Genomic DNA, 121,896 nt, shown 5'->3' with positions numbered 1-121,896 from the left:
CTCATTTCAGGAGTATTACAACTGTTCTGAAATATAGCGTTTAGGTATGGTACTTTCATGTATGCTGTAGACATATGTTGGGATTGCATTATTGATTTGATTATCTTTTTATAAGGCTGCATGTAAAATAGACATAATTTGCAGAATAATGTTCAGAACAAATCCACTCCTTGATAAGCATAACTTACTGTAGATTTGACCCAATTTTATTTCTAGCCCTGTGATTTACCCTGAGATTTTGACAAAGCAAACATTTTCCTTCTTGTGATAACGTTTAGGAAGTCTGGAAGCTCTTTTCCAAAATAGGGCATAATTGTATTCTCAACCCCTCAACTCGAGTCTTTCAATTCTTCAGATATATAGGGTTTAGGTGTGGTATTTTCATGTATGCTGTAACATGTTGGGATTACATTCTTCATTCGCTGTTAATTATTTAGAGAGAAATGTTTTACAACCTTCGTTAATACAATAATAAAAGTCAATTTAGTAAAACAGTAAAAGGATTACTAGAAATACTTTTTTAACAAGAGCTGTTTAAAAACATAACATTGGGTGAATTTATAATTGCACTTTTTACAAAATACTAAAAACAATTATGATGTATCTATTCGTCATGGAATGAATATGTCATATATTAAAATCACGTGGTTTTGCCAGTAACATTTCTATCTGGCTTGTAAATGAAAAGATTTAGTTGTCAAAGGTCAACTACAGATAAATTTATATGTAGATCCTTGTTTATATTCTCATTATCCTTTGAAAATAATTTATAATACATTTATTTTAAACATTCAGTTGACTGTTGTTTTATGAACAAGCATATAACTGTTGCATCTTTAGCTATAAAATTCAGGACATGTTTATTTGTTTTATTGTTTAATTAAAAGACACCCCTTCCCAAATAAATAATTAAATCATGAAATAATTATTTCATATGTGAAACAGATAAATGATTTTGTTGTTTTATGGCATATTTTTGTAGGATTTTAATGTCTTTGTGTATTTGTTAGTAACTTCAAATACTTCACTTTCCAATTAATTTATTGAATCAAAAACAATTGAAAAAAATTGTAAAAAGTTTATTACATGTATTTAAACATGTAAGTCAAACAGTGGTACAAATAAAATATGAATATAATAAGTTTTTTGAATATCGTCAATAAAGTATTCAGTATTAATGCTTCATAAATATTATGGAAAAGAATTTCTTTCATTTCCAAACTATAAAAATATATAACAATAAAACCAAACTTCTTAACTTTTTTCTTATTAATGAAAGTTTCGTAAAAAAATTGTTAAATATTACCTATACAAAAATCATTTATTCCTTTCATTAATTGATAAGTATTACAAAATATATCCTCCTTATAATTTACTTTTAATCAGTCATGAATTTTTAGACTTCTTAATAAAATTGCATACAATAATTTCAATTTGACATTTATTGCACAATGCTAAACCCATTTTGTAATTTATCTATTTAAAATAACAGTTTATACACTTTAACGCCATAAAATTATATTGTTTGTAAATAACACGTATAGAATTATCATCTTTTCTTGAAATATATCATTCTTTTAATATTGCAGAACATCCAGCAATCAATACAAGAAAACAAATGCAGGTTGATTAAAGTTAAAAGCCAGAAACAGGAGAAAACATACTCTTGTCAACTATACAATGTTTTTGTTTCAATTGGCATTTTTGATCCTATATTGTGAATGAATAATTGTTGCAACTATGTATGGCTAATATCCTAATGGCTAAGACACTGGTGGTCTCTTTAATAACTGCAGAATTTCAGACATCCAATAAAATATACTAAAAATAAAAAAAATTATCAGGGACTGTTAAAACTGAAAGTATAGCTTGCTTATGGGTTGAAAAATTATAGAATCATCGCTTAAAATATATCGTAAGTTAAACTGTATTATTTATGGGATGTTTTGAATTAGCTACCATTCAGAGGCAGCCACTTTATTAATATATTATTATGACTTACAGTAAAAAATAATGTTTTCGATCTAATATGGGAAAAATATGACTCATTATTTGTTATTGACGTTTAATCTAGTTTTAAATCAATAGAAAATTGGAAATAAATACTAAAGTTTCTTCGTTTCTTACACAAAAAGGACGATCAGAAAAATATTTAAAATGTCAACCTTGAAAATAAACGATGAATCTGATACCAAAAAGAAACCACATTCTTGTAAAGAATGTGGATCTTCATTTGCAAGTAAACAAAGTATTTTGGAACACATTCGAACACATACTGGAGAAAAAACATATACTTGTGAAGTCTGTAGCTATCCTTTTACAAATAAATCAAGCCTGGTAAAACACATGCGAATACACACTGGAGAAAAACCATATTCTTGTGAAGTATGTGGCTCTTCTTTTACAGAGAAACAAAGTATGGTGCGACACATTCGAATACATACTGGAGAAAAACCATATTCTTGTGAAATATGTGTCTCTTCTTTTACAGAGAAACAAAGTATGGTGCGACACATTCGAATACATACTGGAGAAAAACCATATTCTTGTGAAATATGTGGCTTTTCTTTTGCAAGCAAATTCAACAAGTTGAAACATATGCGAACACATACTGGAGAGAAGCCATATTCTTGTGGAGTATGTGCTACTTCTTTTTCATTAAAACAAAGTATGTTAGAACATATGCGAACACATACTGGAGAGAAACCATATTCTTGTGAAATATGTGAATCTTCTTTTTCACAAAAACAAAATATGTTACAACATATGCGAACACATACTGGAGAGAAACCATATTCGTGTGAAGTATGTGGCTCATCTTTTGCACATAAACAACATATGTTTCGACATATGCGAATTCATACTGGAGAGAAACCATATTCTTGTAAAGTATGTGGCTCTTCTTTTGCACGGAAAGAATATATGATGCAACATATGCGAACACATAAGACTGTCTTATAAATAAGGCAGAAACAGAAAGTTAATTGCTACGAAAATAGCCCAAAAGAGTTGCCCGAAAAAAATTCAAAGAATGATCCAATGATCAACATGTCAGGTATTTTCTGGAAGAATTAAACCGAGATTTATTTGATAAGGAAGGCTCTATAAGCTGGCTAAAATAAGGATGTCTCCACTATGATCAGAGGATTATAATAGCTACCAAAAATCATGGTTTGATGACCAATATTTTAAAATGATGAGTGGTCTCAGCAAATACAACAAATGAAGGTTCTGCCACACAGAAGTAGGGAGTATGAGCCAGCTTACATCCAGCTGCAATGGTCTTCTAGAGGACAGCTACTATACAATGTGACACAGTAAAGTATCTCCACTAGACGATCTGTAAAAAGTTGAATATTGAATGCCGCAACAAGTCTTGGAACTTGAATACCTGAAACAGTTGCACTCAAACTGATGGTTAGAATATTAAAACGATCTTTTGGTTGGAATGTATAAAATCAATGAATGTTTGGCAATCAATCCCTGACTTGAACAAAATGATAAGAAACCCTATCCCTAACCCTAACCCTAATCCCTGACTTGAACAAAATGATAAGAAATAAAAGAAAATGAAAGAGAAAAATCATATTTTTGTAAAATATGTGGCTCTTTTACAAAGAAACATGTTGGAACGTAAGCGAATATATCCTGAAGAGAAGAAATATACAAAAACAGTGTCTTCTTAGAATGTATCTGCTAAGATGTACAAGAGGTTGACCATCATCACTATGTACATCATCACTATGCCACTATTGTGAGCTATGGACAATATCTGATGAACTCTCCAAATCCAACTCTCAAGATGGTATATCGACATCATAAAGCAAGAGCCAGTAGAACACTCTCCATCACGAAACTGGCCAAACATTTTGATAAAGACTGTCTTACAAATGAGAGAAAAATAGAAAGTAAATCTGTTACGGAAAGAATCGCCATAAATACACTAAACCTTAATATCCCTGGCTTAAACAATATAAGAAAAATAAAAAAACGAGTGAGAGAAGCTATATTCTTGTGAAGTATGTAGTTTCTCTTTTACATGAATGAAATATGTTACAACATATGTGAATGCACACTGGAGAGGAGCCATATTCTTGTGAAGTGTTTGGCTCTTTTAAGAGTGAACACAATATGCTGCAACATACGAAAATATACTAGAGAGTTCCTCACATGTACCTACTGCAATGTCTAGATTTGTATAAACTCTACACATCAATCAAAAAGACAATGTACATATTAAAAGGTGGTAAAATACTATGACATTAATGGAACTGTAAAAATCCCTAACAAAGAAATCTTGAGAGAAATCTTTCAATGAGATTACCTAGATCCATTAAGCAAGTCACTCGACAAAAAAGAGTGTCTAAAATCTGAACCAAGGCCGCCAACAAAACACGAACAAAGTAGTCAACCACCTGCTTTTCTTGTTTGCCTCTTTTTTCGCACAAAAACAATGTTACAACATGTGTGAATGCATACGTGAGAGAAACCATATTCTTTTGAAGTATGTTGCTATTTATTTAAGTATTTGTGTCGTCTTTTTCAATATATTACCAGTGAACACATTATCAAAATTATGTTCTCGTAAACTACATTCTTTTTAGCTTTTACAGAGATACACTACATTGGTGGAGAGCCGAAATAATATAGTGTGGAAATAAAATTCCTAAATGTTGAAATTATCAATGTTGTTAGATTTGTCTTTCTTTAAGAATTTATAAACTACTTTTAAGAGTTATTCCCCTTTAACTGTAGTTTTCTACTTTTTCTTATTTTAATGACACTTTCTTATTTTTCGTTGTCCTAAGCAATTATATTACATGCATGTACAGTCTCATCTCTATATAAATAAAATGAACTTATTTTTTCCCGTCTGATTTTGACATTAATAGGATTAAAAATTATATTACATTCATGTACAGTCCCATAATGTAAAGAAAGTGCAGACGTCTTTCTGTGTTGAACGAAAAGTCTTCTTACGTGTTTTATTTTAAAGTACTCTGAATTTCATTATGAATTCTACCGTATGAAATTCATTTTTAACACAATCTAATTTATTTGATTGAATCTTGACTAGTAATTATTCAACACTGAAGTTTATAAATTTTAATTTTCAAACAAGGTCATCTGTCTTCAAGTATGAAGTCTAAAATGTTTAATCTATTTTCAAATGAAGGTTTTTATTTGATGCTTGACTATAATAATTATCAAACAAAGGTTATTGGCCGATGAGAACAACCTGGTGATCGTTTAGAAGAAATTGGATCATCAATAAAAAAAAGCATTAGGATAAGAAACAATACAATTGCAAGTGAGTTTACAAAAGAGGAAATATCAAAGTTGCAAGTTGTATGAGACTCAAAGTTTCAAATAATTTTATAACATCTACTAGTTCTAGAAAGTTCTGCATATTTACTAAGGATGTCAACTCCTAAATGACAAGCAAAATTAGTGTCTACAAGTTCAAGAATTGGGAGTATAAACTTTAAAAATGCAGTAAAAATAAAAGATTTATGCCGCTATGGACCAAATAATTTACAGAAACTTGTAAAAGATAAATTAATGACTAGCCTTGACTATGATGTAAATAAGGATATCAACTTTTGTGAGCCATGTTTAGAGTGAATTGTACATCGCTGTTTGTGTGAGGATGGAGGACAAATGACTTGGTGGACTGAATAATTTGTCATATTTATTAAATGTGACAATATCGCACTTGAAGGTTGTATGAGACTGAATATTTCAAATTATTCTATAATTTATTAAGTGTCTCTTGAGTTACGAAATCTGGAAAGATCTGCATATTTGCTGAGTCAGATTGTCAACTTCTGGATGACAATACAAAAATAATAACACCAGGTTAAATAATTGGTTGCATAAACTTTTTAAACTGCACTGAAGTAAACGAAGCAGCATATGAAACAATTACAAACTCAGGTTTAAATAAAAAGGAGAACAAATTTTATCCACTATGGAACAAATAATTTACAAAATCAAAAGACCAATAAAAGTTGTTTTTTTTATCCACCTTGTATCCACAAGGGTATCGACTTTTGTGAGTCATTTTTAGATTGAAAATAACATTCTTTTTCGTTTCTAACTTCCGGTGCAAGGCGAGCCACTCAATTTTTTTTTTATTTTTTACATTTTCACCCCAAACGAGGCGCATTGCCACTTTGGTGTAGGGGGTTACTATCAGGGGCAGCAACTACTGGGGCACTATGTTGCGATTTGGGCAGCAAGATATCGGTTCACGTTACACTTGTACTTCAACTGGAAACTGGAACATGGAATTTTAGAGTCTAAGCGGTTCTGGGGAAGAAACTACTGCAGTAGAAAGATCTTTTACATCTAGGGATCTCTACTGTGTGGGGTGGGATTTAGCTACCTGTCGGGTTTGTCGAGGGTGTCTACGCCGTGGGGACACAAGTGTCTGCAGTTTTTCAGAGCATTCACCATTAAAATACTTGTAGAACAGACAGAGAGATGCAACATTTCGTCCATGGGACAGAGGCTGAAACTTGGATGCCAGTTCAGGGCCTATTAGATTGGCGACTCTTTTTTAACCTTGTCTAGGAGCGAGAGACTAGTAGCAGATGTACCAGCCCAAATGTGACAACAATACTCCATACATGGGCGAATTGTGGCCTTATAGAGGTACAGGATACTTTCAGGTGTCAGTAGTTTTCTAGCACGGTAGAGAGAGCCTACCTTTTTCGCAGTGGCCATGGCAATGTTTTAATATAATTGTTCCAACTCATGTTTCCTGTGAACGTTAGGCCAAGCAGTTTGAAAAATGTACTTTCATACAGGGAGTCACTGGCCATTGTTATTGGTGGCAGAGAAGGTTTCTTGTAATTATTGAAGGAAACCAGTTTAGTCTTGGCAGCATTGAATGTGACCATCCATTTATGCCCCCATTCCACTACAGATTGGAGGTCATCCTCTAGTGTTTTTGCCATTTCTTTAGATATGTGTTCATTTGTTCTCCTGTCATGCCTGTTATAGAGTGTAGTGTCATCAGCATATATACCCATCTCAGAGGCAGTTTTGTCGGGGAGGTCATTAATAAATATTAGGACAAATAGATGTCCAAGGATAGACCTCTGAGGCACTCCCGCATTTATATCACACTGTTTAGATGTACGACCGTCAAGGATAACTTGGATTTTCCCCTTATCTAAGAAGGATTTAATTATGTTAAGTATTCTACCAATGATACCGTATGATTTAATCTTCCTGAGGAGACCCTTGTGCCATACCCTGTCAAAAGCCTTAGATATATCTAGAGCTACCGCTCTGCCCTCCCCCGCTTTGTCCAGTGAATGGTATATACGTTCAGAGATTACAGTGAGGATGTCAGCTGTGGAACGGGCATGTCTAAATCCATATTGTTTGTCAGTCAGAAGTTTAGCATCTGTAAGGTGCCGGACTAGAGCATGGTTAATTATGGTCTCAAATATTTTGGCGAACAGTGGGATGAGGCTAATTGGGCGGTAATTATATGGATCAGTTCTTTCGCCAGAATTCTTGAATATTGGTACCACAGAAGCAGTTTTTCAACGGCCCAGAAAGCATGATTCATTAAGGCATTTGTTGTAGAGTTTGAAGAGAACTGGAGCTACTTCGGCTGAGCACATTTTTAACAGCACAGCTAGGATGAGATCAGGTCCACATGCGTTTGAAGTGTCAAAGTTTTTTATGATAGCGTGTACCTGAGCAGGGGTGATTTTTAGATCGTCTAGCGTGGCGTCTGTCCGGAAAGGAAAGTCAGGCAGGGATGGTTGGTAGGGTCCAGTGTGGAGTTTTTGGCAAACAGACTGGCAAGCATATTAGCCTTGTCGGTTGCTGAGCAAACAACCTCGTGATTGTTGGTTAGTGGGGAAATTGTTTATTGCCCATTATTTACTACACTGTTGTAGATTTTCCAGAAGTCACGATTTCCTAATTTTTGTGCTTCGATGCGTTTTTTTAGTGGTTTCAGTAAATTCTCTCTTAGCTGTCGCTATTCCTTTCTTAACGTTACTTCTAGCTTCTATATACTTATTTGTTTGAACTGGACATATATCGGTTACATCTGCAGGAGAGTGGGGCTGGGGCTTGCTATAAAATTTCCGCATGGGAACATGTGCTTCCATTGCTGTTTTGAACCATTCAGTGGTCTCATTTGCGCACTGTTCAGCAGGAAGAGAAAAAATATTTCCCCATGGGCATCTCTGATAAGATCTCTGATGGTTTCCCGGTCAGCCTTTTTATAATATCTCGTTGTTTTGAGCACTGGCTCTTCAGTTTTTGGTCTAGAATTAGGGCGATTTCTATCATTATCACTGCATGGTCAGCGTTCCCAAGTGGACTGTCAGCATTTGTTCTACAATCCTTGGGAACTGTAGTCAGAAACAGGTCTAGAAGTGATTCTTGTTGTTCTTGCTGGTCAGGGAAACGGGTTGGAAACGTAACCATTTGTGTTATGGGAGTGAGATTAAGCGAAGCTATGTGTTGTGCTGCCCGCTGCATCTGTGTGAGTAGATAATCCAAGCCAGTTTTTGTGGTGAACATTAAAGTCACCAAATACATGTACTTGTGCGCTAGTGTAGAGGGAGAGTGCTGTGTCTATGCTGTCAGAGACTTTGTTTATTATGGCGCAGTCATAGGTCGAGGGAGAGCGGTAGAGAAAATAAAAGTAGCTAATGTTGTGTTGTATGTTTAGTCTAAAGCACAAAAGGGCTTGATCGTCAGTTTCTAGGTTTGTTTCTCTAGTCAGGGGGAGGGTGTAACGAATGTTGACTCCAAGTCCATGCATATGTCTGTCAGAGTCCTTACGGCAGAGTGGGAGATAGCCAGGCATGTTAAAGTAGTTAGAGGGGATGGAGGAGTGTAGGTTAGTCTCGCTTAGTGCTAAAATATCCGGGTATATGTTAGGAGAAATGCTTCACCATCAGCTAAATTAGTTCTAAATTTCCATGAATTGTACATAGATATGTTTGTGGAAGGATAGAGAACAAATCGCTTGGTGGACTAAATAATTTTCACATTTATTGATGATAAATAAACATGTGTATGAATTTTAGTACTTAAGCACAAAACAAAGAAAATATATTCCGGTGATGGTATTGAGATAAAGGGCTACAGACTCTGAGACAATGAAATTGAGTGTCTTATATAATCGAGTATATATATATATATATATATATATATATATATATATATATATATATATATATATATATATATGTATATATATTATGTATATATATATATATATATGTATACATATTATATGTATATGTGTATATATATATATATATTATATATATATTTTATATATATATATTATATATATTATATATTATATATATTATATATATATATTATATTATATATATTATATATATATTATATATATATATTATATATATATTATATATATATATTATATATATATATTATATATATATTTGTATATTATATATATTATTATATATATATTATATATATTTGTATATTATATATATATTATTATATATATATTATATATATGTATATTATATATATATATTATTATATATATATATTATATATATATGTATATTATATATATGTATATTATATATATATATTATTATATATATATTATATATATATGTATATTATATATATATTATTATATATATATTATATATATATGTATATTATATATATATATTATTATATATATATTATATATATGTATATTATATATATATATATTATATATACTATTATATATATATGTATATTATATATATATTATATATATATTATATATATATTATTATATGTATATTATATATATATATATTATATATACTATTATATATATATGTATATTATATATATATTATATATATATTATATATATATTATTATATGTATATTATATATATATATTATATATATTATTATATATATATTATTATATATTTATATATTTTATATATATATTATATATATTATATATATATATTATATATATATTATATATATATATATATATATATATATTTTATATATATATATATATATATATATATATATATATATATATATATATATATATATATATATATATATATCAGTAATGCCATCTTTAACGAAAATGATTCAGTAGCTGAACAAAGGAGGAAGGAAATTATAAACCCATTTCCGGTGGTAATCGAACAGCAAGACATGTGATGACGATGATGATGATGATGATGATCATAATCATCATCATGATAACTTGCAGAAAGTGACACGATTCGATGACAACTCGCAGGCAAAAAGACCTCAAAAAGCAGCAAGAATTAATAAAACTACAGATCGCTATGGTGAATGAATGTATATGCATTGAAAGTGAAAAAGTCACAATCCGGCGTTAAGAAAGATGAATCGATGAATGAAATGCAACGTGATTTTTTTCTTATATAATATTAAGGTGTGAGACTTTAAGGAATTGTCAGTGAACGAAAAGATGTAGGTCTAAGCGGGTGTTTAAGCGAAAGTATAACGCTAACGGAAACGAAACATAACTTTTTTTTTTACATAGGCATCACACATATCAAGGCGCAGGAGCCACTCGAGGATAAGGGTTGAAGAGTGTACAGTAGTCAATTGGACAATATAGTAATTGTCAGTAATGGAAATTCGGTAAATTTGTTAACTTATATGGAATGGCTTATAAAGAACTTGTTTACATTGGACTTGAAGACAACCATATTGTAGTCAGCTGGAAAGCAGGAAAACGGAAGACAGTTCCACAGGCGTGCAGTTCTAAGAAAGAAGCTTTGTTCATGGAATCTACGTTTAGGTTTAGGCACAAATAAAGAGTGGGGGGATTATTGGTAGTGTTTTCAGCTAGACGAGTGTTTGTTGTGAAAGTTTGCCGAGAAGGGCACCATAGATTTAAGCTCAGTCGAGCACTTGCCATGAAAATAACAATAAAGCAAAGACAAACTAGTTACATCTCTTCTGTGAGAAAGAGGTTGCCGGGAAGGGAAAGGACATCTCCTATGAGGATACGAAATCTAATTTGAACTCTGTCAAGGCAGGATAAGTCCTAGCTAGCAGCTCCTGCCCAGATGTGGCAACAGTACTCCATTCTTGGACGTACTTGGCTCTTATATAGATAGAGAATTGCATCAGCAGTGATATATCTACTGGATCTTACCATTTTCTCAGCGGCACTGGCAACAGATTTGATGTACGTGTTCCATTTAAGATCAGGAGTAAAGGTCAAGCCCAGAAGCTCATCAAAACATGAAGCCTCCCCAAGATGAAAGCCATTCATTTCAATTGATGCCAGATGTGGATCAGAGCGTTGATGATGTAAAAATAGAAGCTTGGTTTTGGATGCATTAAAAGTAACCAGTAACTCGTTTCCCCATAAGCACGGAATTGTTTATGCCCAGTACTTCCCAGTTGTCAGATTTGAATCGGTAGAACTATTATTGTTTCAGTAGCACAGCCCCAGCTGAGGTTACATCAATTGGACAGATCCGAACCGAACCGCTGCATAATGCATTAATAAATATTGGGCTGAAGTAAACTCACGCAACGTGCGAACCATCGTTTGCCATTGAGACATAGACTTAGGAGAATCCGTTAAAGCAGATCAATCTTTTGAATTTGAAACCGATGGTACCGATTTTATTCTGATCCTCTGCAATGTATTTACAAATGCATGGAAGTTAACGGTGGGATCACTCCTTCCAACAGAAAATTTGATGCAGAAGAATAGACGACTCGAAGTCCGCCAGAAGCGGTGTCAGATATAAACTTCACATTGATATAAAAATGTTCAGCTTATTAAACCAGATTTCCAGCTTTAGTTAAAATTTATCAAATTGTCATAAAAATAAAATATGTAAAAGTTGTGTACACATTTTTTAAAAAATATATTTTACAAAAATAGGCAAAACTTGATTAATATTTGTATAAAGAAATAAATAAAACGTCCCCTATTATTCCGCATTGCTCTTTAAATTTATGTACGAAACTGGACACCCACCTATAATTCTAAACATTTTTTAAAACTGTTCATGCGTAATTTACTATCTAAAACTAAAAAGTTTGGTCTCATTCTTTGGTGTTTTATTAGCGGCGTTTCTGAATTCCATCTACAAATACCACAAAATATCTATTTCTGGTTTTAACTATGTTTCACCTCTTTCTAAATAAAACACTATATCAAACTTATATCAAAGCCCCATAGTCAACAGTTATGCCGGAACGGAAGAAGAAGCGTCCCGGTGCGAGTAAAAGCCGGTGTAATGTGAAAATCTCACATCGACTTTTTAGTTATCATTTTATGCAAAATAATAATCAAGTACTACCTATTTTCTTTTTTTTTTTTTTTTTCTTTTTTGTAAATATATTGGTATGGGCAAAAATGAGCGCATAAAAATAGGGGGACATAGTTTTGAAAGCCGATTTATCATAATTTTTTTGTAGGTTTCCGACTACTTTTTGATTGGATTTGAAAGATTAAAGACTAAACTTAATTTCCAAAAGGGGAAAAATATTTGTATACGTGAAAAAAAAAAAAAAAAAATTATGAAAAAATGTTTCACGGCGAGCCAGCCACCCAATTCAGCTAAATTTGGAAGTTAAATAAATTCCTTGTAAAAATCCTTTGAAAGATAAATATTAGTTTTCTGGGTCTATTTCAAAGATAATTAGTAAAGTCCTAAGATATTGAAAAAAAAAAAAAAAAAAAAAAAAAACACTTTGTGCAAAAATAACTTAATTAGCCCTCAAAAAGCAAGTAATTCTACAGTTCGGAAAAAACGCAATAAATCTTTGTAAAAACGATTATACGAAAGCCCAAAATTATAGCCAATCGAACGAAACGCTACTAGGTGTATGAGAATCTTGGGGAATTTTTGACACCCCTATCACGAAACTGCGAATAAAATTTAAAAAAAAACCCAAAAAAACTCGTAATTTCTCTTTTAAAAGTGGGTTGTTTATTATTCATCAATTGAATTTTACAAGTTAAGTATTTTTCAATTTTTAAACTTTAAAAATCTATCAAAATTTTCCTATTGATTCAATTTTTACGATCTTTTCAGGGTCAATGTGAAATTTTAAGCTGTTTCCAATAAACCGAATATTATATTTTAAAGAAACGTTTTTTCTTATAATCCACCCATTTTGAAATGTCTATTAAAACTTTAATAATTTATTTATGTACCAAAGTTTTATATATCACAAATTGAAGATAAAAGATCAATACATAATATATTCAAATTTAAAAGAAAAAAAGAAGCGTTTTTTAGAAATTTACATGTAAAGTCCGAAGTTTCAAACCTTCATTTTTTAAAACCACGTTGTTGTTTTTTTTTCTTGGTTTGTTTGTTTTTTAATGAAACCTTCTTATATTGTACAGAAAGTTTCGTTTTATTACGAAAATTTTTCTATTTCATTCAATGTTTTTTTTTTTTTTTTTAGATATTAAAAAAAAAAATTCACTCCACAAAGTGGAAATTAAATATGTTAAATCAAAAACTCGTTTATTTTTTGAGAAAAGAAAAAAAATTCTTTAACTGTTTTTTTTTTTTTTTTAAGGCAAAAATTGTTACGTTCACGAGTTAGTATCAAAGTGAAGACGACACAGAAGTTAGCGTCTACCCCGGAACTAATTCTGACAGTGACATTAAACATTCACCGTTTCCAGAGAGCTCCAAAAAAAGACAAAAAAAAGCTATGGCGCTAAATTGATAGTCGGGAAGGATTTCTTCTATTTTTTTCGGACTCAAAATAAACACGAGCGTGATACACCAGGGCAAATAAATTTACACCTCTTATAACAGGCCAAGTCTGATTATTTGTTTTTAATTAATTTTTCTAAATATTTGTTTTCTTATTAATGTTTTTGAAAAATTAATTTTAAGTGAGCTGTTTGTTGTTTTGCCCAGCGAGCACCTCGCTTCAATAGCAACTGATAATCTGCCGCTCTTGCACTTTAAGGAAACTAAAATATGAAGGAAAAAATGGAACGAAGTCATATTACACCGGTTGAAAAAATCCCATTTGATTGGATAGCGAAATATTGACTTCATTACTATAAAATATTGATAAAATTTAAAAATTGCAATTATTGGAAAAGAATTTAATAACTGAGTATTTAATAATTATTAGTATAAAAAATTATATTGTAAAAGAATTTTCTAATTTTTTAAGTTAAGATAGAATTTAATAATTGAAATTATTGTAAAAGAATTTAATCTATATATCTATAAAAGTGAACGTGTCTGTCTGTCTGTCTGTCTGTGTACATTTCCCTACGCAATAACTCTGTCAATTTTTAGTCTATAGACTCGAAATTTGAAATGCCGGGTACTGAGATTTGGGAAAATCGATGTGACGGGTGTCAGCCAGAAATTTGGCTGTTAAGGGGTCAAATTTCAACGATTTGACCTTTAAGAACTCTACCAAACTCCTCCGACAATTTTGGGTCTAGACACTTGAAATTTTAGGTATAGGTTCCTTGAACCTGGATCTAACTTAATAAAGTGATTTGAGCCCGAAACTATAAATTTTAAGGGGTCATAATAGGGGCCAAATTAAAAAAAAATTTACTCTTTTTTTTTGCTCTTTTTTTGCAAACACCCGGGCAACGCCGGGCTGAAATGCTAGTAATAGTATAAAAATAATTAATGTAGAAGAATTTTTAAAGAGTGAAAGTCATTTAAGTAACAATTCGATCGCTGATTTATAGTGAACTATTTTACTTTTATTTGAAATTTAAAAAGTTAATAAGCTCTCCAGTTATTACTGTTACGTTCACGGGTTAGTATCAGAGCGAAGACGACACAGAAGTTAAAATATAATAGCAGCTTTATTGAGCGGCCATGTTACAAGAACTTGTCCTCCTCCTTTTTTAGGAGAGTTCTATAGAAACCGGAGAGGGCTAGTGAGGGCAGTGGTGGGCTGGTGGGGGTTTAGCTATACGCAACAAAAATTATAAATAAAATGTTACTAGTTTTCAGGTATGGAGGCACAAATTTCTTTACGCGCAAATGTAGACGGCTAACGCGAACGTGTGGTTTTTACTTCCTTCTGTCCACCTGTACTTCAAAACAATAATAATAATAATAATAATAATAATAATAATAATAATAATAATAATAATAATAATAATAACTATTTCCGGTTTTAAATAAAAAACGTAAAATGTTTGCATGATGGGGGGGGGTTTCAAATAGGCGTTTAAAAAGTTCTTTTTTAAAAAAAAATTTAATGGATTTTAAAATATAAATATGGATAAATTCTTAACAATGAAGAATGCAACTACACATTGATTAGTAATTTTTAAAGGTAAGTGTTTTTGTTTTTTATTTATATCGTTTTTTTTTAATCGACCTAAGTTAAATTTCGTTTTTTTTTTCTTCAAATCCTTTAAAGAAAACCGATTAAAAAAACAACAAGTATTGCATAGTTTGCTATTAAACCTGTTATTTTTTTATTATTAAACTTGGTCCTTGCTACTTTAATTTAAAAAAAATAGGGTTTGAATTACATTTTTCGAGTAGTTATAAGCTTGGAAAGACATGGGGTCGAATTATTCAATATTTTTTCACGCATTCGTAAGGTCAGCTATCAAAACGCTGTTTCAAAATGAAGTCATGATAGTAAAAGGAGGTAGGGGTGTCAGATTTCTTTTTTCCTCCAGACGTGCATCCGTACATACCTATTCTGAATGTTTGTATCAATTTTTATCATTTTTTAATTCAATTATGTTTATGTTCTTGGTTTTAAATAATTTTTTTTTAAATTATTTTTCGAGATTATATTAAAAATATGTTACTCCGAAAGTTTTACATTCTTGCGAGCAAGAAAATTATTAAAATATTGCATGTACAAATTATGCAAAATCTGTAATTAAAAAAAAGTAGAACTATTTTTGCTATTATAATATTTTGTGTGTGCGAAAATATTAAATAAACAATGCTTAATTCAATGATAATATCGGTAGTTCGATAAATTCATTTTTCTTCAAGTTATATCGAATTCATTAATAGGACTTAGGGGTCTTTTTTCGTAATGTTCCTGTGGGTTTTTTTTTATTGTTACAAAATCCGATGCTTTATTTATATATATATAAAAAAAAAAAAAATAAATTCTTTTCTTTTTTTTTTACTACTGAAAACCATAACATTAGTAAAGGTATTTTCATTAAAATTGGTTTATTTCCTGATTTGGGGTGAATTTTAAAATAAAGGAAGAGGTCAAAGTTCATACATTTGGAGCATCGGCATTCATTTTTCCCGTACCTATTTGTAAAATAAAAACGGTAAAAAAAAAAAAAAAACTGAAACAATAAAAAAACAACAATTAATTTTTGTATTTTTTAAATAAAGAAGTCAATAATCATTTCATAAATATATTTTTATAATACTAAAAACAAATTTCAAAACAGTGAAAAAAAAAACACTTAAACTGTTCATTTTTTATTATTATTACTTATTTTTGTAAAATATTTTTTTTCTAAATAAAAATTTGGTCAAAACATTTCTATTGTTACTTTTTTTTAACTAAAACAATATGTAACCCGGTCTCGTCGTGCTCCAATAGCGGAACATTTTAAGGCCGATGTGGGATTTTCAATTTACACCGGTTTTTTATTCACGCCGCGACGTTTCTTCCGTTACGCCACATTTATTATTAGTGCTTATTCAAAGTACACCGAAGACTATGAGTTTTTTTTGTTTTTGTTTTTTGTAATATTTTGTATTGAATTTCTGATTTTATATTGAATTATCTCTCTTGCTAATTCCCTATTTTTCTCTAATGAACGAATTTGTCGGAAAGAAATTTTTTGCGAGGAAACAAATAAAATAACCGAAATCCGTAAAGGTAAGTCCAATCATTAACGAAATTGTTTTCATTGATTGAATTTTAAGTTCGAGTAAAAAACATCTATCATGTATGGCAACAAAGTAATTAAAAATGTAATGAATGATTTTTGTAATAAGACTTTTTTTTAAAAAAATGTTAACTATTCTGCACCTTCATCGCGTTCCTTATAAATGTTTAAATTTTATGAATCCAAAAGAATTTAAAATAATTCAATTTAATTCGTTTTTATTGTTTCCTAATATTCGAATTTCCTCAATTAAGTTAAACTGATTAATAATTGAAGTTCGAGTTAGAAAAACAAACAAGAACTTTTAGGTCTTAGAACAGTATAGTTAACAAATGTAAAAAAAATGCAATAAAACTTTATTTCAACTTTGTTAATTGTTCTTATTTTACGATTAAATGTTATATTCGAATAAAAAAAAAACTCTTCGTTTTAAAATATTTACTCTTGATACAATCGAAAAAGAATTTGATGTTTGTGCAGATTAGTGATGCTTTCAACTAGGCACCGCCAAAAATGGTCGCAAAATCAAGTTGTTGTTGTTTTTTAAAACTAAATTACATTTATTAAAATTCATTATTTCTGAGTAACTTTTTTTTCCAGAAAGATAAACCCCTGAATTTTATCATATAGAAAACAGAATAATGTAAAACTTTTTCTACTATTTTTAATTAAATTTTAAATGTTAAATTTTCGCAAAAAGTTAACAATTGACATTTTTTGTCTTGCACAAAAAACGTACTTAAATATTTAAAAAAAAAAAAAAAAGGTTTTTGAAATAATTAATTTATTTATTTATTGTCTAACTAAGATTTAGGATGATTTTATAAGAGAATATGCAAAAATATTATAATATAAGTACCTGAATTTCAAATAATTCCACTTATTCATATAGGTAACTAGATATTTCGCGTCAATGTAGAGTCTAGATCGACTCTGTTTACGTTTGCGTTTTATAAGAAGAAAACTATGGAAGACCAAACAGGCCAAAAAAACTTATTTTTCAGTGATAAAAATTTCAATGTATTATTAAGCTGAGGCTGGCCAGTACCAGATGGGTGACCATTTGTATGTTTGGTTTTTAATGTGTATGTGTGTAGGGGCCAGGCTCCCCAAAATGGGGGGGGGGCAATTTAAAGCAGAATAAAAAAAAATTATTTCAGCGCGTTTGGTCCACCGTAGTCGAAAGGCGGCAAACGTTTTCAAATGGGATCGAAAAAAATGATGCTATTTTTAACACAAAGGGCACAATATTTATCGATTATTTTTTTGTATTGATTATTCAAAGCATGCCCTGTTTAATAATGGTCATGCATTATTCGGCTCGCTAAAAAAAAAATTGTTAATTTATTGATCAAAAATTTAAAAATGCCTTTTTTCGTATAAATATTAAAAAATTTTTTTGTTTTGTTTTGCTTAACTTAAATTAATTATTTTACTTAACATATTCACCGAATTTCACACTTCAAAACTCAAAAGCGGGATAATTAAGCACAATCGAAGTTCTGATATTCAGACGTCAAAATAAGGTATGCAAACAATTTTTTTTTTAATCTATAATTCTATCCCTTACAACAACACAAAATGTTTTGTTCAGTTTCAGATGATTATTTTAAGCATATTTGTTCCCACTTCAAAACAAGGGGGGATGTAAGCAAAAAAAAATATATATATATATAAATATCGTTTATGAAAAATAAGTATACTGTTATAAAGTTCATTCTTCTCCTAATAATCGCTGAAAATTTCGTATTGATCGGATAATTACCTGATTTTTGGTAGATTTTTCAAAAGACGGTCCGTCAAAAAGTACTGACCTGCCCCCCCCCAGTTTTGGCGGTGCCTACTTTCAACCAACACACTTCAGGTGAAAACATTATTACGTACATACATGTCATCATGTCGAAGTTAGCATGAATTCCAAAACTTATAAAAAGATTATTTCTTGACATTAGATAAATTCAATATATTTTTGTAAAAGCTATAAAAAAATTCTAGGTCTGAGGTGTCCAATGTCGTATACGTTGTCATCTGCGTATTTTTTCCACAAAAACTTTGATTTATTAGCTTAGATATATATGTTCTCTAGGTGTATCAGAATTTTGAGGGAATTTTTGACACCCCTCACACAAAACTGTGATAAAATATTTTTTAAAAACTCGCATTTTCTCTTAAAATGTGTTGTTTATTTTTTTTTATTAAATATACTTCCAAAATAAATCATTAAAGTTGTTTAAAAAATAATAGAAATGTTATTTTTTATTTAAAAAAAAAGAGTGTTTACAAAGTTCCGGCACGTCTTCATGCAGCCATTTTTATTTTTATACGTAATGAAATAAGTTTGTCAGAAACTGACCTTACGAATGCGTGAAATATATTGAATAATTCGACCCCCTGTCTTTCCAAACTTATAACTACTCGAAAACTGTAATTCAAACCCTATTTTTCTTTCAATTAAAGGAGGAGGAATAAAGTTTTCATTACAAAACAAAAAAAAAACACAATATGGTTTTTAAGAATAAAGGTTTTAAACTTCGGACTGTACAGGTAACTTACTAAAAAACACCATTTTTTGTTTGTTTTAAATTTGAATATATTATTTATTGATCTTTTTTCTTCAATTTGTGACAAATACAACTTTGGTGCGTTAATTAATTACTTTTTAATAGATTTTTCAAAATGGGGGAGGCGTGAATTAAAAAAAACGTTTGTCTAAAATATTATATTCAGTTTATTGGAAAGAGCATAAAATTTCACATTGACCCTGAAAATATCGTAAACATTTAATCAATCGAAAAAGTTTTTAAAGTTTAAAAATTGAAAAATACTTAACTCGTAAAATTCAATTGATTTCATTACTGTTTTTTTTTTTAAATATGTTTATTACTTTTTATACAACTTTAATAGTTTATTTTGAAAGTATAATCCCTAAAGAAAATAAACAACCCACTTTTAAAAGAGAAATTACGAGTTTTTTTATATTTTATTTCGTTATAGGGGTGTCAAAAATTCCCACCAAATTCTGATACACCTTGTAATGAAATCAATTGAATTTTACGAGTTAAATATTTTTCAATTTTTAAACTTTAAAAACCTATGAAAATTTGTCTATTGGTTCAATTTTTACAATATTTTCAGGGCCAATGTGGAATGTTATGCTCTTTCCAATAAACCAAATAATTTTTTGGACAAACTTTTTTTGTAATTCACCCCCACCCCACCCATTTTTGAATGTCTATTTAAATTTAAATAATTAATTTATGTACCAAAGTTTTATATATCACAAATTGAAGATAAAAGATCAATAAATAATATATTGTAATTTAAAACAAAAAAAAAAATATTTTTTGGAAATTTACCTGTAAAGTGCAAAGTGTAAAACGATTTTTTAAAAGACCCACGTTGAATTTATTTTTCAGTGGAAGCTTATGTTATACTTAGAATATCAAGTAAATATGGGATGCTTACAACAATTTTTTTCTATTTCATAAAATGTTTTCTTTTTTAGATATATAAAAAACAAAAAATCAGTCGATAAAGAAGTATTAAAATATATCAATCAAAAACTCGTGTATTTCATTAAAAGAATAAAAAAAAATCGGTCAACAGTTTTTTTTTGTTTGTTTAACAATAAAAACTTATAAGTGAATAATTTCCTTTTTTTAAGTACGGAGGACCGAAATACTAAATTTGGTTTACAGTACGCATTAAAAAGACATATAATTTATGTCCCTTCTATGCGCCGCATTATAAAGGCGAATAAAATAAGACTTGTCTCCCTTTATTTGAACAGTTTTAAAAAAAATGAGTTCACGTTTGTTTTTAATCCTTGTTTAAAAAAGTATTTTATTTAAGAAGGACATGGAATATAAGTAAAAATATGGATAAATTCTTAACAATGAACGATTGAACTACTCATCGAATACTAGTTTTTATAGGTAAAGACGTTTGGGAATTTATATATATTTTTTATACTTGAAGGAAGTAAAATTTCGTTGGTTTTTTTAAATCTTTTTTAAGAAAAACCGATTTAACAAACAAATGTTCCATAATTTGCTATTAAACCTGTTATTTTAAAAACTTTGGTCTTTTCGCCTTTTAATTAAAAAAATTAGGGTTTGAATTACATTTTTCAAGAATTTATAAGCTTCGAAAGACAGTAAGTCTAAATATCCCATTGTTTACTTCAAATTTTTACTGACAATTTCTGACACTGCTATATGTTCTCATATATGTAATATTAATCTTAAATCATATGTTCTAATCAGATACATAATTTTCATGATGCATTACAATTGAACATCAGAATTGTTTTATCAGATACAACATAAATCATTTCAATTCTGTCAAAAAATGTGCTTCTGTTTTTGACTAATAGTTATGTAAATCCAATTAATAATATTACATATAAATATTTATCCTACATAACGTGTCAGCTGCATTCATTTTTATTCTTGACTGTTATCTTTATCATTATATTTGTTGTTTCACAACGTTTTGGCAAAATCTCCCTCTGGCCTTCTGTTACATTATGTTAACCCGCATGTAAACGGTTGTATACGTTTTGTGTTATGTTGTGGGATATATATATATATACACGTTTTATGTTCCATGATCGCCTAAATTTATATGCATATGTGTGAGTGTCATGTCCAACATATCTTGTATTCACTGGTCTATTCATCTTCTTGGAGGGAAGCTGAACCCTGGTGGATGAAAGATTTTCACTCCAGGATGATAATTGGATTCAGTTTTTATTTAACTTTCATAATGTGCGTCTGTGTGTGGAGGGTGTCATGTCAGCTAATAAGATCCTTTCAGTAAATTATCTATTATCTAGCTTTGTTATATTTTGACAGGATGTATGAAAACATCATCATATCCATCTGTTGTTTACCTCTCCAGTTGGATAGATAGCTAGATTGATAGATAACTAGCTACAAATTTCGATAGATAACTTATTCTGTTCATAACACTTCTTCAGGTGATTAACTGCAATGCGATAGGAATGCTGAGTACCTGTATCCCCATTAATAACTGCTCTTTATGGTTATTGCTTCAGCCTTAGTTTTGGCCAACTAATGCTCAGGCTTACGTGGATGGAATTGAAACCGCTATCTTAAGAAAATGATCACATGGAAATATAGAAACTCAACATCATTTATTCACAATATGCCTACAAGAAGGCCAGAAAATTAGTTGGCTAAAACTAAGGAAAATATTAGTTGGTTAAAACTAAGGATAAAGATTAGTTGGTTAAAACTAAGGAAAAAGAATAGTTGGTTAAAACTAAGGAAAAAGATTATTTGGTTAAAACTAAGGGAAAATATTAGTTGGTCAAAACTAAGGAAAAATATTAGTTTGTTAAAACTAAGGAAAAAAACTAAGTAAAAAGATTAGTTGGTCAAAATGTGGTAAGACAACAAGTACAGAAGGTAGTAATTACTGGGGTACAGTTAAAAGACTCAACAATTCTATGCCATCATGGTTAATTGGCTGAAGAAGGTCTGGGGATTCTTTGACCGAAACCTAGTAAAACAACAACAATTGTGAAGATAACAGTCCACAAAAAGAATACACAAATTATGAATCCTCATCTCAAAGAATTGCAAAAATATTTTTTTTTTTAAATATAATATCTCATGTGCTTTTCGTTTTGGAAAATACATTATCTTATATTTTTATATAAGAAAATGGTTGGTGCAAGTTAAGTTTTATTTTTACTGAATCTTATTCTGTTTAGTTTTGTATCTAGTATTGTTATAATGTTTTTTCAAATAAGAAAGCTTTTAACGTCATAATGTTTGCATGGGTGCAAGAACTCAAATGTAGGTCTTATTAACAATTTAAAATGGCCTGGTGACCATATCCTATCTAAATGAATTTCTTCATTTGAGATGATTATTTCAGATTAAAAATATAAAACAAATTTAAAACAGGTTATATAATGTAATGGAATATGTATAAAATAAAGCAATGCTAATGAATAGGATACTAACATTTAACCATGCAAGAAATTGAAGAGAAACTTTACTGAATAAAATTGAAAATTATTGCAAAAACATTGATTCACAAAAAAAGTCATTTTCTGAATATTTGGAAACATCAATTTTAAAATGTGTTTTTCTTAATTTATTAAATGTAATGGCTATTCTATTGTTAGTTAAACTCTGGATTTGTACTAACTCTTTGAGAAATTTATTTTATTCAAAGATTAATATAACACTTCAAGATTAGATCAAAAATATAATTCTTTATTGGAAAACTCAATGTTTTTCAGTCGAAATGATCAGTCGAAGCAGAATTATTGGTCAAAATAATTGAATAAATAAATATTAATCATTTGCTTTTGTTTTTGCTTTTGGTGAAATATTTTCGGAATCCAATTAATTATGTTAGATAAAAATATTCAAGAAATAATCATGTCACTTGTACAGTATTTATTAAAAATTAATTTAATAAACTTTATGTAATATAATGAAAATTATTGAAAATTCTGACTAATTTGTTGGTAAATTTAACAATACCAATTATTAACTAGTTTGTTTGATGATAAAAAATTAGATCCTCATTGGATTACTATTTGTAAAATTTTTACTGGTGTTTTCTAATGAAAAAACTACTAAAAGTCATATTTTACACAAAAACAAATTATTACATTATAGCAAAAAACCATGTAAACTAAGAAAATTGCTATATTATAGCAGAACATTGCTATCTACTATATGATTGAATGACGTACAAAATTTGAGATATTCTAAGAATTAAAGGTAGAATTTGATGAATTCAGAAATTAAGAAAAAACATTTAAATTTAACGAAATGTTCATGTTTAAAAAATGTTGACTATACAACGAAATGTTCATGTTCAATTAACAGCACAAAGTTTCATCCTCCACCAGACCAGATGAATTCTTGTCCTGGAATCGAGCAAGACGAAAACAAGAACACAATAAAGATAAACCATAAGAAATGAGAATTATTATTCTTTGCTGATTTAATTACACAACGTTTGAAAGATAAACAAAAATCTCATAGAAATCTGATGCATTCAATTTGAATTTCATGTGAATAAGAGAATTAACTGAACTAAAATATAGAGTTAGAAATGCAATTGGTTAAATCATGTTTAGATTTTAAACTTACTCCTGCTCATATGTCATAAGTACCTAATACCAAGAACTATTGTCAAAACAAAAATTTCTGTGAACCATGTTTTAATATAATTATTCTCTGTTTCCTATATTAATTAATTAATAAATAAATGACATTTTTAATTTATTTACAGGAAACAGCTATTGGAGAAAATAGACATTTATTAAACAGATTCACGAAAATAAATCTTAAAGACGGATAAACTGGACGGAGAACTTATTTATGTTTGTGAAATTTACATCTCATCATTTAAAATGTGAAATTGAAAACATTGACGCAAAAAAAACATTATTCGTTCATCATGAAATGATAAAAACTATTATTTCATTCCTTGTGTGGAAAGGTATATTTATTAGTTAGCAAAAATTCTTCTGGTTTATACATTTGAACTTTAGTTGAAAAACTAAGGAATTGAACTCTAGTATAAACCTCGGGAAGACTCACCTTGATTTTTCATAGCAAACTTTTATGGGTTCAATTCATTGAAAAATAAAATTTATAAAAATTGAAAAGCATCAAAATTAAAAGATTAAAATGTGAAATAAAAAATTGAATTGAAAAAAATGCAAGTTCATCATAAAACGATAAAATCATTTCATTCCTTGCATGAAACTGTATATTAATTAGTTACCAAAAATTCTACCACTTAGTCTTTGTACTATTCAGAATGCGTGCTTATTGATTAACTCATCAAAAAATATTTCAATTCTTTACAATTTTTGTCAAATTATTTCATTAAAAACTATTTTGTACCATAACTATATATTATATAGAAATATATGTTATTTTTAGAGAAAAATCCCCCTTTGCCAATTAACTTAAATAAAATCCAAAATGGAGGAACCTTATTCTTGTGGAATATGTGGTAAATTATTTCAAACAAGATGGCATTTAATACAACATAGGACAACCCATTCGGAAGAGAAACCGTATTCTTGTGAAACTTGTGGTAAATCATTTAAAAGACTTAATGCGATTAAAGTACACATGGCGATTCACTCTGAGAAACCTTTTTATTGTGAAACTTGTGGTAAAATGTTTAAAACAAAAGCTAAATTAAAACATCACATGCCGAGCCACACTAAAGAGAAACCTCATTCTTGTGAAGTTTGTGGTAAATCATTTACACAAAAGAACGATTTAAACGTCCACATCCGGTCACATACTGGAGAGAAACCATATTCTTGTGAAATGTGCGCTTCATCATTTACAACCTTATCTAATATGAATAGACATATGAAAATGCACACAAAATCAAATACTGAAGAAAAATCGTATAATTGTGCAGTATGCAACTCTTCATTCACGAGCAGATCAAATTTACAAATGCACAGACGGATCCATCCTGTTCATAAAAACTTTTCTTGTGAAGTTTGTGGTAGATCATTTACACAACAATATGAAGCAACAGTACACATGCGAACTCACACAGACAAGAAACCTTATTCTTGTGACGTTTGTAATAAATCGTTTATAAGACCATATTTGTTAAAAAGACACATCCGAACACACACTGGAGAGAAACCTTATTCGTGTGATGTTTGCAGTAAATCATTTGCAAGAAAATGTCATGTAGATCGACACATGAAAATGCACGCTGGAAAGAAAGAATATTCTTGTGAAGTTTGTGGTAAATCAATTGCAAGAAAATGTCATATAGATCGACACATGAAAATACATGCTGGAAAGAAACAATATTCTTGTGGAGTTTGTGGTAAATTATGTACAAGTAAATATGAAAAAATATTACACGCTCAAATTCACACAAGAGAGAAACCCTATTGTGAAATTTGTGGTAAATCCTGTGCAAGTAAATATGACGTAAGATTACATGTCCGGACTCACACAGGAGAGAAACCATATTCTTGTGAAATATGTAGTAAATCATTTGCAAGAAAATCTGATTTAAATATACACATGCCGGTCCATGCTAGTGAAAAACCTTATCATTGTGAAATATGTAATAAAGCATTTACGTACAAAGCTAGTTTTAAAAGCCATATTACAACACACACTGGGGTGAAACCTTATTCTTGCGAAGTTTGTGGCAAATCGTTTACATTTGCATCTGATGTAAGAAAACACAACCGAGTTCATACAGGAGAGAAACCTTATTCTTGTGAAATTTGTGGTAAATCATTTTCAGGAACATCTGGTGTGAAATCACACATGCCAACACACACCGGAGAGAAACCATATTCTTGTGAAGTGTGTCCTTCATCATTTACAGCTTCATCAAGTTTAAAGAAACATATGCGATCCCATATTAGTGATCCATCTGACATCCAGCATGTTTAGTAAGGTCAGATTTGTAATCCCATATGTTAACATACTATGGACCAAAACTTTTATGAAGACGACTGGTCTCATCAATGACAAATAATGCAGTTTCTTCTATATGGAACTAGAGAATCTAAGCATCCTGGCATACAACTGTACTGTTCTCGAAAATTGTATGATTTAAACTCTCTATTGAAAGAATTTAATACCGAATGTTGATATTATTTACGCATTTATTTTGTATTCTTAATTGATCATACATTTCAATGTTGCTGAACTTTGTTGAAAACGTAAGCATCCTGACAAAAAGTTGTAAAGTTCAACAACGAAAACATGCATGTCTTGCCACCAGAAAATGTATATTCAATCATGAAACTTGATTGATCACCCATCTCAATGCCACTGAACTAACAAGACTCAGTTTGTTGATGGGATCATGCTGTATAAAGAAATTTCTAGAAGAGAAAAATATCTGACGCAGAATGTTTAAGACAATGTTTTGCATGACTGAAATCTTCGTATTTGTGGAACTGAAGAATTTTCTGTATAAACTCTTCATCATTCCATCTTGCTATCCTCATGTTTTTTTCTCTCACAACATATTTGAGCCGATATCAACTAAGATTAATAGAAATCTGGTAAAAGGTAACTACAAAATTTTAACCGTCGAAATGTAGTTAATCATTGTCTAAGATAGATAACAAAGAAGTAAAGTTATGTATTTCCCTCCCACAGCGGTATGATGTGACACAAGGGTCGTAAAGTGAAATGTGAAAATCCAGCGCTATAGAGGAAAGTACTTTAGCTTGGAAAAACATTCTGGTTATCTACTTAAGCATTCCCCGGTAGGAACGGCCAAATCAGAGTGAATAAGATGTGTGTTGGATCTCATCAACTGCGTTGAGGTCCTCTATCACTGATGTGCTACCCACTCTCTTGCTGGATTTGAAAAAAACAAAACAAGAACTCAGTATTTATGAGTATTTTATAAGCTTGATCATCTGATGGATTGGATTACTAGCTGAAACAGTTATGATACTATGATTGAACAAGGGAGATAAGCAATTGATTAGGATGAAGTTAATAGATTCTGATAAAAGGAAACATTCAGAGGATATGTTATTAGGACAAAACAACACAACAGGAGGTATCTTGTCCGAATAGACTCTTCTATAGAAACATCCAGTGTAAGTTGCGTTTATATGCTGTAACCTTTAGAAGATAAAAATCACTTAGTTCGTAAGAAAATTTGTGGATATATTTAGTCGGACAGATCGACAATCATCTAGGAGCATGAATTTTCATGCATAACATCAAAAAGAAATGAGACCATGTTCTATCATAAACATGTAGCGAAGGACATATAAAAAATAGTAGACCTTTACATCAGACATTGTCATGCCGGACACACCTGCAAGAAATGCTGTTGGTATTTATGTGAATATACTGAATGACTATAGCTTTAATAGAGCAAAATACAAATAACGCCCTTTCAGATTTAAATTATACTCATGGAAAATCAAGTGTAAACTGCATGGGAGTGCCACTTTCATGCCTTATATTCAACTGAAGTTAAATATTAAAAGCCAGAAGACTTTGTCAAGCTAAATTTGTGTTAAATGATTTGCTGGGAAATACATTGCGACACAATCAAGTATGGAAATTACTCAAGTGAATCATCTGTAAAAAATTGGATGTCTAGTGTAACAGCAAGTTCTGGGGACATATATATGAAAGGACATTTGAATATAACTCGCACACCATTCATTATGACTATGCAATTCTTACAGCTGATTCTCTCTCCTCTGATTTTGAGCGCGTGGTACAATGGGAAAAAGTGGCTGATTACTTTTAATGCATTTAAAACCAAGCTTCTGTCTTTACATCATTGCCGCTTTGTCCCCGTCTGGCATCAATTAAAATGAATGACTCGGCTTGGAGATGCTCCATGTTTTGACAAGCTTGTGTGCTTGACCTTTACTCCTGATCTAAAATTGAACACGTACATCAAATCCGTTGCCAAGATCATTGATAAAATGGTGGGATCCTTCTATCGATCCAGAAGAAATCTACTTGCTGATGCAATACTCTTCCTATAAGAGCCAGGTACGTCCAAGGATGGAGTATTTTGTCACATCTGGGCAGGCGCTAGAAGAAAAACCTTATTCTGCCTTGACAGAGTTCAAAATAGACTTTGTAGCCTAGTAGGGGATGCTCTTTTCTCTTCCCTGTAACCTCTTTCTCAAAGAAGAGACGTTGCGAGCTTGTCTCTACTTTATCGTTATTTTCTTGCCGTCTGAGCTCCAATCTATTGTCCTCTCTCGCCAAACATTCATGAGAAACACTCGTGTTGCTGAAAACACTATCAATAATTTCCCCCACTCTGTGCATAAACCTAAATGTAGATTCTTTATTTCTTAGAATTGCACATCTGTGGAACTCTCTTCCGTTTGTTTGCTTTTCAACTGACTCCAATATGGTTATTTTCAACTTCAATGTAAACAAGTTGTTGATGAGCCATCTCCTTAATCCAATTTACCAAATATACACTACTAACGGTTACTATGATATTGTCCCATTGACTATTGTACACTCTTTTACTTTTATCCTCGAGTGACCTCTGTGCCTTGATAATTAGTGACTTCTTTGCAAAAATAAATGTTTTGCTTTAATTCACATTTGGTTATTCTAATCATTTCAATTTCTAAAATAAAAAAAGGAACTGAAGTAATACATAAAGTTATGTCCAATCACTATCGAAATTTTTATTTCATTTTGCGATAGAATTTTAAGTTCGAGTTAAAAACAATCGTTTTTTTTGTGCAAAAAGAGAAGTAAAGAAATACAAAAGATTAAAACAAAATTATTTGTTTAACATTTATTTATCTTTTGTAAAATTGTCAAATCAAATGACCGCTTTTACACTACCTCTTCTTTTAATGTCATACTGATAATTATTGAGTTTCTATCAGTATTTTCTCTAATTTTCGATTTTTCAGCGATTATTGAGACTTCACCGATGACCGGCTCATGTTATGCATTTTGTTCTCGTTGTAAGTTAAGCATTTGACACAATTTGTATTTCAAACTAAATAAACGTTTTAAAATGAGATAAATCACAAAAATAATTATCCAGGTAGGATATGATACAAAATGTTATGTTTTTTTAGAAAGAAATTAGGGTGAAACGTCAGAAACATGACACTTTCTCATCGGCAAATGTTCCATATAGTTTATATTAAGTTATATTTCGGCTGATATTATAACCATTTTAATCACGCGTTATAGATGACTATATGAAGTTATACCAGCAATCAATCTATATTTATATTTGACAAACTTACTTTTTTTTAAAGAACATTTTCACCCAAACAAGGCACATGGCCACCTTGATGTAGGGACTACTATCAAAGACATAAGCTACAGGAGTATTATGTAGGCAGTTGGGCAGCAAGATATCGGTTCACATTACACTTGAACTTCTGCATGTCAGTACAGTTGGGGAAGCAGCGTCCCAGAAGGGAGTTCCAAAGTCTAGCGGTTCTGGGGAAGAAACTACTGAAGTTGAAGGCTCTCTTACATCTAGGGATCTCTACTGTGAAAGGGTAGTATTTAGCTGCTTGTCGGGTTTGTCGAGGGAGTATAAGTGTTTGCAGTTCGTCAGAGCATTCACCATTAAAGTACTTGTAGAACAGGCAGAGGGATGCAACATTTCATCGATGGGATAGAGGCCGAAGCTTAGATTACAGTTTAGGACATAGGTTGGCGACTCTCTTTTGGACCTTGTACAGGAGCGAGAGACTAGTAGTAGATGCACCAGCCCAAATATGGCAACAATACTCCATACATGGGCGAATGGTGGCCTTATAGAGGTACAGGATATTTTCGGGCTGATATTAAAACTATTTTAATCACGAGTTATCGATGAATAGTTGATAAGTTATACCAGCAATCGATCTATGTTTACATTTGACAAACTTACTGACCAAAACGTGTAACAGTATAAAAATATATTTCATACAATATTAGCGGGCATACCCGACATTACCCGGGTGTTTGTAGATGTATGTTGAGCAAAAAAAGTGTTACTAGGCAGGCAAGCTCGAACCCGTGACAAAAGGGTGAAAAAGAAAATGAAAGAAAACCTGACATTTTACCGCTATGCTATGACGTGACAGGAAGTGAAAAGTGTTACAATTTAGCAATGTCATAATAAGGAAAGTTCTCAAAAATAGTAACCTTGTCGAGAAGCCTGGTGAAAAAAAGCCTTTCTTGGACATACAAAAATGTGTGTGCCCGTTTTGCCTTTTATATATACAGACTAGCGGGTGTGTCCGAGTGTTTGTCGGTGTGTGTGTGTAGGAAAAAAATTGAAGGAGGAAAAGAACGTGAAAATTTTTTTTTTAATTTATATCATTTTTTTTACCAAGTAAAAAATAGATACCCTGTAGAAGAAACACCGATTGGCGCACATTCTAAGTGGCTATGGTGATTCGACCTTAACATTGACACAACCACATGGCGCTATTGGCGCATGTAAACACATAAGACAGCAGATGTGGTTGAACGTTCGCGAGCAAAATTTTATAAAAAATATATTTACAAAACTTTTTAAGATTTTGAAGAAAAAATATATATTTACAAAACAGTTGTTTAATAGTAATTATTTACAAAACTTTTAAGGATTAAAAAAACTAATTTCTATTTACACAAAACTTTTTAATGTGAGTAACAAAACGAACGTATTTAAACAAAATATATTTACATATATGGGTGTCTTTCTGAGTGCGTGTTTTTCATATATTTACAACACTTTAATAAAACAAATAATAAATAAATAAAGAAAAAGAATGAGCTATATAAATTACAACACAATCGTCAAAACTAAGAATTTCTGCACAACATCTATTTCTTTAAATATATATTGTTTAAATGTATTTCGTTACATTAAAAGCTTACTTGTATTCAATTTGCCCTTGTGGAGAAGTAAGCAAATAGCAATTTTTTTTTAAAATAAAAATAAAAGTTTAAAAAAATGTGTCTTGTGATACTATATTTTATCTTTATAAAAATAAAAGTTATAAAAATGTGAATAAAATAATATATTTTTAATTGCCCATTGTTTTATACTTGTTGCTTATATTTGATTTTATTATGCATAAAAATTGCCTCGGTCTAGAAGGAGTTTCGTTCCTTTACTGAGCACCGATATACATCGCACTTTAAACAAATATTGAATTGTATTATAAACGCACAGTAAAGAAAGAAAAAAAAAACACTGTACATACAAAGTTAATCTTGGTCACAAAACCCAGGAAACATTTGCCAAAATCCGAATAAGTCAGTTATTTTATATTTTTCTCTGTCATTAAAACGTTTGTTTAAATAATTTTACTTAAAAGTTTTTTTTTTAAATATCTATTTTTTAATACACAGAACGTCGGTTTTCAATGTTTTGTAACTAATATCGCTCATTCTTTTTATTTATTTTCTTTATTATTATTATTATTATTATTATTATTATTATTATTATTATTATTATTATTATTATTATTAAAAAATTATGTAAATATATTTTTTTTAAAAATTGTTCGCGAACATTCGACCATGTCAGCTATTTGACGTGTTTACAAACAACGAACTCCAATGTCAAGGTCGAAGCACCGGTGTCACTTGAAATATACGCCAGCCGTCGTCTTCTGCTACAGGGTTTCTATTTTTTACTTGGTCCAAAGATTTTAATGGCAAAAACAAATATAAAATAACTGACTTGTTCGAATTTTTTTTAATGTTTCGCGGGTTTTTGCGACCAAGATTGATTTGTATATAAAGTGTTTGCCCCCCCCCATCTGCGTTTTTTAATACAATTCTATATTTAGTTAAAGCGCAATGTATTTAGGCGGTCAAAGAAAGAAAAATCTGTCTAGACTGAGGCAATTTTCATGCATAATAAAATCACAAGTATAAGCAACAAGTATAAAAAATCAAGAATTTAAAAATAAAGATGAAATGTAGTATTACAAGATATAAATCTTTTCATAACTTTTATTTTTATTAAAAATGAAAACAAAAAATCTTTCTACGTTTATACTTTACCACAAGCGCAAATTAAATACAAGTAAATTTTAGCGTCCAAAATTCTCAGTTATAACGTCGGTTTTTAATGTTTTGTAAGTAATATAAGTCATTCTTTTTTATTTATTTATTTTTGTTATAATTATAATTATGTTTATTAGTTTTATTTAAAAGTTCTCTTAATATATTTTTTTAAAAAACACACTCAGAAAGACGCCCATTTATTAAAATATATTTTGTTTAAATACGTTCCTTTTGTTTCTTACATTAAAAAGTTTTGTGTGAATAGAAAAAAAAAGTTTGTTTTTTTAATAAGTCTTGTGAATATTTAATATTAAAAAAATGTTTTGTAAAGATATATTTTTCTTTTAAATCTTAAAAAGTTTTTAAATATATTTTTAAAACATTTTGCTCGCGAACATTCGGCCATGTCTGCCGTTTGACGTGTTTATAAAGAACCAACGCCAATGTCAAGGTCGGTGTCGCTTGAAATGTATGCCAGTCGTTGTCTTCTGCTACACGGTCTCTATTCTTTACTTGGTCCGATAAAAATATTAATACATTTTTGACAATGAAAAAATATTATTTTTTATTTAACAAAATAAGTATTAACAAAGAATTTTTTAAAAAAAGAAAAAAAAAACTTGAAATTACATTAAATGAAAATAATTATTTAAATTTTCTGTGAACTTGCTTTTCCGGTCGTCATCTGAAATATCAACATCCACCCGTCAAACTCATCTTGTTTTAATAAACACATCTTATAATCGTTTCTTTGTTGAAAGAAGCTTGCTAAACAAAAAAGTATTAACCAATAAGTATCACCAATAGCAAAGACTTTTTATCTTAAAGTACATCTTTTCAATTCCTCGGCTTAACGATTTTTTTTTTTACATGGTGGTCCCCATTTATCAAGGCCCGGAAGCCACTCAGGGATAAGGGTTATTGCAAGTACAGTACGTTAGTGTGGAGATTTAATAAAGTGTCTACTTAAGGAGGCGGTTCATCAGGAATTTGTTTACGTTGGACTTGAATACATCCAGGTTGTAGTCAGGTGGGAAGCAGGCAGATGGAACAGAGTTCCACAGGCGTGCAGTTCTAAGAAAGAAGCTTTGTTCATGGCATCTACGTTTTGATTTAGGCACAGATAAAGAGTGGGAAAATTGTTTGACAGTGGATTCAGCTAGACGGGTGTTTTTCATAAAAGATTGCTGAGGGAGGAACAAAAATTGGAGTTCAGACGAGCACCTGCAATGGAAATAACGATAAAACAAAGATAGGCTCGCAATGTCTCTTCTGTGGAAGAGAGGTTGCAGGGAAGAGAAAAAGACATCCCCCACTAAGCCACAAAGTCTATTTTGTACTCTGTCAATGCAGGATAGGCTGTTTTTAGCAGCTCCTGTCCAGATATGGCAGCAGTATTCCATCCTTGGACGTACTTGGCTTTTATATAGATAGAGAATTGCATCAGTAGTGAGATATCTTCTGGAGTGGTAGAAAGATCCCACCATCTTTCCAGCGACCATAGCAACAGACTTGATGTATGTGTTCCATTTCAGATCAGGAGTAAAGGTCAAGCCCAGAAGCTTGTCAAAACATGGGGCTTCTCCTAGACGAGAGCCATCCATTTCAATTGATGCCAGATGGGGATCTGAGCACTGAGCGTTGATGATTTAAAGATAGGATTTTTGTTTTAAATGCATTAAAAGTAACCAGCCATGTTTTTCCCCACTGAACCACGCGTTCGAGATCAGAGGAGAGAAAATCAGAGATAACTTTGTCATTTACAGCCTTTGATGTGTTGCCGTAGATGGTCGTGTCATCAGCATAGATGTCACCGAATGATTTAAGTATGTGTTTAGGGAGATCATTGATGTAGATCAGAGAAGAGAGTTTTGGGCCCAGGATGGACCCCTGAGGGACTCCAACATTAATACTGCAAGCCTCTGATTTTTGTCCATCGACCACTACTCTTATGAGCCTATCAGAGAGAAATGATTTAATGATAGAGAAAACATTTCACAGGAAACATGAGTTGGAACAATTACATTGAGAGCATTGCCACGACCGCTGCAAAGAAGGTAGGTTCTCTCTACCGTGCTAGAAAACTAGTAACACCCGAAAGTATCCTGTACCTCTATAAGGCCACTATTCGTCCATGCATGGAGTATTGTTGTCATATTTGGGCGGGTGCATCTGTTACTAGTTTCTCACTCCTAGACAAGGTTCAGAAGAGAGTCGCCAATCTGATAGGTCCTGAACTGTCATCTAAGCTTCAGCGTCGGTCCCATCAACCAAATGTAGCATCCATCTGTCTGTTTTACAAGTACTTTAATGGTGAATACTCCAACGAACAACAAGCACTTGTGCCCCCCTACATAAATACCCCCAACAAAATACTGCCCCTTCACAGTAGAGATCCTTAGATCTCCTGTAGTTTCTTCCCCAGAACTGCTAGACTTTGGAATTCCCTTGTGGGTTCCTGCTTCCCCAACTATACTGACGTTCAAGTTTAACGTGAACTGTCATCTTGCTGCCCAACTCCTCACATAATAACCGTGTAGCTTATGTCCGTAATAGTAGCCCTCTACATCAAAGTGGCAATGTGCCTCATTTGGGGTGAAAATGTAATAAAAAATTTTTTTTTTAATTACTTGAAGTTAATTAATTTTTTAGGTTCTTTTTTTTTTTTTTTTACTTCAGTGGCGCACAACTTTTTTGAAAGATAACAAACCAAACTTACTCTCTTAAATCCCTTTATGTATTAAAAAAATTCTAGTGAAAAATAGGCACTACCAAAAGTCACTACAGAATTAACCCTCCTATATGTAAAACGATGTAACTTTATTATAAATTAATATTATCAATATAACTTGTGTACCATTTAAAAGAAGGGCAAAATAAACTAGTAATAATATTAAAAAAAAATTTTTTTTCATCGAACAAAAATAATGAAATTGCGAGACGAAAATCGTGTTTACATAATTGGTGCTTTAAAATAACGTTCCCATGTAGTAAGCATTTCGAACGTGAAAACATACCCGTGTTTAAAAAATCTAGCAAAAATCAACTAATGGTAAGATTTTCGTGAAATTTTCGATACTTATTCATTTTAGAATTAAATTACGTATGAAATGCAGTTTCTGTAAAATATACACGGGAAAATATTTTTTTTTTTTTAGTGAGTGCCCCCCCCCATATTTATTTTTTCGAAATTTGAACAAAATATATTGAAATCTATCGACATTTCTATTTATTATGAAACATAAGAGTTTAAATAAGTAGGGTTTGTATTACTGTACACATAGATTCGAAAAAGTTGTCAAAAAAACAAATATAGAACAAATAAATGTTATCAAAGGCAAGATAAGTTACTTTTCTACCTAACTGGATATAATTCACGTGTTTTTATTCAGTGTAACATGTTTATTCAGCTCGAAAAACATGCAATGTTTACCGATGTATTGGAAAATTCAAAATGGCAGCCGACTGTCTCTCGGGGAGGGTACATTTGGGAAAAGGTATTATAAATAATAAACTAGACAAAATACTGTTAGAAAACAACCGAATACATGTCAACTTATGTCACGGTAACATATATTGAGCGAATTTCTAACAGTATTTTGTCTAGTTTATTATTTATAATACCTTTTCCCAAACGTACCCTCTCCGAGAGACAGTCAGCTGCCATTTTGAATTTTCCAATACATCGGTAAACATTGCATGTTTTTCGAGCTGAATAAACATGTTACACTGAATAAAAACACGTGAATTATATCCAGTTAGGTAGAAAAGTAACTTATCTTGCCTTTGATAACATTTATTTGTTCTATATTTGTTTTTTGACAACTTTTTCGACTCTATGTGTACAGTAATACAAACCCCAATTTAATATTATTGTCTTTTTTTTTAATAGCGTTTTTTCTAATTAATATATACTATAATTAGTTGAATTGCCAAGAAAAAGAAACTTCCTAAAAATTAATTAATTTTTAAAAGATTAACGCGATTAAAATTTCATTATTTTAAAATGTTCCGTTACAACATAGACTTTTAATTAATTGTGTTTATTTTTTTTAATATTAAGTTTTAATATAAACATGACTCTTGTCAGCTATTTTATCGACAGATTAAAACAAATTTGAAAATATTATTGCACAAATATTAAGCATTTTGTAGCCCCCCCCCCTCATATTTTTTTGTCTCTTTTTATTTTACCGAACAAAATATGGAACCCCGTAGGTAACCAAATGAACATTCAGTAAAACCGTATTTCATATTTAATATACAAATGTTTATAATATTATTAGTCATTAACCTGTGTAAATCTTAAAACATAACAAAATTATAACAAAGATTAATTATTAATTGCAGTTTGAAGAAGATAAACAAAGGTTTAAAAAAATCATTAAGTCGCTTCTGCTTTTCCATGGTTCGCATAGTTAACAAAAATCTGACGTCATGGAAACATGCGGTCCATTTTTCACAATCGTTTGACAGACCCTAGTGAAAGATGTTTAAAAAAAAGAAAATCGAATTTCAATTCCGAATAAATTTACTTAAAGAAAAAAACTTGATAAAAATTATTAGTTTTCTGAAATTATTTCAACGATAATTAATAAATAAAACTCATAAGATACCGAATTAAATAAAATTCACGTACCTTTTTGGTACTTATGCACTTAAGTTACCATGCTGAAATAGGCTTCCTTTTTCTTTGGCAACAAAGCCCAATACTTAACATTAACTGATACAATATTTGCTTTATTGTATGTTTTATTTATTTTTTATTGCATTTGTTTTTTCGTTTGTTTTTTTGTTTTTTTTTAATTTTTAATTAAATTAAAAATCTCAAATATTTGGGGGGGGGGGTTATCTCCACTCATATTACGCGTTATTTATTTATTTTTTTTACATGAAAATTGATTTCTTTTTATGGTGAAAATATTATTCATTAGTATTTTACAATGAAATAATTATTTTTTATTTAACACAACAAAACTTTAAATTACAATAAATTTATTAAAAAAAAAAAAAATATTATTTCAATTTTCTGCGAACTTGTTTTTCCGGTCGCCATCTTAAATGTCGAACTTCACGCGCCAAACTCAACTCGTTTTATTATCGTTCTTTGTTCAATATTGCCAAACAGAATGTAAGTATGACTTGAATTTAATTGCTTTTTTTTTTTTTTACTACATGGTTGCTCCCAACCCATTATGTTTCCATTTGCTTTTGATATAGAAATAAATCAACAATCCATGTTCGCATAGAAACGAAATATATAATTTTATAGATTTCTTTCCGATCGGGTAAATTTTGTTGCTGTTGTTTTTAAAGTTTGTTTTTATTTTTCTCCCAGAAAATACTCTTGATATTGAAAACGTCGCAAATTAACTTTTTTATTTATCTATTTTTATTATTAACGTACGCTAGGTGTATCAGAATTTGGGGGGAATTTTTGGTGCTAGTGTACTTACTGATCCGCGCTATTTTTTAAATCGTATTTCCAAGTTTAATTAAAGTTTTATGATATGTTTTTTTTTTTATTCAGTTGTAAGGTTAAAGTATAGAATAGGTACAAAACACTCTCCGCTCCCCATGTTAAGAATGGCTTTTTAAATAATAACGTTATTATTTCAGCACGGATCAATAAGTGCATAGTACGGGATTTTTGACACCCCTAACACAAAACTGCGAATAAAATATTTTTAAAAAACTCGTAATTTCTCTTTTAAAAGTGTTTATTTTCTTTATGGAATATACTTCCAAAATAAACTATTAAAGTTGTTTAAAAAATGATAGAAATATTATTTTAAAAAAACTGTTTACAAAATGCCGGCGCACCTTCATGCAGCCATTTTTTTTTTTTTTTACGTAATTGAATTTTACGAGTTAAATATGTTTCAATTTTTAAACTTTAAAAATCTATCGAAATTTTTCTATTGGTTCAATTTTTACGATATTTTCAGCTTCAATGTGAAATTTTATGCTCTTTCCAATAAACCGAATATAATATTCTAGACAAGCGATTTTTTAAAAATCCACTCCCCATTTTGAAATGTCTATTAAATTTTAAATAATTTATGTACCAAAGTTTTATATATCACAATTTGAAGATAAAAGATCAATAAATAATATATTGTAATTTAAAACAAATAAGAAGTTTTTTTTTTAATTTACCTGTAAAATCCAAAAGGTAAAACCTTTTTGTTTTAACCACATTGATTTTTTTTTAAGTGAAACCATATAATCTTCTTATATTGCACAGAAACTTTCGTTTTATTACAAAAATTATTTCCATTTCATACAATGTTTATTTTTTAAATATTAAAAACAAAACTTACTCCATAAAGTGGAAATACAATATATTAAATCAAAAACTAATGTATTTCTTTGAGAAAAAAAAATTCCTTGACTGTTTTTTTTTTTTAGGCAAAAACTTATCAGTAAAATGAGACTCGTTTTTAACTATGGAGACACAAATTTCTTCAAGCACAAGGCTACACTGCTAATGTGAACGTGTGGTTTTTACGTCCTTCTGTTCCTCCGTAGTTTAAAACAAGGAGAAACACTACTTCCAGTTTTTTGGAAAATGCTTACATAATAGCGCGTTTTTCAAATAGTCGTTTAAAAAATTCTTTTATTTAAAAAATAAATGGGATTTAAAATATAAATACGGATAAATTCTTAACAATGAAGAATGGAACTACACATTGAATTGTTTTTTTTAGGTAAGTGATTTTTTTTAATTTATATCGATTTTTTATACTCGAAGTAAGTAAAATTTCGTTGGTTTTCTTTAAATCTTTTTTAAAGAAAACTGATTTTAAAAAAACAAATATTGCATAATTTACTATTAAACCTGTTATTTTTTTTAAAATTTGGTCTTTGCTCCTGTAATTGAAAAAAATTAGGGTTTGAATTACATTTTTCAAGTAGTTATAAGCTTAAGATTGGTTTCTGACACTGTTAAACGTATGCTAACCTAACGGTCCATAAATACATGAAGAAAGTAAGAAAAGGAAACGGTTTGGAGACGGTAATGATTCAATTAAAATAAAGTAAGTGATTTAAAATAGTACAAACCTGATGTTGTAAAATGTGCCGTTTCTTTCAGGAAACGGATAAAGAAAAAAAATGGCCGCTCCAGCTATTTATGGACTCAACATGAGGTAACGAGACTTGGAGGAAATATCCAAATGAGATGCAACTGGCTTTCAAATAAAAAGCCTTGGTGTCAGAGAGAGAGGGAGTGTATCTTTGAGAAAAGTAAGTTCTGACAGATGTGCGCTGGGGCTTGATACCAAGAATTGTGAGGAGTATGTATTCTTTCTTTGGACTTTACTTTCTAATAATACCAACATATTTAACTGCAAGCTATTTCGGCACAACAACAGCCATCTCAGCAAAAATAACCTTCTTAGTGACACACAATATGGTTTCCATTCTGCTACAGCAGATATGCTTACAGTTATATCTCATAGGATTAGCGAATCACTCGATGGAGGCAACCTTTCTAGGGCGATTGCTCTTGACATATCTAAGGCCTTTGATAGGGTATGGCATGAAGGTTTACTTCACAAGATCTCCAGCTATGGTATAGCTGGAAATGTCTTCTCAATTATTAAATAATTTCTTTCTGACGGGTTCATAAGAGTAGTAGTTGATGGGCAAAAATCACAAGCTCTCAGTATTAATGCTGGAATCCCTCAGGGGTCCACCCTGGGCCCAACTCTTTTCCTGATCTACATTAATGATCTTCCAAATCACATCCTTACATCATTTGTAGACATTTATGTTGATGACACTACCATCTATGGTAGCAAATCTAAGACTGTAAATGACTAAGTTCTCTCCGATTCTCTCCTCTGATCTTGAGCACGTGATACAATGGGGGAAGGAGTAGCTGGTTACTTTTAATGCATCTAAAACCAAGCTTCTATCTTTACATCATTAACATTCTGATCCCCATCTGGCATCAGTTGAAATGAATGGCTCTCGTCTTGAGGAGGCCTCAAGTTTTGACAAGCTTCTGGGCTTGATCTTTACCCCTGATCTTAAATGAAACAGGTACATCAAAACGGTTGGCAAGGCTACTGGAAAAATGGTGGGATCTTCTATCGATCCACTGCTGATTCAATTCTCTATTTATATAGCAGCAGGATGGAATACTGTTGCCACATCTGGGCAGGAGCTGCTAGAAAGAACTTGTCGTCTTGATAGAGTTCAAAATAGACTTTGTAGCCTCGTAGGAGATATCCTTTTCTTTTCCCTTCAACCTCTGTCTTACAGAAGAGATGTTGCATGTTTGTCTCTGCTGTATCATTAGTTTCATGGAAAGTGTTCGACTGAGCTTCAGTCTATGGTCCCACCTCGCCAAACTTTCACAAGAAACACTCGGCTAGCTGAAAACACTATCAATAATCCCCCCCACTCGTTATCTCTGCCTAAACCTAAACGTAGATTCCATGAACAAAGCTTCTTTCTTAAAACTGCACGCCTATGGAATTATCTTCTGTTTTCCTGCTTTCCAGCTGAGTACAATATGGTTGGCTTCAAGTCTAATGTTAACAAATTCTGGATGAGCCGTTCCACTTGTTAACAAATTTACCAAATTTCCATTACTAACAATTACTATATTGTCCAATTTCTACTGTACACTCTTAACCCTTATCCTCGAGTGGCCTCTTGGCCATAAGTGGTGATGCCTATGTAAAAAAAAACCCAACAAAAATAGGCAAGCGAGTAAGGTTAAGCCTTATTTCATTACAAACTAGGTAACCGCCCAGTGAAAATGGTGCTTACCTTACAAGAAAGGATATTTATTATTGAAAATGTTTTCCGAGATGGTGGCAAATTCACAAAAGAAGTGCAAGAGTCATTTCAAGAAAAATTTGGTGCAGAACGTTTGCCGCATCGAAATTGTGTTTCCGCTTTGTTGCATAAGTTCAAAGAAACTGGAAGTGTTCAAGACAAACCCAAAAGTGGCCGCCCAAAAGTCATTACAGATACATTATTACAAAATGTTACCAACAAACTTCAGAGGAGCCCACGAAAGTCTTTGAGGCGTTTGTCTCAAGAAACTAGGATATCTCTAACATCAACTCACCGAGCAGTGCATCAACTTAAATTCTTTCCATATAAAGTGCATGTTGTTCATGAACTGAAGCCTCAGGATTCAGAAAAACGTGTACTCTTCTGTACGTTCTCCACGATCAAAAAGTTGGTGTTTGGTGTGCTTTGTCAAGGCGGCTTATAATTGGACCTATCTTTTTTGAAAACACCATCACATCTGAGTGTTACATTCATAACATCCTGGAGCCATTTTTTGATCAACTGACGGAGCAAGAAAAGCAACAAGGCTGGTTCCAGCAAGATGGTGCAACTGCAGATACGGCTCATGTCAGTATGGCTGCAGTTGGTGATGTCTTTGGGGATCGTGTGATCTCTTGTAGTTTGTGGCCACCTCGATCACAGGATTTAACACCTCCTGACTTTTATTTGTGGGGCAAATTGAAAGGCTCAGTGTATGCAGACGATCCTCGAACTACGGATGAACTGAAGCAGAGAATAACAAGTGTTATTCAAAACATCAAACCTGATGAACTTGAGTGTGTTTTTCAAAACATGCAGCGTCGCGCTTGTTTATGTCTGCAGGTGAATGGCGCACACTTTCAACAGTTATTGTAGATCATATCTTACTGCACGAGTCAATCCTCAATCGTACTTTAGTTGATAAGGTATTGGATTTGTGAGTATTTGCAATAAATAGTATGTTTCTATGAGTTTTGTTTCTTTGGGTTATTAGCATATTCCTACTGCACTGTTTCTTTTGGAACACCCTGTAGAATCGATTTTTTATTGATTATTTTATATTATAAAGAATTAATTTACTTAGTCGACTAATTCACTAAAAAATTAAAAATAATAATGATAATGGTGTTCATCCAATTTCAGTCTGTGTTAACAGTATCACATTACCTGATATTTTGGCTCGACGATCTTAAACAGTCTTACATCTCTTGTAGATAAAAATAATTTTTACTGGGGAATATTTTACATTACATTAGTAGCTGTAACGTAAAGTATTTCCCAGTAAAAAAAAACAAACTTTTTGTTATCTATAAAAGAAAAAAGTCTATTTTTTGCAATCGGATTTTTATTTTATTTTAATTATTTATCTCATGAATCCGTGTACAAAACATATCTAAGAACATTGCCAGACATATAAATTAGCTTTGTATGAAATTTGCAAACAATATGTTCAGCCGTTTTGGACCCTATAAGGAAAAACTCGCACACAAAGTGACTTTTATATAATAATAGAGATTATTATTACTACATATTACTATACATATTATTATTGCATATCTATATATATATTATTGCGTATCTATGTAAACATTATTGCATATTTATATATATTATTGCATATCTATATATATTATTGCATATCTATAAACATTATTGCATATTTATATATATTATTGCATATTTATATATATTATTGCATATTTATATACATTATGGCATATCTATATATATTATTGCATATCTATATATATTATTGTATATCTATGTATATTATTGTATATCTATATATATTATTGCATATCTATATTATTGTATATCTATATATATTATTGCATATCTATATATATTATTGCATATCTATATTAGTGCATATCTATATATATTATTGCATATCTATATATATTAGTGCATATCTATATATATATATATTATTGCATATCTATATATATATATATTATTGCATATCTATATATATTAGTGCATATCTATATATATTATTGCATATCTATATATATTAGTGCATATCTATATATATATCTATATATATATATATTACATATCTATATATATTATTACATATCTATATATATTATTACATATCTATATATATTATTGCACATCTCTATATTATTGCATAGCTATATATGTATTTTGCACATCTATATATATATTAATGCATATCTATATATATTGCATATCTATATATATATATATATATATATATATATATATATATAAATATATATTATTGCATATCTTTACATATATTACTGCATAACTATATATATATTATTGTATATCTATATATATTATTGCATATCTTTTTTTTTTACATGGAGGTCACCACTTATCAAGGCTCGAAGGCCACTCAGGGATAAGGGTTATTGCATGTACAGTAATCAATGAGATATTATTGTAGTAATCATTAGTATTGGGGGTTTTGATAGAGTGTCTTACTTAAGGGGGCGGTTTGCCAGGAGTTTGTTTATGTTGGACGTCCAAGTTGTAGTCAGGTGGGAAACAGGCAAATGGCAGCAGAGAGTTCCACTGGCGTGCAGTTCTAAGGAAGAAGCTTTGCTCATGGAATCCTCGTTTGGATTTAGGCACAGATAAAGAGTGGGGAAAATTGTTGACAGTAGTTTCAGCCAGACGGGTGTTTCTCGTGAAAGATTGGCGAAGGGGGACAAGGGATTGGAGCTCAGACGAGCACCTGCCATGGAAATAGCGATAAAACAAAGACAGGCTCGCAACGTCTCTTCTGTGGGAGAGAGGTTGCAGTGAAGTGAAAATGGCATCCCCTGCTAAACCACGAAGTCTATTTTGTACTCTGTCAAGGCAGGATAGGCTGTTTTTAGCAGCTCCTGTCCAGATGTGGCAGCAGTACTCCATTCTTGGACGTACTTGGCTTTTATACAGATAGAGAATTGCATCAGTAGTGAGATATCTTCTGGAGCGGTAGAAGGATCCCACCATTTTCCCAGTGTCTCTGGCAACAGATTTGATGTATGTGGTCCATTTCAGATCAGGAGTAATGGTCAAACCCAGAAGCTTGTCAAAACATGGAGCCACTCCAAGACGAGAACCATGCATTTCAATTGATGCCAGATGGGGATCAGAGCGTTGATGATGTTAAGATAGAAGCTTGGTTTTAGATGCATTAAAGTGACCAGCCACCTCTTCCCCATTGTACCACATGCTCAAGATCAGAGGAGAGAGAATTAGAGAGAGAATTGATGTGTTGCCATAGATGGTCGTGTCATCAGCATAGATGTCAGCGAATGATGTAAGTATGTGTTTTGGGAGATCATTGATGTAGATCAGGAAGAGAGTTGGCCCCAGGATGGAATGGGGGACTCCAGCATTAATACTGTGGGCCTCTGATTTCTACCTATCAACTACTACCCTTATGAACCTATCAGAGAGAAATGATTTAATAATTGAGAACACATTTCCAGTAATACCGTAGCTGGAAATCTTGTGAAGTAGGCCCTTATGCCATACCTTATCAAAGGCCTTAGATATGTCAAGAGCAATTGACCTGGAAAGGAAACCTTTGTCAAGAGATTTACTAATCCTATGAGATATAACCGTTAGCACATCTGCTGTATATCTTGCATAACCTTATTGCGTGTCACTAAGAAGGTTGTTTCTGTTGAGGTGGTTGACTACTTCTTTATTTAATATGGATTCCAACAACTTACTCATGACACACAGGAGACTTATTGGTCTGTACTGAGAGGGAGATGACTTTTCACCTGAATTCTTAAATACAGGGCATACTGATTAGGTTTTCCAGGGTGTTGGAAAGCATTTCTCCTTAAGGCAACGCTTAAAAAGTTTTGTAAGTATGGGCGCAAGTTCTGGTTGGAGCTTTTTCAGCACTATAACTGGAATGCCATCAGGGCCAGTTGCTTTACTGGAATCAAGGTTCTTGATTAGCTTGGCGACCTCACGCACAGATATTTGTATGTTGCATAGCGTGTTGTCTGTTATAGGAGGAAATACAGGGAGTTGATGGTCATTGTCACATAGGGTAGAATTAGCAACAAAGTTCTTGGCAAATAGTCTGGCCTTGTCTGATGCTGACGAGATGACCTCAGGTCCATTGATGATATTTGGGATAGAACGAACACTTCTGTTCAAGATCCTGTTTGCTATTTTTCAGAACTGGTGGGAACCAAGCCGCTGCTCAGCTACTTTGGATTTAACAGACTGAGCATATAGCTCTCTTGCATTTTTTATTACTCTTTTACAGTGGTTGCTGGCAGTCCTGGAAGCAGCTTTAGTCTAAGTACATCTATTACGTTGGTAGCTATGGAAAAAGTGATTTCTGTGCGTGATGGCAGCAGCACATTCAGGGGAGAACCATGGCTGGCTGTTAGGTTTTTGTTGGAATTTTTTGGATGGTATGAATCGGTCTATGCCTATAATTAACCATACGGTCAGGTCTGATATTATAGAGGACACATCCTTTTTAAACATGGAATACAGAGGTAGGTAAGATATGAATGTACGGAAGCTATCCCAGTCAGCCATAGAGTATCAATATACAGTATGGTGGAGAGGTACATCTGAAGACTTATTACATTTCATTTTTATCTTAACTGCTACAACAGAGTGGTCAAGGGATCCCAGCGGAGATAGAACGGAACATGAACACAGCTCAGAGGAAATTGTGAGGAAAGGTCAAGAAGGCTTGCATATTGACCGGGTGTATCGGGCACACAGGTGGGTTCATGAACAATTTGAGTGAGGTCATAGGCAATGGCAAAATCATGGAAAAACCTCCCCTCATCATCGGTTTTATTTGAGTGGGTCAACCATTCCACATTATGAACATTGAAGTCACCGGAAATGTGAATGTTAGCCGAAGGATGTGGTCAATTTTCTCAGATAGGCTCTTAAAAATAGTAACTCCACTGTTGTGGGGGCGATAGAGGGCAAATATAAATGCAGTGGTCTAAGCTAGTGCAACCCTAAAGCACATATGAGGTAAATTAGGGTCTTTTCTGGAGATATCCCTACCACATGGAAAAACATCTTTGATGTAGGCACATATTCCATGCCCATGGCGATCTTGAGTGTCAGATTAAGATGTTAAGTTGGAGTATCGTTTAATTATGAATTCGTCTAGAGAAGTGGTTGGCTCTATGCCAGTTTCACTTAGAAAGAATATGTCCGGTTTCGTCTCCTGTAATTGTGTTTCAACCTCTGGAAGGTTGGAACGTAGACCCCTGATGTTGGAGAAGGAGACCTGGTAGTAGGGGTCTACATTGGTGGATGGAGTTCTAAGTTTATTCGGGTTTTTCTTTTAGATTTGTCATGATTAAGGTTTAGGGGTTTGTGGAGCAGGTCGGTAGACTTGGTTGGAGCAGGACAGAGGGAAAATAAGAGAGAAAAAGACAATTATTTTTTGTGGCACATGATAAGGTAAAGCCGTAACAATTACCCACTAGTATGGCATCGAGAGGCCCTACGAGAAACTACTGTATGGTCCAGAATCCATTCACCAAATGGCAATACAGCAGCCCCAGTACTTTGCACCTGCTGATAGGACAGCCTCCTTAGTGGTTAATCCAAGGTTCGGGTCCCTGACTATCAGGCGGGTAACGTCAGCCCAGATGAAACGTTTACCTCCAGCATCCTTACTAGTGACATGACCACAAGGATAGAAAGATAAGAAAACAGAACAAATATTCAGGATTAGAGTCAAACCTGTAATAAGGAAAAATTTAGTGTTTTTAGATTATTAGCCTGCAAAAGTTACGAACAGAAAAGTTTCTTAGCTTTTGGGAACCATAGCATTCGACTTGGCTTGAATGTGATAGGTTAAAGAGAACGAGTACCAGCCAGTCGGTCAGTCTGCTTTTATGCCGATATTTAAAGGTTATGTTGGCTGGTGCTGGAAGGGGGAGGGGGGGTCTTGGTCAGTTTTGTATTTTTATTTATTTCTTTTAAATTCAACATTGAATTATCTATCTAATGCCAGAATGTTCGACCACCCCATAATAAATATGCTATAATGAGACTTTTATCAAATTGAAAAAGTCTGGTTATTTTTAACTCGTTTAAAAAGCTGGTTAAGAAGTAATACCTTTAGGGTTATGTATTAACTTTAGCTAGAAGTAATGCATACTTATACTATATATATTATTGCATACTATATATATATTATTGCATATCTATATATATTATTGCATATCTATATGTATTATTGCATATCTATATATATATTATTGCATATCTTTATGTATTATTGCATATCTATATGTATTATTGTATATCTTTATGTATTATTGCATATCTATATATATTATTGCATATCTATATGTATTATTGCATACGTATATGTATTATTGCATATCTATATATATTATTGTATATCTATATGTATTATTGCATATCTTCATGTATTATTGCATATCTATATGTATTATTGTATATCTATATGCATTATTGCATATCTTTATGTATTATTGCATACGTATATGTATTATTGCATATCTAAATATATATTATTGTATATCTATATGTATTATTGCATATCTTCATGTATTATTGCATATCTATATGTATTATTGTATATCTATATGCATTATTGCATATCTTTATGTATTATTGCATATCTATATGTATTATTGTATATCAATATGTATTATTGTATATCTTTATGTATTATTGCATATCTATATGTATTATTGTATATCTATATGTATTATTGTATATCTATATATATATTATTGCATATCTCTCTATATATATATTATTGCATATCTATATATATTATTGCATATCTATATGGATTATTGCATATCTATATGTATTATTGCATATCTATATGTATTATTGCATATCTATATGTATTATTGTATATCTATATGCATTATTGCATATCTTTATGTATTATTGCATATCTATATGCATTATTGTATATCTTTATGTATTATTGTAAATCTATATGTATTATTGCATATCTTTATGTATTATTGCATATCTATATGTATTATTGCATATCTATATATATTATTACATATCTATATATATTATTGTATATCTATATGTATTATTATAAACTCACTTAATGATAATCACATTGCATCATTCAAATATTCAATTAAATAAAATTCTGCAATATTTGAATTATTATAAACTCACTTAATGATAATCACATTGCATCATTCAAATATTCAATTAAATAAAATTCTGCAGTATTTAAATTATTATAAACTCACTTAATGATAATCGCATTGCATCATTCAAATATTCAATTAAATAAAATTCTGCAGTATTTGAATTATTATAAACTCACTTAATGATAATCACATTGCATCATTCAAATATTCAATTAAACAAAATTCTGTGGTATTTAAATTATTATAAACTCACTTAATGATAATCACATTGCATCATTCAAATATTCAATTAAATAAAATTCTGCAGTATTTGAATTATTATAAACTCACTTAATGATAATCACATTGCATCATTCAAATATTCAATTAAATAAAATTCTGCAGTATTTAAATTATTATAAACTCCCTTAATGATAATCACATTGCATCATTCAAATATTCAATTAAATAAAATTCTGCAATATTGGAATTATTATAAACTCACTTAATGATAATCACATTGCATCATTCAAATATTCAATTAAATAAAATTCTGCAGTATTTAAATTATTATAAACTCACTTAATGATAATCACATTGCATCATTCAAATATTCAATTAAATAAAATTCTGCAGTATTTGAATTATTATAAACTCAATTAATAATAATCACATTGCATCATTAAAATATTCAATTAAATAAAATTCTGTGGTATTTGAATTATTATAAACTCACTTAATGATAATCACATTGCATCATTCAAATATTCAATTAAATAAAATTCTGCAGTATTTGAATTATTATAAACTCACTTAATGATAATCACATTGCATCATTCAAATATTCAATTAAATAAAATTCTGCGGTATTTGAATTATTATAAACTCACTTAATGATAATCGCATTGCATCATTCAAATATTCAATTAAATAAAATTCTGCGGTATTTGAATTATTATAAACTCACTTAATGATAATCGCATTGCATCATTCAAATATTCAATTAAATAAAATTCTGCGGTATTTGAATTATTATAAACTCACTTAATGATAATCGCATTGCATCATTCAAATATTCAATTAAATAAAATTCTGCAATATTTAAATTATTATAAACTCACTGAATGATAATCAAATTGCATCATTCAAATATTCAATTAAATAAAATTCTGCAATATTTAAATTATTATAAACTCACTTAATGATAATCAAATTGCGTCATTAAAATATTCAATTAAATAAAATTCTGCAATATTTAAATTATTATAAACTCACTTAATGATAATCAAATTGCATCATTCAAATATTCAATTAAATAAAATTCTGCAATATTTAAATTATTATAAACTCACTTAATGATAATCACATTGCATCATTCAAATATTCAATTAAATAAAATTCTGCAGTATTTGAATTATTATAAACTCACTTAATGATAATCACATTGCATCATTCAAATATTCAATTAAATAAAATTCTGCAGTATTTGAATTATTATAAACTCACTTAATGATAATCAAATTGCATCATTCAAATATTCAATTAAATAAAATTCTGCAGTATTTGAATTATTATAAACTCACTTAATGATAATCAAATTGCATCATTCAAATATTCAGTTAAATAAAATTCTGCAGTATTTGAATTATTATAAACTCACTTAATGATAATCAAATTGCATCATTCAAATATTCAATTAAATAAAATTCTACAGTATTTGAATTATTATAAACTCACTTAATGATAATCAAATTGCATCATTCAAATATTCAATTAAATAAAATTCTGCGGTATTTGAATTATTATAAACTCACTTAATGATAATCACATTGCATCAATCAAATATTCAATTAAATAAAATTCTGCAGTATTTAAATTATTATAAACTCACTTAATGATAATCAAATTGCATCATTCAAATATTCAATTAAATAAAATTCTACAGTATTTGAATTATTATAAACTCACTTAATGATAATCAAATTGCATCATTCAAATATTCAATTAAATAAAATTCTGCGGTATTTGAATTATTATAAACTCACTTAATGATAATCACATTGCATCATTCAAATATTCAATTAAATAAAATTCTGCAATATTTGAATTATTATAAACTCACTTAATGATAATCACATTGCATCATTCAAATATTCAATTAAATAAAATTCTTCAGTATTTGAATTATTATCAACTCACTTAATGATAATCACATTGCATAATTCAAATATTCAATTAAATTAAATTCTGCAGTATTTGAATTATTATAAACTCACTTAATGATAATCAAATTGCATCATTCAAATATTCAATTAAATAAAATTCTGCAATATTTGAATTATTATAAACTCACTTAATGATAATCACATTGCGTCATTCAAATATTCAATTAAATAAAATTCTGCAATATTTAAATTATTATAAACTCACTTAATGATAATCACATTGCATCATTCAAATATTCAATTAAATAAAATTCTGCAATATTTAAATTATTATAAACTCACTTAATGATAATCACATTGCGTCATTCAAATATTCAATTAAATAAAATTCTGCAATATTTAAATTATTATAAACTCACTTAATGATAATCACATTGCATCATTCAAATATTCAATTAAATAAAATTCTGCAATATTTAAATTATTATAAACTCACTTAATGATAATCACATTGCGTCATTCAAATATTCAATTAAATAAAATTCTGCAGTATTTGAATTATTATAAACTCACTTAATGATAATCGCATTGCATCATTCAAATATTCAATTAAATAAAATTCTGCAGTATTTGAATTATTATAAACTCACTTAATGATAATCAAATTGCATCATTCAAATATTCAATTAAATAAAATTCTGCAATATTTGAATTATTATAAACTCACTTAATGATAATCAAATTGCATCATTCAAATATTCAATTAAATAAAATTCTGCAGTATTTGAATTATTATAAACTCACTTAATGATAATCACATTGCATCATTCAAATATTCAATTAAATAAAATTCTGCAATATTTGAATTATTATAAACTCACTTAATGATAATCAAATTGCATCATTCAAATATTCAATTAAATAAAATTCTACAGTATTTGAATTATTATAAACTCACTTAATGATAATCACATTGCGTCATTCAAATATTCAATTAAATAAAATTCTGCAGTATTTGAATTATTATAAACTCACTTAATGATAATCAAATTGCATCATTCAAATATTCAATTAAATAAAATTCTGCGGTATTTGAATTATTATAAACTCACTTAATGATAATCACATTGCGTCATTCAAATATTCAATTAAATAAAATTCTGCAGTATTTGAATTATTATAAACTCACTTAATGATAATCAAATTGCATCATTCAAATATTCAATTAAATAAAATTCTGCAATATTTGAATTATAATAAACTCACTTAATGATAATCAAATTGCGTCATTCAAATATTCAATTAAATAAAATTCTGCAGTATTTAAATTATTATAAACTCACTTAATGATAATCACATTGCGTCATTCAAATATTCAATTAAATAAAATTCTGCAGTATTTGAATTATTATAAACTCACTTAATGATAATCACATTGCATCATTCAAATATTCAATTAAATAAAATTCTGCAATATTTGAATTATTATAAACTCACTTAATGATAATCACATTGCATCATTCAAATATTCAATTAAATAAAATTCTGCAGTATTTGAATTATTATAAACTCACTTAATGATAATCACATTGCATCATTCAAATATTCAATTAAATAAAATTCTGCAGTATTTGAATTATTATAAACTCACTTAATGATAATCACATTGCGTCATTCAAATATTCAATTAAATAAAATTCTGCAGTATTTGAATTATTATAAACTCACTTAATGATAATCACATTGCATCATTCAAATATTCAATTAAATAAAATTCTGCAGTATTTGAATTATTATAAACTCACTTAATGATAATCACATTGCATCATTCAAATATTCAATTAAATAAAATTCTACAGTATTTGAATTATTATAAACTCACTTAATGATAATCACATTGCGTCATTCAAATATTCAATTAAATAAAATTCTGCAGTATTTGAATTATTATAAACTCACTTAATGATAATCAAATTGCATCATTCAAATATTCAATTAAATAAAATTCTGCAGTATTTAAATTATTATAAACTCACTTAATGATAATCACATTGCATCATTCAAATATTCAATTAAATAAAATTCTGCAGTATTTGAATTATTATAAACTCACTTAATGATAATCACATTGCATCATTCAAATATTCAATTAAATAAAATTCTGCAGTATTTGAATTATTATAAACTCACTTAATGATAATCACATTGCATCATTCAAATATTCAATTAAATAAAATTCTACAGTATTTGAATTATTATAAACTCACTTAATGATAATCAAATTGCATCATTCAAATATTCAATTAAATAAAATTCTGCAGTATTTGAATTATTATAAACTCACTTAATGATAATCACATTGCATCATTCAAATATTCAATTAAATAAAATTCTACAGTATTTGAATTATTATAAACTCACTTAATGATAATCAAATTGCATCATTCAAATATTCAATTAAATAAAATTCTGCAGTATTTGAATTATTATAAACTCACTTAATGATAATCACATTGCATCATTCAAATATTCAATTAAATAAAATTCTACAGTATTTGAATTATTATAAACTCACTTAATGATAATCACATTGCATCATTCAAATATTCAATTAAATAAAATTCTGCAGTATTTGAATTATTATTAACTCACTTAATGATAATCAAATTGCATCATTCAAATATTCAATTAAATAAAATTCTGCAGTATTTGAATTATTATAAACTCACTTAATGATAATCACATTGCATCATTCAAATATTCAATTAAATAAAATTCTACAGTATTTGAATTATTATAAACTCAATTAATGATAATCACATTGCATCATTCAAATATTCAATTAAATAAAATTCTGCAGTATTTGAATTATTATAAACTCAATTAATGATAATCAAATTGCATCATTCAAATATTCAATTAAATAAAATTCTACAGTATTTGAATTATTATAAACTCACTTAATGATAATCACATTGCATCATTCAAATATTCAATTAAATAAAATTCTACAGTATTTGAATTATTATAAACTCACTTAATGATAATCACATTGCATCATTCAAATATTCAATTAAATAAAATTCTGCAATATTTGAATTATTATAAACTCACTTAATGATAATCACATTGCATCATTCAAATATTCAATTAAATAAAATTCTGCAGTATTTGAATTATTATAAACTCAATGATAATCAAATTGCATCATTCAAATATTCAATTAAATAAAATTCTGCAGTATTTGAATTATTATAAACTCACTTAATGATAATAAAATTGCATCATTCAAATATTCAATTAAATAAAATTCTACAGTATTTGAATTATTATAAACTCACTTAATGATAATCAAATTGCATCATTCAAATATTCAATTAAATAAAATTCTGCAGTATTTGAATTATTATAAACTCACTTAATGATAATCACATTGCATCATTCAAATATTCAATTAAATAAAATTCTTCAGTATTTGAATTATTATAAACTCACTTAATGATAATAAAATTGCATCATTCAAATATTCAATTAAATAAAATTCTGCAGTATTTGAATTATTATAAACTCACTTAATGATAATCACATTGCCTCATTCAAATATTCAATTAAATAAAATTCTGCAGTATTTGAATTATTATAAACTCACTTAATGATAATCACATTGCATCATTCAAATATTCAATTAAATAAAATTCTGCAGTATTTGAATTATTATAAACTCACTTAATGATAATCACATTGCATCATTCAAATATTCAATTAAATAAAATTCTGCAGTATTTGAATTATTATAAACTCACTTAATGATAATCACATTACATCATTCAAATATTCAATTAAATAAAATTCTGCAGTATTTGAATTATTATTAACTCACTTAATGATAATCAAATTGCATCATTCAAATATTCAATTAAATAAAATTCTGCAGTATTTGAATTATTATAAACTCACTTAATGATAATCAAATTGCATCATTCAAATATTCAATTAAATAAAATTCTGCAATATTTGAATTATTATAAACTCACTTAATGATAATCAAATTGCATCATTCAAATATTCAATTAAATAAAATTCTACAGTATTTGAATTATTATAAACTCACTTAATGATAATCACATTGCATCATTCAAATATTCAATTAAATAAAATTCTGCAGTATTTGAATTATTATAAACTCACTTAATGATAATCAAATTGCATCATTCAAATATTCAATTAAATAAAATTCTGCAGTATTTGAATTATTATAAACTCACTTAATGATAATCACATTGCATCATTCAAATATTCAATTAAATAAAATTCTGCAGTATTTAAATTATTATAAACTCACTTAATGATAATCAAATTGCATCATTCAAATATTCAATTAAATAAAATTCTGCAGTATTTGAATTATTATAAACTCACTTAATGATAATCACATTGCATCATTCAAATATTCAATTAAATAAAATTCTGCAGTATTTGAATTATTATAAACTCACTTAATGATAATCACATTGCATCATTCAAATATTCAATTAAATAAAATTCTGCAGTATTTGAATTATTATAAACTCACTTAATGATAATCACATTGCATCATTCAAATATTCAATTAAATAAAATTCTGCAGTATTTGAATTATTATAAACTCACTTAATGATAATCACATTGCATCATTCAAATATTCAATTAAATAATATTCTGCAGTATTTGAATTATTATAAACTCACTTAATGATAATCAAATTGCATCATTCAAATATTCAATTAAATAAAATTCTGCAGTATTTGAATTATTATAAACTCACTTAATGATAATCAAATTGCATCATTCAAATATTCAATTAAATAAAATTCTGCAGTATTTGAATTATTATAAACTCACTTAATGATAATCACATTGCATCATTCAAATATTCAATTAAATAAAATTCTGCAGTATTTGAATTATTATAAACTCACTTAATGATAATCACATTGCATCATTCAAATATTCAATTAAATAAAATTCTGCAGTATTTGAATTATTATAAACTCACTTAATGATAATCACATTGCATCATTCAAATATTCAATTAAATAATATTCTGCAGTATTTGAATTATTATAAACTCACTTAATGATAATCAAATTGCATCATTCAAATATTCAATTAAATAAAATTCTGCAGTATTTGAATTATTATAAACTCACTTAATGATAATAGAATTGCATCATTCAAATATTCAATTAAATAAAATTCTGCAGTATTTGAACTATTATAAACTCACTTAATGATAATCACATTGCATCATTCAAATATTCAATTAAATAAAATTCTGCAGTATTTGAATTATTATAAACTCACTTAATGATAATCAAATTGCATCATTCAAATATTCAATTAAATAAAATTCTACAGTATTTGAATTATTATAAACTCACTTAATGATAATCACATTGCATCATTCAAATATTCAATTAAATAAAATTCTGCAGTATTTGAATTATTATAAACTCACTTAATGATAATCACATTGCATCATTCAAATATTCAATTAAATAAAATTCTGCAGTATTTGAATTATTATAAACTCACTTAATGATAATCACATTGCGTCATTCAAATATTCAATTAAATAAAATTCTGCAGTATTTGAATTATTATAAACTCACTTAATGATAATCACATTGCATCATTACAATATTCAATTAAATAAAATTCTGCAGTATTTGAATTATTATAAACTCACTTAATGATAATCACATTGCATCATTCAAATATTCAATTAAATAAAATTCTGCAGTATTTGAATTATTATAAACTCACTTAATGATAATCACATTGCATCATTCAAATATTCAATTAAATAAAATTCTGCAGTATTTGAATTATTATAAACTCACTTAATGATAATCACATTGCATCATTCAAATATTCAATTAAATAATATTCTGCAGTATTTGAATTATTATAAACTCACTTAATGATAATCAAATTGCATCATTCAAATATTCAATTAAATAAAATTCTGCAGTATTTGAATTATTATAAACTCACTTAATGATAATCACATTGCATCATTCAAATATTCAATTAAATTAAATTCTGCAGTATTTGAATTATTATAAACTCACTTAATGATAATCAAATTGCATCATTCAAATATTCAATTAAATAAAATTCTACAGTATTTGAATTATTATAAACTCACTTAATGATAATCAAATTGCATCATTCAAATATTCAATTAAATAAAATTCTGCAGTATTTGAATTATTATAAACTCACTTAATGATAATCAAATTGCATCATTCAAATATTCAATTAAATAAAATTCTGCAATATTTGAATTATTATAAACTCACTTAATGATAATCACATTGCATCATTCAAATATTCAATTAAATAATATTCTGCAGTATTTGAATTATTATAAACTCACTTAATGATAATCACATTGCATCATTCAAATATTCAATTAAATAAAATTCTGCAGTATTTGAATTATTATAAACTCACTTAATGATAATCACATTGCATCATTCAAATATTCAATTAAATAAAATTCTGCAGTATTTGAATTTTTATAAACTCACTTAATGATAATCACATTGCGTCATTCAAATATTCAATTAAATAAAATTCTGCAGTATTTGAATTATTATAAACTCACTTAATGATAATCACATTGCATCATTCAAATATTCAGTTAAATAAAATTCTGCAGTATTTGAATTATTATAAACTCACTTAATGATAATCACATTGCATCATTCAAATATTCAATTAAATAAAATTCTGCAGTATTTGAATTATTATAAACTCACTTAATGATAATCACATTGCATCATTCAAATATTCAATTAAATAAAATTCTGCAGTATTTGAATTATTATAAACTCACTTAATGATAATCAAATTGCGTCATTCAAATATTCAATTAAATAAAATTCTGCAATATTTAAATTATTATAAACTCACTTAATGATAATCAAATTGCATCATTCAAATATTCAATTAAATAAAATTCTGCAGTATTTGAATTATTATAAACTCACTTAATGATAATCAAATTGCGTCATTCAAATATTCAATTAAATAAAATTCTGCAATATTTAAATTATTATAAACTCACTTAATGATAATCAAATTGCATCATTCAAATATTCAATTAAATAAAATTCTGCAGTATTTGAATTATTATAAACTCAATGATAATCACATTGTATCATTCAAATATTCAATTAAATAAAATTCTGCAGTATTTGAATTATTATAAACTCACTTAATGATAATCACATTGCATCATTCAAATATTCAATTAAATAAAATTCTGCAGTATTTGAATTATTATTAACTCACTTAATGATAATCGCATTGCATCATTCAAATATTCAATTAAATAAAATTCTGCAATATTTGAATTATTATTAACTCACTTAATGATAATCGCATTGCATCATTCAAATATTCAATTAAATAAAATTCTGCAATATTTGAATTATTATAAACTCACTTAATGATAATCGCATTGCATCATTCAAATATTCAATTAAATAAAATTCTGCAATATTTGAATTATTATAAACTCACTTAATGATAATCAAATTGCATCATTCAAATATTCAATTAAATTAAATTCTGCAGTATTTGAATTATTATAAACTCACTTAATGATAATCACATTGCATCATTCAAATATTCAATTAAATAAAATTCTGCAGTATTTAAATTATTATAAACTCACTTAATGATAATCAAATTGCATCATTCAAATATTCAATTAAATAAAATTCTGCAGTATTTGAATTATTATAAACTCACTTAATGATAATCACATTGCATCATTCAAATATTCAATTAAATAAAATTCTGCAGTATTTGAATTATTATAAACTCACTTAATGATAATCACATTGCATCATTCAAATATTCAATTAAATAAAATTCTGCAGTATTTGAATTATTATAAACTCACTTAATGATAATCACATTGCATCATTCAAATATTCAATTAAATAAAATTCTGCAGTATTTGAATTATTATAAACTCACTTAATGATAATCACATTGCATCATTCAAATATTCAATTAAATAATATTCTGCAGTATTTGAATTATTATAAACTCACTTAATGATAATCAAATTGCATCATTCAAATATTCAATTAAATAAAATTCTGCAGTATTTGAATTATTATAAACTCACTTAATGATAATCAAATTGCATCATTCAAATATTCAATTAAATAAAATTCTGCAATATTTGAATTATTATAAACTCACTTAATGATAATCACATTGCATCATTCAAATATTCAATTAAATAAAATTCTGCAGTATTTGAATTATTATAAACTCACTTAATGATAATCAAATTGCATCATTCAAATATTCAATTAAATAAAATTCTACAGTATTTGAATTATTATAAACTCACTTAATGATAATCACATTGCATCATTCAAATATTCAATTAAATAAAATTCTGCAGTATTTGAATTATTATAAACTCACTTAATGATAATCACATTGCATCATTCAAATATTCAATTAAATAAAATTCTACAGTATTTGAATTATTATAAACTCACTTAATGATAATCACATTGCGTCATTCAAATATTCAATTAAATAAAATTCTGCAATATTTAAATTATTATAAACTCACTTAATGATAATCAAATTGCATCATTCAAATATTCAATTAAATAAAATTCTGCAGTATTTGAATTATTATAAACTCACTTAATGATAATCACATTGCGTCATTCAAATATTCAATTAAATAAAATTCTGCAGTATTTGAATTATTATAAACTCACTTAATGATAATCAAATTGCATCATTCAAATATTCAATTAAATAAAATTCTGCAGTATTTGAATTATTATAAACTCACTTAATGATAATCAAATTGCATCATTCAAATATTCAATTAAATAAAATTCTGCAGTATTTGAATTATTATAAACTCACTTAATGATAATCACATTGCATCATTCAAATATTCAATTAAATAAAATTCTGCAGTATTTAAATTATTATAAACTCACTTAATGATAATCAAATTGCATCATTCAAATATTCAATTAAATAAAATTCTGCAGTATTTGAATTATTATAAACTCACTTAATGATAATCAAATTGCATCATTCAAATATTCAATTAAATAAAATTCTGCAGTATTTGAATTATTATAAACTCACTTAATGATAATCAAATTGCATCATTCAAATATTCAATTAAATAAAATTCTGCAGTATTTGAATTATTATAAACTCACTTAATGATAATCACATTGCGTCATTCAAATATTCAATTAAATAAAATTCTGCAGTATTTGAATTATTATAAACTCACTTAATGATAATCAAATTGCATCATTCAAATATTCAATTAAATAAAATTCTGCAGTATTTGAATTATTATAAACTCACTTAATGATAATCAAATTGCATCATTCAAATATTCAATTAAATAAAATTCTGCAGTATTTGAATTATTATAAACTCACTTAATGATAATCACATTGCATCATTCAAATATTCAATTAAATAAAATTCTGCAGTATTTGAATTATTATAAACTCACTTAATGATAATCACATTGCGTCATTCAAATATTCAATTAAATAAAATTCTGCAGTATTTGAATTATTATAAACTCACTTAATGATAATCAAATTGCATCATTCAAATATTCAATTAAATAAAATTCTGCAGTATTTGAATTATTATAAACTCACTTAATGATAATCAAATTGCATCATTCAAATATTCAATTAAATAAAATTCTGCAATATTTGAATTATTATAAACTCACTTAATGATAATCGCATTGCATCATTCAAATATTCAATTAAATAAAATTCTGCAGTATTTGAATTATTATAAACTCACTTAATGATAATCAAATTGCATCATTCAAATATTCAATTAAATAAAATTCTGCAGTATTTGAATTATTATAAACTCGCTTAATGATAATCAAATTGCATCATTCAAATATTCAATTAAATAAAATTCTGCGGTATTTGAATTATTATAAACTCACTTAATGATAATCAAATTGCATCATTCAAATATTCAATTAAATAAAATTCTGCAATATTTGAATTATTATAAACTCACTTAATGATAATCAAATTGCATCATTCAAATATTCAATTAAATAAAATTCTGCAGTATTTGAATTATTATAAACTCACTTAATGATAATCAAATTGCATCATTCAAATATTCAATTAAATAAAATTCTGCGGTATTTAAATTATTATAAACTCACTTAATGATAATCGCATTGCATCATTCAAATATTCAATTAAATAAAATTCTGCAGTATTTTAATTATTATAAACTCACTTAATGATAATCAAATTGCATCATTCAAATATTCAATTAAATAAAATTCTGCAGTATTTGAATTATTATAAACTCGCTTAATGATAATCAAATTGCATCATTCAAATATTCAATTAAATAAAATTCTGCGGTATTTGAATTATTATAAACTCACTTAATGATAATCAAATTGCATCATTCAAATATTCAATTAAATAAAATTCTGCGGTATTTGAATTATTATAAACTCACTTAATGATAATCAAATTGCATCATTCAAATATTCAATTAAATAAAATTCTGCGGTATTTGAATTATTTTTGTAAAGAAAAGATTTAAAAATTGTGCATATTTTCAAGAAACTCACACTCTCCAGAATCAAAAGAAATGAAAAGAATGTAGACTTCAGAGTGGGTGATCACTTCTCTCCTTACAATTAATTTTGAATTTTCTGTCATTTCCATAAGACATACATATTTTATTGTTGAGGGACGACTTCTTAACATGGACACAAATTCATAAATATTAATACCAAAATATATCTCTGTAATAGTATAGATCTTAAAAGCTTTCTTTTGTGTTCTTTTAACACAGTGATTAGATGAAAAGTTTATGCCATTTTCCAAATAATTTTCTATTATCTGAATAAATATTTTAAGACAGATTTCAGAAATTAGTTCTGTTAATTATTAATGTAGTAATATAGTTTTTGAATGATTTAATATCAGCAATAGCATAGAATATGTAAATCTTTTCATGTTTCTTACATTGAAATTGTATCAGTGATTGCCTTGTTCTCCCTTCACTCGTATTAATTGCTAACGATTTGTAACTGAATAGTTGATGTAATCTATTAAAACAGACATGTCCCACTCAGTGTTATAGACTGAATTCCTTTTAATATTTTATTATTAACAACTTTATTTGCTATGTTCTGCGCATTTAGACAATTTAGTATATGTTAAAGTAATCTGTTTGTGACAAATTAATATAAGAATTATGACAATTCTAATAAATTGAATGCTTATATACAACATGGAGTGTAAATAATAAAAAATGTATTTATTTTTTCACAGATGTTCCAGTTTATAAATATTATACATTTTTATGGAAATTAAAGGATCATCATTATTTTTGAAAAGACATTTAAAGAAAGCTGAAAATTTAAATGAAAAAAGAATTGTGCATATAACAACAACCAACAACATTATAAATCTACTGCAAAAAAGATAAAAATATCAACTTCAATGACAAGTATAATTGCTTTCACTTGCTTCAACTAGTGCTACGAGAATAGACTGTCTGAAGATACTGGCTTTCTGGCTTAAAATGCACTAAACCTTGATGCTATTATTTTTTTTCCTTTCTCCTTGTATAACAGAATCGTTTCCGGCAAAGGCGAAGAAAAAACAATTTTCTAGAAAGGAACCAAACAAGAATGTATGACTAAATATTAAAAGTTATAAAGATTTTGAAGACTAAAACTTTTCCCAAAATTACTTGATTTAGCATTAAAAAAAATCTGTATAGTGTTTATATGCCATAAAACGTCACAAGCAAACACCATAAATAAATATTTGCTGATATAAAGAACTCGAAAGTGTAGAAGCATTTTCCAAAATTACTGGAATTGCATCAAATAACCGTAAAACAGGTAAAGCATATTTTGGATTTTCGTGAACGAGGCAATTTGGAATAATTTTACTATTTTCATACGATTCATTTTCCTGGCATATTTTTATGAACAACTCATACATCTCTCATCATATTAAACGATTAAATGGCTTTAACATCAATATATTCTAAAGAAACAACATATTTAAGTACTTCTGAATAGAACAAAGCAAAATCACAGCACAGAAAAGCTATCTTTTTACTTAACGTTGTTACGTGTGTAGATATAATATAATTCTCCATATAAAAGATACCTAACGTTTTGCCTCTTTTAAATACAAGTCAAGTTTTGCAGTATGCTTAGAAATTATAGTGGGAATTATCCATTTTTTAAAATCGAATATGTAGATTTTCTGGTTCAAATATTTTAGCACATATACGAACACACCTGAAAATATTCCTCTAAAGTTTGTGTCTCTTCTTTTTGTGACAAACACATAGCAAGCATACCCGGTGAACCAAGTGCAAATGAAATACAAACGATTGCACTGAAAATTACCATACACATGTGCGCACTATAAACTATAAATAGATATAAAATCCGGGGAAAGGAAGTGAAGCCGACACACTAAGCAGGGTTCGCTCGCTGACAGACGCGAAAATTTTGAAAATGGGCAATCAATATAAGCTATGTAATTTAACAAATCCTAATATTACAAAAATGGCAACTGTTTTTTTTTTTTTTTTTTTTCTCTCTAAATTTTGACTAATGTATTTTAACTATATGCGCATATATTGTCTTTAACTCTTTGCTTCCATGCGAGTCGTTTCTTATTACTTTATTTTTTATTTATTTATTCACCTTGTTTATTTATTTCTTTTTGCTTTTACCAACTGTGTATACCTTCTCTTTAAATGTATTTATTTAATGCATTTTAATTACATATGCGTAAAAATGGTCTCTAACACTTAGTCCCACGCGAGCCGTTTTTAAGGTCAGAAGAACTCTACTCGAAAACGAATAGCCTATGCAAGAATATAGAACAGAGCTAGGACCACCTTTCTTTCTACTATAGAAAACAGAAGAACTTTAGTATACTTAATATATGCAATCACCGTACGCTTGCTTGTATGTAAGTGTCCTCCATGATACCCATACCATACCAAACCACTGCACGTGGCTCATAATTTGACTGGCACTATATTTTTAACTGCAATATACATAATCCCAGCTGTGATACTAGGGCTAATTTTCTGAATAGATGCAACACTCTGCGCCTGACCTTAATGACTTCAATTCCAAATCCCATTAATTAGCTGTCCCTATAACTGGGAGGGAAAAACCTAATAGCTAGCTACGAAATCCTATACATTTTACCTCCAAGACGATTGCGTTTGTCTTACCTGCATGCATAAAAAAAAAAAAAAAAAAAAAAAAAAATTTCCTCCCTTCTTCAGACTAAACCTTACCTGTAACTCAAAAATCCTAATGGAAATCCATCTGTAAATAAATAACCCCTCTTCTCTTGAACGCTAACAATCTACTCCTTCCAACCTATCCGCCACTAAACTCCCACATTGCTCCGCATCTGTAGTTGAATCGCTAACTTCCAGCCCCTAATCCCTCACATGCAAACTGTTTTAATAACCATCACTAAACATCTGTACATTTCTACCTCTAAGGCATGCATTACAGCTCATTCCTATCCAGTAAGGGACTTAACAGCCTACGCACACAAAGGCAGGTACTTAACAGCCAAAGTACCCAGAAACAAAGCGATATGCACTACACAACTGTCTCGAGTTTTGCAACGATTAATTACGTTATTGAAACGACACTCCTTGTTATGCAAAACGCCCCATGACTCTTACTAAAAAATACCTACAACTCCAACTCTATTCGCACCTACTGAAAACCTGCCCATATATATCTATTCACCTAATTACGCATGACTCAATACTTGCTGTCTTATCCATGCTATATTGCACTTACATCTTAACCATCCTATCATCTAAAATAGCTCGGGCACAACTCGTAGCTCAATTCTTAATACCTACTCATACTGTAACACTATACTAGACCTAAGCTAACATTAATAATAAAAAAGGGTACGTCTAAAATCACATTATCTCCTCCCTAACAAGCCCTCTTACAAACATAGACGCTTACACTGCATGAACTTCACCCACCCCCTTTATCCATTAACAAGTAAATAGCATGTCCCTAAATCACTTTGAGGAGTGTAACTAATCAGTAGATATAATCCCCAACAAACTAACCCAGTAACACTAACAACGCGGGGTCGCAGAAATACCTGGATTAGAACCTAGGCGCGGAGAAAACCCTCTCAGGGCTGACGGACCCAGTAGGTCTTCCCAGATCATCCGTCTAGAAGAAGGAAAACTCTGAAACTAAACCAAAGGGGAGAGAGGCCTCTTCAGTCTTGGATGACAACCTTCCTAGAGCTGGTGACTCAAACAAATTCACCGGTTTGCAAACCTAAATTGCTTAAGGAGTAGATAGGCTCTGTCTATCGCCCGGCTTCCATACTCCTTCTTTGCCTATTAGTCAAGCGCAGAGACACTATCTCAGTGATTCGACAGAAACACCCAGCGGTAGATCTTGTTTCCTGGCTAGGGCAATGAACGCCGTTCTTCCCCATTCCCAGCATGCCCCACCCCTATAACTGAACATTTGGGAGTGCTTGAGTATAAGATATGCCTGAGCGGTTAGATTGGGTTGACCTTCTTCTAAAGGGTTGAGGGTACCGGATTGATAGTTCCTGGCTGCTGTTCCCGACTGGTAGTACAGGAGCCCTAACTCTTTGGTAGCGCTTAGAGCGGCTGCTCCATCAACAGTTGAATAATATCGGGTTGTTTGCAGTGCCATGACGCGCATGGAAAGGGACCCTGCACTCATCCCCGATGGGCTTTCCTGAGGCCACAATCCTAATTGGAGAAAGGTCAGCTGATGGTCTACTTGTGATGCATGTTTGAAGCTCCGCATAACCTCTTGTTTAGCTCCCCCTTACCGAAACTCTTAAAAAAAAAAATATGACGACAGTACAATCTAAAAATAAGCTTAAACCAGGATTAGGGACAAACAAATTCAACTTGCCTCCTCCCTTGAGGCTCTCATTCACAAATATCCGTGGGCTTAGAACTAACTTAGCTGATGTTGAAGCATTTCTCTTAACAAATACCCCGGATATCTTAGCACTAAGTGAGACTAACCTACACTCCTCCATTCCCTCTAACCACTTTAACATGCCTGGATATCTCCCACTCTGCCGTAAGGACTCTGACAGACATATGCACGGACTTGGAGTTTACATTCGTAATACCCTTCCCTTGACTAGAGAAACAAACCTAGAAACAGATGATCAAGCCTTTATGTGCTTTAGACTAAACGTGCAACACAGTATTAGCTACTATTATTTTCTCTACCGCTCTCCCTCGACTCAGGACTGCTCCATAATAAACAAAGTATCTGACAGCATAGACACGGCACTGTCCCTCGACACTAGCGCACAAATACATGTGTTTGGTGACTTTAATGTCCACCACAAAAACTGGCTTGGATTCTCTACTCACACAGATGCAGCGGGCAGCACAACCCATAGCTTCGCTATATCTCACTCCCTATCACAAATTGTTACGTTTCCAACCCGTTTCCCTGACCAGGAAGAACAACACGCATCACTTCTAGATCTGTTTTTGACCACAGTTCCCGATGACTGCATAGCGAAGGCCCACAGCCCACTCGGGAACGCTGATCATGCAGTGATAATGGTTGAAATCGCCCTAAACTCTAGTCCCAAAACTGAAGAGCCAGTGCTCAAAACAACGAGATATTATAATAAGGCTGACTGGGAAGCCATCAGGGAACTAATTAGAGATGCTCCATGGAAAAATATTTTCTCTCTCCCTGCTGAACAGTGTGCAAACGAGACCACTGACTGGTTCAAAACTGCAATCGAAGCGCATGTTCCCATGCGGAAATTTTATAGTAAGCCCCACTCTCCCCAATGGTTTACGTCGACTTGTGCAACTGCCATTACTCAAAAGCAGCATGCATACCGTAGGTTTAACCGACATAAGTCCAGTTCAAACAGACTGAAGTATATAGAAGCTAGAAATAACGTTAAGAAAGAAATAGCGACAGCTAAGAGAGAATTTACGGAAACCACTAAAAAGCGCATCGAAGCACAAAAACTAGGAACTCGAGACTTCTGGAAAATCTACAACAGTGTAGTAAATAATGGGCAATCAACAATTCCCCCACTAACCAACAATCACGAGGTTGTCTCCTCAGCAACCGACAAGGCTAACATGCTTGCCAGTCGGTTTGCCTCAAACTCCACACTGGACCCTTCCAACCACCCCCTACCTGACTTTCCTATGCGGACAGACGCCACACTAGACGATCTGAAAACCACCCCTGCTCAGGTGCATGCTATCATAAAAAACCTTGACACCTCAAAAGCATGTGGACCCGATCTTATCCCAGCTGTGCTATTAAAAAAGTGCTCAGCCGAAGTAGCTCCAGTTCTCTCCAAACTCTACAACAAATGTCTTAATGAAGCTTGCTTTCCGGGCTGTTGGAAAACTGCTTCTGTTGTACCAGTATTCAAGAATTCTGGCGAAAGGACAGACCCATCAAATTATCGCCCCATTAGCCTCCTCCCACTTTTTGCCAAAATATTTGAGACCATAATTAACCATGCTCTAGTCCATCATCTTACAGATGCTAAACTACTGACTGACAAACAATATGGATTTAGACAAGCCCGTTCCACAGCAGACATCCTCACCGTGATCTCTGAACGTATATACCAATCACTGGACAAAGCGGGGGAAGGCAGAGCGGTAGCTCTAGATATATCTAAGGCTTTTGACAGGGTATGGCATGAGGGTCTCCTCAGGAAGATTAGATCTTACGGTATCACTGGTAGAATACTTAACATAATTAAATCCTTCTTAGATAAGAGAAAAATCCAGGTAGTCCTCGACGGTCGCACATCTAAACAATATGATATAAATGCGGGAGTGCCCCAGGGTTCTATCCTTGGACCTCTATTGTTCCTGATATTCATAAATGACCTCCCCGACAACATTGCCTCTGAGATGGGTATATATGCTGATGACACTACACTCTATGGCAGACACGACAGGAAGATGAATGAACACATTTCTAAAGAAATGGCAGAAACACTAGAGGAAGACCTCCAATCTGTAGTGGAATGGGGACAAAAGTGGTTGGTCGCGTTCAATGCTGCCAAGACTAAACTAGTTTCATTCAATAATTACAAGAAACCCTCTCTACCACCAATAGCAATGGCCAACGACCCTTTATCTGAGAGTCCATCTTTCAAACTCCTTGGCCTAACGTTCACAGGAAACATGAGTTGGAACAATTACATTGAAGGCATTGCCAGGGCCGCTGCAAGAAAGGTAGGCTCTCTCTACCGTGCTAGAAAACTACTAACACCCGAAAGTATCCTGTACCTCTATAAGGCCACCATTCGCCCATGTATGGAGTATTGCTGCCACATCTGGGCTGGTGCATCTGCTACTAGTCTCTCGCTCCTTGACAAGGTTCAAAAGAGAGTCGCAAATCTGATAGGCCCTGAACTGGCATCTAAGCTTCAGCCTCTGTCCCATCGACGAAATGTTGCATCCCTCTGCCTGTTCTACAAGTATTTTAGTGGTGAATGCTCTGATGAACTGCAATCACTTGTGCCCCCACGACGCGAGCACCCTCGACAAACCCGACAGGCTACTAGATCCCACCCCCACACTGTAGAGGTCCCTAGATGTAAAAGATCTTTTTACTCCAATAGTTTCTTCCCCAGAACCGCAAGACTCTGGAATTCCATTCCAGGTCCCTGCTTCCCCAACAGTACTGACGTGCAGAAGTTCAAGTGTAACGTGAACCGACACCTTGCTGCCCAAATCCCTACATAGTACCCCAGTAGTTGTTGCCCCTGATAGTAGCCCCCTACACCAAAGTGGCAATTTGCCTTGTTTGGGGTGAAAATGTAATAAAAAAAAAAAAAAAAAAAAAAAGGACGGCTAGAATCCTGAAAAGATCTCTTGGTTGGACTCACTAAAATAGGGGTAAATGTTAGACATCTGGTTGGATGTCCCATCCCCTCGAAGAAAAAGTTTAAGGAAAATGAAAAAAAAAAAGGGAAAACAATTTAAATCCCTAATAGACACTATTATCCATGAGTAATTAATGTGTATCTTTTTCAGAGTTAACCTGTTATGAGCATACTTCCTTCTACAATTATAAACAAAAATAACATAGTTATCAATTCCCAGGTATAATCCACTTGAGAAAGCTATATACTGACTTAGTGTGTATTCTTCTTATCTATGAGTAATTAATTTGTATCTTTTTCAGAAGAACCTGTCATGAGCATACTTCCTTCTACAATTATAAACTGACTAAATATTAAAAATAACATAGTTTTCAATGCCCAAGTATAATCCACTTGACATAGCTATATACTGACTTAGTGAGAAAAGAAAGTGTATTCTTGTACAATAAGTTCATCAATTATAACGATTCATTAGAAAGTTGTCCATATACAAAAATCATTCTTGTACAATAACCTCATTTTATCACATTTAGCAAATATATGAAAATATTCATGTAAAGCTTGTGGCTCTTCTAAGAAAGTTGTAGGTCTTCCTTAGAAAGTTGTGCATATACCAAAAAAACCCTGTAAGATAAGTTCCTCCTCAATTAATCAAAAGTATGCATTAGTTGTAGATATGGGAAAAACCAGTGAAGAAAAGCGATTTACTTGTACTGTGTGTGATTCGACTTTTAATAGGTCATCAAGTTTAGTTTCACATATGCGGATGCACACTGGAGAGAAACTGAATGCCTACTAGACACTATCCTCGAGTGCCTAAGGTCTCTCTGTACAGGGGTTTCTCAGAAATTCTGATATGAGGACACTTCATTGGAAGTAAACCCTGACTAAATATTCAAAGAAATGGTGTGCTATCTCCTCAAGCCATCCAGCACGTCCCTCAGTTTGCAGACGGGGGCACCCCCTTTAGCAATAAAGGGCAGCTTTGAATAAGAAATAAAAAGCCGTGGACAATAAGGAAATCAAAACAACATATGAAAGAAAATAACAACACATACTGGCAGGTCGGCACCCAGGATAAAAAGGGCCCTTCAACCCGTTCATACGCCAGGCGGGAAGATGCAAACAATGGTGTAAACCTTCCGAACTCTGGAAGTGGCTCTCCAACCATGACAGAGGATAACCAGGGTCAGCTATCAGGCCTTGATAACAGAGGTCCTGGCCCCCAAACATCAAATTCAGCAACAAGAAGAAAGAAAAATACAAGAGGCTTAAAAGCTCAGCCGTGGTCTGTTGCAGAAAAGAAGGTGCTACTGTTTTGCTACCACTACTCGAAGTTCGAAAAGTGGAGCAAAACATCCACTGACATTCTTACCGAGAAAATAAAAGATGCTAACCTACCTGAAGAGAAAAAATCTACACCTATTGCCCGCCTGCGATCACTTATTTCACAGATAGGAAACTATGTATCAGAGGAAGAGCAAAATGAAATTAAGACTGCAGCTCTAAAGGAGGCAGAAAAAGACTACATTCCTATTATGGAAGAGGAGAACATTCGAAGAATGGAGTCAAGATGGACCTGGGAAGAAAAGTGGATACTGATGTGGGCAATGGAATATGCTCAGGCAAAATATTCCAAACAAAAACAAAGGACAGAGACTTGGAGGGAAATATTCTTCCATTTCTGTCCAGGCAAACGGAATGTCCCATCTCCAAAGATTAGGTCACAAAGATACAATAGCCTAAAGGTGATGAATGAGGAAGAAATAAGACATCTAAAAACAGAAGTCGCATCCCTCATTAAAACAAACCAGAACCCACTTCAAAACCCCATAGAAATACCACCCAATAACCTACCCATATCTACGAATGGAAATGAAAGAACCACAAATAGTCCCACACTGGACCTTGATTCTTCGGCACCAATGCTGACAAGTGAAATACCACAAACACCAGCAATACTCCCTCAGGAAATGCCCGAGGTGGAAGATGACCAGTTAGTCTTGGAAGAAGAACTATGTAAGACCATTGAGAAGGTCCAACGGATGGGACTTCAAGAAAGACAAATGCTGCCTAAAATAACAATCACGAGAGCAACAAAGGTAGCAATAAAAAGGATTAATGTTGCTCTCAAGAGACTAGTGCCATATAGCACAACGCTGACCGAGTTAAATCAGGTGTCTTATGCCTCAGGACTCTACATTGTAAGGAAAGTAATGCCAACATTCCAAAAACAACGGGAACCAGAGGCAAAAGACAAAATACCATGCTGGAAACAAAAGATCCAAAACCAGCTTAACCTGTGCCGAAGGGAATTGTCCCAGATTAAACAATTCCTAGCCGCCCCTGCTGTACAGGGACGACTGAAGAACATCATCGGCAAACTCAGCAGGAAATATGGTACAAAAGCAGGACAGCTACAAAACGTAGCTAGAGAATTAGAAGGAAAAATCCCAGCACTTTCCAAACGCATTAAGAAAAGAGAAAGCAAGAATAGGGCAAAGCATGAAAACAAAACATTTAAGCAGAATGCTCGGTTATTTTACCGTAACCTAATAAGGGACACTATAACGGTGAATAACCCGCCCAAAATGCAAGAGCTGGAGGATTATTGGAGGCCTTTTTTTTTTTTTTACAAAGGCATCACCACATTATCAAGGCCCAGAGGCCACTCAAGGATAAGGGTTGAAGAGTGTACAGTAGAAATTGGTCAATATAGTAATCATTAGTAATGAAAATTTGGTAAATTTAATAACTTATATGGAACGGCTCATCAAGAACTTATTTACTTTAGACTTGAACACAACCATATTGTAGTCAGCCGGAAAGCAGGAAAACGGAAGACAATTCCACAGGCGTGCAGTTCTAAGAAAGAAGCTTTGTTCATGGAATCTACGTTTAGGTTTAGGCACAGATAAAGAGTGGGGGAAATTATTGATAGTGTTTACAGCTAGACGAGTGTTTCTTGTGAAAGTTTTGCGAACGAGATCACCCATAACAAAGAGGCTCAATGGATCCATACCATTGAGAGGAGCTTAGAAAATAAGCCAGAGATGCCGGAGCCAAAAATAACAGCTGGCACTATAAAAATGAAGCTAAATGGCGTCTCAAATTACAAAAAGCCTGGCATAGACAATCTCCCCAATTTCTGGCTGAAACAAATAACATCATTACATGGGCATTATAGCAGTTGTTTCAACAGAATATTGAGCGGTGAAGAAACCACACCAGAATGGCTATTAAGAGGAGATACAACCCTCATAGCAAAGACAAAAGAAACGCAACACCCTAATAAATACAGGCCCATTTGCTGTCTCACTACCACCTACAAACTCTTCACTGGCCTTGTTGCGGACAGTATATACCAACACCTCTCCTGCGCCACATATCTTGAAAAAGAACAAGCAGGCTGTAGGAGGGACTGTCTAGGTACCAAGGACCAAATAAAACTATCTTGGAAGACTGTAGGAAGAGACAGCGAAATTTAAGTATGGCTTGGATTGATTATCAGAAGGCTTATAACAGTGTACCACACACGTGGCTTCTACGCTGTCTAGAGCTATATAAGATACACCCGATAATCAAACAGGCCATAGCTACACAAATGAAAATGTGGCAAACAAACATGACATTAAGCCACACAAAAGGAAATATAAGGGTCCACGGACGTAAACATCAGGCGAGGAATCTTCCAAGGGGATAGTTTATCCCCTTTACTCTTCTGCTTGGCAATAGATCCGTTAAGCAAACTTTTAAACAAAAACAAATGTGCTTACAATCTAAGCCAGGACCGCCGACAAGACCCAAACAAACGAATTAACCACCTGCTCTTCATGGATGACCTCAAGCTGTATGCCAGTTCTGATGCCGACTTAAATGAACTCTTGCAAGTCGTACATAACTTCTCCAGAGATATTGGCATGAAATTTGGACTGGACAAATGTGCCAAGTGCTCCATCAAATCTGGGAAGAAGATCGAAACTGAAAATATACAGCTTGATGAATATACCACCATCAAGGACCTAGAAGGGCAGGAAGGATACAAATACCTTGGCATAGAAGAGAATGATACCATCCAGCATGCCAAGATGAGAAACAAAATTGGAAGTGAGTACATACGCCGAGTCAAGAAAGTATGCAAAACAGAACTCACAGCCAGAAACAAAATAACTGCCATTAACCAACTAGCCATGCCAGTGGTAACATACAGTTTTGGTATTGTCGACTGGCCACAAAAAGACATAAATAGACTAGACACTAAGACACGTAATATGCTGACAATGTATAAAGTAATATACAGAAACCAGTGTCTGTCTAGAATGTATCTGCCCAGATGGAAAGGAGGTATGGGGCTCTCGGAGATTGACCATCAACATCGTGCAAGTATTGTGAGCACCGGACAATATCTGATGAGCTCTAAAAACCCAACTCTCAAGATGGTACACCAACATCAGGAATCAAGAGCCAGTAGAACAACATCCATCACAAAACTGGCCAAACATTTTGGGGAAGTCTTTCTTACAAGTGAGACAGAAACAGAAAAGATACCTGCGACTGAAATAGCCAGAAAAAGTCGCCAGAAATACACTAAAGCTTTCCATGACAAGAAAGTTGAAGAATGGGCCAACCAACAACGGGCCAAGTATTTTCTGGACGAATATAACCAAGACTATATTGATAAGGAAGGGTCTATAAGCTGGCTAAAGGATGGATCGCTCCACTATGACCAGGAGAAGTTTATAATAGCTGCCCAAGATCAAGGCTTGATGACCAATGCGTTTAAAAAAATGAGTGGTCTCAGCAAAGACAACAAATGCAGGTTCTGCCACACAGAAGTAGAGAGTGTGAGCCACCTGATTTCTAGCTGTAAGGTTCTGCTAGGGGACGGCTACTATACAATGCGACACAATGAAGTATGCAAATATCTCCACTGGACGATCTGCAATAAGTTAAATATCGAATGCAATAAGAAGTCATGGGAACATATACCCGAAAGAACAGTCGGAAACAAGTCATATACCATCCACTATGACTATGCAATCCCTACAGCCACATACCTAGAAAACGGAGCTATAAAACCCGACATTGTAATATGGGACAAGAAGGAGAAGGAAGCAACCTTGGTGGAAGTTAGTGTCCCGAATGATGCTGGGTTAAACAGAGCTGAGAGGGAAAAGATTACTAAATACCAGGGTCTTATGTATGACATGAAAAGAAACTGGAACCTTAAGAAGATCTCTATCATTCCAGTAATTATAGGAGCAACCGGACTTATAAAAAAGAATTTTACAAACTATCTTACAAATATACCAGGTAAACCAAGTGCAAAGGAGATTCAAACAATTGCACTTAAAGGGACGGTTAGAATCTTAAAAAGATCTCTCGGTTGGAGTGTCTAAAATAGCAGGTGTATGTTTGGCATCTGGTAGGATGCCCCATCCCTGGCTTAAACAAAATGATAAGAAAAATGAAAAAATAGAGAAAAGCCATACCAGTGTACAGCTTGTGCTTCTTCTTTTGGTCGAAAGGCACATTTGTCACACATGCAAACACACACTGGGGAAAAGCCATTTTCTTGTGAAGTTTAGTAGGAAAGGAACTTTAGTTCAGCATATGCGAAGAAATTGGAAATTAAAAGACGTTTCAATTATACCAGTCATCATAGGAGCAACTGGGCTTATGAAAAAGAACTTTAAAAAGTACATAGCAAGCATACCCGGTGAACCAAGTGCAAGTGAAATACAAACGATTGCACTGAAAGGGACGGCTAGAATCCTGAAAAGATCTCTTGGTTGGACTCACTAAAATAAGGGTAAATGTCAGACAGTTGGTTGGATGTCCCATCCCCTAGAAGAAAAAGTTTAAGAAAAATGAAAAAAAAAGAGAAAGGCCATATTCTTGTAATGTATGTTGCTTATCATTTAGTTAATCATATGCGAACACACACTGGAGAAAAGCCATATTCTTGTAATCTTTGTGATTCGTTTTTTAATAGGTCATCATCATTAAATACACATATGCAAACACACACTGTAGATAACTTGTGGCTCTTCATTTAGCGTGAAATCAACATTAGTTAAGCATAGGCGAAGGCTCACTGTAGAATAGCCACTGTCTTATAAAATCTTCAATTAATTATAAAGACACAAACACTAAAGTAAAGTAATATTCTTGTAGAGTATGATCCGACTGGAGAGAACTGGAATGTCTATTAGACACTATCCTCGAGTGTCTAAGGTCTCTCTGTAAAGGGCTTTGTCAGAACAACTTGGTATGAGAATACTTTGTCCATAGAAGTAAACCTTGACCAAATATTACAAATCATATAGTATTCACTGCCCAAATAAGATCTCGCTATGGCTAACTCATATTAGCTTTTAAGATGAATGGTGCACCTTCTTCAAGTGCTGTGATCTCAAGTAATAGTACAAAGCTGGATACTCCACCAGACTAGATGAATTCTTGTCCTGGAATCCAGTAAGACCAAGAGATCAAAATGAAAGATATACTACAACGTATGAAAATGGTTAATTTGGGAGAGAAAAATTGTTCTCAACTTCTTTACTAACTCAGTGTTTGAGAAATAAAGAACTTAAATGGGACATTCGAATATCCATGTATCTCATATAAACTTCAAGTGTTAGCCCAAGGTTGTGAGCCCCTTGATTTCTGAGAACTTCGTCTCGTATAGTGTTAGCCTCAGGTCGACTGAAGTAAAATAAAACAAAAAAGAGAAAAGCCATATTCTTGCAATGCTTGTGGTTCATCTTTTAGTCAATCAGCAGCATGAGCTACACATATGCGAATGCACAGTGGAGAAAAGCCACACTCTTGTAATGTTTGTGGTTCTTCATTTACCACCAAATAAGCATTAGCTACACATGTACGAATACACACTGGGGAAAACCCATATTATTGTAATGTTTGTGATTCGTCTTTTAGTAGGTCATCATCATTAAATACATATGCAAACACACTGGGAAAAGCCATATTGTAATGTCTGTGGCTCTTCATTTAGTGTGAAATCAACATTAGTTAAACATAGGCTAAGGCACACTCTAGAATAGCCACTTTCTTATAAAAATCTTCAATTAATTATGAAGACACAAACACTAAAGTAATATTCTTGGTGTTAACATTCGGTGTTATTCAATAAACAGATAATTCTTCATTTTCTGCTTCAACACCATAGCTCTTTTCAAAGCATCAATATATCTCTCAACCAGTCGTATTGGGTGCTTAGGTGATTTTTCGATAAAATTTAACAATTTTTTTATTCTTTTAATGACAACTCTATGCCATTGTCAAAGAAAACAGTTTTTAGCTATGTTGTTGTTAATAGTTAACAGCACTGTTTAGTACATTGTGTAGATGTGACCATGGTTTTTCTGCCTTAGTCAAAGCACTCAATTTTATTGCAGCTTTTGCTACAGATGTGCAACTTTTCTATGTTTTCGCCACATTTTCAATATCTTTATGCATATCTTGCTAGTATATATATGTTTATGTTGTTTACCCGAGCCCGTTATCAAATCATGAGCATACTTTCCTAGTAAACATTAAATCTGCAATTAATTCGCCTTGGTGTTAACATTCTTCATTTTCTGCTTCAACACCATCGCTCTTTTCAAAGCATCAATATATCTCTCAACCAGTCGTATCTTGGGTGATAAGGTGATTTTTCGATAAAATTTAATGGTTAAGTTAAATGTTTAGTACATTGTGTAGATGTGGCCATGGTTTTTCTGTCTTAGTAAAAGCACTCAATTTTATTGTTGCTTTTGCTACAGATGTGCAATTTGTGTTTTTTTCAATATCTTTATGCAGGCTAGTATATATATATGTATATTTTTTTACATAGGCATCACCACATTATCAAGGCCCAGAGGCCACTCAAGGATAAGGGTTAAAGAGTGTACAATATAGTAATCATTAGTAATGAAAATTTGTTAAATTTGATAACTTATATGGAACGGCTCATCAAGAACTTATTTACGTTAGACTTGAAGACAGCCATATTGTAGTCAGCCGGAAAGCGTGAAAACGGAAGACAATTCCACAGGCGTGCAGTTCTAAGAAAGAAGCTTTGTTTATGAAATCTACGTTTAGGTTTAGGCACAGATAAAGAGTGGGGAGAATTATTGATAGTGTTTACAGCTAGACGAGTGTTTCTTGTGAAAGTTTGGCGAGGGGGGACCATAGATTGAAGCTCGGTCGAACACTTTCCATGAAAATAACGATACATCAGAGACAAACTCGCAACATCTCTTCTGTGAGATAGAGGTTGCAAGGAGGAGAAAAGGACATCCCCTAAGAGGCTACGAAGTCTATTTTGAACTCTATCAAGGCAGGACAAGTCCTTTCTAGCAGCTCCTGTCCAGATGTGGCAACATTATTCCATCTTTGGACGTACCTGGCTCTTATATAGATAGAGAATAGCATCAGCAGTGAGATATCTACCGGATCGATAGAAAGATCCCACCATTTTTCCAGCGGCCTTGGCAACAGATTTGATGTACGTGTTCCATTTAAGATCAGGAGTAATGGTCAACTGGTCAAGCCCAGAAGCTTGTCAAAACTTGAGGCCTCCTGAAGACGAGAGCCATTCATTTCAATTGATGACAAATGTGGATTAGAATGTTGATGATGTAAAGAGAGAAGCTTGGTTTTAGATGCATTAAAAGTAACCAGCCACTCCTTTCCTCATTGTACTACGTGCTCAAGATCAGAGGAGAGAGAATTGGAGGGAACTTGGTCGTTTACTGTCTTAGATGTGCTACCATAAATGGTAGTGTCGTCAGCATAAATGTCTACAAATGATGTAAGGATGTGATTTGGAATATCATTAATGTAGATCAGGAAAAGAGTTGGGCCCAGGATGGACCCCTGAGGAACACCGGCATTAACACTGTGAGCTTCTGATTTTTGCCCCTCAACTACTACTCTTATGAACCTATCAGAAAGAAATGATTTAATAATTGAGAAGACTTTTCCAGCGATACCATAGCTAGCGATCTTATGAAGTAAACCTTTATGCCATACCCTATCAAAGGCTTTAGATATGTCAAGAGCAATTGCCCTAGAAAGATTGCCACCGTCGAGAGATTTGCTAATCCTATGCGATATAACTGTAAGCACATCTGCTGTAGATCTAGTAGAACGGAACCATATTATGAGTCACTAAGAAGGTTATTTTTGTTGAGATGATTGATTACTTCTGTATTTAACACAGATTCTAGCAACTTACTCATGACGCACAGGAGACTTATTGGCCTGTACTGAGAGGGGGATGAGCGATCACCTGAATTCTTAAATACAGGGCATACTGATGAGATTTTCCAGGGAGATGGGAAACTATTCTCCTTAAGACAACGTTTAAACAGTTTTGTAAGTATGGGCGCTAGTTCAGGTTGAAGTTTTTTGAGTACTATAATTGGAATACCGTCGGGGCCAGTTGCTTTACTGGAATCAAGGTTTTTGATTAGCTTGGCAACATCACGTACATATATATGTATATCACATAGCGTGTTTTCTGATACAGGAGGAAATATTGGGGGTTGGCGGCCTTGGTCGCAAAGGGTAGAATTAGCTGCAAAGTTCTTGAGAAAGAGTTTGGCTTTGTCTGATGCTGACGAGATTACCTCAGGTCCATTGATAATAGTTGGGATGGAGCACACGCTTCTGTTCAGGATTCTGTTTGCTATTTGCCAAAACTGGTAGGAACCAAGCCGCTGCTCAGCTACTTTGGACTTAACAGATTGAGCATACAACTCTCTTGCGTTCCTTATTATTTCTTACAATGGTTGCTGGCAGTCCTGAAACGGCTTTATTTTCCATACATCTATTACGTTTGAAGCAGTGGAAAAAGTGATTTCTGTGCGCAATGGCAGCAGCACATTCTGGAGAGAACCATGGCTGGCTGTTAGGTTTTTGCTGAAACTTTTTAGAGGGTATGAAATGGTCAATACCTACAATTAACCATTCAGTCAGGTCTAATACTATAGAGGACACATCCTTTTGAAACATGGAATGCAGAGGTAGATCAGATATAAATGTACGGAAGCTATCCCAGTCAGCCTTAGTGTATCGATATACTATACGATGGTGAGGTACGTCTGGGGACTTATTACATTTCATTTTTTTCTTAATTGATACAACAGAGTGGTCAGAAGATCCAAGAGGCGACAGAACAGAAACTGAACATAGTTCAGGGCAAGTTGTGAGAAAAAGGTCTAGTAGGCTCGCATACTGGCCGTCATTATCGGGCACACGGGTGGGTTCGTGAACAATCTGAGTGAGGTCATAGGCAATGGAGAAATCATGACAGAACCTCCCCTCATCATCGGTCTTGTTTGAGTGGGCCAACCATTCGACGTTGTGAACATTGAAGTCTCCACATACGTGAATGTTAGCTGAAGGATAAGCAGATAGGACTTGGTCAATTTTCTCAGATATGTTTTGAAAGATAGTAACTCCGCTGTTGTGGGGGCGATAGAGAGTAAATATAAATGCAGTAATGTGAGCTAAAGCAACCCGGAAGCACATAAGTTAGGATCTTCCCTGGAGATGTCCCTCCCACATGGAAAGCTATCTTTAATATAGGCACATATTCCATGCCCATGGCGATCTTGAGGGTCAGATTTAGAAGTTAAGTTAGAGTATCCTGTAATTGCAAACTCTTCAAGGGAAATAGCCTGTCCAATGCCAGTTTCACTTAAAAATAAAAGGTCTGGTTTAGTCTCCTGTAATTGGGTTTCAACCTCTGGAAGGTTAGAACGAAGACCCCTGATGTTGGAGAAAGAGACATAGTAGTAGGGGTCTACGTTGGAATTTGGAGAACCGGGTTTAATCGTGTATTTTTCTTGAAACTTGTCATGATGAAATTTTGGAATTTGTGGACTAGGTCGTCAGATTTACTTAGAGCAGGACAGAGAGGGGAAACTAAGAGAGAAAAAGAAACGAAGAATTTTTTTGTAGCTAATGATAAGGTAAAGCCGTAACAATTACCCACTAGTATGGCATCGAGAGGCCCCACCAGAAGCTACTGCATGGTCCAGATTCCATTCACCAAATGGCAATACAGAAGCCCCAGTACTTTGCACCTGCTGATAGGACAGCCTCCTTATTGGTTAATACAAGGTTCGGGTCCCTGACTATCAGGCGGATAACGTCAGCCCAGACAAAACGTTTACCTCCAGCACCCTTACTAGTGACATGGCTACAAGGATAGACATAGAAACAGAAAATTTCCACCAACTCTGCCAACTGTTCGCGCAAAATACTGCCAACCTAGAAAACAGCTTTTTCTTCTCCCTTTGTCAGAAAAATCACTCATTAAAAAATGAGGACTGAGGGACAAATAAGAAGAAGCGAGAGTAACAGGAGCTGCCGATAACGCATCCACAATGCGTTTTCTACTCTCCATTTAAAAAAAAAAAACAACAAAAAAATTAAGTATTGTACTAATTAAAAGTCCAACTGACGTGTTTAAGGGACAGTATGGTGATAGATTCCCCTCTCACGAGCTAAAAATGAGTACAATTAGGTAATCTATTTTTGCAATCAACTCGGTAGATAAATAAACATTTATGGACGAGAAAAAAAAGCTAGCATTTAATACAACAGAAATACATAAATTAAATACTGAAATAAAATGTAGTCATTAGTATTTGAATCTAAAAATAAAAAGTGCGAATTAGTATAGATATCACTTATCTCAACAACACTTCCGTCTTCAAACTGCAAACTAGTGAAGAATTTAACTTTTATAGCGTTCAGAAGATTTTTTTTTTTAAATTAACCGTTAAAAGAAAAGCGTGATTTTATTCTGAACTTTAATTAGTCACGTTTTAAAAAACTTACGATATAAAAGAAAAGCGGATGGGGGAGGGGTTCTTCCGAAGTTAGTTGGTGACGTTATAAGTAATTGCGAGATAAGATGGAAGCCAGAAATTAGGGGTGGGGGACTGAAAATGATAATATAATGGATTGATTATACAATATTTAAGATCAACTTGGTAGATAAACATTTATGGACGAGAAAAAAAAGCTAGCATTTAATACAACAGAAATACATAAATTAAATACTGAAATAAAATGTAGTTATTAGTATTTGAATCTAAAAATAAAAAGTGCGAATTAGTATAAGAATCACTTATCTCAACAACACTTCCGTCTTCAAACTGCAAACTATATATATATATAAATCTGCATAAGTGCATTCAGTGTAAAAGTTCACTGATATCCAGTGTGAAAAGCACTTCAATTTTTATTTTGTTTGCATTACTGATAGTACCATTGTGTTGCTGTACATAAATATAACATTACACAATAGAAAAAGTATTCTTTCTTTATTTTTCTGATACCTTAATTGGTTTTTATTCCATGTAATGCTGTCGCTTGAACAGGCCCATCGTGTTTTCATCAATTGTTTCCTCTAGAAATGTTGGATCAAGTAAAGAATAGATACCCTGTAGCAGACGACGACGCCTGGCGGTGACAAGCGCACATTTCAACTAACACCGGTGATTCGACCTTGACATTGGCACACGCACATAGCACCGGTTGTTTGTAAACAAGTCAAATAGCAAACATGCTCGAATATTCGCCACAAAACTATTGAAGATTTTAAAGAAAAAATATATATTTACAAAACATTTTTTTTTTTTTAAGTAAGTAACAAAACGAACGTATTTAAATAAAAGATATTTGAATAAATGGGTGTCTTCTGTTTCGGATTTTTGCGACCAAATCTTTAAATCTCGATTGTTTATATTTGTGATTTTATTATGCATAAAAATGTCTCGGCCTAGAAGGATTTCTCCTTCACTGACCACCGACATACATCACAATTTAAATAAATATTGAGTTGTATTATAATAATAAATAATAATGAACCTTTTTTTTTTAATAAGTTTTATTCAAACAGTTTTTATTTGAACTTAATGGACTGTTTTTTTATTTGTTTTTTTTTTATTTATTAACTGTTTTATTCTTTTTTATCAAACAAAAATAGAACTTTTATAATGAAATCTATATTATGGACTGTTTGTCAAACATCGAAATTTTAAAATTAAATTTTCATTTAAACAAAAAAAAAAAAGAAAAAAAGACGAGGTGTTTTTTCTTTTCGAGATAATTTTTTTTCACCATTTATCATTTTGAAATTTTATTCAACAATGAAATAATAATAAAAAAAAAACTTTTCGTTAAATATATTTTTAAAAAATAATTATAAAATATCTATAAAGTCTATTTTTTATGCCTGTAAAAGTTTGTTGAAAGTTCAAATAAAGTTTATAAGAATTTAATTGAAAAAAAAACACCTCGTCTTTTTTTTTTTTTTTTTTTTTTTAAATAAAACTAACTTTAATTTTAAAATTTCGATGTTTGAAAAACAGTCCATAATATATATATGTCATTATAAAAGTTCTATTTTTGTTTGATAAAAAGAATAAAATAGTTATTAATAAGTCCTGTAAATATATTAACAACTCACTCAGAAAGACACCAATTTATTGAAATATCTTTTATTTTAAAAAAAATATTGCTCGCGAATATTCGTAAAAATTTAATATTTAAAAATATTATTTTAAAAATATATTAATTGTCGCTGAAGTTAATGTTTTAAAGAATAATTAAATAAATATTGAATTGTCTTAAAAACGCACACAGAACTCCCCCCCCGCAAAAAAAAAAACCATGGTACATTAAAATCAATCTTGATCGAAAAAATCCGAAACAGAAAGACACCCATTTATTTAAATATCTTTTATTTAAATACGTTCATTTTATTACTTACTTTTAAAAAATGTTTTGTAAATATATATTTTTTATTTTAAATCTTGAAAAGTTTTGTAAATATATATTTTTCTTTTAAATCTTCAAAAGTTTTGTAAATATATTAAAAAAAAAAATTGCTGGCGAATATTCGAGCATGTTTGCTTATTTGACTTGTTTACAAACAACCGACGCTATGTGCGTGTGCCAATGTCAAGGTCGAATCACCGGTGTTAGTTGAAATGTGCGCTTGTCACCGCCAGGCGGCGTCGTCTGCTACAGGATATTTATTCTTTACTTGATCCGAAATGTTTTTGTATGAAAGTTTTATATTTTTCAATACTCAGTTTAAAACAAAATTGTTTTATTTTTAACACTACCGTGCGGTTTATGTTAGAATGTTGTTTGACTCTGAAATATATTTATTTTTGACGTTAAATGGGCTGGAAAACAGCAAAACAAAATAAACCAAATACAATACGCAAAGTCCAGCAAGAATTCGTCACTGACAACTTTCGCTCTCAACTTCTAACACGTCTCTCCCCACTGCCTCTGCCAACAGACATTTTATCAGAAAACTGACCCCCACTCCATTTGCATATGTGTGCAGTAGACTACACCTTATAAATCCATGGCTGCCATCTTTATTATCCCTTTCTCTCAGATCCCATCCAAAGATAAGTTGTATGACCGAACGACACACACACTTGCAGGCGCTTTCCTCTTTTCTTATTACATTTAACTCTACAATAATATAAATTTTAAACAAGTAAAATATTTATTTTCCTAATATTACGTTGTGATTTGGCTTTCAAGCACACTTGATGCGTATTTTTTTTTATTCAAATTAAATAAACATAAAGGAAGTCACACTCTTGATGTTCATATTTCATTGCCAACACACAGTTCCCTCATTTCAAAATCCAACCGCTGAGATACAATGCGCAGCTTTTTACAGACTTTTCTTTTTCAAACTTTACAACATGGCAAGAAAGAAGAAGAGAAAAGGAAGAAAACAACATACTGAGGATGGAGTTTGGTTCCAAAATATATTTATGTTATAAATTTCAAACAAGTAACATATCTTGATGCTTATTTTTTTTTATTCAATAAAATCTGTGTTCATTAAACCACTGATTTTAATTTGTTTATTTCTGTTCTTGGTTTTGGCATACAATATGGACTTTTGTTGGAACAAAAAAAAAATAGGAAACGAACAAAACATTTGGTTCCTTGTTTTTTCTCCTTTTCTGTTTTTGTGCTGATACATTCGTGTTTTGGTCCCATGAGAAACCAAATACTTTGGTTAACAAATAAAAAGTATATTTAACAGAAAATTTTGACAAATTTTTGTGTTTTTTATTAATTTTCCTTTATAAAATTTAAACGTTTGTTTCGTCTCGGGTGTCGATTTTTAATAGAAAAACTGATTGTTTTTCTAATTTCGTTTTATCATTCCATCATTAATTATATTAATAGTATTTCTAAGTTCAAATAATTACACTAACTTTAATTAAAAATATTTTTATTTAAATTTTATTCTGTTTGTATGATAAGATGTGTATGTTTGTACGATAAGATGTGTATGTTTGTATGATAAGATGTGTATGTTATAAAATATTTCATCATTTAAATTTTATTCTATTTGTATGATAAGATGTTTTTATTCTATGTTTGTATGATAAGATGTGTATGTTAAAAAATATCTGTTTTGTCGCTCAATCATCTTCAACGAATGAACGATATTTTTGATAAAGAAGGAAGAAAACGTATACTCGATCGACAGTTTTGTAAAAGCAGTAGCTAGAGATGGGTAAATTCTCTGCCCATTCTATTTATAATTCATGACACTAATAATGATGCGGGAAATAAACGCTTTCCTGGGCTGACGTTATTTTCCTGATGATCAGTGACTCGAATCTTGGAATAGCTCCCAAAGAGAATGTCCTATCAGCAGGTGCAAAATACCGGGGCTGCTGCATTGACATTTGGTGAATCGAGTTTTGACAATGCAGTAGCTTAATCCTAACCTCTCGATGTCATATTAATGGGAATTACTACGACTACGTTATTCTCTTTTAAAAATGTTTCTTTTGTTCTTTCTCTCTCTGCTTTCCTTCAGTGTCCTGCTCTAAATGACTCCACTAATCTCTTCCACAAAGTCCCTAGCCTGTGAAAACGCCCAAATAACAAAAAGAAACCCGAGAACCAGCTCATCCAAAGTAGATCCCCACTAATGTGTTTTTTTCTCTAACATGACAATAATAATGATGCTGGAAATAAACGTTCTCCTGGGCTGACATTATCTTCCTGATGATCAGTGACTCGAATCTTGGAATAGCTCCCCAAGATGGAGCGAGTTCCCGAAGAGAATGTCCTATCAGCAGGTGCAAAATACTGGAGCTGCTGAATTGACATTTGGGTGAATCGAGTTAGGACAATGCAGGTAGGACCTCTCGATGTTATATTGGAGCTGCTACGACTACATTATTCTCTTAAAAAAAAAATTTTTCCCCTCATATTTAGTTCTTACTCTCTCTGCTTTCCTTAAGTCCTGATTTAAATGATTCCACTAATCTCTTCTACAAAGTCACTAACTTAACTGTGAAAACGCTCAAATAACAAATAAAAAGAAAACCCAGAAATAGCTAATACAAAATAGATCCTGCTATTGTTTTTTTCTTTAACATAAGAGGTCTATGTTCCAACCTTCCAGAGGTTGAAATGCAATTAAAGAGGCCAAACCTGACCTGTTGGTCTTTTATTGGCTGCTATTTATTCAACTGCTTCCTTGTACAGTGGATAGCAAAACATTTGGTACATTGGGTTTTTTCATATTTCTCAAGAAATATCAAGTTACTGTGAATGAGATTTACACTCAGTCTTTGAGCAGATATTATCTATTTAAAAATGAAACGTAAATAAAGACATTTTAGTTGACAAATATTTAATAACAAAAAACAAATTACCTATATGCAAAAGTATTTAACACACTGTCAAATTTCATTCTTAAGCAATCATTTAATTTTACTAAAATATTTCACGCAATCAGAAAGTATCTCAGGGTTCTGGCTCCTTACAGATCAGTGGATAACAGCTCTCAGACACTGTGCAACTTGTTTCTTTCATTACTAATTCCATAAAAAGGGTTATCTTCATTTTATTTTCCTATAAATGCCAGTGTTTGACAAGGGTGTATTCTAGTCCTAACACTGTTCTTTTTTTTATAGAGATGACGATTATGAAAATTAACATTTACACCAAAAACAGCACCCTCAATTGTGGTATTGTTTCTCGTCCATTTTCATCGGATCGATTGAAATATGTAGCTGGTTTAGAAGTTAATGTGAGTTCAGTTATAAATTTGGGTAAAAAATATCTTGTTTCATTTGACCTAAAGACTCGGGTATTCTATTTCAATCGTATACTTTTCTTCCCGAGATTCTTATGGGTAACTCTGCTCGAGATGATTTATGTGAAAACTTGTTTGTCTCTTTTTATTCCCTATCGCTCCAAAGATCTCAATCTTTACCAAAATACTATTAGACCATACATGTAGTACTGTTGTCAAATTTTCTGTCTTGTTTGACAGCTCGTTTGTCTCGTTCATCTAGTGGTCACCATAAGTTAGTTGTTTAATACCCAATTATAATCCAGATTTTTATACTAATAGCTTATTTCCAATGACTTCAAGGCTGTGCATTTATATTTACTCTCTATCGCCCCCACAACAGCGGAGTTACTATCTTTCAAAGCATATCTGATAAAATTGACCAAGTCCTATCTGCTTATCCTTCAGCTAACATTCACATATGTGGAGACTTCAATGTTCACAAGGTGGAATGGTTAACTCACTCAAACAAGACCGATGATGAGGGGAGGTTCTGTCATGATTTCTCCATTGCTTATGCCCTCACTAAGATTGTTCACGAACCCACCCGTGTGCCCGACAATGACGGCCAGCATGCGAGTCTACTAGACCTTTTTCTCACAACTTGCTCTGAACTACGTTCAGTTTCTGTTCTCTCTCCTCTTGGATCTTCCGACCACTATGTTGTATCAATAAAGATAAAAATGAAATGTAATAAGTCCCCAGACGTACCTCACCATCGTACAGTATATCGATACACTAAGGCTGACTGGGATAGCTTCTGTACATTTATATCGGATCTACCTCTGCGTTCCATGTTTAAAAAGGATGTGTCCTCTATAGTATCAGACGTGACGGAATGGTTAATAGTAGGTATAGACCGTTTCATACCATCAAAAAAGTTCCAGTAAAAACCTTACAGCCAGCCATGGTTTTCTCCAGAATGTGCTGCTGCCATTGCGCACAGAAATCACTTTTTCCACTGCTTCCAACGTAATAGATGTATGGAAAATAAAGCCACTTTCAGGACTGCCAGCAACCATCGTAAGAAAGTAATAAAGAACGCAAGAGAGTTATATGCTCAGTCCGTCAAGTCCAAAGTAGCTGAGCAACAGATTGGAAGATAGCAAACAGAATCCTGAACAGAAGCGTGTGCTCTATCCCAACTATCATCAATGGACCTGAGGTAATCTCGTCAGCATCAGGCGAAGCCAAACTCTTTGCCAAGAACTTTGCAGCTAATTCTACCCTTTGCGACCAAGGCCGCAAACCCCCAATATTTCCTCCAGTATCAGAAAACACGCTATGTGATATACATATATCTGTACGTGATGTTGCCAAGCTAATCAAAAACCTTGATTCCAGTAAAACAACCGGCCCTGACGGTATTCCAATTATAGTAGTCAAAAAACTTCAACCAGAACTAGCGCCCATACTTACAAAACTGTTTAAATGTTGTCTTAAGCAGAATTGCTTCCCAATCACCCTGGAAAATCTCATCAGTATGTCCTGTATTTAAAAATTCAGGTGATCGTCCACCCCCCTCTCAGTACAGGCCAATAAGTCTCCTGTGCGTCATGAGTAAGTTGCTGGAATCTGTATTAAATAGAGAAGTAATCAATCATCCCAGCAAAAATAACCGTCTTAGTGACTCATAATATGGTTTCCGTTCTACTAGATCTACAGCAAATGTGCTTACAGTTATGTCTCATGGGATTAGTGAATCTCGACGGAGGCAACCTTTCGAGGGCAATTGCTCTTGACATATCTAAGGCCTTTGATGGAGTATGGCATAAATGTTTACTTCACAAGATCTCTAGCTATGGTATAGCTGGAAATGTCTTCTCAATTATTAAATCATTTCTTTCTGACAGGCTCATAAGAGTAGTAGTTGAGGGGCAAAAATCAGAAGCTCACAGTATTAATGTTGGAGTCCCTCAGGGGTCCATCTTGGGTCCAACTCTTTTCCTGATATATATTAATGATCTTCCAAATCACATCCTTACATCATTTGTAAACATTTATGCTGATGACACTACCATCTATGGTAGCACATCTAAGTCAGTAAACGACCAAGTTCTCTCCAATTCTCTCCTATGATCTTGAGCATGTGATACAATGGGGGAAGAGGTGGCTGGTTACATTTAATGCACCTAAACCAAGCTTTTCTCTTTACATCACCAACGTTCTGATCCCCATCTGGCATCAATTGAAATGAATGGTTCTCATCTTGAGGAGGCCTCAAGTTTTGACAAGCATCTGGGCTTGACCTTTACTCCTGATCTTGAATGGAACACGTACATCAAATCTGTTACTAAAGCCGCTGGAAAAATGGCGGGATCCTTATATCAATCCAGTAGATATCTCACTGCTGATGCAATTCTCTATCTATATAAGAGCCAGGTACGTCCAAGGATGGAATGTTGTTGCCACATCTGGACAGGAGCTGCTAGAAAGGACTTGGCCTGCCTTGATAGAGTTCAAAATAGACTTCGTAGCCTCATAGATATTCTTTTCTCTTCCCTGCAACCTCTATCTCACAGAAGAGATGTTGCGAGTTTGTCTCCGCTGTATCGTTATTTTCATGGAAAGTGTTCGCTGTTCGACTGAGCTTCAATCTATGGTCCCCCCTCGCCAAACTTTCACAAGAAACACTCATCTAGCTGAAAACACTATCAATAATTCTCCCCACTCTTTATCTGTGCCTACACCTAAACGTAGATTCCATGAATAAAGCTTCTTTCTTAGAACTGCACGTCTGTGAAATTGTCTTCCATTTTCCTGCTTTCCAGCTGACTACAATATGGTTGTCTTCAAGGCTAACGTAAACAAGTTCTTGATGAGCAGTTCCACTTGTTAACAAATTTACCGAATTTCCATTACTAACGATTACTATATTGTCCAATTTCTACTGTACACGCTTTAACCTTTATCATCGAGTGGCCTCTTGGCCTTGATAAGTGGTGAGTCCTATACAAAATTTTTTTTTTTAATTACAAAAAATTACTGGACAAAAGTTAAGGAACGAACCTGTTAATACTTGATTGTGAACAACATATCAACAAAATTTTTATATTTGATAAGCATTACATTATTTTTCAGGATTTCTTTGCATCGTCGACCACGTGATCTAATTTATTCATGAATAAAATACAACTCGTGCAGATGAAATCATTCTCCAGCCTATCACACTGCCACCACCAAACCTAACAATTTTATTGACACATTGAGAAGATAGTCTTTCACTCATTCTTAAACATACATAAGTTTGTCATCGTAAATAAATAAATCATTGAAATAAACTGTATCCTATCATGTGTTAAGTGTGCCTTTTGGTTTTGATTTGAAATGAAAATCTTCAAAGCTGTATCCAATTCTTCATTTTAAACTTGTGAGCAATCCTTTTTTTATTTAGATCTTATTATTTGGCTTTTCATTAAATTTTGCAGAAAATTTTTATTTATTTATTTATTTTCAAAATACTGTTAGAAACTGGCTCAATATAGGTTACCGTGACATAGGTTTACATATATTCGGTGGGATCTTAATAGTATTTTGTGTATTTTTTTTCTTTAACTTTTAACTTTTTTTCCTGAACTTACCGTGTCAAAGAGAGTGTCTGGCGCCATTTTTAACTTTCCAATACATCGGTAAACACTATGTTTTTTCGAGCTGAATGTTACATTAAATAAAAACACTAAAAACATATTCAGTTAGGTAGAAAAGTTGTAGGGGACTAGGATATATAAATACCCCAATCCCGTTACAAAAGAATAATTAAACGGATGGAATTGAAGGAAACAAAGACTCAATTAATGGATAAGATAAACGTCGTTTATTTGCTGTTGAAAGAAATGAACATTTTAGTTATAACATGTCCGCGCGTATGTAACCAATGTTCGTTGCAGGACTGGTGTTGTAGCAAGAAAAGGAAATGTGTTTTCATCTCAAGTTCGGGTCACTATTGTTTGTTCGCGCGTAGGAAGAGAAATAAATGTCATAGTGAAAACTAAGAATGATAGTCCAGCGTGTAGACAAAAGAGTGGATATGGGAGTCGACATCAGTCAGCAGTCAGGTACGCGAAGGTGTTATTAGGAAACAGTAGTAGATGGAGAGAGAAAGAGTGAGAATGTATACATACAGTTTGTTAACTCATGCCCCATACTTAGTCGCAGGGGTGTTGACGCGCGCGAGCGTGCGCCTCCAGAAGGGGAGGCGGTTGGTTAACCAAACCTCTCTAGCCGAGAGCTAGTCCTAAAAAGAGAATTAGAAACAGCTTGTCTCCTTGTTTTATACTCGTTTCCAGAGTGTATTTTGTGCATATGTATTTCCTTAGAAAGCGGAAGTGACATCGTCCATGTGTGTGTTCGTGTTCGCGTGTGTGAGTACATGTGTATACGTAAGCGTGTGTGTATATACACGTGAATGTGAGTGTATATACGCGAATGTGAATATGTGTACATGTGTGGACGTGGGCGCGTATGTTTGTGTGCGCGTATGTATATGACGGCTTGAAATGTGAATGTATTTTTGTGTGAGACTTGAAAAAGGCTCGTACAAATACTCCCCATCCTAGGAAAAATAAACATGCAATGTATATATATGTATATATATATATTTTTTTGTGTGTAATGTTTTCGGCAGTTGATTTTTTTGTCCTTTTTTTTTTTTGCTGTTGGTGTTGTTGTTTGAAAAACAGCGTCAAAAGGAACGGAATGTCAAAAACGAAGTGTGTTCGTAAAAAAGTATTTACTTACGCGTGGAAAATGCGTTAACTCTTTTTTTGGCTGACATTTGTTAGTTTGGTTTCTGTTGTGTGTTGACATGTGCAAAGAGTTGCTTGGATAGAGAAGTGAATCGTTCGTTTGGAAGGAAAAGTTTTGTTTCGTGTTGACGGTTGTCGTGTGTGTGTGCCCAGTTGACGGTATCTTTCGCATGTGATTCTGCGGTAATGTGTGCATCGTTTGGACGGGCGCTAGTCGCATGTTCGTTCTTGTTGAAGGGGGTCTGGTTACTGTTGTCTTTGCAAGTGCGTCTGCGGTAGTGTGTGTACATTGTCTGTACGGGCGTTTGTTGTGTAGTCGTTCGTGGTTGCCGGCTGTCAACGAAACTTCCAAGTTTTGAGTTTATCTGCGTGCGTCGTGCATCTCAACTCGTATTGTTGATTCAACTTCTTCCTATGTGTTGATAGGGATGTCCTGTTTCTTTGTTGTTGCGTCTGCTTGTGCGGGAGGGAATTGCATAGGCCTATGTGATTTTGCTCCTCGCGTTTGTTGCAGGGTAATGTCAGGAAACCGTGAAAATGTTTGTCAAGCTCGAATTTGTTTTTAAATTCGATATGAAAGTCGACAGCTCCATGTTCGTTTTTTTTTGCCGAGTCTGACGAGGGTTCGTCATTGTAGTTGGTAGTAGTTATTCCTGTGGGTAGTGGTTCGCTTGGTTTTCTTTTTTGAGGAGTTTGTTTTTTTCTTTATCAAATAAAACGCGCGTCTCGCTCAAAACAATTAATCTCAAAACAGTAGGCTTGCCATGCCTGCTTGTTCCACGTCAGTCGGGCGCCAGTTTGTTGTGGACTTGTGGCATAGGAGGAAATGCGTGCTCCTCTCGCGTTCCGAGGGAAAATGAATTGTGTCGAGGAAGAAACGAACGACGTGTTAAATTGAATTAAACGAACAGGAAATTCTTTGGTGAAAGAAACAAGTGAAAGAAAAGGCAACCACACGTGGTTAGTTTTGTGTGCGTCTTTCGCTGTTAGCTGGTGAGAAAGAAAGCTTATACCTTGGCATGCGTCTCTCGTTAAGTGGTGAAGAGGAAAAGTTTATCCCTGTAGAGAAAGAGTATGTGTGCGTATGAGTGCTTCGTTCAACCTCATCCATTTCATTTAAATAAAGGGGTCACCAAATTTGTAGGGTACTAGGATATATAAATACCCCAATCCCGTTACAAAAGAATAATGAAACGAATGGGAATTGAAGGAAACAAAGACTCAATTAATGGATAAGATAAACGTCGTTTATTTGCTGTTGAAAGAAATGAACATTTTAGTTAAAACATGTCCGCACGTATGTAACCAATGTTCGTTGCAGGACTGGTGTTGTAGCAAGAAAAGGAAATGTGTTTTCATCTCAAGTTCGGGTCACTATTGTTTGTTCGCGCGTGGGAAGAGAAATAAATGTCATAGTGAAAACTAAAAATGATAGTCCAGCGTGTAGACAAAAGAGTGGATATGAGAGTCGACATCAGTCAGCAGTCAGGTACGCGAATCTGTTCTTAGGAAACAGTAGTAGATAGAGAGAGAAGGAGTGAGAATGTATACATACAGTTTGTTAACTCGTGCCCCATACATAGTCGCAGGGGTGTTGACGCGCGTGAGCGTGCGCCTCCAGAAGGGGAGGCGGTTGGTTAGCCCAACCTCTCTAGCCGAGAGCTAGTCCTAAAAAGAGAATTAGAAACAGCTTGTCTCCTTGTTTTATACTCATTTCCAGAGTGTATTTTGCACATGTGTATTTCCTTAGAAAGCGGAAGTGATGTCGTGTGTGTTCGTGTTCGCGTGTGTGAGTACATGTGTATACGTAAGCGTGTGTGTATATACACGTGAATGTGAGTGTATGTACACAAACGTGAATATGTGTACATGTGTGGACGTGGGCGCGTATGTTTGTGTGCGCGTATGTATATGACAGCTTGAAATGTGAATGTGTTTTTGTGTGAGACTTGAAAAAGGCTCGTACAAAGTATCTTGTCTTTGATACCCTTTATTTGTTATGTATTTGTTTTTTGACAACTTTTTCGAATCTATGTGTACAGTAATACAACCCCGAGTGTACACAATTTAAAAGAATATTTTTAATAAAATTTTTTGCGTATTATCCTTTTCTGATTGATTATTTGTATTCGTTATTCTTTGGTTAAATATTTATTTATATTAGCAAATATTTATTTATTATTTATTTAAATATTTATATAATCAAATATGTATTTATTATTTATTTAAATATTTATTTATATAATCAAATATTTATTTATTATTTATTTAAATATTTATATAATCAAATATGTATTTATTATTTATTTAAATATTTATTTATATAATCAAATATTTATTTATTATTTATTTAAATATTTATTTATATAATCAAATATTTATTTGGTACTTATACAGTTTAATGACGACATTAAAAAATGGAAATATTGAAAAAAGTTTTTTTGTACGTACCTGTTATAGACTGAAGTTCTTCGAAAAAAAATTTCACTTTATTTGATCAAGTAGTTTTTTTTTACAGCGAAAAACAATTATTTATCACGGCTACGTCAACGTAGCCATTTTGGAAATGTTATTGCAGCGTCCAGGAATTCCCTAAGGGCAGGTAACTTTCCCCAAGGGCAGGTAACTGCCCTACGTAGCAGAATACCTCTATTTTAGGCCAATCTAGCCCTTTTTTTTTCCACCAGAATGAGAATTTTTTTTTTTTTTTTTTTTTTTTGCGAAGACAGATGCCATTTTTGGAGTGTTTCTTTTTTTTTTTTTTTTAATTTGTAACAGAAGAAAATAAAAAGAATAAAATATTAGAAAAATTAGAAATATGCAACCGAAATTTTCGAATTAAAAAAAAAAACTTAGGGTTTGTATTACTGTATATGGATATGTTTTTAGTGTTTTTATTCAATGTAACATGTTTATTCAGCTCGAAAAGCATACAGTGTTTACCGATGTATTGAAAAATTCAAAATGGCGCCAGAGTCTCTCTTTAACACAGTAACTCCAGGAAAAGACGTTATAAATAATAAAGTAGACAAAGTACTGTTAGAAATTCGCTCAATATATATTACCGTGACATAAGTTGACATATATTCGGTGTTTTTGAAATAGTATTTTGTGTAGTTTATTATTTATAACACCTTTTCCCAAACTTACCATGTTAAAGAGAGTGTCGGGCACCATTTTGAATTTTCCAATACATCGGTAAACACTACTGCGCATGTTTCGAAAATAATCGCGTAAAAAAGTTCTTCAGTTCTTTGCATTCTTCAATTTCTTGGCATATTCAATAGTATTCTGCTTTAAAAATAAAAAAAAAAAAACGGAAAAAAATTGCAGATGTGATGTGCGCATCTCATTCTGGCGAAAAAAAAAAGGCTAGATTGCGAAATCTGGCCTAAAATGGAGGTATTCTGCTAGGTACATTTCCAAAATGGGCACGTTGACGTCGTCGTGATAAATAATTGTTTTTCGCTGTAAAAAAAAAAAAAAACTACTTGATCAAATGAAGTGAAATATTTTTTCGAAGAACTTCAGTCTATAACAGGTACGTACAAAAACATTTTTTTTTTTTTCAATATTTCCATTTTTTAATGTCGTCATTAAACTGTATAAGTACCATTTATTTATTATTTATTTAAATATTTATTGGTATATTCAAATATTTGTTTTCTGTTTCCACAATATTAAAACAATAGGTAAAACTTTTTAAAGCATCACCGCCACTAATCTTAGGCACGAGCCGCCACTGGTCAATACTGAAAGGACATAAGTCGAACTGTTATGAGTGCGTACAATAACCATTCTATCACGATGTAGGTCGACTTCCGGTTTCTGTTACTGCAGATAAGAATGAGTTAATCTTCGTGATTACAAAAAGAGGAGAAAAAAGAAAAAAAACTTTTAAAAATATCGGATTGCAGAGAATTTTGTATTACCACTTTTCGTTTATACCCAAACACAGAATGTTAGGAACTGCCAAAATTCACCACAGAATTCCACCCTATATGTAACACGATGTAACTGTATTATAAATTAATATTATCAATATAACTTTTGTACCATTTAAAAGAAGAAGGGCAAAATAAACCAGTAATAATTTAAAACATTTTTTTCATCGAATGAAAATAATGAAATTGCGAGGCGAAAATCGTGTTTACAAAATTGGCGCTTTAAAATAACGTTCCCATGTAGTAGACATTCCGTACGTGAAAACATACCCGTATTTAATAAATCTAGCAAAAATCAACTAATGGTCAGATTTTCGTTAAATTTTCGATACTTATCCATTTTAGAATTAAATTACATATACAATGCAGTTTTTTTTTTTTTTTTTTAAATATACGAGGGGAAATATTTTTTTAGTGCTTGTTCCCCCCGTATTAATTTTTTCGAAATTCGAACAAAATAAATTTAAATCTATCGAAATTTCTATTTATTATGAAACATAAGAGTTAAAATCAGTAAAAAATATTTACCTTTTTAAGTTTAAATACACATATTGAACCAAAATTTACCTTGAAGTTACAAGTAAAAAAATGATATAAATTTAATATTATTATGTTTTTTTTTTAAATAGCATGCTTTTCGAATTAATGTATACTATAATCAGTTGAAATGTCAAGAAAAAGAAACTTCGAAAACATTAATTAATTTTTAAAAGATTAAAACAATTAAAATTCCATTATTTCAAAATATTCCGTTACAACATAGATTTTTAATTGTGTTTAATTTTTTTTTTTTTAAATATTAAGTTTTGACATATACATGGCGCTTGTCAGCTATTTTATCGCCAGATTAAAACCGATTTGAAAATATTATTGCCCAAATATTAAGCATTTTGTAGTCCCCCCCCCTTCATATTTCGTTTGTCTCTTTTTACCGAACAAAATATAGAACCCCGTAGGTAACAAAATGAACATTCAGTAAAACCGTATTTCATATTTAATATAAAAATGTTTATAATATTATTAATCATTACACTGTGTAAATCTTAAAACCTAACAAAATTATAACAAAGATTAATTATTAATTGCAGTTTAAAGAAGATAAACCAAGGTTTAAAAAAAAAAATCATTAAGTCGCTTCTGCTTTTCTATAGGTCGTATAGTTAACACAAATCTGACGTCACGGAAACACGCGGTCCATTTTTTACAATCGTTCGGCAGTCCCCAAAGTTCATTATATTTTTGTGAGTGTTACTTAATAAATACTGATTAAAATTGGTTGATTTACTGAATTTTGCGTATTTTTTAAATTAAAGTTGGGGGGAGTCAAAATGTTCATAAATTTTCGGGAATCGGCTATTCATTATGCACGTTCTTACTAGAAACGATTGTAATCAAATATTGTTTGTATTAATTTAATTTAATTAAGCTAACCTATACTAAACTTTATTATAACAGAACACATTCATTTGATGACCAAATAAAGTTTCGCTATAATCTATCGAATTCGATTAAAATTAAATCTTCAAATAGAATAAATTCATTTTTAAAGATATATATATATATATATATATATATATATATATATATATATATATATATATATATATATATATATATATATATATATATATATATATATATATATATATATATATATATATATATTTTAAGTTACATTTATCTAATCCTAATTGCCGGTATTTTCCACTAAAAATTCTAACTTGATGTGAAATATTCTGAGAGTTTATAAAACATATTTACAAAAGAGATGAAATAATTCAAGTAATACTAACATTTAGAGAATATTTTTGTTCAACTTGTGTGATAGAAATCTTCGTTCGTATTTTTTTTTTTATTATTTGAAAACCAGAATTAAGTGAATCTCGTCAAAAATATCGCATTCTCGCCATCGTCAAAAACCGAGGTTTTCTTTTGCATTTCTCCCCATCTCCTCCATCTCTTTAACACTCGTAAGTTATTTATTGTAATCGGGGTTTGTATTACTGTACACATAGATTCGAAAAAGTTGTCCAAAAAACAAATATATAACAAATAAATGTTATCAAAAGCAAGATAAGTTACTTTTCTACCAAACTGGATGTATTTTTCGTGTTTTTATTCAATGTAACATGTTTATTCAGCTCCAAAAACATAGTCTTTACCGATGTATTGGAAAATTCAAAATGGCGCCCAACTCTCTCTTTAACACGGTAAGTTCGTGAAAAGGTGTTATAAATAATAAACAAGACAAAATACTATTTTTAAAAAACACCAAATATATGTCAATCTATGTCACGGTAATATATATTTAGCGAGTTTCTAACAGCATTTTGTCTAATTTTATATTTATAGCACGTTTTCCCAAACTTATCGTGTTAAAGAGAGAATCGGGCGCTATTTTGAATTTTCCAATACATCAGTAAACACAGTATGTTTTTCGAACTGAATAAACATGTTACATTAAATAAAAACACTGAAAACATATCCAGTTAGGTAGAAAAGTAACTTATCTTGCCTTTGATAACATTTATTTGTTATATATTAGTTTTTTGAAAACTTTTTCGAATCTATGTGTACAGTAATACAAACCCCACAATTGTTATAAATTTTTTGTTGTTATTGTTGCTAAATTCTTATTGTTATCATTGTTAAATTTAAGTTAATAAGTCTTGACTTGTGACCTCTGAATTACATTCTGAACAAGACAAAGGCCTTGTTGTCAAATAATTGAGTCGAGTAGTTGACGGCGCTTTCTACTACGTTTCACGCCCCCCTCTCTATCTCCGTCCGCCTCATTTTATAATACATTCTAAAATTAATGAATATTTATTTTCTGTTATTTTAAATATTGTTTTTATTTATTGTTAAGTATTCTTTTGTTTTTTTTTTATATAAAAAAAAAAATAGAAAAATGCCTCAAACACGAAAGCAATTTTTTTTAATATTAAGAAACACAATTTTTAATACTTATGTACTTATGTTACCGTGCTGAAATAATAACGTCATTATTTTGAAATCCATTCTTAACATGGATAAGACAGGGTGTTTTGTAACTATTCAGTACTTTCACCTAAGAATTTAATAAAAAAGATACCGTGAAACTTTAATTTAACCTTAAAATACTATATAAAAAAACAGCATGGTAGCATAAGTGCATAAGCACCTATTTTTTATATGAGTGCAGATAAAAGAGGGGGGGGGGCATAGTTTTATCCACAAAACTAAATTTACAAGTCATTCCATTCAGTTATATGTTTGAAACAATCAAATCGAAATTAGATTGGAAAAAGTTAATATAATGTTAATTTTACTTGAATTATTATTTTCGTTTATGTACAAATTATTTTCACAATTATTTCTTTAAATAAACATATTTCAATGGAAAAATGCAACTTTTCAAATGTGTTGACCTATATTTTCACATTTTTAAAATACAAAACAATCATGTTTGAGACATTATTTTAGGAGGAAGTGGTTGCCTCGGTCAACCGCAACCGGTCAAAAAAAACAAACTATAATGGAACCTGTGGTGTTTTGTTTTATTCTCATTAAAAAAATAAAATATTTTTATAAATTAAATTATTTTTATTGTTATTCGTAATATTCACCGAAAAGATCGACCGTTCACAATGTTGCTTTTAAATTTGCTCAGATTTAATTTTCTGCGAGATTGCTTTTCCGGTCGCTATATTTAATTTCAATGTCAATTCGGCAAACTCTCTAACAAATTCTACAATCGTTTCTTCCTAGAAAGCAATTTATTAAATAAAAGGTAAGTATTACTTGAATTTAATTGCGTTTTTGGGTTTGTTTTTCATGCGAGGACAAATTCGAATCATTATGATTTTTTTTCATATTGAAATAAGTCAACGTCTTTAGTTTGCATGTAAACAAAGAACGACAAGTTTATAATTTATACAATTGTTTCTAATCAATGTGTATGTATATGCACACACACACACACACACACACACACACAAACACACACATTCTGATATATATTTTTTTCATATAGAAATTAGGTGCGGGCAAAAAATGGGCGGACAAAGATAGGGAGACATAGTTTTAAAAGCCGATTTATCAAAATTTTTTTGTAGGTTTCTGACTACTTTTTGATTGTATTTAAAGATTAAAGACTAAACTTAATGCCAAAAGGAAAAAAAAATATTTGTACACGTGAAAAAAAAAAAAAAGTTATGAAAAATGTTTTCACGGCGAGCTAACCAATGTAGCTAAATTTTGAAATTAAATAAATTTATTGTAAAAATCCTTTAAAAGATAAATATTAGTTTTCTATGTCTATTTCAAAGTTAATTAGTAAAGTTATGTCCTAAGATATTGAATTTAAAAAAAAAACACCTTGATTGTACAAAACATAAATTAATTAGCCCAAAACCGAGTGATTATTCTGCCGTTGCAAAATGTGACAGACTAAAATTTTGTAAACATGGAATATACAAAGGCCCAAAATTTCAAGCAGTTGAAAGACTGAAAATCACGTCATTTATGTAAAATAGAGGAAGGTGTGTGATAGTTTTATTTTTTCCCCTGACATACATCCGTACATTCCTATTCTGAATGTTTGTATACATTTTACCATGTTTTAATTTTACCATGTTTTAATTTTATTATTGTTCTATGTTCCTTTCTTTAAATTAAATTTCTATAATTATTGTTCAATATTATATAAAAATTATGTTACAACGAAAGTTTCACATTATTGTGAGCACGGAAATCATAAAAATCTTTCATATGAAACTTGTGTGAAATCTGTAATTAAAAAAAAGTAGAAATATTTTTTGCTATTATATTTTTTATGTGTGTGAAAATATTAAATAAACAATGGTAATATTGGTAGTTCGAGAAATTCATTTTTCTTTGAGTTATATCGAATTCATTAATACGGACTTTAGGGGCTATTTTTTTTCGTAATGTTCCTGTAAAAATTAAATATTTTAAAAAATTGTTATAATTTACGATGCTTTATTTTTATAAAAATGCAAAAATAAATTCTTGCTTTTTTATTTACTACAGAAAATCATAACTTTAATTAAGGTATTTTTTGTGTAAACAAAATAATACATGATTCCACTAAGATTTTTAAAAAATCATTCATTATATTCCGTGGTCATTATTTTATAAATACTGAAAATTTCATAAAACTTGGTTAATTTTTAAGTAAAGGGAGGGGTCAAAATGTTTATACATTTTGAGCATCAGCATTCATTTTGCCCGCCCCTAAAATTAGGCAATGTCTTTAGTTTGCAGGTAAATGAAGAACGACCATTTTATACAATTGTTTCTAATCGATGTGTATGTATATGTACACACACACACATACACATATACACACCCACACACATATATATATAACTAACTGATGAGCCCAAATGAGGGCGAAACTTGAGTCTTGGAATTCTGGTTTGTTGACCGTCATGGCTCTTGTAGGCTGCGACATTGTTTGGCTGTGGAATTTATTGTGTATAATCTCTCACATTCTGAAAATCCTGTCATAAGTTACTCGCTTGGTTAGCATTGCTGGATGGCATCGTCCATTCGAGTTAAAACTCCTACTTGTGAGACATTGGCTTAGGGTTAGGGTTTCGAATCCTGAGTTTGGATGTGTCTAACTGATGAGCCCAAATGAGGGCGAAATTCGAGTCTTGGACTTCCGGTTCTTTGACTGTCATGGCTCTTGTGGACTGCAACGTTGTTTGGCTGTGGAATTTATTATATACAATCTCTCACATTCTGAAAATCCTGTCATAAGTTGCTCACTTGGTTAGCATTGCTGGATGGCATCGTCCTTTCGAGTTAAAACTCCTACTTGTGAGACATTGACTTGCGGGTATTAGCTGGTTGGATGACCGTGTCCCTTGTCGAGACGAAGTAGGTTCATTTCACAGTCGGATTTTGGCGCGGTTTTCTTGATCTATGTTCGTTAATTGAAATTCTTGTGTGTGGGGCATTTGCAAGAGGCTCAGGTTTCGAATCCTGAGTTCGCTTTTTGAAAATGCGGCAAGCTGGTAAAAGTCAGGAAAATTAAATAGATAGGCGACCCCTGTTGTTAAGTTGTAGGTATTATCATTTTGACGTGATATAAAAAGTTTTAAGAATAAGAGAAGGTTGACGAAAAAAGCCTTTTGCAGACATACACAAAAAGCGAACATACATATCTATACATACACACATTTTCGCTTTTATATATAGAAGATTTCAATATTTATGTCATTTATTTTATAAAGGACTGAAATCAATGAGTAAGAAATACTGGACATTGCAATAACGAATGATGTCTACTCCTTAACTTTTCCAATTGTTTTTCACATGAAATCACCTCTGCACCAGCGTGCAGGCACAGTATCGATTGACTGCCATGCTGTGACAGTGTTGTTGGATCAAAAGGACTAAAGCCACCTTACTATGTTTTGGCAAAAGAAAACTTAGTTTCAAATTAATCACAAGAGTGATTGAACCTGAAAAGGAAGAGAGTCTTGTTGATTTTACTTTTCGCAAAAGGAGGAAAGGATAATTTTATGATAAGAAACAATGATAGATATCAAGGGGTGTTGTGTTAACAGAGTCTCTCTGGTGGCTGGTCATAATTGGCAGATGAGCCATCTACCCAAACACCTCAGCCTAATACTTACAGGAAACATGAGTTGGAACAATTACATTGAGAGTATCATCAGGACTGCTGTGAAAAAGGTAGATTCTCTCTATCATGCTAGAAAGATACTAACGCCCGAAAGTATCCTATACCTCTATAAGGCCACCATTCGCTCATGTATGGAGTATTGTTGTCATATTTGGGCTGATGCATCTGCCACTAGTCTCTTGCTCCTAGACAAGGTTCAAAAGAGAGTTGCCAATCTGATAGGTCCTGAACTGTCATCTAAACTTCAGCCTCTGTCCTACTGACGAAATGTTGCATCCCTCTGCCTGTTCTACAAGCACTTTAGCAGTGAATGCTCTGAAAAACTGCAAGCACTTGTGCCCCCTTGACATAAATACCCCTGACAAACCCGACAAGCCACTTAATCCCACCCCTTCACAGTAGAGACCCCTAGATGTAAGAGAGCCTTCTACTCCAGTAGTTTCTTCCCCATAACAGCTAGACTTTGGAATTCTCTTCCGGGTCCCTGCTTCCCCAACTGTACTGACATGCAGAAGTTCAAGTGCAACATGAACCGACATCTTGCTGCCCTACTCCCTACACAGTACTCCTGATGCCTATGTCCCTGATCGTAGCCTCCTACGACAAAGTAGCAATGTGCCCTTTTTGGGGTGAAAATGTAATAAAGAGATTTTTAAAAAGGCACAAAACAAAGATCACATTTACAATAATTGAAATAGACAATTAATATTCGAGCTGATATTAAAACGACCTTATAAACAAAAAGAAAATATGGCAGATTGAATTCTACACTGGTCTCCGATGTTAATCATTTATTTGTACAAAGAATAAACTAGTCTTTGAAAAATGCCAACCTGATAATATTGTGTATTCAAAATAAAGAACTTGTAGGTGAATAAACAGAAGAACCATAGGATGAGTCGATTAGACGGGAATTAATGATTAATTAACTACTCAGAAAATTCCTCTATAATTAAAATTTTGATAATGCAAATTATGAAAACGTATTTATATTTATGAATATCATTTTCAAGGGTAGCAGTGACCTCCCCATCGTTAGAGTAATAGTGTTGAAAGTAAACGATAATGTACTATTGTGAATTATGAATTAAATTCTATCAGAAGGGTTGAATAGTGTCCACCAAATTCTCAATATAAGGTGAAGTATTATCTACTAATCTTCCATAACATTGAGCCGCTAAGGGGGATATACCATCTGCAACTTTTGTAGATGCTTCTGCAGCGACTGAGTTCTTTTTACAGAGTGAGGGTGCTGGCCCAACGCCCAACCTTCCCAGAAAGTACATACAGCGCCTAGCCTTCCCAAATTGTCACCCATCTAGTACTGGCCAGGCTAAACGTTGCTTAACTTCAGTGATTTGGTGAGGACCAGTGTGTCAACGTGATTGTGCCGTACATAATTTACTAATCTGCTCACCCACAAAATCCGTGCTGGTCAGAGATTGACCCTCATTTGAGTTTTGAGATCACAAAATTAAAAAATCACTGAGTTTTACTAATAGTGTTGTCATGATGATGACCATTAGGATCTTATGTCAAACACTTTTGAAAGATCAAAATAGTGTAATCTTTCAACGGATACTTAATTTGATTTATACAAATTATTCTTTCAGACATCATTGCAGAAGAAAGGGTACAAAACTCATGTTTTAACTGCCATTTATATATCAGCTTTTGAAACTGTCATTTATATATCAGCTTTTGAAACAGTTGCGTCCTTTCGTTTGATAAAGTATGAAGTGCAATTTATTTTATGGTGTTCACTCTGATGATGTGTATGAATTGCTTTATGTTCAACTGATATGTTAGCACAAGTATGGTGGATTTAGTTTTTTATTTTGTTGAGCTGTGGTTCTCTCATCAGTTGGTCAGCTTTATTGTCACCCCCCTTGAATAATACTTCCTCTTCTTCATGTATGTGGCAAACATTGATGATTATGGTTTATCAGTCCTCTTTTACATTTGAACAATAATACTATGATGTTTCTTGCAATATAGTATGTTGCAATCATTTGCTATAGAGTATGTTGCAATCATTTGATCTATTCTAAAAAAAACTGTAAACAGTTCCTCTGCCTCCATGACTTCACATAGCCTGATCAGAGGGAAGCAGGACTAAGTGGTTATTCGAGTTACTTAAGAATCTTCCACTGGTTAGCAGAGAGAGGAAGGACCCTTAATTCTCCTGATCGTGGAATTGCTTTCACCCTGCCAACCTATACCGCATGTAGTATTCTGAAATGGGAAGCCATCTAAATAGTATGACACCTACTATTAGCCCAGACTGTTGAGTCACATGCATTCATTTTATTTAGATCATGCTGTCACTAGCAGCAACATATATCTTAATACAGGTATATATATTAGCATATATACATGAGGGATTATCCTTCTAGTTATCTGACAATGCACGTCTCTATTTCTTTGGGTCTTTGGAGGAGGTAATGAACACTGAGAGAAGAATTTACTTCTGGCAACATTTAAAATGTTTGGAAGTTCGGTTTAAAATAGGGGAACCTTCCAATTCCCAGATTCTCAATTTATGCAAATAATGAAAATTGTTTGAAGTATTCAGAAATATATACCTTGTGCTATAGTAAATAGTGGTTTGATAGATTGAAAGTAACTCTTTGATATTCAAATACAAATATAAGGCCATGATCTTCATGAACTTCATCATTTGCAAAATAATATCCAGACTAAATTCTCTTTGATGGGCAGTAAAAAACAGATCAAGCAACAGAATATTTGATCCTCATCATCTTTTTCTCTTAGTTCTCTGATGCAAAAATCAGTGTCAGCTTTATATGCATCAACATGAAGGTTGATATTCTAGTAAATAGGAAGACACTAATGCAGCAATTCTAGTAGTTGATAGCATAACACACTTTTGATTTGTTCGACATGACTACTATTATCAGTAAGCTTTGATTATCATAGAAGCAACTACTTTCACTCTTTGTCGAGCTGCCTGTTAACTGGCATTATAATAATTTGTCAGCTTTCTCAGTGTCTTAGATTCTGCTCATTTCCATTCTTTCATAGTTTGATGAAATCTGCATCAAAATCAGATACTTTGTTAAGAACTTTCATTGCATCTATTTTCGTTACAGACTAAAATATAACTGTCTCCATCAAAACATGTTGCAAATAAAGTGCTATATGTGTAGGTATCAGGCCGTATATTATCTTCATAAAGCTATGCTAACACACAAAATTTTTTCAATTCATCTAATAATTAAATTGGTTGGGCTTAATGGAAAATTTCTCTTTTTTTCCACTGTGATAATTTGTAATATTTGTAAAGGAATTTTTTTCTGGTTTGGTCGATCTAAATTTTCTTTCAGCCATAATTGTTTTCAAGTCTTCCTTCAGCCATAATTGTTTTCAAGTCTTCCTTCAACCATAATTGTTTTCCAGTCTTCCTTCAACCATAATTGTTTTCAAGTCTTTCTTCAACCACAATTGTTGTCAAGTTTTCCTTCAACCACAATTGTTGTCAAGTTTTCCTTCAACCATAATTGTTGTCAAGTTTTCCTTCAACCATAATTGTTGTCAAGTTTTCCTTCAACCATAATTGTTGTCAAGTTTTCCTTCAACCATAATTGTTGTCAAGTTTTCCTTCAACCATAATTGTTTTCAAGTTTTCCTTCAACCATAATTGTTTTCAAGTCTTCCTTCAACCATAATTAATAATTGTATTAAAGTATTTGTTATAAAACATTACAGTATGTTTTGTTTTACTTATTAAGAATGTATAAAACTTTTAGAAAATTATATATTTTATTATTTAAATGTTTATTTTTGTATTGTTTTCATTTTTCAGAGTACGTGAAAAATGAATATATTTTTTTCTGAAATTAATCATTCAATTGTTTTTAATTTTTCATTTGTTTTTAATTTTTCAGAATATCATTTATATGAAAAACAAATACCATTGGATTTACATGGATCTACATTATCTTAAGTACTTGAAATATGAAATTGTCTTATAAAATAAATTTACTCATAACAATTTTTAATGTAAATTGCCTCAAGCAACGGTAATAATAGCATAATTCACTATACAAAAGTTTTAAACATGTAGTTATCATACTAGAGAAAAGAACATATTCATGGATATTTTTTTACAATTAAACATCATATCTTGCGACATATGCGAAAACATACTTTAAAGAAACTGTCAATTTTGTTGCTCTTCATTTACAATAAAACGAAAGATGCTGCAACAAGTGCAAACACATATTGGAGAGAAACCATATTCTTGTGAAGTATGTGGCTCTTGTTTTAAACAAAAACAAAATATGTTGACACATATGCGAACACATACTGGACAGAAGCCATATTCATGTGAAGAATGTGGCTCTTGTTTTACTCTGAAACACCATATGTTGCAACATATGCGAACACATACTGGAGAGAAGCCATATTCTTGTGAAATATGTAGCTCTTCTTTTACGCGGAAAGAAAATATGTTACAGCATATGCGCATACATACTGGACAGAAGCCATATTCATGTGAAGTATGTAGCTCTTGTTTTACTTTGAAACACCATATGTTGCGACATATGAAAACACATACTGGAGAGAAACCATATTCTTGTGAAATATGTGGCTCTTCTTTTACACTGAAACAAAATATGGTGCAACATATGCGAACACATACAGGACAGAAGCCATATTCATGTGAACTATGTAACTCTTGTTTTTCACATAAACACCATCTGTTGCAACATATACGAACACATACTGGAGAGAAACCATATTCTTGTGAAATATGTAGCTCGTCTTTTACAACAAAACAAAGTATGCTGCTACATAAACAAATACATACTGGAGAGAAACCATATTCTTGTGAAGTGTGTAATTCTGTTTTTACAAGGAAACTAAGTATGTTGCGACATATGAAAATACATACTGGGGAGAAACCATATTCTTGTGAAATATGTGATTCTTCTTTTATAACAAAACAACGTATGTTGCTACATAAACAAAAACATACTGGAGAAAAACCACATTCTTGTGAAGTATGTGGTTCTTGTTTTACAACAAAACAAAGTATGTTGCGACATATGCGAAGACATACTGAAGAGAACCCACATTCGTGTGAATTATGTGGTTCCTCTTTTACAACGAAACAAACTCTATTGCGACATATACGAACACATACTGAAGATTAACCATATTCTTCTGAATTATGTGGGTTTTCTATGCAATATCAACATATGTAGAAATATTTGCAAATATATTCAGCATAAAAACACCAAAGGTCTGAGGAAAAACCAATATATCGCATTTGAAATCGAAACTCACATACCAGCTGAACCATTGCAGAAAGGATTGTCACAAATAAAACGAGTCAGCAACACTATCTGCAAGCTCAGTAAAAACTCTGGCACGAAAGTAAACAATCTGAAGTATGAAAGCTCGAGGACAATGTTTAAAACACTTGACAAAAGAAAAAAAAGCATCGAAACTGAACTAGAAATGACAGCTGATATGATAAAATGAAAGCTGAATTAGTTCCAGAATGAAAAAACAACAACTCAAATTCTGTTTTAAACAATTAACAACACTGTGTGGTCATTATAGCAGGTGCTTTAATACACTTTTAAGAAATGTAAATGTTACGCTATCTTTTAAATGAAATACAACCCTTATATCAAAAACGAGAATACAACAGTACAAACCCATCTGCTGTATCAATTTGGAAGAAAACTTGCGATCATCCATGAACAGCAGGTTGTGGACTCTTTTGCTTGGATCTTGTTAGCAATCCTGGATCAGTTAGTAGACACTTTATCTTTTCATTGATTGAGATTGTCGGATTGACTTCCTCATCTTGGTTGTTATTGTCACAACGTTTTGGCCGTTTTGCCCTCCGTCCTTCATCAGGTGTTTTGGGGGAACCGTTTGTTAGGGGTCTCAAACCCAACCCTTTATTATTATTACGGGGTTACCGTGTTCAGACTCCAGCGAGGCTCTGGGACATAGTTGCTGATTCTCTGTTTTGAATGTTACATGAAGGCAGTGAAAAGTAACATAGCATTGTAGAAGGTTTATTGCATTGTAGAGTGGCCAGAAAAAGACATGAGAATGAAATGCAGAAAATGGTTACATTATACAGAATAACTTACAGAAACCAGTGTTTGCATAGAATTTATCTATCCAGAGGAGCAGAAGGTATCAGAGATTCTTCATTAGCATAGCGTTACAATTGTGTGCTCTAGACAATATGTAATGAGCACCCGAAATCCAAACCTCAAATTAGTGCACCAACATCATGAAGTAAGAGCCAGCAGAAAACCTCCATCACAAAAATGGCTAAACATTTTGGACAATACTGTCTTACGAATGAGACACATTCAGAAAACAAGTCTACTACAAAAAAAAATTTTAAGAGGTATAAAAGTACACTAAGAACTTTCTTTACAAAAGGCTGGAAGGATGTGCCTACCAACAGCGTATTAAGTATTTTCTGGATGAATTATTCAGGTAAGGATAGCTCTGTAGATTTGCTAAAAAGAGGATCGATCCATTGTGATCAGGAGAGGATTAGAATCGCTGCTTAATATCCGGCTGTGGAAACCAATGCTTTTAAGAAAATGGTATAAAAATGATAGCAAGTGAAGGTTCTGCCACACAGAAATAGAGAGTGTGAGCCTCCTGACATTCAACTGTAAGTTTCTGCTGGGGAATGGCTAGTATATAAATGAACACAATGGTGTGTGTGTATAATCTCCACAGGACGGTCTGTAAAATGTTCAATATCCAATGCATCAACAAATTCTGAGAAGATAGAGAAAGAAAAGTTGGAAATAAATCATACACCATCCACTCTATCCAATCTCTACAGCTACACACCTTGAAAATGGAGCCATAAAACGTGACATTGTATTATGAGACAAGAAGGAGAAAGAAGTAAACTTAGTAAAAGTTAGTGTCGTCAATGATTCATGGTTTAAATATAGCTGAAAAGGAAAAAGATAACGAAATATCAAGGTGAGGACATTCTTAACCTATATACTCAACAAATATTTTATGTACAGATTTGAAATTTGGTATACAGGGTATTCAGATATGTGGGAAACGTTTTAATCAGTTTTCATCCGGAAAAACGGCTGCTAAGGGGGTCAAAATTGCAAATGTGGTAATTTTTAATCTGTTTATCAATTGTTTCAGAAGTGCGCATGCGCATATCGTTCACATGACAGATTCCTTATGTTAAGAATAAATAGGTTCAAAAACACTTTTTAATTGTGGCAAGATGATCTAATGGTTATCATACCTGACTCACTGTCATTAGTTTCGATCTCAGCTCGAGTATTTCTGTTTACTTATAAGAAGTATTGTTTGTTTTGTTTTACGACATATCAACCACTTTTGTGTAGCAAAAATTGAACTATTAAAAAAACATTGCATACAGATTTTTTTACTATATTTTAAGATCTCTATCATTCCAGTTATTACATGAGCAATTGGATGACGGAAAAGAAGGCCAGAGAATGGCCAAAACATGTTGAAACAAAAATTATGATGAGAACAGTCCGTAAATGAATACACAAATTACTCATCCCACAGGATCCCAATAAAAAATAAATAGTATATGTGTGTGTTCTTTTAGCGAGACATGAAGATTATTTTTATTTTACATAGATACTTTATGTTAAAACAAAATTAAAACATGCTACATAAGAACTCAATTCTTGTAAACTATGTGGTTCTTTCTTTTCAAACAAATTAAAATATATTAAAGGAAATTAGATTCTCATAAAGTATTTACATCATTCCCAACCTTACATAAACGAATGCATGAGTGAAACTGTATTATTTCGCAGTCTTATGCTTGCAATATGAAAATTTCTGAGATTTGCAAGATGCTCAATTTTTTACAGGGATACCAAGTTGGTTGCAACACAGGCGGTAAAATACTGAAGATAAATTTCAGTAATCAGACGTGACATTTCATTTCAAGAATCTCACAAGATTGAACGTTTTGTTTATGTTAACAGAAACAAATCTTTGTTGCGACACATGTGGGAACATGCTGAAGATACAATCCTAATCATAAAAATACAAAAATTACATGAAAATAAATTAAACTACAAACATTACATGAAAATAAATTAAACTACACAAGTTACATGAAAATAAATTAAACTACAAAAATAACATGAAAAAATTTAAACTACAAAAATTACATGAAAAAATTTAAACAACAAAAATTACATGAAAATAAATTAAACTACAAAAATTTCATGAAAATAAATTAAACTACAAAAATTACATGAAAATAAATTAAACTACAAAAATTACATAAAAATAAATTAAACTACAAAAATTACATGAAAATAAATTAAACTACAAAAATTACATGAAAAAATTTAAACTACAAAAATTACATGAAAATAAATTAAACTACAAGTTACATGAAAATAAATTAAACTACAAAAATTACATGAAAATAAATTAAACTACAAAAATTACATGAAAATAAATTAAACTACAAAAGTTACATGAAAATAAATTAAACTACAAAAGTTACATGAAAATAAATTAAACTACAAAAGTTACATGAAAATAAATTAAACTACAAAAGTTACATGAAAATAAATTAAACTACAAAAATTACATGAAAATAAATTAAACTACAAAAATTACATGAAAATAAATTAAACTAAAAAAATTACATGAAAATAAATTAAACTACAAAAATTACATGAAAATAAATTAAACTACAAAAATTACATGAAAAGATTTAAACTACGCAAATTACATAAAATAAATTAAACTACAAAAGTTACATGAAAATAAATTAAACTACAAAAATTACATTAAAATAAATTAAACTACAAAAATTACATGAAAATAAATAAAGCTATAAAAATTACATGAAAAAATTTAAACTACAAAAATTACATTAAAAAAAATTAAACTACAAAAGTTACATGAAAAAATTAAAACTACAAATATTACGTGAAAATTAATTAAACTACAAAAATTACATGAAAAAATTTAAACTACAAAAATTACATGAAAATTAATTAAACTACAAAAATTACATGAAAAAATTTAAACTACAAAAATTACATGAAAATAAATGAAACGACAAAAATTACATGAAAATAAATTAAACTACAAAAATTACATGAAAATAAATTAAACTACAAAAATTACATGAAAATAAATTAAACTACAAAAATTACATGAAAAGATTTAAACTACAAAAATTACATGAAAATAAATTAAACTACAAGTTACATGAAAATAAATTAAACTACAAAAGTTACATGAAAATAAATTAAACTACAAAAATTACATGAAAAAATTTAAACTACAAAAATTCCATGAAAATAAATTAAACTACAAAAATTACATGAAAAGATTTAAACTACGAAAATTACATAAAATAAATTAAACTACAAAAGTTACATGAAAATAAATTAAACTACAAAAATTACATGAAAATAAATAAAACTATAAAAATTACATGAAAAAATTTAAACTACAAAAATTACATGAAAATAAATTAAACTACAAAAATTACATGAAAAAATTTAAACTACAAACATTACATGAAAAGATTTAAACTACAAAAATTACATGAAAATAAATTAAACTACAAAAATTACATGAAAAAATTTAAACCACGAAAATTACATAAAAAAATTTAAACTAAAAAAGTTACATGAAAATAAATTAAACTACAAAAGTTTCATGAAAAAATTTAAACTACGCAAATTAGATAAAATAAATAAAACTACAAAAATTACATGAAAAAATTTAAACAACAAAAATTACATGAAAATCAATTAAATTGCAGAAATTACATGAAAATAAATTAAACTACAAAAATTACATGAAAAAATTTAAACTACAAAAATTACATGAAAATAAATTACACTACAAAAATTACACGAAGATAAATTAAACTACAAAAATTACATGAAAATAAATTAAACTACAAAAATTACATGAAAATAAATTAAACTACAAACATTACATGAAAAAATTTAAACTACAAAAATTACATGAAAATAAATTAAACTACAAAAATTACATGAAAATAAATTAAACTACAAAAATTACATGAAAATAAATTAAACTACAAAAATTACATGAAAATAAATTAAACTACAAAAATTACATGACGATGATGAAATTATACAAAAAATGTCTTTTTATATTTGGATAACATTCACAGAAAAAGTGTTTGTAATCAATGCAAACTTGAAAATATTTTTAAATGAAAAAAGGTGGAGAAATATTTTTGAAAACTTTTTGTTTTTAGCAAAATAATGTGTAACATTATTTTTCGTGTGTTTCGTAAATGTTATTTTAAAATCTTACGATTAAGGTTTCTGTACATTCAGTTTACTTTGGTTTCTTTTTGTAAAATATTTAATATTAATTTGCATTTTAGTAAATTCGCTTTTAAAAACTTGTTTGTATTAAAAATAGTTCTTTGCTTTTCTATAAAAGAAATGTATATTCTATATTTTATGAACTAATGTCAAAGAAAATAAAACTAAAATTTTGTAAATAAAAAGGTTATTATCTTATGTTTATGACATAATTCAATAACATTGTATTTGAAATATTAACAAGTAAATGGCGTTACAACGTGAAAGTATGTATGATTTTTATTCATTACATCTCAGATTTTATTTTGAATAATGTCAATCGTTTGAATAAAATTTTACTGAAGATTATTTTTGTTGATGTGGTTGCCTCCTTGTCTATCTAACACAGACTCCAGCAACTTACTCATCATGCACAGGGGACTTATTGGTCTGTACTAGGGGAAAGGGGAGATGACCGGTCAACTGAATTCTTATATACAGGGCATACTGATGAGGTTTTCCATGTTTGGGAAGCAATTCTCCTTAAGACAACGCTTCAACAGCTTTGTACGTATGGAAGCTAGTTTTGGTTGTAGTTTTTTTTCAAGCACTATAATTGAAATGGTGTCAGGATTATGATTATCGGCAATATCAAGCACAGATATGTGTATGTCGCATAACATGTTTTCTAGAATACGGTGGGGGTGGCGGCTGTGATCGCATAGCATAGGATTTACTGTTAAGTTATTGGCAAAGAGTTTGGTTTTGTCTGATGCGGATGAGATTACGGTAGTTTCATTGATGATGGGTGGGATAGCACACGTTTCTGTTCAGGAGCCTGCTTGCGATTTTCTAAAACTGGTGGGAACCACGTCGCTACTCAACTACTTTGGACTAAATGAACTGATCATAAAACTCTCTCGCATTCTTTATTACTCTTTTACTTGAAAGTGGCTTTAGTCTCAGTACACCTATTACGTTGGAAGCAATTGAAATAGTGATTTCTCTTTGGAATGATAGCAGCACATTCTACACAGGCTGTTAGGTTTTTGCTGTAATATTTTAAGAGTATGAAGAGGTCTATACTGCGATTTACCATATGGTCAGGTATGATACTATAGAGGACACATTCATTTTTAACATAGAATGCAGAGTTAGATCTGATATAAATGTACGAGAAACTATCTCAGTCAACCATAGAGTATCGATATACTGTACGAGTGAGAGGTACATTTGAGGACTTATTACATTTTATTTTTTATCTTAACTGATACAACCGATTGGTCGGAAGATCCCACTGGACAGAACGGAAGATGAACATAGCTCAGCGCAAGTTGTGAGAAAAAGGGACAGTAGACTTGTATACTGCTCGTCAGTGTCGGGCACATGAGGTGAGTTCATGAACAATCTGAGTTAGATCATAAGCAATGGAGAAATCCTTACAGAACCTCCGCTCATCATCTGTCTTGTTTGTTTATTCTGAACAATAATGCCTCAACAAACAAGAATGTTTGCTGAATGATGAGCAGACAGGACGTGGTCAATTTTCTCAGACATGCTCTTAAAGATAGTAACTCCGCTGTTATGAGGGCGATAGAGAGCAACTAAAAACGCAATTGTGTAAGCAAGTGCCAACCGGAAGCACATATAGAGTAATTTAGGGTCTTCTCTTGAGATGTCCTTTTCCACATAAAATGCAATCTCTAATGTTGACACATATTCCATGCTCATGGCTATCTTGGGGACCAAATTTTGATGTCAAGTCAGAATATCATTTAATTACGAACTCTTCTAGGGAATTAGTCGGTCCAATTCGAGTTTAACTTAGGAATAATAGGTCTGTTTTAGTCTCCTGTAATTGGGTTTCAACCTTTGGAAATTGTTGGAGAAGGAGACATGGTAGTGGGGGACTACGTGGGATTTGGAGTTCTCGGTTTCATGGTGTATATTTTTTTATTCTCTTGAGCGTCCCCCGAATCTGGTATCATGCTTACGTTGGTTTCTTCCGTACAAAACTTCATCATCCTGCATGCATTTGACGCTATGTTGCATGCGTTTTTGGTAGATCTTAATAGCTTACGAAACATCGAATAAGAAACGTTTAAATTGGACTGATGAGAGTAATCAGTGTGCAAGTGGAATTTCTCCGTACCCACTGTTAGCATCCACCATTTCCATTATTTTTGCTTCGATCAGTTCAACCAATGTGGTCGATCACGGGTAACATGTTTTGTGAGGTCAACACATATTCTGAGCTTCCCGTTTGCTTTAGAGACTGCAACTATGTGGGAGTACCATTCAGCGTGCTTCTTTACTTTACTGATGTCTCACAAACTCAATATTCCCTGGCAGAGGAAAAAATCCACAAATTACAAAGCCATACATTTAAACTCAAAATTTATTGAGTTATAACAGCAAAGAAAAGTTATTGGTCCTGATATAGTCCTTGCAAAACGGTGGGCCAGTTTTGCCTGCCAAAGAGGAAGCCAGTGGTTATCTCCTTCTGGTGGAGTTGTAGTTTGTTTTCCTTTGAAAGGATCCATGATAATTCATGGTGTTCTCTAGCAAGAATTCTGGTGCCTTTAATTAGGCATAAATCGAGTCCCTTGGGACTCGAATTGAAATGAGAAAAGTTCAAATATTCAGTAGATATAAACAGGATGAAAAGTTCAAAAGATGTAATCCTCTAATTAGGATATATTCGGCACAATTAAAGGTACCTCTGCTTGTAGAGATTTCAAGTCCCTTTTTCACCAAAGATTTAGGTGATATAACGTGAAGAAATGTGGCGGCTCCATTCTCGATAAGGCATTCTTCTCGGAGCCGCCCTTTGGTGAGTCTTTCCTGCCGAGCGTTTTATCGTAGACTGAAAGGAAAAGAAAGATTACAAAAACGGCGCCAAGTAATTAACTTGGCTCATACAAATAAACCAATCACAGGCTGACTACTAGAATTGTGCGTAGGCGGCCTAAAACAATGAATTATGGCATGTAACTGGAAATTTCTAATAGGTCATCATTCCCTCCATCTTGTGTAGTTCCACCCATGTTTATTTCATTAACCGTAAAACGTATACAGATTAGCGTTGGAATGTAATAAGATTTTGCGTCTGGTTTTAAGGGAATATCGTATTCTGCTTTAAAGTAAGCTAAACCAGAGAATAATTCAGATATTTCGCGCGTAAGTTCGTAGGATTATTTGAGGTTATGTAAACTCGGATGTACCGTGACTTCATAGCTTCATTAGCTGATCTGGCCAGTAATGGTTCGTCATGATTTGGTGTATATGTTTGTTTTTTTGTGGTGGCGATTGTTTTGTTATATAGTTATTATTATTTTTGACGAAAATACCACTTGTGCGCGTATGTTAGTGTTCTTGTTTGTAAAGATAAGCGTCTTAAGACTGTTCCTGGAAGTAAGAGATCTTTGAGGTTCATGTGTGTGATCATGTTGTGAGAAGAGATGGGAGATATAGAGACATTAACAGGATGTATATAAGGAGGGAGGGAGAGTTTATAAATGAGAGATTACATATAAATACATTTTGAGAAAGTGTTTTCATATATAGATAGACAGACCGATATTTGAGAGGTTTGCATTTATGCCGATGGATTGACAGGTTGGCATTTATGCTTTGACAGTTCGTATGAACAGGAGTGTTTGTATAACATAAATAGACACATTTACTTTCTAACACATATATTTTTTTAGATGATGAATCTCAAATAGTTTGTACACATTAATAGACAATACCTTTTTCATGTAATGATGGACACAGGAGACGGCAGTTATAAAAACACATTGAACATTTATTCTTCCCTGACCGGTTGGGGATTTGCGTCCAAGAATTCAAAGCTTCACATATTAAGTTTCAAAGTGACCGTCTCACTTCCTAGACGTTCGAATTCTAAACTCCAGACTATCATCTGTCGTTCTCAAACTCCCTCTGAGTTTCTCACTAACTAACTAACTAACTCTCACTTCCTATATTGAGAAATCCATGCATGTCCGGCCAACGTGACCACAATTCACGTGCCATCAACATGCGCGAGTCGCACGTTTCCGAACATTCTGATTTCTCAATAACCTATTTTTTCTTTGTTGTTTTCACAAAGGAATTCAACCTACATATCTAATTCATTTAACCCATATTTTATTATCCACATTCTTTTAACAATGAATAGTTTATTTATTATTTATTTCATCAGAATGCACAATTTACTGGACATTCCATTTAAACCTATTGTTCTTTAAAACTTATTTCCAGGGTTCGATTTCTGTTTTCTATCATTTTATTTTCATTTTAAGTAGATCTCTCTATTTTTATACTTACATGAAAAGGGGACAGCCCTTATCATGTAACAGTTTTACCTGTAACATGCAGTGAATGAATTTATACTCAGTTTGCCGTATGGTACTACTTTCATTTACGGGGATTATTGTATTGTCATTATTCAGTTGACGTATATGTTGGTTTTGGCGAGTTGCTCCTTCGATAAGCTTTCCGGCAACCTCAATAAATGTTTTTATTTCTTCACAGCCTCATTTTGGCCTGAACCCGTTATTGCTATTTCTAGGGTAAGGCCAGACAAGGTTTCGAATAACTGGGTCTTGAACATCCAATAATTATGCGATCTCTAATGAGACTGTAGTGTAGAAGTTCAAATTCGCAGTTTTTCACGAGGATTTTTAGTTCTGTTATAAATAAAGCAATTGAATCACCTTGTTGGAATCAGCCGGTAAATCAAGCTCTTTCGTACACTGCACTTATGGTTGCTGTAAAATATTTGTAATTCCTCTGATTAGAGATTGAGAATATTTAGTAGACCCTCCGCTTCATCACTTATGCTGTAGATTAACGAGTCTGTTTGCTTGTTTTTTTTTTTTTTGTCAAATTCAAACACTGTTCGATATCCATAAACGTGTTTTTATTCGCTTCCCCTGTTGTTCAGATTGGCCGAAGTTCAATTGTTCTCACTTAAATGATTCCGTTGCTACTTATTTTTGATTCTGTACTACTCGGTTTTTATCTCGATTGACACGATAATGATTTTAAACGATGTGAGCCTAATTTCTCGCTCTTTTTTATTATTTGTCCCGTTTCTGATAACGTGTGTTCGTAAGCTTGAAGAACAACAAAACCCGTGTGTATAATTTGCGACCAAGATTGGCGAGTTCCTGATCCTTCATTATCAAGAAGGAACTAACGTTATTCAGGGATCATCATCACTCATACCGCGCTGTTTGTCGCATAGAGCAATGAAAGATGCAATAAACACACTTTTTTCGATTGTTGTTCGGTCGTAATTAAATTTAGGACTCTCTATTGATAACACACACAAAAAAAAAACGATTTTCAAAACTGAAGATCATTCAAATTTGTGATCGAAGATTATTTTTCAAATGTTCAATCATTTTTATGAAACAATCTTTTTAAAAATACATTATTTTTTCAACAAAAAATAGCAGCAATTGAAACTGTAGAATATTTTTTTTCAAACAAATTTATTTTATTTCAACAAAACCAATAACAATTGAAATTATGTAGAATTAATATTTGTTGCAAAAAGATAAATTACTTTATTTTAACTAAAATTGCAGCTATTGAAACTGTGTGGAATATAATATTTGTATCCAAAATATTTTTTTTATTTCAACAAAAATGTCAACAATTGAAACTGAAGAATATATTTTCTTTTAAAAATAAATCATTTTATTCCAACAAAAATAGTAACAATTGAAACTGCAGAACATATTTTCTTTTAAAGATAAAGCATTTTATTTCAGCAAAAACAGTAACGTTCAAAGTAAAGATTTGTTCATGTTGTGTAGATGTGTGACGAAATGAGACTGATATATCCTGCGGTGGGTGGCCGTAATAAAAGGATATTCAAGAAAGGTATTCCACCAGGGAAATAAATGGATAAAGAGGTTCTGAAGGAATAAAGAAATAGAGAAGTTTATTGAGAATATTTACAGAGACAGCATGTTACGTTTTTAAGTGTTCCCGCCCAGGGAAGGCTCTCACAACCGGTGACCGGTGATAACGTTCTTTCGATAAAAAGTTCCGGCGGTGAATTGCTCATCTCGCCATAACAGAGACTGAAGATTTATATAGCTTGTATAAAGCTTTATTCAGCTAAAAGAGCGCCGGCAAAAAAAAAAACAAGGGGGAAAGAAAGATGGCCGATCGCTGCTACTACTGTCTCCCAGAAGGAGAGAGAAACAGGGGAGGTAATTCGGGGTAGAAAAGAAAAGGAAGAGTTCTTTTATTTTCCGGTCATTCTCCGCCGCCTAAGAAAGTCCAGTATCACAACGTTCTTCCAGGACATATTTTCGGACAGCTTCTACTCAAACTGAAAATAGAGAAAAGGAACAAATTCAAAGCTGGTAATTTTCAGCTAAATATGGAGGTTTGCGACGAACTCGAGACGAGCGTCTGGGATTTAATGCATCAGTATCTTCAAGGGAAGTTCTTTGCAAATCATCCAAATGTGAGCGGCGAGGAGATGTAGAAGTACCAGTTTCGGGGGCATAATTTTCGATGTCTGCCAGAGTATTAATAGCAGAGTCTTTAGTGACGCTTGGTGGAGGAGAATGATCAAGGCTAGACTTGATAGGGTCCTCCATAGCAGCAAGTTCAGGCTGTGAATAGTTGTTTTCGTCACCAAGTGGTGCAATATGGCGTAGTGACATTGTCGTTTCTCGCCCATTATTAAGTCGCACATACGCATAGTTCGGATTGAGATCCAGAATTTCCATTGTCTCAACTAAGGGTTCATATTTACTTCCGCGTACATGGCGTCTCAGGAGCGCAGATTTTGATTTGGCTAACCAAGTTGGTATAGAATTGTCAGACGCAGATTTCCTTTGGAAATTAAACAGACGTCCATGAGGGGTGCAGTTGGAGGCGGTAGAGAGCAATGAGCATATGCAGTGTAGTGCTACATCTAGCACCTTTTCCCAGCTAGTTATGGGGAGATTGTTCGATCGTAGAGCGAGGCTAACTGTTTGCCAGATGATTCCGTTATATCTCTCCACTTGGCCGTTGCCTTGTGGATTAAATGCAGTTGTTCGACTGGTAGCAATGCGCCGAGAGAGAAGGAATTCCTTGAGTTCGTCGGACATGAAAGCAGTGCCACGATCCGAATGTATGTATGAAGGATTTCCGAAAATAGAAAATAGACTGGTAAGGTGTTTCTTGACAGTTGCTGCCGAGACATCTGCACAAGGGGAAGCAAAAGGGAAACGAGAGTATTTGTCTACGTCTACTACAGTTAGCAAAAATCGATTTCGAGAATTTGTTGGCAAAGGTCCCTTAAAGTCTATACTTAACCTCTCAAAGGGTTGACTTGCCTTAATCAGCGTTTGAGGCGGAGTTTTAACAAATCTAGGCGTTATCTCAGAACAGATCTGGCATGATCTGGTTACCGCTCTTACATCATCTACGGAGTATGGCATATTCTTGCTTCTAACAAAGTGCACCATTCGGGTTACTCGAGGGTGACACACATTCCTGTGCAGAGCGTATAGTTTCTCGATAGAAATTGTGGCTGAGCAAATTCGAGATAGAGCATCTGCAACTGCATTTTGTTTTCCTGGACGATAAGTTAAGGCGTAGTCGCAGGCGAGTTCTAGCTTCCATCTTGTGATCTTCTCATTTTTTATTTTGCTCTTGCTTTTGGGGTTGAACATAAAAGAAACAGATTTTTGATCCGTGACAAGTTTAAAATGCTTTCCAAGTAGTAGATGTCGCCATTTTCGAATGGCTTCTACGATAGCGTAGGCCTCTTTTTCAACTGAAGAGTGTTTCTGTTCAGCAGATGTTAAAGTCCTAGAAAAGAAAGCCACAGGCGACCATTTTGGGTGAGCGAGGCGGCGATGGTATGTTTTGAAGCATCTGTTTCGACCTCAAATGATAGAGTTGAGTCTATGGCTACCAGGGATGCTTTTGCAATTTCTTTCTTCAGATGCTTGAATGCCCCCGTTTGTTCCTCGATGAGGGGAAAGTGGGTGACCCTAGTTAAAGGATGTAGTTTTTCTGAAAAGTTTGAGATCCACCTGGAGTAGTGGGAAAACATCCCCATAGCTCGCCGAAGAGAAATATGATCTAGAGGTAGAGGGAGGTCCACCAATCCCTTGAGTCTGTCGGGGTCGAGTCTTACTGAACCACTGCTTATTGTATATCCGAGCAGATTCACAGAGCTAAGCGAATAATAGCATTTGTTTTTATTCAGTGTCAAACCGTACTTATCCACGCTATTTATGAACTGCTTCAGATGGTTATCATGTTCTGCCTGGTTTTGGCCACAGATAGTGACATTGTCAATGTAGGCATAAGTTCCTTTAGGGTCTTCTTGCTTGATTATGTCATCCATAACTCGCTGGAAGCTAGCTACCCCATTGGTCACTCCAAAAGGTATCCGACAAAATTGGTAGAGGTTCCCTGCAGCTTCGAATGCAGTATATTTTCTTTCTTCTGGTCTGATGGCAACCTGGTGATACGCACTGGTTAAATCCAGAGTGCTTAATACTTTATAACAAGCAATCTCGTTTACCATGTCCTCTATCCGAGGTAGGGGATAAGCGTCCAGAAGAGTAAATCTGTTTATTGTCTGGGAATAATCTACTACGAGTCTCTTCTTGTGGTTATCAAGGGATATCACAAGCATTTGAACTCGCCATGGAGACTGAGAGGGTTCGATAATCCCTTCCTTCAGCATGCACGATATTTCAGATTTGATGAATTTAGCATCTGGTAGGCTCTGCCTCCTTAATTTTACTGCTATTGGACGACAGTCGGGGGTTAGGTTCATAAACAGAGAAGGATAAGGGATATTATTAATTGCTGTCAATCCACAAATCGTAAGAGGGGAGATCGGTCCTTCAAAAGGTATTTTCACAGAAGAGTGCTGGCGCAAGAAATTATGTCCGAGGATGACGTCACAGCATAAGTCGGCCATAATAGCTAGTTTGACATCATCATATTTTCTTCCGCCCAAATTGAGGGATACTATGCAATGCCCGAGAGTAGAGGACGAATGCGAACTGCTAGCCATAAAAAATTTTCTCGAACTTGCCATGGTCGACAGTCCCAGCCTTTTCACCTTATCAGGATGAATGAAGTTTTCCGAGCTTCCCGTATCAATGAGTATATTAACAGACTTGCCCTTAATTTTACCACACAACGATGAGTGAGATAGACTCTCTGTAAAATTGTAAGAATCGACTCACCGTGATGTATAGCGGCTGCTGTAAGGGATCGGCAGACACGAGCAAAATGTCCTTTCTTGTTGCAATTCTTGCAAACGGAGCTTCGGGCAGGGCACCTAAATCTATCGTGTCTCGGGTTCCCACAGAAGAAGCATTTTTATCCCGAGGCAGCAGCTATAGTGCGTCCCTCACCACACTCACTGGTCATCACTCTCTGTAACTTCGGACCGGACAGTGGAGTCAGATGCATTCAGAGAGTTCTGTAGGGAGTAAGAGGCTAATTGCTTTTGCGCCATTTCGAGGGTTAAAGCCTGGTCATACGCCGTGCTTAAATCCAGCTTCTTGTTCTCCAGGAGTCTCTGTCGTATATGATTGGAAGAAATTCCATTGATAAAGGCGTCTCTGGCGTAGTTATCCTTCGCCTGAGTAGCTGTGACGGCTTGGAACTCGCAGTCCTTGGCGAGTTTATTAAGGGCCTGTAAATATTGGTCTACACTTTCGTCCGTTTGTTGAAGACGAGTACCCAGTAAATTTCTGCAGAATATAGTATTTTTAGGCTGCACAAACACAGCTTCGAGAATATCCATAGCAGTGTTGTAATCGTCCATGTCCGATATATATTTGAATATAGTTGTAGAGACCGCGTCAAGAAAGATGTGAAAAGATTTTTTCCAGTGATTCCATGTGTGTGCCGCGTCCGATTTACTGGCGTCCACAACTAGTCGATCTGGTTTCAGATATTTTTCCATCTTTTACTTTTTAGCTGAATAAATTGTTGTGTAGATGTGTGACGAAATGAGACTGAAGATTTATATAGCTTGTATAAAGCTTGATTCAGCTAAAAAGAGCGCCGGCAAAAAAAACAAGGGGGAAAGAAAGATGGCCGATCGCTACTACTACTACTACTGTTCCCAGAAGAAGAGAGGAACAGGGCAGGTAATTCGGGGTAGGGAAGAAAAAGAATAGTTCTTTTATTTTCAAGTCAGTTCATTTCATTTTTTAATTTGTTTTTAAAAACATATCAAGAAAATGTTAGATCTGATTTCAAACTAACGAATCTATTTCATGTCAGTGGTTTAATGTTTTATCTCTTTTGTACGAATATTATCAAAATTGATGGCTTAAACAGTCTTTTTAGAATTGACGCTGATATTGAAGTCTCCAAATCAGAAAGTATAATTTACTTCACTATTTTGTGAGTAGTTAGTTTAGTATTAGTTGTTAGACTAAGCTTTTCCAATTGAGTAAAACAGAACAATTTGATTGGCGCTGATTACTTTTCTCAATGTTAAATC

The 121,896-nt window shown here is 32.0% G+C and overlaps 2 protein-coding genes and 1 long non-coding RNA gene across 4 annotated transcripts; 2 read left to right on the top strand and 1 right to left on the bottom strand.

Annotated features, from left to right (window-relative positions):
• The first annotated feature begins 16,697 nt into the window (after positions 1-16,697).
• On the top strand, positions 16,698-29,168 carry LOC145270776 (uncharacterized). The gene is made up of 2 exons (XM_080126373.1): positions 16,698-16,875; positions 24,170-29,168. The coding sequence occupies exon 2, from the start codon at positions 24,871-24,873 to the stop codon at positions 26,332-26,334; it is 1,464 nt and encodes a 487-aa protein (XP_079982499.1). The 5' UTR covers positions 16,698-16,875; positions 24,170-24,870; the 3' UTR covers positions 26,335-29,168.
• Positions 29,169-37,452: 8,284 nt separating this feature from the next.
• Positions 37,453-63,187, top strand: LOC145270521 (uncharacterized). Of its 2 annotated transcripts, none has more exons than XR_013865415.1 (3): positions 37,453-37,546; positions 39,512-39,663; positions 61,885-63,187. It is a non-coding gene; the product is annotated as an uncharacterized LOC145270521 (long non-coding RNA). The 2 variants fall into 2 exon arrangements; XR_013865414.1 differs by having other exon boundaries at positions 39,512-39,713.
• Positions 63,188-120,798: 57,611 nt separating this feature from the next.
• LOC145270150 (uncharacterized) lies at positions 120,799-121,350 on the bottom strand. Its single transcript, XM_080125761.1, has one exon. It carries the CDS (start codon positions 121,348-121,350, stop codon positions 120,799-120,801), a length of 552 nt encoding a protein of 183 aa, XP_079981887.1.
• Between the last annotated feature and the right edge of the window lie 546 nt (positions 121,351-121,896).

The sequence above is a fragment of the Euprymna scolopes genome, chromosome 46 (assembly GCF_053919585.1).
Source record: "Euprymna scolopes isolate OS-2025 chromosome 46, ASM5391958v1, whole genome shotgun sequence".
Taxonomy (NCBI): Eukaryota; Metazoa; Mollusca; class Cephalopoda; order Sepiida; family Sepiolidae; genus Euprymna; species Euprymna scolopes.
The sequence above is the reverse complement of the archived record's forward strand: the minus strand, read 5'-3'. Positions and strand labels throughout refer to the sequence as shown.

Excerpts from the sequence above, each read along its gene's own strand:
- LOC145270776 (XM_080126373.1), top strand. The coding sequence starts at position 24,871 with ATGGAGGAACCTTATTCTTGTGGAATATGTGGTAAATTATTTCAAACA.
- LOC145270150 (XM_080125761.1), bottom strand. The coding sequence starts at position 121,350 with ATGGAAAAATATCTGAAACCAGATCGACTAGTTGTGGACGCCAGTAAA.